At 38.7% G+C, this 144,179-nt stretch overlaps 3 protein-coding genes across 8 annotated transcripts; 1 reads left to right on the top strand and 2 right to left on the bottom strand.

Annotated features, from left to right (window-relative positions):
* Positions 1 to 23,714: 23,714 nt before the first annotated feature.
* FBXO8 (F-box protein 8) lies at positions 23,715 to 54,905 on the bottom strand. 2 transcript variants are annotated; one of them, XM_087724578.1, is made up of 6 exons: positions 54,656 to 54,905; positions 47,721 to 48,057; positions 36,960 to 37,086; positions 27,256 to 27,374; positions 26,623 to 26,819; positions 23,715 to 26,018 (listed from the first exon to the last, which is right to left on the bottom strand). In XM_087724578.1, the coding sequence occupies exons 2-6, from the start codon at positions 48,047 to 48,049 to the stop codon at positions 26,008 to 26,010; spliced, it is 783 nt and encodes a 260-aa protein (XP_087580704.1). In that variant the 5' UTR covers positions 48,050 to 48,057; positions 54,656 to 54,905; the 3' UTR covers positions 23,715 to 26,007. The 2 variants fall into 2 exon arrangements, with proteins under 2 accessions (XP_087580704.1, XP_013910729.1); XM_014055254.2 differs by having other exon boundaries at positions 23,715 to 26,073; positions 54,656 to 54,904.
* Positions 54,906 to 55,067: 162 nt separating this feature from the next.
* On the top strand, positions 55,068 to 76,770 carry CEP44 (centrosomal protein 44). Of its 3 annotated transcripts, none has more exons than XM_087724577.1 (11): positions 55,068 to 55,317; positions 65,481 to 65,604; positions 67,304 to 67,374; positions 67,803 to 67,949; positions 68,608 to 68,715; positions 70,124 to 70,276; positions 72,083 to 72,292; positions 73,546 to 73,621; positions 74,581 to 74,705; positions 74,823 to 74,860; positions 76,572 to 76,770. In XM_087724577.1, exons 2-11 carry the CDS (start codon positions 65,589 to 65,591, stop codon positions 76,624 to 76,626), a joined length of 999 nt encoding a protein of 332 aa, XP_087580703.1. In that variant the 5' UTR covers positions 55,068 to 55,317; positions 65,481 to 65,588; the 3' UTR covers positions 76,627 to 76,770. The 3 variants fall into 3 exon arrangements, with proteins under 3 accessions (XP_087580703.1, XP_087580701.1, XP_087580702.1); XM_087724575.1 differs by having other exon boundaries at positions 55,069 to 55,317; positions 67,227 to 67,374; XM_087724576.1 differs by lacking the exon at positions 55,068 to 55,317 and adding an exon at positions 65,971 to 66,266 and having other exon boundaries at positions 65,488 to 65,604; positions 67,227 to 67,374.
* Positions 76,771 to 103,984: 27,214 nt separating this feature from the next.
* On the bottom strand, positions 103,985 to 138,157 carry HPGD (15-hydroxyprostaglandin dehydrogenase). 3 transcript variants are annotated; one of them, XM_087724572.1, is made up of 7 exons: positions 137,858 to 138,157; positions 136,784 to 136,907; positions 125,161 to 125,267; positions 122,655 to 122,751; positions 114,835 to 114,911; positions 113,494 to 113,657; positions 103,985 to 104,109 (listed from the first exon to the last, which is right to left on the bottom strand). In XM_087724572.1, exons 1-7 carry the CDS (start codon positions 137,948 to 137,950, stop codon positions 103,992 to 103,994), a joined length of 780 nt encoding a protein of 259 aa, XP_087580698.1. In that variant the 5' UTR covers positions 137,951 to 138,157; the 3' UTR covers positions 103,985 to 103,991. The 3 variants fall into 3 exon arrangements, with proteins under 3 accessions (XP_087580698.1, XP_087580700.1, XP_087580699.1); XM_087724574.1 differs by lacking the exon at positions 137,858 to 138,157 and adding an exon at positions 137,698 to 137,760; XM_087724573.1 differs by lacking the exon at positions 137,858 to 138,157 and adding an exon at positions 137,519 to 137,538.
* Between the last annotated feature and the right edge of the window lie 6,022 nt (positions 138,158 to 144,179).

Below are 144,179 nucleotides of genomic sequence, written 5' to 3'. Positions count from 1 at the left end.
TAGCAGGAAATCAGGTAAATTTTTACTTGGAATTTCTTGGAACTAAACAAATGGATTTTGTTTAGTTCCAAGAAATTATGAATTCTAAAAAGCATGGGTCATAAATAATGCAAAGCTTTGCTCAAATCAAGAAATATCTATTATTAATATAACTGCTCAGAATCCAATAAAATCATATTGAGAAGGGGACAGCTAATTAAATACATTTCCCCAATCTGCAAATTTCCATTTGGTAGCAATCCAGCAAAATGAGAAAGGTTATTCGAAAATAAGCAAATTGACTAATAAACTTTTTTTCAATAGGATACATTTGTATGGCTAGGAGATAAAATTATGAGGTTGTTTTTCATTTTTTAATTATTTATATCATGATAAAAAAGGTCCAACTCCTCTTATACAGGGTATTCAATTAAAAATTTGGGAGTTTTCCTTAACCCAGAAGAAATGTAAATGAATTTATATTCACATTACAATGGAATCCATAGAATTTAGCAAAATGTATTATTTCTTCCAGGCTACATAGCAAGAGAGATCCATATAAAATTCCAATACGTATCATCTTTACTGCTTGGATCACACTATTTTTTAAGTGTCTTTAAAATTTATGTACAGCTGCATTAAGCAAACATTATTTTATCTAGTTTGAACATTTAACCTTCAGCTACATCTTTTCTTGGGATCATATAACTACCCTCTACAATTGCTGTATGATCCTGGGGTAAGATACAGCTGCTTTAAAGAGTTGCAGACAATTATCACATGCTTGCCATCACATACTCCAAAGCTCTATTCTGTCATTTAATTTGGCATTCAAATCCTAGCAGATTGTAGTGAACTAGGTTTTGTTTTTTTTAAGGAATAATTGGTAAACAAGACTAGATCGAGTGGATGTGGTTTCCAAATCTAAGTTGCAATGAATAGTGCACAAAACCTTTGGGATTATAGATGTAATTATCATCATTTTAGCCATTGCCTATGCAGGATGAAGGCATTTTCCACAACCAATAGTCCTGAGTTTTCTTTTGCCAATTGGGCCTGCAATAGTTGCTGATGTTGATCTATCTTGTTTTAGCTCTCTTTTGTGGACACTTTTTATCAAGTGGACCCCATTCTATGATTGCTTGGTCCAGCTACCATCAGTTCTTCTTGCTGTTATATGACCAGCCATTTCCATTTCAATTCTTTTACTCTCTTGATGATATTGTATATTTTTGTTTGTTCTCTCATCCATGTGCAGGTCTTTCTATCTTGTCCTGTAATGCAGAACATGGCTCTTTGCACCACTTGTAGTTTTTGTATTGATTGGGAGGTTAGTGTCCATGTTTTACTCTTATATGTTAGAGCAGGTAACACATACTGATCAGATTTTCTCTTCAGGCATAGGGGGGAGATTGTTCTTGAAATGATATTGGTTGAAAACATGCGGAAGAGGCTTTCATCTTACAATGGATAGACAATGGCTAAAATAATGATTTTATATACATATTTTTCAAATTGTAAATTTTTATATACATATTTTTTTATATACATATTTTTCAAACTATAAAACCTTTTTTTAGCAATGTTGAATTAAATTAAATGTTGAGAAAAGGACAATAAATGAAATAAATAGGGCCCATTCTTTTGATTTAATAATACAATTATTAATAAAGCAATTTTATAAACTCAAATTGATCAATTTGAAATAGTTGTACTCGCCTTGGCTGTGTTGTTTTGTAGTAAATGAAAGGAAATCGCTACTTCTGAGTCTGTTGGAAACATTTCATTTTGAGAGGGATGATATATGGCTTGGAAATCAATACAGTCAAACAATTATGCTACCTTTGACAAGTAGGGTTACTTAAATATAGATTAACCATTGAAACTGAAATACTAACTGTCAAATTATAAGGAAGCAATTAAACAAATAGAATTTTGTCTCTTTCTAACTGTTGTTTCTGGATTACATAGAGATTATGAAAAGAGACAAGAAAAATGATAGCGGTGGCTAAGTAGCATCTCAGACTTGAAAATGGCATTGCACTGGATTAATGGCCTTTTTTTTGGTCAAATATAAGAACAGACTATTCTGCAGTCTTCTACAAGATTCAAAATGGATCTCAGCAACCATGGGATGAAATATGGCTCTCCCTATAGGATTCTCTCTTGTTCCTTTGTAGCATTTATTTTATATGTAATTGGTTGGTTGCCATCTGGCATTCTGCCTTTCACTTCAGGTTTACAAATTTTAATTGTTTCTGCAGCTGTTTTCAGAAACCTGAATCACTCTGTCCTACAATGGAAATTGATTTGCTTACACAATACAGTACTCAGATATCAGGTAATTCTGAGATCAATAACAACCATCTTGAAACTCTTTTTAGCCTCACAATCCTTATAGCTCTTCATATGAATCAAATGTGCGGGCAGTGAATTTGTCATTGCATCAGTTGATCACCAATGCAAATCGTTATTGAAAAACACATAACTTCTCATAAGTGGCTAGGCAATTTATCCATATCAGGTCAATCTATATAATCAGATTCCTCACGCATGTACTATTATATTATATTAAATTAAGTATGTTTCTATATATGGGAGGCAAGATAAAAAATAAGGTTTAGAAGACTTATTTTTAAAAATGGATGCTGTTGTCATGGCTGTCAGATTCCAGTTTGTAGGAGGAGAAAGAACCAGGACCATCTGAAAGGAATAGCACGTTTTCCCTGGAATGTATGAAGAGTCCAGGGACTGAAGATGATGCTGACTCAGGGCTCTTCATCATTCGGGGAAGTGTTGACCAGACAGGGAGCCACTTACCTTCATAAATGCATGGAAAGATTGGCTGCAAACGAGCAGTGGTGATGACAGACAACAGTTCCCCTCTGACGAGGAATAGTTGCCTCCCCCCCTGGCAGGGACTAGGAACTGTGCCTTTTCTGCTGTAATGTGTGCTGTCATACCAGGACCTAACCCCCCAGTCCATGGACCAGCACCAGTCCACGGCATGAAGAAACCAGGCCACACAAACAAGCGAAATCCCATCTGTGGGATGCAGGCAGCATACGAAACCAGCCCCACTCCAGTCCACAAAAACCCTCTCTCTGCAGAATGGATCCTTGTTTCCCAAAAGATTGGGGGGGGGGGACGGTCTAGAATATTTTCTCTTATCTGTGATGGGTGGCCATATAAATTGAAAAAAATATACAAATAGCCATAACTATAAAAATGCAGTGACGTAACGCGAGAGAAGATCTGGTGATTGATCAGATATTATTATTCAATTCCTGAGTCAAAATAAATAGATTAGAAATGGCCTCTGTACAAATTAAATGTTATTAGAACAAAACCAACTTAATATCCTTCTTCAGTATAATTAAATAAATAAATAAGCTTGAAGTATTTCAAAATTGAATTGAGTTCCTGCATTTAATTATTCTTTTCTTTGCTTGTCAAGTATAAAGAGAGAGAGAGCCGAGGTGGCGCGGTGGTTAAATGCAGCACTGCAGGCTACTTCAGCTTATTGCAGTTCTGCAGTTCGGCTGTTCAAATCTCACCGGCTCAGGGTTGACTCAGCCTTCCATCCTTCTGAGGTGGGTAAAATGAGGACCCGGATTGTTGTTGGGGGCAATATGCTGACTCTGTAAACCGCTTAGAGAGGGCTAAAAGCCCTATGAAGCGGTATATAAGTCTAACTGCTATTGCTATAAAGGAATCTCATTACCATTGTAACAAAATAGAAAATTTCCTGTAAATTTGGTCTATATGATTGAGGCACATTATATATTTTTTATAGTTTTCAATACATTGGTTCCATGATTTTTCATACACATTTTTGAACTGCTATTAAAAGGCATGTCCTTTGAAGAGTTGAAATCTCTACATTTGTAGTATGTCCAGATTGAGGAAGACATGACAATGAGGCTGGTTTTCTTATATATTCCTGAGTCCTTCAAAGCAATTTTAGTTTCCTCCCCTGCTGTGTTGGTTAAACTGAAAGAGGAAAACATTTGGCACATATGAACATCTTTAGAACAGCTTGAATAAAGAGATTCATACTTAAAAATAAAGCTTTGCGAACTGCAAAGCAGCTAAACAATGTTTTCCATATTGTGTGAATATAATTTGAAGGATTGTATAAAGCAAAAATGTGGTTTATTTGTTTTTAGCTTACCTTATGTATGAAAAGACCACTGATTTAGTGTTATATATGATGAAGACCTTTATTTGAAAAATCTTGGTATGAGGATATGTCCTCCTTTTTCTTCTCCTAAAAACAAAAGTAAACTTAGTGGAGACAGATTCTTGCTTATTTGCCTGAAATGTTAGGTTTATTGCAGTCACACACTAGTAATCCACTGGACCAGTGGACTTCAGCAAGAGCTGAAATCTTATAGACATTTCTGATGGACATTTTTCCAGAAACATCTCTGTTGTACCTTGTTGGGAACCTTGAGAAATCAAGCCTGGGAATACCACTTTTGTCCAAACACGCCTCCATGCCAACATTTGAAGAAGTGCAAGCCAGCATTGGGCTAATTATTCATGGAACCTCAGTCCCTGATGGAAAAGCCATTGTAGGTTCTTATGACAGTGCTGTCAATATATGAGGAAAAGCAGGGCTGCTCTGCTCCCTTTGAACAGGCCGAGCTCATCCCAGCTGGCTGAGCAAGTGGTCCAGTGCACCCAGACATCCTGTAGCTGCACATGTGCCTATGGACCGCCAATCGTCTCATGGCATTGGGTTCTGTTTTTCCTCCGTCTGAAGGTCTATTTATACAAACAGCTTTCTTCTTCCTTTCAATTAGGTACTGAAGATTTATTTACTTTTGTGGTTCTATCATCCACAGACAGCATTTTAAGCTGCAGCTCATGTCAGTCTGCGGTCATGTTTGCTATTTATTTTTATTTCTGATGGAGCAAGCTTTCAGTATCATGAAGGAGGATAACATACAGAACTTGTATGTAATCTAGAGCATCATCATCAAAGTGGAGTTTGATTAAATGTTGTTGAAGTATAGAGATCTTCTATTTCACACCAAATAACTGCTAGTTGCATAGAAAAGTTCTGACGTAAATAATAATTGCTGCTTATCAATGGAACATGGTACATGAATAGCCAAAGAGCATTTACAAATTATTTTTAAGTCATGTTATTAATTTGTATAATTATCTTTTAAAGGCTGCAGCTGCTTAAGTAGTCTTTGAGTACAATTGTCAGTTTTGATATCCTACCATCTTAAAGACCAAATATAGACATTTAGAATAAGAGGTCCTTAAGTTTGGGTTAGTTTATATGAAAAGTCATCTTTTTTTCATTAGAGACCAAGTGTAATCTATCATTGTAATTCCGTTCCACAAGAGAAGATGCCTGAGAGAAGGACTTTTCTCTAGCAGCATCCCACAAACATCAGGCTGCTTGAAGCAGCTGTATTGTACCTTCAGGTTTTGATGTTATGTCATAATTTACTATTCTCTAAATTTAATGTTGTATTTAAATTATATAAATGAGGTATTGTGCATACACATTGGGGCAAGCCATCACTGCTACATTCTGGATCTGTTGTTGAAGCTTGCCTATTTATTTCACAGGAATGATTAAATGAACCTTTTCCAGTGTTCTGGGTTTTAAGATGGAAGGTGAATATAAATTATAAATATGAAAAAGTAACATTGTTATAGTATCTGTTTTATTACATTATATCTATGAAAGAATGGCCATAAAATAAATATGAAAGAATTCAAGAAATAAATACATTCTTTCTTTTCATATTCTCTCCAAAATAAGTTATACAGAAGTGCATATAAAAATACTTTATTTCAAATGGACTTACTTCACTTCATGAAATACATGCTTTGTATTTCAACTAGTGTTGAAGATACTCCCAATATCAATGGGGGTAAATTCAATTAACACAAAAACCCACTACTTCTAAGCACGGTTCAGTAGGCAAACTATAGTATTCTGACTCAAAGCCATGAACTAAGTTTTATAAACACAATATTTGGATTCAAAGGGCATCTTAATCCAAAACCAAATAAACCTTGTTGTGATTGGGACAAATAAATCTAACATTGTATGGAAAGAAAAAGGCAGAACGCACTCTGACAAAATATAGATACATATACATTGGGAGAAGCTGGCATCATATCTTGATAATTATCATCGAAGCAGGATGTCAGCATGATAAAAAGCTTATCTTAAGATGATTTCTTTCAAAATAATATTTGAAAACCCTACTTGGGAATTCACAACTGGGCAAAGAAAAAGTGAAAAAGAAAAGCTACTACTTGGTTTCATTAGCATAGAAAGCTAAAACTGGTTTCTCCTGCTAAGGCTAACTGTCATCTGCCCTCAAAGAGGAGTATGTCTAACGAACTAAAGACTTAGTGCCAAATCCAACTCCAAATATATTAATCTAGAAGTTATATTAAATCTAAGTAGGTAGCATCTAGTCACCCTTAACTGAACCTGAAAATATAAGTAGGTCTGTTTAGTACTTGGATATGAATAGAAGATTACAAGGAAATCTCAGAATTGTATGCTAGGCTGGTGGGGGAAAATGACATTGGCAAGCCATTTCCTAGTCCTTGCTGAGAAGCCTAAACAAATGTGTGAATAAGGTTGACTTGAAGGAAGATTTATTTTATCTCCCATTAGGTATGATGACTCTATTACCATTCTGTATCAGGGAATCAACTCAATGGGATTTAATTCTGATTACGTGTACATCACCTTAATCTCTTAGCCACAATTATTTCATCTGGATTGTAATGAACAAAATATATTGGAATTCTTGATGGTCAAGATAGGGAGCAGAGGAAGGAAGTGAAATTAAAATGCAATGAAAGAATCCAGAATATAAATCTCCCTTTTTTTGTATTGCAGACCCTTTTGCAGAAATCACTATTTACAAAAGTGATCTAAATCATAATGAATTTGTCATCTAAAACAGCTAGAGTACAGAGAAGAGCAAAATAAATATTTTAAAATAGTATACTTAAATTTTACTAGATGTGCAGATTTAACAATAGTAATAGTATTTTATAAGGGATAGAGAGAGAAGACTAATCTTCCAAAAGCAAACTGGGTCACTTTGGACAGTCAGTCTCTCTCTCTCTCTCTCTCTCTCTCTCTCTCTCTCTCTCTCTCTCTCTCTCTCTCTCTCTCTCTCTCTCTCTCTCTCTCTCTCTCTCTCTCTCTCCCTCCCTCCCTCCCTCCCTCCCTCCCTCCCTCCCTCCCTCCCTCCCTCCCTCCCTCTCTGAAATTTATTATATAATGGATGGTTGAAGTATTTTTTATTGTTTGTAAGTTAAGGGCCGCAGTATATGCTTCTCTTTCATCCAGCCCTCCTGGTTTCTGTCTTCAGATGAGGCATTTTCTGTTCCTTGGATCGATCTCTGGCTTTCAGAGAGCAGCAAGGAATGCATGTGGGAAACACACGATAGCCTTTTTCCACCCAGAACCATCCAAAATCTCGCTCTACGGGGCATTAATGCACTACATGGTGGATTGATTTTTCAAACAAAGACAGGCACGATCCCCAGTTCGCGATGCTGGTACCGTAATTCAGATCCATTCTGTTTTGTGCAGAAATACAGTCGGGAAAATCGAGGAAAGACGTTCCTCGGGTGAAAAAAAATATCCTACAGTATGGATTTCTTGCTACCGGGAGCAGGGAAGGGAGTAGCAGAAGCGGTTCTTTTGTAGAAATCCCTTTGTCCCTTGCTCTGCAAGTCTTGGCAACAGGGCGAAGAGGGAAGGAAGCTCCGCGGCATGGTCTGTTGGTTGTTTTCCCCGGATTTAATCGTCTGCTAGGCTCTTTAAGGGTTGTCCCTCACCTCGTGGGAAACGGCTATCTCCGCCGTTTTAGTAAGACCGGCTTCGTATATTTGAAGAAAATGAGGTCATGTACATTGGCATTCGAAGTCGGAAGAGGGAGGGTAGCTATTAGTGTAGAATTATTCCTCGGCGCCATGGCATCTCTGCGAATATTGGCTGTATAGGTGTTGAACAACCTAGGGTCACACCAATGCATGTTATACTTGCAAAAGGAATATCTCTGGATGTAAACAACAATAGCAATAACAAAACCATCCTACTAGGAACAGCTTATATCCTCCAACGTAACCTTAACAGTTCCTAGGTCCTTGGTTAGGACTCGAGCTGTTGAGCTACCAACCAGCCCCAAAGGCTGTGAATCTCACCAAAGATTAACCACCTCATAATAATAATAATAATAATCAGGAAAAGAATTATCTGTTTTCAATATTTTCAGACAGTAGGTGTTTTTGCTCCATTTGAAAAAATAATTTTAAAAAATAATTTATTTGATGAAAAACTAGCCTTTTCTTCAGACAAATGCAGTATATTGCAAATTAAATAGCAAGGATGTTTATTTATTACAGTTATGCCCTCCCCATAGCTAAAACATAGTAAAAGGGATTCCGTTACACCTTTTTTTATTCTCATAACAACACTAGCACAGTTGTTGTAGCTGAGATACAATAACTGAGTTATATGCTGTGTGCCCAAAACTGAGTGGGAAAGACAAATTCGGTTCTTCCCCCATCTTATTTTGATAGTTTATAAAAACGATAAGCATTTTTAATCAAGTTCCAAACTAATAATTTCTCAGCTTCCAAAATACATATGAGACAAATTATCCTGTGGCTAGTTTATAATATTGGCCTTAATCTTTCAGAGAGTTGAACATTCATATCCCCACTAAGCATCAGCAATGGTTGACTTTGAGTTGGTTACTTTCTCTCAAGGTATTCCATCTTAAATTTTATTTATTTATAGATTACATAAATAAATGTTAATTTCCATAAAAATAGCTGCCATTAAATTTCACACAAGAGCACTTCCCTATTAGTGATTTAAAGTGGTATCTACCCATATTTGTTTAGTTTAAAAAAAAATCCATCCACAATGGCATAATATTTGCTATCTTCACTGCTGTTTCCTGTCCTGTGTCTATCATTTGTCTTCCTAACTTGCTGTCAAAGTCATGAATGGCATGGCATAGCTTAACATATTTTATAACATTGAGGCTATCTTGGGATGGGGTTGGGATAAAGTGGGTGGGGACTTTTACTGATACAATAAAGTTTTTAATTACATATACAAATTCCATTTCTAAATAAACAGTGTGTTGTATGGGTACAAATAATTTTAGGTAGTAATAATCATAAAGCTTACAATAATGTTGATTACATTGGTATTAGTCATATGATAATAATATTTGCTTATTCATTTTATCAAACCTTCTTTATAACATTAGTCCTTCTCTTATATTTCCATGTTTCAATGTTTTAAACCCATTTTAGGGAATGGAGAAATACAAAATCATTGAATCAAGGGGAAAGATAATCATTGTCAGAGCATAACTGGCACAAACTGTAACTGGCCATGAGACCTGTTCTGAAAAATCTGAAAACAGAGGTAGTCTAGAGTCATTAAAGTCAGTCTTGCTGCAAACAGTGCATTTAGAAATAACTGGATTCTACAGTTTAATCCTGTTTAATGTGTAACGTGCAAATGCTGGTGTCTTACAAGCAACAATAAAGATTGTACTTATTGCCAGCCAATGTGTTGTGAAGAGCCCTGTAGATTATTCATACTTACTGAAGCTTTGCTTGACCCCTGCATACCATAGCTTTGATTTTTTTTCCCGGCACATACCCCACCCACATCTGCAACAAAGTTCAGGCTCAGCTCTGAATTCTACATGCAACAAAGAAAATCTTAGTGGAACCAAAGTGAAAAAGAGTTATGTTAATCTATGTGCCCCAAATCAGAAGGAATCTTGAAGCGCCTTTTTAGACAAATTTTTAATATAAAAAAATCATGCAATCTGCAAGCTATAATTCACATGGTCTAAACAAAATTACTTAGCTTTCTCTCTAAGCAAGACAATAAATAAAAACTTAAATTCTAGAAAGATTGTGTGCTTGTAACCACAATAAACTTTGCTGAAGGTTGCATGGTCGTTTGAATATAAGGTAGCTAGCTAGTGATAGTCAGAGTTTTGATGGAAATACACTATCAGTTGCACATTCGAATTAAAAGACCTCTGGATTTAAAGGAATGAGGCTCTGCAATTCGATCAGACTAGCGGGGGGATCCAGTATATAATCAAGAAATGGCAATCTGGTTGATAAAAATGATTTTCCAGAAAGCAGCAACAGATAAGACACTCTGACTCATCGGGAACACCTGAGCTAGCATGCATACTAGGAACCATTAAAAGTGACGCTACCTACTACCGCATTTACTTCCTTCTCTTCTTCTTTACAGTCAAATCACATTTAGCCACAAAAAACGTATCTAGCCATCCAAATAACAAACTCTCTCTTCCCTCAAAGATCACGAAGCCCAGGAGTACAAATACCTCCCCTGCATTCAGCCAGAATGTTTAGCCGTGTTTTATTCAGAAGGGATTCAAAACATTGAAAGAAATCGCTTCCCTCCCCACCCACCCACCCACCCACCCACCTACTTCCCCCAAATGAAAGGGCGCTCAGGCGCTTACTCCAGCCCGAGTTCCGTCAGGCAAGTCAAGTTAGACATCGTCTCGGCTGCTGTTGCCCTGCCGCTCGTCCCTGCAAACTGTAAGGCGTCTTGGAAATGGGTTGGAGCCTCTCAGTCAAATTGACTGACTTCCGGAGATTCTGCTTTCCGCCAGTGAATATGGAAGACCGGTGCCCGTCACGGCAAATTTTTAATCTGGTAGCGGTGGGCTGGCTCCTTTCAAGTCAAAGCTGTCCTCCCTCTCAGCTCCGAGAGTTTAATTAAGAACGAGACCCCGAGAGAATCAGCTTTATTTCACAGATCTCCTTCTGTCCTCGGCGCGGGGCATTAAAAACTCGAAGGATGCCTTCCACGTGTGTGCTGAAGCCCCCCCCCCTCCCGTGAACACCCACAGAGACGCGCACATATCGGCTGTCAATCCCCGTCCAGACGTGAATGTTGCCCAGAGTACTGTAATCTGAGCCGATTCTTTTCAGGCAAAGCCGCCTTCTCCAAGCCCTTGATCTCTCCTAGCACAACGCCGGACGTCAAAAGGGAAGAGTCGGGATCTCCCGGGGCCAAGGATGCTATTTGTGCGTTACACGTTTGTTTCGCCGTTTTTACAACAACGAAGCAGTAGTTTGGTTAGGATGTAAAAGGAGAGCACGACTGTTTTTCCGCCTGCCTGTTCCAGCTCCGTCGCTTTTTTTTTTTTTTTAATGAAGCCGACAAGCCTGCCCGCCGCACTTTGTTTCTAGCTATTTAAATTCATCCTCTTCAAGCTGCCTAGCCGGCATCTTTACACCCGTATCCTAAATAGCAGCCGACCCACACCTGAACGCACAAGCGAAGGGAGTCCCTTTAAGGAAAAGAGGGCAACCTCCGCGAGACCTGCTTCTACAATTTGGGCGATCTGGCGACATCCCGGGCGGCGCTTCTTCAATTTGGGTCGGGTGCGTGGGCTCTTTTCAATGGGCCTGAGACTGGTACAAAAGACTTGGAAGCGAAACAGCGAAGGTTTGGTCGAAAGAAATCTCACTGAGTCCTAAGAGTCTTATTCCCGGGCAAACCTATTTTGGGATTGAAGATCGAGATCCAACCTATATTTTGGGAAGAAACCAAAATTTTCTGATTGAATAGAAATAAACTGCTAAGAAAACTTGCCGTTCAACCTAACCACCACATCCCCCAAGGCCCTTCTTGCACCATTTAAAGCTAACAAAGCACTTCTGTGAACGCAAAAATGAATTTCTGGATTGTTTGAAAATGCGGCCTGAGCTGTATAATTGGTTACAATTGGTTAAGTTTATTTTAAAATGTTGAAAGGCCCAGAAGGATAAAGGCTTATTTGAACAGTCACCTGTCCTCCTCTATTGTTTTTGAGCCGCATTTTAAGTCAAATCACTTTGATTCATTTTACTCTGTTGTCTTGTTTAATAAAAGATTATTGAAATCCACTGCAAAATATGTATGGAAAGATGAAATATGTGATACTGTACACTAGGATAATTCTACTGCTTTAATTTTTGAATATTATCTGATATTTTCAAATATTGAATATAGTTATTACATACATTCATATGTGAAGTTATATGAATGGACAATTATTCACTCTCTTAAAAATCCCTCTGGGCTTTCAAAGAATCAAAAAATCTTGAATTCCTATTGGAGAGACTACATTGAGTCTTTAGGAAATTTATTTTAGAAATTAGAACAGCAGCTCTGTATATTGAGGGGATGTTTAAAGAGCTGAATGTGCCCATTTAAACAAATAACTCAGTCTGCTTCAAATAACTAATATGGCTCAGGCAAAGATCTAATTGTTGTGACTAAGTGATCAAGTGATCAAGCTTGCTAGAAAAAAAAAGACTTGAAATGGTGGCAATACATACCTAAAGACAAAAAGGAGCCCTATTTGTATAGATATCCACCTGGGGAATTTAAGAGATTTCTACTCTGATCTGTTTCAGCAATCCTTTCTTTCTTTGAAAGTCACTAGCTCAGGGGTCGGCAACCTTAAACATTCAAAGAGCCATTTGGACCCATTTCCCACAGAAAAGAAAACACCAGGACAAAACCCTTCCCATGCCTGACTATTTCCTGAGCAGCAACAAACTAGCATATGCAGTTGAATTAAACGTTCTGTTTTATTCTGAAACTTTTATTTTCTTGGATTTATCAATGGTTGTCCTACTGGGGGTTGAAAAGCTCAATAAATCACATGCTGGCGAGTATCACCCATTGATGTTGATATTCATATTTTGAGCGACAGGGAGCTGCAACAGAGGGATGAAAGAGCTACAAGATGCTCCAGAGCCATGTTTGACTGACCCCTGCACTAGCCAATCTAATTCTGAACCAATCTAATTGGTCATGGTAATTGGGAAAATCCAGTTCTTTAGTAAAATGATTGTTATTATTGCAAATATTATTGAGATAATGGCTTCTGCTACAAATAGATTGTTGTTTCCTTGCACTGGCCTGTTTAGCATCCCATGTTTCATGGTCCCAGTTGTTAGGCTCAGCTCTTTGACTAAGCTTTGTGCTCCCTGTAAGTGAAGAAACAGACTTTAGTTTGCAACTTATGGGCTAAACTAACCTTTCTTTTTAAGTCATATATGGTATTAAAGTGTAGGATTTATATTTATAACACACTGTAAAGGTTGGATATGACATCTGAGATATAATTTAATCCAATCAATGCTCAGTGCCTGAGGAATCCACTCTCACTTATCAATATTAGTGCATTTAAAATCCATGAAGGCTAAGTCATATTAAGGAACAGTTTTATAGTATAGATTAAAATATGCCAGTCATATCATAGGACATGTGACATTTTAATACTGTCAATCTTATATTGCAAGTTGATTGGTTTTAACATTATTTAACATCATTACATGATGATTGGTTTTAACATTGTAAATCTGTTGGATGACTGAAATATCTCACCAGATACTAGAGACAAACAATATAGAAAAGCTCTCTCTAAAAAATTATTGTGGATTGTTGAAAAATATTGCTAAACAGACTTTTGTTCTAGCCAGCAATAATTTAGAACATTATTCCCCATCTGTTTTTGAAGAATAAATTTCATAACCCACAGCTATTCTAAAGAACACATGGGGTGTTTTAGGAAAGGTTGGTTTTAAATCTATAGGGAGCTGCCTGCTGTCCTTCCTTCTGGTTTTAATTGAGTGGTATCACTGTGTTTAGCAATGTCTCTAATGTATATCTAAGTATAGGTCAATGGCATTAGGCTTTTCTGTAAGATTGCCCAAGAGTTAAGCTTCATTGCTATCTAGCGGAAACTAGATTTGGAGTGGGAGAAGTAATGTAGAATCTTTTCTCTCTTGCTAATAGCATACTTTGGTATAACTGTCACTTAAAATCATTAACATGAGTGCTCAGTTGTTGAGAGTTTATTCAGAGGCAGCAGTCCTTGTAAAATTATGTTCTTTACTGAGACAAATATAAAAAATGATTAGAAATATAATGGAAATAATAATTCTGCTTCCAGAAATGATAAATCATTATTTCCAGAAAAGCCTAATGCAGGGTAGAAAAAAGGCCATTATAATCCTGATGTAATTTAACCAAGTTAATGTATGACTCATATTTGAATTACAAGATAATACACACACACACACACACACACACACACAGAAACAGTGAGACAGAGACAGAGAGCGAGAGAGATTGCAAACCCATGTATTATATTCTTCTGGTGCACAGGATTCTGGATAACAGTGGTGGGATATGACCGGTATGCCCCGGCACGGGCAAACCAGTGCCTGCTGGAAGCACCAGGAACCATTCCAGTACGGTGCTCTGGAGAGTCCACCCGCCCACCCACCCTCCTTACCTGTATTTGAGCCAATCGGGGCTTATGTGCACGGAGCATACGGCGCCTGCGCGACACTACGCCGAGCAGCTGGAGTGTTGTGGAGAATCACAGGCGGTAAGTATGCATGTGCGTGCTGTTCGCGTGTTGCGCACATGCATGTGGTAGACACCCGGTCTCGTTGCACCATACTGGTTGCAACGGAATCCGGAACCCATCACTGCTGGATAACCAAATCACATTTATTATTCAAATTGGGCAAACATAGTTATAATTCACACACAAATAGTACTTGAAAGATATAAATAAGAAATGATTTTCAGAACGTACACAGAGTATGGATAATATAAATTGCGCACATAAAGACTTTTCTTGACTGCCTATGAAACTGTAAGCTTCTAGGAGTAGGAATTTTATCCATTTATTCATCCATCCATCCATCCATCCATCCATCCATCCATCCATCCATCTATATCACATAACCATTATAAGTAGTCCTCAACTTACTTTTTTTTTTTAATGACCATTCAAAGTTAGAATGGCACTGAAAATAGTGACCTATTTCACTCTTAACACTGTTTCAGCATCGCCATGATTGAAATTCAGACATTTGCCAACTGACTCATGTTTGTGATAGCTGCACTGTCCTAGGGTCATATGACCACCGTTTGCGACCTTCAGACAAGCAAAATGAATGAGAAAACCAGATCCACACAATTACCGTGTTGCTAAAGTGACAACTGCAGTGATGCCCTTAACTGTGGCAAGGAAGATCATAAACTCATGAAATAAATGTCTCACTTAGCAAGAGAAATTTTGGAGTCAATTGTGGTTGCAAGTCGAAGATTATGTGCACACCAAACCAGTTCTCATATGAATATGTATGCGCTAGTGATATCACATAAAGAATTTGTGAGCCGAGCTTATGCAAGGCACACAGCTATACAATTGGATTAATTAGTCATAAGTATAATTGAATTAACTTTAACATTTCCTCTAACAATATAGAAAAGGTAATATATGTTGTAGTACAATTTACAATAATCAAAGCCACACAAATATAACACACAATTGAATACAATTAGAAGAGTTTCCAAAATATTAATATACCAGTTGATCAACTCTTAAGTAGTTACATATTTTTTTCTGTATGCACTTAAAAATATCACAACTATATAAGAGACCAAGATTGGCATGTTCAGAACCACTTCAAATGTTATAGATGTACTTGTAGGGAAACCTAAAACAATTGGATAATTTAGAATTCTAAGTAACTACTAGAAAAGAAAGAGAAAAGAAAAAAAGTTTTTCTTTCTAGAAAAGTCACAGACAACTGGTTAATTTTGCCCATTTTCCTCTGACATAACTATGTTGGCATACAGCACATACACATCCTGACTAGGTTCTAAATTGTACATACCACAGGTAGGGAATGAACTCAAATCTAATCTAATTTGGATTAGATTTCCTATGGCCAATGCATGCTTGATGGTTGTATGAATCATTCCTAATTGTTCTGGGGGCCAAAGGCTTCCTCTGTGTGTTGGACTGATCAAAGCTTTAAAGTATCTGCTCCTTCCTACTGGTCTCCAGATAAGGAGTTTTCCTTTCTTCACTAGGGAGCTTCTTAACTCATAAGGCCCTTCCCAGGTTTAGAGTCTGTTCTACATTAATCTATGATTAATTTTTCTTGGGGCAGAGTTGCAATCCCTAGAGGCTGCATTGCTTAACTCTGTTTTATGGCAGTAAGTCATGCCCCTGATGCTCCTAGAGATAACTGCCAGCACTCTGAGAAAGGGAAGCAGACAAATGCTCCTTACCACTTCTTTCTTTTTTTAATGGAGACTTCAGGGCAAAAGATCAGTCCAAAGACCAAGCATTTAAACCACATGAGGAGGTAGGCAGATAAGGAAAACTGGATAAATAATGTAATAATTATAAGTGAATAAATCCAGCAGTTACTCTTCACAACATGGCAGACTCATAAGGCTTAAGAAAATGGCATTGATTCCTATGGAACCACAGAGATTTTGAATTTCAGGATGACATGCCACAGGCAATGCCTCATCTATCCCAGCACTAGCTCTGTGCTGAAGTCTCTCCACCTTGAAATTGCAGGTGTACAAGGATATGAAAAGGCCAACAGTCATGCAACAAAGCCTTGCATCACATCTAATAAAGGCTAACTTATTTAGGATGGGACAAGTTTGGAAGTTTCTCAAGATCTGGCTGTCACCAGGCCTGTCACCAGATCCCAGCAAACCTATGGAAGTGGATATACTCATTCTCTCTGTCTGGGATTTGTATATTTTATTCTTATAAATATTTAACTTTTAATACTATTTTTACATGTTTATGATTATTTATAAATGTGGTTTTTTCCCCTGTAAACTATAACACTATAACTTTTTGTGAGATGAATGGCCATGTAAGTTTGATAAATAAACAAATTAATTTTATTAGACTCTAGTCTAGAACATAAATAATTTCACTCCATTAGAATATATAGACTTGTAAACTGATATTTATTATGAAATATAAAAGTTTCATCTTTGACATTTATCTTTGCCTTACAATCTGTGCATTTTTACTTAGTTCAAATATGTTGTTATGAAATGTACACCTGATTTCAGTCTTAGTGTAAAGTAATTTATAGTCCACACTTTTATATCACATCATGTTTGTGAATTGGATCACTACTACTTTCTCCATTGTATGTTGCAAGTTGGCCACCCATACAAATAATTCAAATAATAATAAAGAATACTGTCATGTTGCAGATACTAAACAATGTGTGAAAATTAGCAATGCAGTGCATTTATATTTAGGTGTCCATATGAATCTATAACATTTCAAGATATGTCTTAAAGATTATGTTTAAAAATAACGGTAGTTATTTTTATATAAATTATATAAAAATACTGTTCTGCCTGCTTGCTATTCATTTGCTTATTATGTCATGTATTAGAGACTGGCTGATTTTGAAGTCATTGAGTTAATTAATTGATAATACCAACTATATGTTCTGTGCTTTGTTATAGGCAAGAATGTCTACATAGGGGTGTTAAAGATGCAAGGTGCTAAAATATGGAATAGACCAGAGGTGGGTTCCTACCAGTTAAGTAGAACCGGTTCGTCAAATCTACCGAACAGGTTAGAAGAGGTTCCACCAGTGGACCTGGAAAGCAGGCCACACCTACAGAAGAGGTTCCAAATTTTTTTGAAACTCACCACTGGAATAGACTAAACCTGTGCTGGATCCTGATTAAACCAAGCTTTCCACAGCTTGCTTTTTCTGTATATGGGCCTTAAGCATATCCAGCTAAGCAGTAAAACATTTTTACTGGCATTAATATTATGACAAAATTTGACAATTCTTCTTCTGAGAGCTTATGCCCAGATTGCATAGGAAATGGTGGTGTAATAGAACTCTGAGGAAATCAATTTTACCAAGTTCAATATGCATTCTTGTGTGTTAAAATACACATTTATTTGTTTACATGTATTGTTTTAGAAGAATAACATGAAGCCAATTAAAGATTCATAGTGCTTTAGGGAGCAACTTGGAAGGAATATGGGCAATTTGGAAGTTATGAAATTAATCTATTTTCAAAAAGGGTTGAGGGAAACCATGAAAGAAGAAAATTAATGCATGTAGGCATATTGTTTGTCTACACTATTTTAAAATTCTGGGGGGAAATTATATATATTATAATTATGATTACATTAGTTCACTGTTGTCAAGTACAGAGAGTTCTCAGCTTGCAACCACAATTGAGCCCAAAATTTTGATTGCTAAGCAAGGCAGTTATTAAGTGAGTCATGCCCAATTTTATGCAATTATTAGGTGAACCATTGAGGCATTAAGAGAATCTGTTTTCCCGCATTGACTTTGCCTGTCAAAAGGTCGCAAATGGTGATCACATGACCCCAGGATACTACAACTGTCGTTGGGGTCAAGACAGGCTGGTTGGAAAGCACCCAAATTTTGATCATATGACTATGGGTATGCTGTGATGGTCATAAATGAGAGGAAGATTAAGTCAGTTTTTACAGTGCCATTGTAACTGAGCATTGTAACTGAACAAATGATTGTAAATCGAGGACTACCTATATTCATTTATTTCATTGAACACAAAAAATACAGACTGTCCAGGTTGTTTGCTGGAAATGGCTGCAGGGATTTGCAACTATGTTGCAGGATAACTTTTTAACTTCTCTTCCTTGCAATGCTTCCATTTCTCAATTTCTGTATTGACTGGGGGAAAAACAGATCTTCCTCCTTAGCTAGAACAACACACTGCAGGACAAGAGAGTTAATTTCTTTGTGCTCTAAATCAGGTCCCTACAGCTGATATTTTTGGGGTGGCGGGGTGGCAAACATGGAAAAGAGACGCTAGTTCCTCATTGGAGCAAATGGAAAGTTTTTTCCTGCTGCAGAAAATATGTGCACAAGGGTTTGTTTGGAGCCAAAACGAGCTACAATTAAATTCAATATACCCAACACTCCTTTAAGGCAAAATAAATAGCCACAGAAAATCAAGTTGTCTACTTCTTAGTCTAATAGCTAGACCTTTAAGTCACCTACCTCAAATTTCCAAGGCTTTTTTGTTTTTCATTGAATGAAAATATATTAGGAGGTATATGGATATGACTGCACAAATTCAGATGAATACATGCAGTAGTGAGGTAAGAACTGGCCTTTTAATTTACAAGAAGTTATGTTTGTTCTTTTAAGAAAAGACAGCAAGATTAATATCAGAACAGAACAAGAACCTGGGATAAAACACTTCCCAAATGCCTTGATAAATTATTAAAGACATTGTCTTGGCCTTATGCCCATGTATGAATGCATGTTTAAACAAGGATTATGTTTTCAACTCTTAATCCAATAAATGCACCCCACTATTTCCTTAGTTATATTCCTCCAGTACTTATATTTATACAGTAAATACCATCAATAAAATCAGGACTGCAGATTTCTGTTTGTATGAAAATTGCAGCTCTAGTTTATCTTGTGAATTTTTTTAAAACTGAACTAGTGTTTGAGGAGAAAAAAACAATTTAAATTACAATTATCAGTAATTATGAGAAAGTGGGATAGACGTTGTAAAAACAGAATAGTAAAACATAATCCAGTATGTATGCAACAATTCTGCAATATATGACCACATTGTGGGAAATCATATTTCATTTCTTCTGGAATTATTATCCTTGCTTCCTATTTGTCCTACAGTCTTCCTGGAATGGTTCCCAGAAAAGCCACAATAAGTGTCAGGTATCTGCCAACAGCCCCCAATTGAAGGGGTTGCCAACTAAAATGGAAGAAGCTACTATCCTAGTAGCTGTTCACCTCCTGATGACTGAATGAGACTACGTAAATTCTTTTTCAAATACAGCTTAAATTATGATTGGAATCGAATAATATAATTAACAAGTTTCAAAATACACTTCCTTTTATTTTACTTTCATGATAGTCAATCCAAATGCTGTTAATAATTCCAACACCTTGCACTTAAATCATAACATTCAATGAACTATATTTAAAATTCTTACTGAACAGTCCATCTTTGGACTGTTAAACCCCGATTGTCACAACCTTTAACTGTGTAAAATGGTGCATCATAGGGCAACAATGTTTGAAGCAAGGGTCTTCAACTGGGCTAACTTTCAGAATGTGTGCAAAATCTAGGACACACAATTCCCAAGGGAATAACATTTCAAGATGTAGCTCTTCAGTGCTACTGGATGCCAGGGAAGTCACTTTAACTTTATTTGCGACATTCTGTGAGTTTCCCAGCCAATCTTGCAATCCCCCACTCCCTTCTATATCCAGCAGCAGCCATTTATCTGCCTGCTGGAAAGGAAAGAAGTGAGGAAAGAAAGGCACAAACTGAAGGAAGAACAGAGAAAGGAAACGTTGCATATTTCCTGGCACATGCTCCTCTCCCCCACACTTCTTGATTCATGCTACCTGCGAGCTTTCCTTCACTCAGTTGACATTTCTTGCATATCCCACACCCACCTTGATATGCAGCACAACATCATGCTCCTTCCATAACTCCGATGACACTTGTGCACCCTATGCATTTCTCCCATGCCGTCCCTGAGCCATGCAGCGTCTCTTGGTTCCTCACCCCCCATGCACCCTGTCTGATCGATGGTACCCCCATATGTCCTGCCTGACTTGTGTGGCAGCTGTCACATAAACCTCCATACCCCACTACCCTTCTTGAGTTATGCTGCCTCCAGGTCATACTCAACTCACATGACATCTCTTATTCACACCCATGCACTCTTCCCAACCCAATGTAACGGCTTTTGCATATTATCATGCACAAAATTCCTGATCCACACCCCAGTACACCCCCTCATTTCCTTCCCCATTCAGCAGCAGATACTTACTTGCCTGGTTGCCTTGGATCTGTAACTTCTTTCTGGCTATCCACTGACTTTCTCCTTGCAAGTGTTCAACAAGCAAATGAAATGAGGGAAACCGGAAAGAATTTGAAGGAGGAAGGAAGGATTATCTATAAATACAAAAGATGCCTTCCCAACCTGGTGCTCTGCTGTTGAAGATGCCATTGCTTCTATAGAACATTCCCTTGATCAGAATATCACTTCTGAATGATACAGAGACAATCAAAGTCTCATACTTAGATTTACATTCTAGCCTAAAACTAGATCACAGACTCATTTATCATCTGAAAAGTTGTACAAAGCTCACCTCAGCCACTGGTTGTTATCTTCTTCTGCATCATTAATTTAAAACTGGGAACCACAAGAATCTTATTTTTGCAGAAATATAAAATTTGTTAAAATAAACAGATATAAAATACTACTTTAATACATTTTAAAAATTACTCAGTACTGATCATCAGTCCAAAACATGAATTAAGTCACTAATGTATGTCTACTTGTTCTGACCATATAAGTATTATGATTGAGCCTCTGTCAGCAACCCTTGGTAAGTACCTGGCAATAGCTCTTCAACTCTCTCTCTTTTCCTTTTTGAAAAAGCTGTCTGGGCGACAGAATGGCGTCCGGGTTTCCCAGGTTATTGGGCTGACATACTGCAGTGGCAGTAGAGGGCAGAAGTCTGACAAAAAAATCACATTAATCATTTTAAATTAACCCAACATTCTTCACTCAGTAGGCCAAAGGGAGACTAACTTTTATAAATGAAAATTCTTTTGCAAAAAGATTTAGCATGAGTCTTGTGGCTTTCCAAATAAACAGATCTGAACAGCACATATAAAGAGGAAATAGTTATTTTTAACCGCACCAGTTACAATTCTCTGTCAAATTTTATTTAATTATTTTGTATCCTTAATATATTCCACTCAAAGTGATCAGGAAGGAGAAAAAACAAACAAAAAAATAACATAGGAAAATATTAACTGCCCTGTTTTTATATTACTCGTGGTTGCTTAATCTGAGCTAATTGAGCAAGACTATAATTCTGCTGCAGATCTTAAGAATTTAAATTATTCTGATTCCTAGTGGGAAATAATTTCATAGTTGTAAGAACATATTATATGTATTCTTGTTTCATGAATTTTGAATATAATATGGGCCAAGGGAAAGTTGCTCTTTCCAACACTGAGATAGTATTTTTAGGATAAAATTGACAAAAGTTTATTTAATAAAACCTATCTGCTGTTTTTATATTTTCTTACTTTTGTATGCTACTTAAATCTAGTGGAGTTGGGTAGCCAATAAATTTTAATAATCAATCAGGATTGCCAGGTGCAGTAAGAACAGAGAATTAAGCCAATGCTCTAAGGTAGGGGTATCAAACTTGTGTTGTCACATGACTGAACCGGACTCTTCCCCCCTTCACTAAACTGGGTGTGGGTGTGGCCAGTGTGTGAGTCATGCAGCCCACGGACCGCGAGTTTGACAGTCCTGCTCTAAGGAATCCACAATGATAGAACATTCACAAGACATAAACATATCCAGGGTCTTGCAGTATGCCCATTTCCAAGGCCTTGGCTGAACCATATGCCACAGCTTCAGGGGGGAAAAGAGCTGCAATTGAAATTCATAAGTTACATGGTGTGGGCTAAAGGAGCAGGGTCCATCTCCCCTGTAGTTGAAAGAAATCATGGAGAACTACAGAGCTAAAAAAGCATTCCCTGTCCATGGGAAGGAACTGTAACTTCCTCCAAACCAGAACACAATGCCACCACTCCAAAAAATAATAATAATAAAAAAATCTAATGTGCAACTTCTATTATGAGTGTGGCTCTTGGACCAGGCCATGATTGCCACAGTGGCCATGGACACCCAAGCCACCACTGATTTTGAGTCTAAAGGCAGATTGAAGTTCAGTAGCTTGGGTAGGAATGCTACTACACTTCAGGAAGGAAGGTAGGTAAGCAGCAGATCCAGCTTATCCTGTAGTCCAACCACATTGTCTCATATTGGAGCAGAGCCTCAAAAGGCACCAAGACTCCTGGATGACAATAGCTGCTCCCCACCTATTTTGAAGTTGCAGCCAAACCTCTTTCTCTGTGCCCAATCAGGTATGGTGATGTAAGCCAGATTGGTCCTTTCATCTACCACCAAATCACACTCCTCCCTATTTCTACTGCCCAGCCACTCTGCTCTCACTTGGGCCACATTACATCTACAAAGCTGATGGGTAAGTGGACTCAAATGAATGTGGCTCTTTCCAGTTGTCATAATGTCCACTTAAATATAATGGTTCATTATAAATTGTAAGGGATACAGGCAAATTTCGCAATCATGTGTTGAGAATCTGGGTCACTCAAATCTACAAAATGGCCAATCCATGCTCTACAGCTTCAGAAAAAAAATTCAAGCAGTTGAGACTTTGCTTTATCTCATATGCACAACATAGGTACTGTATGCCTTTCAAAAGATGTGTCTACTTTTTTATCTGCAAACTTGAAAAATGTCTTTATTTTCATACTGAAAACTATCCATTTATGAAGCAATTTTACGAATACTTACCTAGAAGGTTAGGAAAAACTAACTTTTGAGTAGATATTTATAAAATTAGGGTTATAATTGGCAGTAGTTGATTATTTACAAGTACTAATACTACAGCCTTTCTTAATGATATTTAGAAAGAATAATGCTGTCTCCCAGAAATATAGCCCCAAATGTATTTCAGAAGTTGGGAGATGTTTGGGCAGGAGGAACACTGCATTTTATTAAATCCTTTAAATACAAGAACACAAATGTGTATAAATATCTCAGAACAAGCACCTCATTATTCTAACTAAATATGAAACCAGTAATATGGGACTAAAGCAAGTCACTATGCATATTAATAATGGTTCAGAACAGGTTTTTAAAGACAATGTAAAAAGACAGTATAAAAACAAAAAACTGATAACTGACTCTAAATTTTATTGAGTGAAATATTTATTTAAAGTAACAATAATATATAAGAAATGAGGGGTTATAATTTGCTAATCTGCATTTTAACCTTCATTTGCATTTCACAAGAATGGTAACCAAAGAACCCGCAATCCCCCAACCAATAGTTGCAGTGCAATTTTGATTTTTTTAAAAATATAATTACATCAGCTGAAGAGTAATACCAATTTCAGATTTGTCAAGTTAGCAGTCAACAAATAAGCAGAATTCAAAATGGAAAACAAAATATAGACATTCTGGTAATTGGAAAAATAATTGTGATAATTAAGTAACATTATCAACACTGTTAACATTGTTATTACATAGCATTTCAAATCCATAATTTATAGCACAAATCCTTAACCACTTTCAAGTCAAAATATTACAGTTATCAGATTTTCTTAACTATTTCTTAAACTTTGACAAATGTCCTAGTCAACCTTCTTCAAAACTGTTATTGATAATTAAATCCAACTCGCTTGGAAAAATATATATAGTAGATTTGGACTTAGGAACTATGGCTGGAATCCAGTTGTGCACTTCAACTTTGATTCACGCTTACAGAAAATTTTAGTTAGTCCGCTGATATTATGAGGAGGTGCAGAAGAAAGAGAAATCCTGGTGCCAAACACCGGTTGCTACCACTAGCTATACTTTGTTTCACTTTGGACACCGGCTATATTATACATCTTTTTGCATCTGGATTGCAAGATTTTTTTGACAGATAGTTGAAGCCAATGCAGAACGTCTATAGTCCACAATTACTTCACTCCTACCAGCTTTTAAATAATACTCCCTCCCTCAAATAAAAGGTGCCTTAATCCCAATCATATACCAATTCAGCAAATTTAAACAAGGATAATATTTATTTCATTTATATAGAAAAAATATCAGAAGGCATTCCATGGTCTTATAAATTACTACTCCTGTGGGTATATAGAAACAGACCCAAATATATCCAATAGTGAGAACAATGTTGGGGTCAGTGCTACATTTCTCCCACTATTTATTCAAAAGGCTCCGCTTTAACCATGTCTGTTCAGGTCACTTCTTGTATTGCAAGTGCTGAATTAGAGCATAGCCAAGTTTCACTGCCTATTAGACAAAAAAATTACAGGATTGGAAGGAGAAAATTCTAGTGGGAAAAAAGGGGAAAACTATACCTACAGTGCACATTGGGGATATCATGGGAGCAGGAAGGGCTAAAAGAGGTGGGAAGGCTTGTGCAGATAGATCCTTTGGATCCCAGTCTCTTAATCTAATTCACAAAGAACATTTTCTGCTCTAGATATGACAAAATGAGTATGACTAATGCAAGTAAATAAATCTTGCAAAACCTTGATTGTTAGAAAGCATATCTAGACGGCAACAATTATAAAAGCATCCAACCTTGTTTTTTAAATATTTTTAGGCACTAGATATTGAGGCACAAGGATAGACTGATACCCTGTCTTCCAGTTTGGTGGTTATGAATCGGGTTGGGGAACCTGTAACTCTCTAAGTGCTGCTGTACTATAATGCCTGACATCCCACTGGACCAATGGTGAAGACTATGGGAATCATAGTTCAGCAACATCAAAGAACCATAGGTGCCCAAACCCATAGAATATTATATAGTTTATAACTGATTATGCATCTGTGAAGTAAACTTTTAAAGAACATGCACAGTCTCACTATGTGAAGAAATAAATTATCCAATATATCTTCTAATAGGAAAAAAAAGGAAAAACAACTTTATTTAAAATATTTTACAATAAAATAATTATGGTTATAAATCTCTTTAGTCAAATACAATATGTACATATTACTTTTTTTAAAAAAATGAATTGGTTAAAGTGTTCAAGCAAATCAACTGCACAAGTCCACCAACTTGTCAGTTTAAAACTATAATGTCAGTTTAACATTCAGAAATGGTAATATGTCAGACTAATTGCAAAGTTCTGTGCAAACTGTAAGCAAAGTTTAAAAAAAATTGCAAAAAATTCTTCAGCTTCCATAGTAAATTGCTAAAAAAGTTGCTTGTGTACATTTTGATTGCAGAAAGAGGTTAGAATAACCAGCACTAATTTAACCCCCATACAGTATCTACAACAGATAAAATTCCTTCATTTGCTGACTTCTTCTAACAACAGATGGTAAGTCTTAACAAATTGGGCTTTTTAGGCAGCCACGTGGCCTATAAGGTAGATATTGTCATATAGGTGCCCAACAAAATCTTCACTAATATTCTGAGCAGCACGACGCGTGTTTCGGATAAATTCTCTCTTTGACATTTTATTCTTCACATGAGGGCTAGTAAGATCAATGGAAAGCAGGATCAAAGAGTAACATAATACATAAACAGCATCTAAGCATAAAAAAAGAACGAGAAAATATTTTGTGAAGCCTGCTTACAATTTAAGAAACCTGCATAACATTTTAGACTAAAAGGATTTTAAATTCTTTAGGACAAGATTATAGGAATCCATGTTCTTTCTTTGTAAAATAAAAAAAAATACTGTATAAGAGCAAAAGAACTGCATTACAAGATAAGGTTAAACTGTATATAAATTTTAGCCACATTTCCTTGGGAAAGTCACATGTATATTATGTTAAAATATGATCTGTCTGCCTATCTATCTTCCCTCTTTTTTAGCAATACGGACACTGAATCAATTTTCTCTGGATTTTAATAAGTATCTATTAGACAAAGAAGTCAATTTATAATAATTTCAAGCTTTACAACAAGAATATACAATGTATATGCCTAAGGCTTTTGCTCAATTCAGTGCTATTATACAAGATCAGATTTAAACATGAATATCACTTATGCTAAACTTGTTAGCTTTTAAATTTTACAATACCACAGGGTATGTCAACCCATCAATTAAAATAGATACATGCTCCTTCTTCTTACCTGGGCTAAGGCCAAGCTCTCTCATAAGGTCAGGGTTACAAGCACAAAATCGGTGTGAAAACTTTGTAATGAGAGTTTCAAGATATTCACCACGTTCCTCAGGAGCATGAATGTGTTTGAAAAATTCTCTCAGTGCATTTGGCAAGAACTGATTTCTGAAGTTGTGTAGTGTCACAAGATCATCTAAAACATCTCGCCTAATTTAAAAGAGAAAAATACTTTAAGCTGCTTATGTACACATATTTTAAATATTGTAAAATATTCAGTTTTTTCTGATTTGCTTCTCAAAATATTTGCTTTCATTGTTATATATGAAAGAAACTATTCAACTAGACAAATTGTATGTAATCAGTCATCAATTTAATACAACAATATAAGCATATGAACACCAGAGCAGTACTATAATCCTTGTCTTTCTAAAATCAGGTTATCTTCCATTTGGGGATTTAACAGACTATAGATTTTATCCACAATGCAGAGAGTATCATAATTCTTGATTAATGAATGCTAGAAAAGGTACTGATGAAGTAATACAGAAATAAGTAACAGTATCCAATTATTTCATAATGTTTTAATAAGAAATCCACATAAATACAAGGGAATGTGATGTTTGTCATTTTATAATCAAGTTACCTTTCATCAAGATATATTCTCAGTTTCTTCCAATTTAAAGTTCTTGTACAGAAGATAAACTTAGCTATTTCCTTTGGTGAATCATCCAATATTCCCTTGGACATAAAGTAGTTAACTCCCTAGGAGAAAGAGAGATTTTATATGGAACATTAGATTTTTAAACACCCAGAGTATTTCATATGGAACAAATCTTAACAATTACAGAGTAATTCTATCTTATGAGGTACATTTCAACATGTTGAATCTAATTCACATGTACTGTAAATAAAACATGTGTTAGTATAGTTATAGTTAAGATTTATATATATTAAAGCAACAGGGGAAAAGACTCTTTCCACAAATAATTCTAGTCTTTTAAATTGTGACACAATGTTGCATATTTATGATGCCTATGGATCCATATATAATTTCTAATTTGGTTTTCTGGAAAAGAAATTGCAAAAATATGTATCTTTTCAATGTAATTTAAGATAGCCATTTTAATGTTTTGTTGTGTAAAGCCATTCTCTAATAAATGGATGATTTTTCATGCATATGTTCAAATTCTGTTATTACATTTCCATGTCTTTAAGCTATAAAACCTATTCCCAATGTAAAACCATGTGCATAGAAATCATACATTAAAATGTCATACAATGTTGTCTAGTTCTTTTATCATTTCCTTATTATAGAAATATTTACTTTCTATAAACATTCATGTTTATTTCAATTAACAAAAAAACCTTTAAATTTCCATGAACTTCATACTTCCATTAAAAAGGTATGGCTATGTAATTTTTCCAATAAAAATTAGATTTTTAAAAAATATTTATTTCGAAATATAAATATCATACAAATAAATGTTCATGTTTTTTCTATTGTTATTTTCAATTTTTGTAACTGTTGCATTACTGTTTTGTATATTTTTATATGTATGTATTTTATAATCTCTACAATTTTTGAGCCTTAAAAGAGCAGATCTTATATTCATATATTGGAATATATCTTCAATTCAAAAAAATAACTGATACTGTTACATCAAAGTTTCCTTTCCCTCTAACATTCAAGATAATTATAACTGTGTGATGTTGAGAAGAGTACTGTATTATCCTAGTAATCATTTAAAAGATTAAGATTGTTCTGTATGACTCCTGTCCCTGAGCTAGAGTAAGGGATTCATGTTTCAAATGTTCCATATGGAAATTATATGATGTGTGTGTGTGTATTTCAACCATATTTATTCTTTACATCATATAATATATATTCAATTCAATTCAATTCTTCAAGCATTACTTTGAGGTTTTGTTTCATTTTCTTTTGATTTTTAGGTGTTCTTTTTCATTTTATAGCATCATAATCACCCAGAAATTCTCAGACTTTGCATTTCATGCACTGCAGGTATTTCTATAATGATCTGTCACAAAATAACTTTAATTATTTTAAAGTCTCAACTGGCACAAACATAAAAATGACAATCTGTCCCTAGGGAAAGAGGTAATCTTCCATACAGATCAAGTAACATTCAATGAAGAGGCGGAGCTGACGTTCAGGCGATACGGCAATTCCTTCATAGGGCTCTATGGAAGTTCGCCAAATTCCTCTTGCCAGAGGGTCCCAACAGACCTAGGCCACATTGGAGGAGTAGAGAAGAAGAAAAGAGACCCCATTAGATGACAAGGAGATTGCTAACTCCTTGTTTGATCCAAGCAAAGCTCTCAATCCGGCAGGAAGGAAATCATGGCCATTGCACACTGTCCAAGGCTGTGACAGCCCGAAAAGAGAAAATGAGGGAAGATGGAAGAAGAAAACTGTGGTGGCTGGGTGAGAACTTTCTAACTTCTGTCAAATTTGCCCCTTTCAATTTGGCTGAGTGACAGTGGGGCTGTAAAAGAAGGGGATGGATTTATCTCCCACCCCGAGAATAGCGGCTAACAAGAACAAAGCTGAAACAGATCTAAATAAGAAATTTGAATTATTTGAATATATAAATGGTAAAGAGGAAAATCGGATTGGTTGACCTAAGGATTATATTAATTGGATACTATTGAACTAAAACTTTATTTGGGATTATAAAACTTGGGCTCCGGAAACCCTTAAAGGGAAAAAAATGGTTAAAGGAAGTTAAAGGAGAGTTAAAGGAGAGGAGTAGAAGAGAAATAGAGCAACAGTGACACCTATTGGTCAGAAAAAACCTATAGAGAAAGTGAAGAAAAGTGTGAATAACTGAATGTTGGTAGCTTATTGGAAAACATAGTTAAAAGACTTAGATAAGCTGCCTGCACCTGGGAACTGTTTACAGAGAGAACTACAGAGAAAGAGTGTGGAAAAAGCATAAGCTTAAACACTGTAGCTCCCTGACTGGATGTAGATCTTAACAACTGACCAACTGAAACTGTGAAATAATAGAGGTTTTTATAAAATAAATGAAGATTTTATACTTCAGCGTGGGCTCAGTGGCTAAGACACTGAGCTTGTCGATCAGAAAGGTCAGCAGTTCAAATCCCTAGCACTGTGTAATGGAGTGAGCTCCCGTTACTTGTCCCAGCTTCTGCCAAACTAGTAGTTTGAAAGCATGTAAAAATACAAGTAGAAAAAATAGGAACCATCTTTGGTGGGAAGGTAACAGCGTTCAGTGCGCTTTCGGCATTTAGTCATGCTATGACCATGGAGATGTCTTCGGACAGGACTGGCTCTTCAGCTTTGAAATGGAGATGAACACCACCCCCTAGAGTCAGGAACGACTAGCACATATTTGTGAGGGGAATCTTTACCTTTACCTATACTTCAGCTTTCAGTCGTTCTCCTTGGGGAATTATAATCTGTTGGATATAATTTTGGGGTTTTGGTGGGCCATTGTGGATTACAATTTAGTGAGACTTTGTGGATTATAACCTACAACTTTATGGATTATAATGTACAAGTCATTAAAAAGAAAAAAGAAAATAACCTTTGTTGAAGAGAACTTGGACTATGGATATTTTGGTTTTGTGAAATATAACACCCCAAAAAGGGAAGTGACATTAGGCTTGAAAAGAATTGGAAACATGAAAGGAAATTATTGGAGTATTTCAGATATATTTTGTAAATTGGGTATTGTGGAGTACTATTGTATTTGGTCTATTATTGATAATAAATGGAGACACAACAGAGACTTTGATATCAAGAAAGGCACTAGACAGGGATGTCCACTGTTCCAGCTGCTATTTATATTGACTTTGGAAGTGTTAACCAGGAACATTCGGTAAGATGAAGAAATAAAAGAAATGGAAATAAAAAAAGAGAAATACAAGCTATAGGCATTTGCAGTTGACTTGGTCTTTATACTGGAAAGTTCCTTAGAAACTGGACCAAAGCTAATTAGAAAAATAGAAGAATATGGGGAAGTAGCAGGAGTGAAAATAAGGATAAGAAAAAGATTTTAGTTAAGAATCTTACAGATATACAAAAAAGAGTGTTGATGGAAAGAATGAATGTACAGATAGTATAAAAAGTACTTAGGAATACAACTAACAGCAAAATGTGCAACAATTAAAGAGAATAGTTAAATGAAACTGATGAGGTAAATTAAACTAGACCTGGAGAAATGGAAAGATCTGCAACTGTCATTAACAGGAAGAAAAGCTACTATAAAAAGGAATATCTTACCAAGATATTCAAAACAATTCCAATAAAACTGGAGAAAAAATATTTTGAAGAATTAAATAAAATATCAAGATACATTTTGTTGGGGTGGGGGTAAGCAAGAATAGGCTTGAAAATGTTACAGGATGCCAAAAAGAGAGGGCTTTGGGCTACCAGACTGGGAATTGTACTATCAAGCCTAAGTACTCACATGGGTGAAAGAATGGATCAGCTTGAGATATACAAAATTATTAACTGCACACTTTCTTATGGTATGGAAGAATAAGATACATAGTTATTTTCAAAGACACTAGATCAGGAATGCACTATTAGTTTGGTTTAAAATAAAAGAACAACATTATTTGAAAATATCAGTCTGACTTTCCACTATGGGAGCACTGGTACATCCTAATGTTATTAATATGGAACAAATTTAAGATACAAAGATATTTTGAATGAAAAAGGTGAATTAACAACTAAGCAGGAACTTAGTAGTCAGGGGATGGACACTGCATGGTGGCCACACATGCAGATACAATTTTGTTACCAAAAAGATGCTAAAATATATGATTTTAACAAAGATTAAAAAAATTAGACCAGATATTAACTGGAACAGATGAAAAACTGATAAAGTAATTATATTGTTATTTATTAAGTATTAAATTTGAAAGTGAGCAGATAAAAGGAACAGTGATTGCTTGGATAAAAACTTTGGATAAGCAATAGAATTAGATAAATGACAGAAACTATGGGATAGAAATATTACATTGACTATGTCAACTGCATATAAAGAAAATTTGTAAAATTTAAAGATGGCATTTTGCACCAGCAAGACTGACAAAAATGTATAAAGATAGATAGATCCGCTAAATGCTGGAAGTGTAATCAATCATCAGGACCAGGACATGTTGACTGGACACTGTTGCCTTGAAGTGTTGAAGAGCCAGGTGGATTGCTCTGAGCTCCAGCCAGTTGATGTTGTTTTGCAGATCCGTTGGGGTCCAGCAGCCCTGGGCTAGCTGGGACTCCAGGTGTGCTCCCCAGGTGAACTTGCGACTGTCGTTAGGACCCTCCTTTCTGCATCCCTGAATAGGGACCCCCTGCCTAGAACTGGCGACAGCCACCAATGGAGCGAGAGGACCACCTGGGGTGTCAAGGGGACCTTGAAGCTCTTGTCGCTCATCCCGTTTCTCTTGTGCGGAAGCAGGAACCACTGCAGCTCTCGGGCGTGGAGGCTGGCCCAGGGTACGATTCCTATGCAGGAGATGAATTTCCTGAGAAGCCTGGAAAGAAGAACTACAGGGACAGAACGAGTCTTATGGATCTCCTGAAGCAGCTGAACAATGCTGTCCCTATGCTCCAGTGAGAGGAAAACCTCGCCGGCCACAGAGTCAATGATAGTCCCTAGGTGCTGGAGCCTCATGGAGAGGGTCAGATGACTCTTCTCGAGGTTAATCGAGAACCCCAGGGACCTCAGGGTGTCGATAGTGAAACCCAGATTCCTCTCGGCCCTGGTTGCTACCTGGCCAGGACAAGGATATCATCAAGGTAACAATGAAGCCGGACTAGAATGGACCAGAGGTGTCCTGCCGCTGCAGCCAGTACCTTGGTGAATGTTCTGGGGGTGGATGCTAGCCCAAAGGGAAGGGCCCTGTATTGGAAATTTCATTTCATTTATTGAATTTCTAGGCCAGGTGGTTACCCTCGTGGGAAAATCTGAGGAAACTGTGGTGCTCAGGGGCAATCATGATATCTAAATAGGCCTCCATGAGATCTATGGAAGCCAGGAAGTCCCCCTGTCGGATGCCCTCTAGGATGGACTTAATTGAGGCCATCTTGAACCTGTGGTAGACAAGTCTGGAGTTGAGTAACTTGTGGTCTAAGATGGTCCTCCACCCCCCTGAACTCTTGGGAACTAGAAACAGCTTTGAATAGAATCCTGATCCCTTCTCCCCCTCTGGAACCAACTCTACTGCCCCGATAGCCAGCAGGAGAGTGAGCTTGGCAGGATTCCTAGAGGAGGTGAAGGTTCGGAACCTATTTGGGGGCTGCGAGCGGAACTCCAGCTTTAGCCTGAGCCTAACAGTCTGGAGGACCCACTTATCCATGGTGATGCATTCCCAGGAATCCACGAAGAGGGAGGCGGCCGCCAATGGGGTGATCCAGGGTCGGATCACTTGAACCTACGAAAGGGACGGCTGTTCCTGCCTGGGGAATCTGGGTGCAAGGTACCTCTGTTGTTGGAACTCCGACTCAGGAGGATGATAGGATGTTCTCCTGAGGTAAGGAGCCGGTCGGTGGTCTGAACATCTGTTTGTGACTGGGAAGACCTTATGTTTGTTCTTGTCTTCCACGAGGATGGGGTCCAGCGATGAGCCGAAGAGCTTGTCCCTGGTGTAATCTGCTCCTGCCAGGTGCCATTTTGCTCAGGACTCGGCCTGCCAATGGTGCAGCACAATAAGCGCCTGGATGCTACTGAGGAAAATAAGGCTCTAGATGAATACTATACCACATCTAGGGTGGAGTCAGCCGAGAATTGCGTGGCTGCCATTTACTTGGTGATGTCCTGCACCATCCTCACATCTATTGCTGGTCCTGTCCTGAAGCTGCTCCAGCCGCCGCCCTAATTGCCGATGTCATTGCCTGAAAGGTCTTGCACATTACCATCTCTGCCTTGAGGCAGTTAGAGATGTCTCCAGTCACCAACCCGGAAGAGGAAGCTAGGTTAGCCACAGGAGTGTCCACTGGAGGAACCTGTAAAGCATGGGCGAAGATAGCATTAAGGTTGTAAAACCTGCGGTCATTGCTCCCAGGGTTGGGGAAGGAGCCTGGTTTAACCCACTGGGATTTAAGCACCTCTAGGAAGAGGTCTGGGGTGGGGATCTCCTCTTCACAACCTGGGCCTCTGAAAGGGCCCCTTCTTGTTCCCCCCGCTCGTGTCAGGAGTGGGAGCAGCTTGGGTGGGCTCTGGATGGTTGTCCAGGTCTGCCGTGGCCTTTGCCTTATGTGACAAGGAACTAAACAAGAGGGAGGGAAGAGACCAGTGATATTGGGCGCCTCAGGGATCTGGGAGTCCTCATCTTCCGAAAACCCAATGTCCTTCAGTTCTCCCTCTTCTAGATCTGAGCCCTCGCTGGCGGTGGAGGGAGAGGATGACCTGGGCTCTCTGGAAACAGGCGATCCGGGTTGGTCTCGATGTCCTCTAGGGTTCCCCCGGGAAGGCCTTCTCCTGTAGCCCTGGGACTGGTGCTTCATCCCAGTGGCGATCCCCTTAGCGATGGCTCTGGCTAAAGCCTTCTGAAAGTTTTCAGGAAGCTCTGGGAGGTAGTGGGGGGAAGATCGGGAGGTAGCAATGGGGCCCGTGAGGCTGGTGATTGCGGAGCCAGCCAGCGCCTGGTGGGGCTAGGGACTCTGCGACCGAAGGGATCTCCCCGTGCCCCCGACGGATGAGCAGTTGATAGAGGGGGTGATAGGCAGCTGTGCCCTCTGCTAGAGCCCCTTGGGGATCCCGTGGAATCAAGCTGGGCCTCCTCCAGTGTGGGAAGCCTGTGAGGAGAGCGAGATCTAGAGGGGAATGGGCTGATGGTGTCCCTAGTCCTCCTCTTGGAGGTCCTGGTGATCTGCACTTCCTTGCTGGGGATCTCCTTCCTAGCGGTCTTGGAGGTGCTCTTCTTGGCAGAGGACCTCCCTCTGGTGACTTGGAGAACCCCCCTGGAGGTCCCCTCTCCTTGGGCCGACTCCCCTGGGATCTAGGGCCGGCCGCTTCTCCACTCCTCGTGGCCTCAGCCATGCTGTACTCACATTCACCACCTCCTCCTGTTGTGTCGGCCTCGGCTCGACTGTGCGTCCTGCCGCTTTAAGGCTCCGCACGCCTCCTGAGCTTGCTACTGATCCGCAGCCGAATGCTGGCCCACCACCAACAGTTGGGCCCTCCCCGGATTAATGGTGGAGTGCTGGCCCCAGTAACTTCCTCCTAGTTCTGGCGGTGGATTCTGGGCGTCTGCGGTGTCCGTAACCAGGCACACCGAACACGCGCTCCACTCATGTACTTCTTCAAGATGGCCACGGTCCAAGGTGGTGACCGCCGAACATGTGGGTGGAATCTGCCTCTCCGATCCTTCGGGAAGCTCTGGAAGGCTGTCCTCTGCCAACTCTCGGCTTCCTGCGATCCTTCATTGACTGGATCTCCTCGGTGCACGCAGTTAGGAAAAAGTGCCCCCCCGTGACCGTCCAGCCACTCGGAGGCTTGCGCTAGTGCAGCAGCACTGCTTGAGAACTAGCGGCTGGCGAAGCATGAGTGAGAAGAGGTGATCCGATAGAATAGCTGAGTTGCTGAAAGGTAGGTCTTCAAAGTGAAGGGAGAGTCAGGAAAGTACTCCTTCTGGGCCGAAGACTGAGGTTAATCTGGAGAAAGTCAGGAGGGGGAGCGGAGCTGTGGCCTCAAGATTTACCTCAGTCTCAGGGCAAAAGGGCTGTGTTAATACCCAGACGTGTCTCCTCCCATGCCCCACTTCGAAGACTATACACTTGGTTAGAAAAAATGATAAAGCAACATATAGACTTGAACCCAGGGACATTTTTGTTGGGCATGCTACCGGAAAAATATGATAAAAGGACTATATATCTGGTTTAACAAATACTAACTGCAGCCAGAATTGTATTTGCAGAGCTATGGAAACATGATGGATTCCATCAGATGAGAATGTAATTAAGAAAATATAATGTGCAGAAATGGATAGATTAACTCTTACTATTAAGGATAAAGAAGAAACTGAGTATTTTTTTGATAAGGGACGTATTTTATCAATGGCTAGACAATAGAAACAGGTTAGAAATGAGGGGAATAAAAAGAGGATATGTCAGAGAGTTGTTAAAGAATGTTAATGTTAAGTATTATTGTTATTATATTATCAATATTGTAATGAATATAAATAAAATAAAACATGAAAAAAGAAACATTCAGTGAAGTAAATTAACATTATAGATTTCACAATTTCTTAAACAAATTTTAGAACACACACACAAACACACAGACATAGGGAGGGAGGGAGGAAAGGAGGGAGAGAGAATTACATTATGTGATACCAAAAGATTAAAAATTAGTCAATACAACAAACAAAAAACATGGGATATTTTAATTATACACAGACACATACATGTACATATACATGTACATATATATAATATTTGTATATATTTATGAAAATATTTTATTTATATTTCTTCTATATATCAAAGATATACCTTATTTTTCAGAGTATAAGAAGCACCTTTTTCCCTCAAAAAAAGGGCTGAAAATCTGGGTGCATCTTATACACTGAATACAGCATTTTCTTTGCTTCTTAACCCCCCCCCCTTTCACCAAAATGGTTGTGCATAGCTTGTAGAAAGCTTTCAGAGAGCTCCTGGGGGCTGGGGAGGACAGAAATGAGCAAAAGAAAATGTTCAATTTCCCCCCCTCCCCCAGAAGCACTCTACAAGCTTCCTAATGCCCTTTTTTTTGACAAAAAAGGCCCGTTTTCGCGAACTGGGGGCTGGGGAGAGCAGAAATGAGCAAAAAATGGGCCGTTTTTTACTCAATTTGCCCCCCCCCCACACCGCCAGGAACACTCTACAAACCTCCTAAGGGCTATTCATGCCCTTTTTCTTTTGAAAAAAAAAGGGGCCATTTTTGGGACGTTTGCAGAGTGCAAAAACTTTTTTTAATTTGCCTCTTAAAAACCTTGGTGCGTCTTATACGCCTAAAAATACGGTAAGCATCAATGTTGCTCGTTAATACTATTAACAGTGATCTGGAGCTATGATTTTTTTTCAGCATAAAGCATAAACTAACTATCCTGTTTTAAATTCTGCTACTAATTTATGCCATAAAAATAGATATATACATTATGCATCCATGGTATAAACCCACTAAATTTCAGTTATAAATATTTGTTTGGATTTAACAAAAGTTATTTTAAAAGTTATATGCCATTTTTGCTTTTCAAGAGATGTATTTCCCTTAGGTTATCGCTTCTGGGATAATTTCAGGTTTGTAAAACAGTTGAAAAATAAATAAAGCATCATAACTATAGTTAATAGTATGATATATGAATTCTACTTACCTCTTCAGGATTGGCATTAAAAGTGAGGCTGCCTTCATCTAGTTGCATATACAGTTTTCTAAAAGAAAATCCAAGAGGTGGATTCTTATTGTATATGGAACAGTGACCCCAAGTGGATTTGCACAGTCTACAATATAAAAAAGGCTGTTAGCTATTAAAATGTAATGTAAGATTTTAGGATTCAATCCATTTCTTGAATATTACTATCAAGTAACTGCCTTACAAAACACTGTAAAATGCAGTGTGTAAAATTCTCAAACAATGTAACCAATAGATTTTAATAGTACTTTAAAGATAGTACTCTGAGGAATGTGTTTGAGTTTTCTTTTCTCTGACAAGCAATGGGATTATATATAATGATTCTTCCACAAGCCAAAAGAGAGTCTCTACAGTAGTTTATATGACATAGAGAGGAATGCTGTGCACACAACTATTAAGATTTACACAAACCAAGACAATTTCAACACCTTATATTTGTACAAGTATAAACTATGATGTTTTATTTCAAGTATTTTTTTCAGATTCCAGATTTACAATTATAGAAAAAAAACCCGAACAGCTCAATATTCAAGAATTAAGAAATGCATTGCAAAATAAAATGCCTGAATGAATAAGGAAGTTGTAACAGTTTCATTATATATGCCAATCTCATCTCATTACTAACATATTCTATAAGGTATTTCTTTTTATTATCGGGGTCTTCAAGTATTCATTAAATTACAAAGAAAAGGACTAGAGTTTAAACTGTGTGGGATGGATAGACAGTTATACAGAAACACAAGTGTGGCAATGGAAAAATCAACCACTTCAGGCTTGTCTGCCATAAGTTTTATAAAGAAGCTGAGTTGTGTCTAAGAATCTTCTGCCAAGTCAGGCAAAGAGCTTAATATGGGGTTAAGTGCCCAAAGAGTTGTGATTTAATGCAGACCCCTGTTGTAAAGCCTGACCACACAGCACAAAGTGGGAACAGAAGCAGAAATAAAACTACAAGCTTTTTCAAAGTTAGTATAATATGTAGGTTTAGCTTTAGGTTAGGTTTATTAGATTTATATGCTGCCCTTCTCCCAAGGACTCAGGGGAGCGTACAACATTAAAAGAAACACACAATACAAAAGTTAAAAAGAAATTAAATAGAATATCCCAAACCCAATTAAAATTGACAATGACATTTTTTTTTAAAAAAATTGAATTAAAATTAACCGTGATCAATAATTTGTTTTGTTCAGGCCAGGCTGGCTTGCTGGGAAAGCCAACTTTTTAGGGCGCGTCAGAAGGAAGGAGGTCAGGGATTATACGAAGCTCCGGGGGCAGCTCATTCCAGAGGGAAGGCGCTCTCACAGAGAAGGGTCTCCCCCTGGGGGTCACTAGCCGACACTGTCTGGCCAACGGCACCCTGAGGAGACCAACTCTGTGGGATCGCACTGGACAATGGGAGGCTACCAGTGGCAGTAGGTGTTCTCCCAGGTACCCTGTGCCTAAGCCATGGAGCGCTTTAAAGGTCATAATTAGTATCTTGAATCGCACCCGGAAGACAACCGGCAACCAGTGCAGGCAGCCTAAAAGGGGTGTAACATGGGAGCACCTAGGTGCCCCCCATGATAACCCGCACAGCCACATTCTGGACCAGTTGAAGCTTCCGGGTGTTCTTCAAGGGCAGCCCCATGTAGAGAGTGTTACAGTAGTCCAGGCGAGAAAGGACGAGGGCATGAGTGACTGTGCACAGAGCATCCCAATCCAGGAAGGGGCACAACTGACGTACCAGGCGAACCTGGTAAAAGACCCCCCTGGTCACGGCCATCAGGTGTTCTTCTAAACTAAGCAGATTTAAACCGCCCAGATTGCGGGCCCTCTCTGAGGGGGCTAAAATTTCTCCCCCTATTATCAAAGATGGAACAAGATGCACAAATTGGGATGACGGAAACCACAGCCACTCCGTCTTGGAGGGATTGAGTTTGAGCCTGTTCCTCCCCATCCAGATCCGCACAGCCTCCAAGCATCGGGACATCATGTCAAGGGCATCGTTTGGGTGATTTGAGGTAGAGATGAAAAGTTGGGTATCATCAGCATATTGATGATACTGTACCTCAAAACCACGGATGATCTCACCCAGTGGTTTCATATATATGTTGAACAGGAGGGGTGAGAGAACCGACCCCTGGGGCACCCCACAAGTGACGCGCCTCGGGGTCGATCCCTGCCCTCCAGTCAACACAAACTGCGACCGATCCGACAGGTAGGAGAACCACCGTAAAACGATGCCCCCCACTCCCAACCCCTTGAGTAGTTGCAGTAGGATACCATGGTCGATGATATCGAAAGCCGCTGAGAGGTCTAATAGGATGAGGACAGAGGAGCAGCCCCTGTCCTGGGCCCGCCAGAGATCATCGACCAACGCGACCAATGCCGTCTCCGTGCTGTATCTGGGCCTGAAACCCGACTGAAACGGATCCAGGTAGACAGCTTCATCCAGGGACTGGGGAAGCTGATGTGTTACCGCATTCTCAACAACAATAGAATATCCCAAACCCAATTAAAATTGACAATTACATTTTTTCAAAAAAAATTCGAATTAAAATTAACAGTGATCAATAATTAAATAAAACTGCCTCATTGAGGGCAGTTTAAAAACAAAGTCTTGTCCGCTGTAGGATGCCCTTCAGGTATCTTGATCATGATGCATAATCTTGGACACTGCAATAAACCCAGGGCGGTTTGGACTCTCCCGCAGCGTCCAGAGAATGACCATTCAGGTAAGCCAATGGTCATTCTCCTGTGCGATGCTTGGAGACGCCAAGCATGGGACATACCCAAGCTATTGTGTCCCAGGGCGGGAAATGTCCGGATTGTCCGGAACCGAGGCAACTTGCTGTAAAACACATCTTCCAAAGGAGGCTTTGGCTGAGAAAAAGGTGTAAATTTTGTAATTTCTGATGAATGTGGTGGGAGACGCCCATGTCGCCGCTCTGCAAATGTCAATGATGGACGCTTGGGTCGCCCAGGCTGTTGTAGTGGCAGCACTCCTTGTAGAGTGTGCCGTCACTCGACCTGGCACTGTCCTGCCTTGATGTTCATAAACCATTTTTATACAGGCCTGCTGCCAACGTCCAATGGTTGAGGAAGAGACCTTATGGCCTAACGACCGTGGTTGAAATGATACAAAGAATGACTCTGAACATCTAAAATCCTTAGTCCTTTTAATATATATACGCACTGCTCGTCGAACATCTAGCTTGTGCCAGGAACGTTCCTTAGGTCTTGGGCAAAAGTTCGGGAGTATTACCTCCTGGGCTCTTTGAAAGTGAGTGTTCACTTTTGGTATGAAGGAAGAATCGAGTTGCAGGATGACCCAGTCGTGATGGATAATACAAAGTTCCTCCATGACAGAATGCGTTGCAATCTCTGATACCTTCCTAGCAGACGTAATTGCTACTAAGAAGGCAGTTTTAAAGGTCAAATGTTGAAGACTCGCAGTTTGAATCAGTTCGAAAGGCACATTTGTCAGGGCTTGCAGAAATAAGGTAAGTTCCAGGAAGGATACCTGTGTATAGCCTGAGGGCGGATGTTGGATGCACCCTTCAGGAAACTCCTGACCTGAGGGTGTTGACTCAGGGACTGATAAGTATCTCTAGACAGTATAGTGTATAAGGTTGCTACCTGGCGACAGAGAGTGTTGGGCGCCAACCCTTTGTCCAACCCCTCTTGAAGGAAGTCCAGAAGTTGGGGTATGGATGCTGAAACGTCTACAATGTCACATCCCTTGCACCAGGTGGAAAACATGGCCCAGGTCACATCGTATATGTGTGTTGTGGCTGGTCTTCTGGATGCTTGAAAGGACTGGATGACCTTGTCAGAAAGATTTTGTTTCGTCAGAAGCTCCCCCTCAAGTGCCATATGGCTAGTTGAAGCCAGTGGGGGTCCGGATGACTGATGACCCCCTGGCTGAGGGAGATCTGCTCCTGAGGAATCCTGTATGGAAAGATCGACCAGATCCACGTACCAGGACCTCCTGGGCCAATGCGGAGCCACTAGTACAATCTCTGCCTCCTCCACCAGGAGCTTGGTGATTACCTGTGGAATGAGCGGTAGGGGCGGAAAAGCATAGAGGAGGTCTGGAGGCCACTTGGAGCTCAGCGCATCCGTCCCCTCCACCTGGGGTGAGTGGCAACGTGAAAAGAATCTCGGCAGTTACATGTTGACTTGAGTTGTGAACAGGTCGACTTGTGGTTGACCGAACTGCCACCTTATCTGCCGGAATAGAGTTGGATGCAGATGCCACTCAGAATTGTCAATCGTCTGTCGGCTCAGCCAGTCTGCCCTTATGTTGCTGGCCCTGGATATGTGATCCACTCTGATTGATGCCAGGTGACATTCAGCCCAACGGCCCAGAGACTCTGCTTCTGCCATGAGTCCCTTGAAGTGGGTGCTGCCCTGCTGGTTTATGTGTGCCTTCGTTGCAATGTTGTCTGTGAGCAACAGTACATGGCAACCCACCAGTTGGGCTGAAAACCGTCTTAGGGCGAGCCTGGCTGCTCTCAGCTCTAGCCAATTTATGCTGTGAGCTGCCTCTGTCCACGACCATCTGCCTTGAGTCAGTTGATCCTGGCAATGTGCTTCCAGCCATAGAGACTGGCATCCGAGGTGACCACAACTTTTTCGGGTTCCTTGAATTGGCAACCTTTCTCTACTGCTGTCGACTGCCACCATCTGAGGGAGCGAACAACCTTCAGTGGAAGCCAAACCTTTCTGGGCGAGTTGCTGATCTTTGATCTCTGCATCGGAAGTAAGAACCACTGTACTTCCCTGGCATGCAGCCACACCCAGGGAACTATTTTTAGGCAAGGTATCATGATGCCGAGGAGCTGCGAGAGTTGGACAATTGGCAGGAATCTGACCCGGCGGCACTGGCAGATCCTGCTCCTGAGGTTGCACAACCGATCTGGTGACAGAAACACCTGGGACGGAAGAGTTTATTATGGTGCCAAGATGCTGAATGTGAGTTACCGGTTCGAGATGACTTTTCTGTCGATTCACCGAAAAGCCGTGGTTCTATATGTTGCGTATGGTGACTTGCATGTCTCTTATGGCCTGATCACAGCTCGACAACTGAATGATGATGTCGTCCAGGTAACATTCCAGGCGAATGGGCCGGGCACGAACGTGAGCCGCCACTGCCCCCAGAAGCTTGGTGAAAATCCTGGGCGCAGATGAGAGGCAAAAGGGAAGAGCGCTGTACTGATAATGCCTCCCGTCGTAGTGAAACCGCAGGAATCTTCTGTGTAATGCATAGATGTGTACATGCAGGTAAGCTTCTTTCAGATCGATGGACTGAGCAGGTCCCCCTGTCTTATGCAGTCCAGGATGGACTGGAGGGACTGCATCTTGAAGCGCTTGTAGGCCAGATGCTGATTCAGGCGCTTCAAATCTAAGATGGCCCTCCACCCCCCTGAGCTCTTTGGGACCATGAAGAGAATGGAATAGAATCCCTTCCCCTCCTGGTCCGATGGAACTGGCTCTATGGCATTTATTAGCCATAGTTTATTTGCAGATGACGGATCTCTGCCTGCATGAGGGATCTTTTGAGGGGTTTTTTGGGCAGGGGGCAACGAATGAACATTCATGGAGGGAACGTCAGAAACTCTAGGATCAGAACTCTCCTGATGGTTTTGAGGATCCACATGTCCATGGTAATCTCCTCCCATCAGTCTGCATAAAGTTGCAGGTGGCCCCCATGGAAGGATCGCTTTGGTGGTCACTTGCCGCACCTGAACTGGCGGTTGTTGGAACCGCCAGAAAGGACTTCCGAAAGCACTGGTGTTGTTACCTGCCGTGGGACCCAAAGGCATTCCTATCTTGGCCTCTATAGCTAGGTTGATTGTAGGACCTGATAGGAAAAAGAGGTAGAAGCCTGAGCGTTATCCTGGCCCCGAAAGGCCTGTTTCCTGAAGGAACCAGAGCCTGTCCTCTCATTCTTTTTGTGAGTAGAGGGAAGGTTTTTTCGTTTATTCTTTGTCTCTATCAAAAAAAATTCTAAGGAATCTCTGAAGAGATGCCGCCCCTTTGAATGAGGCTGAGGCCAGCTTCCACTTAGCTTTCATGTCTGCCTGCCAGTGGTAGAGCCATAGCAGGCGGCAAGAGGTCACATTGGAAGACAGCGCTCTAGAGGCGAACTTCGCCACATTCAAGGAGGCATCCGCAGAATATTCCACAGCTGTAATGATCTTATTGAGATCATGACACCACTGGATCACTCTGAGGGAAGCTTAGATCTCAACTACCATAACCAGAGTGATGCCCTTGTGAAGAAGGAAGTAGAAGTTGATGCCTTAATGGCCCAGGCGGCCGCCTGATGTGTCTTATGACAGGCTTTATCCGCCCTTTTTGTCTTCCGCTTTAAGACCATCTCAAAGGTCTGCTGGTAGGGCTGAGTTGGAAGTCAAGGAGACCACCGGGGCATCCACCTCTGACAATTTCAAAATGTCCTCCATTTTAGATTCTAAGGAGTATAAATTTTTATCCCCCCCCCCCAACTGGGATTGGCCAATGTTCCTGGCTGCACCCACTGGCGCTGCATGACATTCATGAACAGGTCAGGGACTGGAATGAGCTCTGGATCCGGAGCGTTCTCCTTAAATAGTCCCTCCTTAGGGTCCTGGGAAGTAGAAGGGGCAGCCTTATCCTTAGGTTTAGCTGGGCCTAGCTCCATGGAAGCCCTGGCCTTATGCAGAATAGCCTTAAACAAAGACGGTTTGAAGAGGCCAGTGAAAGCAGGCTTATCAGGGGCATATCCTCATCCTCCGATAATTCAAACTTATCTGCAGCCTCCTCCTCCCAGGCCGACACCTCCGTTGTAATGGAAGTACCAGGAAAATTGGGGTTGCGATCCCTGGACTCAACGAGGTGGTGACCTGTCTTAAGACCCCTGCCACCTCTGGCTTCCTTTTGCCACATTGCTTCAACAACGCCCTGGGAGATAGCCTGAGATATAACCTCCCTCATCTCAGATAACAGAGCAGGGCCTTTGTCTTCTGCAGGCCTGGACCTGGAGGAGACAAGGTGGCGATCACATTTAGCAGGGACTGAGGAGTCCTGCTCAGGTAAGAAGCACTGAAAGGGCGCTAGCTCCTCCCTCATGGAAGAGCTTGGGGAATCCGGGTACTCCAGGGAAGCTGCAGGAGACCCAATTTGAGATTCCCTACCACTTGACTGATCCCCTTGATTTGAGGCAACTTCCCCTTCCTCAGATCTGGGAGGAGGAGAGGCCGGGACATTCCTGAGAGATTTGGCCCTGGGGCCTATTAGATCTCTCCCTTGGGGCCTCCTGCCTCTTGGCCGTCTGTTTCTTGGGGCCCTTGCTCCCTGAGAAACTATGGGTTGATTTCCCCCCGTGCTCTTATGCCCCTTCCTCCTTTGTTTTGGAGGATCTGGTCTACTGCGCTTTGAAGAGAGGCCTGCCAGCTCCTCCCGTGCCCCCAAACCTTCATCTGCCATGGTCAATGTTGGTGTTCAGATTCATGGTTTGCGTGGCGAAGCTGCAGTAGCGAAGGGCACCTGACGCTGGCCAGCCAGCTTTGCAGCATCTGCAGATCTGCTCAAGAGCTGGAGACTGGCTAGAATGCCATTTTCCTACAAGAGGAGTCTTCTGGAGAGGGAGGGAGGCTCTGCCGGCGTCCTGGAGAGGACCAAGTACCATGGCGATCTGCGCTGAGGTGGTAAGGCACGATTCCCAAGAGTCTGCTTCTGCCGGAATCAAACAAGGTCACGGCTTGGCGCAGCTGAAGGGAAGCTTTCGATGGTCCACCCTGCCTCAGTTAGCAGCCGTTAGAGAGCAGACTGAAGAAGGACGATTTGGTGCTCTAAAGGAGGGTTCCCGTGCTCGTCCCTGCCTCAATGAGTGGCCGTTAAAAAGCGTGTGAAAAGGTCACTTCCAAAATGGCCACCGCGTCGTCGGAGCCTCAGAGACACCATCGCATTACCAGGACTCCTGACGCTGTCAAATGGTTTAAAATGCACATAAAACCTTTCTGCCGTTCCGGCACTGCCGGCAGCCGCCGGACAAGTTGTCTCTGCTATCCCAACCACTGCATACAACCAGCAGCAGGTTGGGTTTCCGATATTCACCTCAGCAAGCTTTTTAAAGAAAATAAACTTCAAGGAAGGTTCTAACCCTATTCTAACTGAACAGACTACTCTAAGAAAATAAAAAATACTAAATCTACTGTGAATTGCTTGGAGAGTTCCAGTCTATCTGTGAAAGGACCGAGGAACTCCCCAAATTTAGTCCTAATGGGCAGACTGAGTTTTTAAACTGCCCTTATTGAGACAATGAAAAATCTACTCAGTCCTAGGGCAGATAGACTTTATTTAACTCATGCTTGGACTCTCCAAGCAGCGCACAGGAGAACATGCAGGTAGAATGTAAAGTACCGAGGAACAAACAGCCTCATCTGATTCTGATGCAATAGAAATACAGATACAGAACACTTAAATCAGATTTCCTTATACTACTATACTCGGCCCTCCTATAGAGAAGCTTCAAACAGATATCAAGAAGTATTGGAGATAAGATGCTACTGTATACTGTATTACAGGAAAACCTGTAATACAAATGTTATGGGAAACTCTTCCTCATATAATGCTTCTGTAATATGAATACATGCATGTATCATTATCATCATCATCACCACACCACCATCAGTTCTTTTATATTATTTCACTGTTTTAAATTTATTAGTGCCATTGTCAGAAAAGGTAAGTTATATATATATTTCAAAATGAAATGTGATATCATATAGTATACTAGCAGTATGTAATTACTATTATATATCTCCCATATTCCCACCTCATAAATATTGTAGCAATATAGCTATCACATTTTGCTGCTTTTCTAAAAATGAAACAAAGCAGCTTAGACATATTTCAGAAGATATAAAACATAAAAAGATAAGAAAAAAAATTAAGAGGATTTTATTGTTCCTGTCTTACTTCTTTAGAGAAAGAGTTTCCCTAATCAGAACTATAAATGTTGAAATTCAGATTAGACAGTGCTGTTGTAATCCTCCAAAACTGTTCTAAACTTTGGGCAGTGAGCGAGAAATGCAGTATTGGCCAAAAATGCCTCACAAATATGCAATAACACTAAATTCACATACAGAAGTCTAAATATGAAGATAAGCATTGGGAAAGTCTGTACTGGATAAAGTCAAATGAACAATACTATCTAGTGCTTGTATTTATATAACAATTGCATTAATATTTTAGATTGTCTAAGTAAGTAAATCTAAAGATCAGTTCACCCTAATCTGACTTGTAAAAATAATAAACCTATCAGGCATTAGAAAGCAGCTTTTATTTCAGGAAATCAATCATTGCACAGAGAAAGAATATGATCCAGTGTGTTTCTGAGTAAGTGTTGCATGGGAGGGAAATACAGGGTTACAAATAAAAAAACCATTTACTCTATAGCCAAATTGGTACAAAGAAATGGAATATAATGTTTTAGGGTACAAGTATAACATACATTTTCCTAGTAATAACAATAAATTAAGTCAATAAATTATTGTATCACATATAGTGGATATGTGCAGGAATATATTAGTGATTATGATTTTGATTTATTTATTATATTAGGCATTGAGTTCTATATATTTACTCTTTTTAATAACTATCAGTAAGAGCTTCTTCGCACTAACCTAATTGAGTTTCAGAGGTGCTTTTATCTAGATCTGTGCTTTTCTTTCAAACATGAGTTTTTACAGGCTGATTAATTGTCCAAAGTTTGCTACTTTTATATTGTTTTTAAAATTATTGTAACATCTTTCATTTTCAGCAAATTCTGATTAGGGAAAACTAAATTTAACATTTGATTAAACTAAGGTGTTTGCCTAGAAACCAGGAGAATGTAAGCTCTACTTTTGCCTTAGGCATAGATGCTGGCTGGCTGAATTTTGGCTGCTCTTTTTCAGCCCAACCCACCTGGACAGGGTTGTTGTTGTGAGGGATTATTAAATATATTTTCTACCTGAAGTTATTTATAAAAACAACAAAAGTGGGATAAAATAAATAAATACAAAGTATATTATATACCTGTACTATATATTCAATAGAACAAAAGTATATTATAAGTAGTTCCAACATCATGGTATATAGATTTTAAAAGTACTTTTTAAAACATCTTACACTGAGCGATGCAAAGAAATCTAATTGATTATCAAATTGAAAAATAAGAATTTAGAGAAATTACTATTTCTTCCTATTAATATCAAACAAAACATAAAAATTTCAACGCTCATTGATTTATATAATCAATCAGTATCATTCTAACTAGAATTCAAATTTCCTTCATTTTCCCCCCCAGAAATGCTGATTTACATAATATTTTTACTACTTAAAAGTCAGTAAGATTATTCCCTAGGTTTTGTTGAATAATTGAATGGTACTTGTTACTATTATACTGAACTGGTTCGAAAGAAGTCACTATTGGATACTAATGAAAGCATTAAGGCCTTGAATAAACATCTTTTTGTCATTCCCAAACTACTACGTACATTATTTTAAATGAAACTTTTAGTAGTGGAAACAAAACTTTCCAATACTGGAAAAGATATGCAAGAAATTGTATTTGGAAAGCCCTACATTATAAGATAATTTGCTTTATGATTCAAGTTCATATTTTTATTTTATTAATTATATATATATAATTTTCTAATTTTTTTTTAAAAAAGCACACACAAGAAATTTTGATTTTCTGTCTTGTTACCTTACCCCTGCCACAGAAGCTCATCATTAGCAAGATCCTGCCACACGCATGATGCCAGACAGAGGTCTGTTGCATTCAGGTATGACAAAATGGTAAAACTAAGTTCAGGAGGTAACATTTCTAGGTTGATGAATCCTTCTTGTTCTTTTGACTTCCGAGCTTTCAACAGGTGATAAATGTCAATTCCTCCTTGAACATGTTTCCGGTGATTAGTATTTGAAACATTATTAATAGTCATCCTTCTACCATTCTCCCTGGAAAGACAACTTTGTCCTCCGAATTCCTGTTGTTGTAACTGCTGGTTCCTTGCCACTCTCCACAATCCTTGACCCATCTGCAAGCCTGTAGGTTGTAAACAAAAGGGAAAGAAACATACAAATTACTTCATTAAAAAGAACAACAGGATTTCTTAATTATAACTTAAAATAATTTGCAGATATACACTTAATTATACTGAATTATATTAAAGATACAGTATATTAATAGACAGGATTTGTGTGATTCTATGCAAAGTATTATAAAGCTAGAGAAATATGAGGTTAAGAAATTTAATATTTTGTCTATAGCTATGGCCAACTGCAAGTATCATTAAAGATAAAGAAAAACAAAACATTTCATAGTATTAATTAAATGTAAACTAGTGTTTAGAAACATGATCCATTGGTTCCTAAACAACTTGAAGTGGTTCATAAGATATCAAAATCCACTAGAAGTGCATTTTGGATTCCATCAATTTCCTCAATAAAACAATTCTTCTATCCATGAACTAGGAGGAAATGTTGCCAGGTTTCTCTCCAGTACAGATATGGCTATAAAAAAATTCAGAGAAATCTTTGGGATATAAGTTCATAAAGAATATGAGCTTCTGAGTGAAAAGATCCCATGAAACTAGACAGTGTCTATGGGAATCTGGATGAGGCAAAACAAAATCAGATAAATTTCTATCAAGATGGAATTGTTAATCATTAGTAAATGTTTGGGGACTTCAATAATAGCAGTCCCAGTAGTTACTCAATACAAAGGTGGGCCTCTGTAATTTGTGGATCTTTTGACTATCGGTTCTCATTGTTGTTTTTGCCCAGTTTTAACCAACAGGTCAGTTCATGACCCATCTAGACATGGATTCCCTGATGTCTGTAACCCATGTCCTACTCTCCACCCAAATGGATTAGCTCTATGTGGGGCTTTTGTTTTAAATTATTTATAAATTAACAGTAGCAAGACTTTTAGAAGAGTAATCTCACCTAGATAGAATTACAGCTATGTTAAAATAAGAAACCACTACGTTTCTGAGCCCAATTCAACATACTGGTCATTACTGTTAAAGACCTACATAGCACAGCACTGGATATATCAGGCAAACCTTGTCAATTTTTTTTTAATATCGACAGACCACCTGCTAAAAGTGGAAGGTAAATAGGGTATGAGCCATATATAGCCCTTATTGTGTAGAAAAGTATCTGTCCAAGAAGTACAGGTGGATCTCAATGTCTAATGCTGTGATAGCAAACCTATGGCACACGGGCCGTCACCAGTTGCTCTTCCAGGTTCCATTGCATGCATGTGTGCCATTCAGCTGGTCCAGCGTGCATGCGCACTGGCCAGCTGCTCTCTTCTGGGTTCTGATGCTCTGGCACGCACACTCCAGTTTTGGCACTTGGTTGAGGTTTATTGGATTTATATGCCGCCCTTTTCCCAAGGACTCAGAGCAGCGTACAACATAAAAGAAAACACATATTACAAAAATTAAAAGGAACATTAAATAAAGTATCCAAAAAACCCTAATTGATATTTACAATAAAATTTTAAAAATTAAATTAAAATTAACAACCAAATTAATCCTGTATTTTATTCTATTCAGGCCAGGCCGGCTTGCTGGAAAGCCAACTTTTTAGGGCGCGTTGGAAGGACCGGAGGTCGGGATTATGCGAAGCTCCGGGGACAGCTCATTCCAGAGGGAAGGTGCTCCCACAGAAAGGCTCTCTCCCTGGGGATCGCTAGCCGACACTGTCTGGCTGACGGCACCCTGAGAAGGCCAACTCTTGGTGCTGAAAAGATTAACCATCACTTGTCTAATGTTTCAAATTTGTTAAAGTAGTTTTATTCCAATGAACCTTCATCCCTGATTAAAGTTGTGGACACTGATCTTGAATTTTATCTTTGATAAAATTATGTTTTTTATGTTTTGCTGATTTTTTTATTTTTCTATCGAGGTCTTTGTATTGGGGCAAATAAATGAAATTACTGAAGTTATTTTACCTACCTTTTCCTTCAATACATCTTGTTTAGTCCTGACATAATTTATAAACCTTATTTCAGTAACAATTATATAACTATAAATCTGCATCTATATAGTCACTTTCTGTGAGTTAGGCAACCACATAGATTTCATTAATAAATACATTATCAACATATTAAATGTAAAAAATTATCAAACAATTTCATGTTATTTTTTCTTTTAATTTTTTTAAAAGAAAAATTCTTAGGCAATTCCTTGTTATAAATATATTATATTGTGCGATCTATAATAGATTAAGAGTATCTGCCAAGGGTATATATTCCTAGCAGGGATATCCAGATGCCCAACTAAAGCAAACAGGCCCCTGTAGTGGATGAGCAGCAGAGATATAGGAAGATGTCAGAGGCAGATTACCACTTTCATCACAATCATAAAAACATTAATGACAGAATGCAATGTTAAACAGCTCTTATATTTTTACAGAGAAAACATGACTAAAAAATACAAATAGATTGATGATATAGTGCCGGATAATGGGTCCTTCAGGTAAGATGGCATTCAATTTACTACTAAGGAAAAGCTGAGTTCTAATGGTGTTTATGACATGGTTAGATTTAAGCCTTAATCAATTTCGTTGTATTTAAGTATAATGACAATAAAGATTATACTTTGGGATGTCTAACAGCTGATGTTGCCATCAGAAAAATCCAAAGCTGCAAAGACAGAATTCCAAAAGGAACATAGAACATAAGAAGGATGTACACACAAAAGCTCAGCACAATGAAAGATGAAATGAAATGACTACAAATTACTATCACAGCAATCAGTGAATTGAGATGGCCTGGGATGGGACATTTTCATTCAGAATATCATACTGTTTTATTATTTCAGGACATGAAAAACAAAAAAAAGGTGTTGCTTTTATAATGGCATAGCAAGAACAATACTTGGCTAAAATATAATCAATAACCAAATAATACTAATTAGACATTCAAGATTATGTTGCAAACACTGATGCAGAAAAAGAGAAGGTTGATGGGTTTTATGATAAAGTCCAATTTGAAAATGACAGAACATGCAAGCAAGTGCTGCTTGTGATTGAAGACTGGAATGTCAAAATTAGAAACATGAAAGACTAAAATTTAATTGCATTGTATGGCTTAGGAAACTGAAATGGAGCAGGAAACTGACTTATAAACTTATGCACTCCAATAATTGATTTTTTTAAAAAAATTAAAGGTTTTACAAAACGCATAAAATTAATGCAAACAAACAAAAAGAGCCGTAAAGAAAAAAAAGCACAGAAATAATAAAAAATAGAAATAAGCTTCTACTTTATTTTGTAGCAAATATGAATATAAATACAATTACAAAATTCTATAACTCTATGATTACAAAAACATCTCTCTCTCTCCAGTTTTTTCTATTCATCAACACCAAAATTCATAAGTGCACTTTTTCTGTTTTAATAAACCAAAACGTATGAGCCAAGGTGGCGCAGTGGTTAAATGCAGCACTGCAGGCTACTGCTAGATCAGCAGTTCAGCGGTTCAAATCTCACCGGCTCAGGGTTGACTCAGCCTTCCATCCTTCTGAGGTGGGTAAAATGAGGACCCAGATTGTTGGGGGCAATATGCTGACTCTCTGTAAACCGCTTAGAGAGGGCTGAAAGCCCTATGAAGCGGTATATAAGTCTACTGCTATTGTATGTAAGGGTTATCCACACAACGATAAAAATACTGCTTTTCTTTAATCAAAGAGGATGTAACTAAAGTCTTATGGATAATGTCCAACAATTCCACTATGGAATATATAATAGTCTTACTAGAGTCATTTATAGAAAACAAAGTTCCATGACTTATTTTCTAGTTGCTTGTTCATTAATCCCAAAAGAAAAGTATATAGTTTGAGTTGTACTTTTACCTTTAAAATCTTCTGAATTAATGCATGTATTTGAATTTAAATTGTTTTTTGTTTTTTTTTACATGTCCATCAAAACCATTAAAAAGTTCATTCATGTTGTTCACATTTCCAGCTAAGATTCTAAGTACCTAAGTACTCTAAGACATTTTCTCTGGATACAAAAGCAACGACAGTGGTAGTGTCAAGCTTCACAAGACTATTGCAACTATTATCACTTTTTAGCGTGGCAATGAATTATGAGGGCCAGGAGAAAGGTAGAACTCAAGCTCCAGATATGAAAATGCCAGCCATGAGAACCAAGGTTGTTTTGGGAGCTGTTTACCAGAATCAAAAAACTTTCTCACAACAATATCAGAAGTCTCCATTGGACAATGTGACCTAGTCTAATAGGGGAAAGGAAAGACATGAACTTTAATTATATGCGTTTGTGCAGGAAATGGTTAGATCTGGTTTTGCCCTCATCTTTGCCAATATGATGTACTCAATAAAGTTTTGCATAGAGAGATTGGACCGTCTCGGCCGTGCTTGCTTTGGTTGAGTTCATCAGTCAGAATGTTGACAGCTAGAACATAATAAAAATTTAATCCTTTTCCATTTCTACATTTTCCCATTGGTCCCTCTGTATATTATAGGCAAAGTTTTTAGTCCATTTCATCATACCTTCACCTATTCTTCTGACTCATATTTCTAATATATTCAAACAACTCATGTTGTATCGCTATATCGCTCATAGATGGGCCATACAAAAATCAAACTGACTATATTTTTGCTAAAGGAGGTACAGAAGTTCAATTATAGAGCTTCTTGCCAGTCAGCACCTGGCCATGTTTTTGTATCAAAAACATGGCCAGGTGCTGACTGTGGAACCAATCAGAAACTGCTTGTGAACAACCTTCAAGTTAAGCTCAAGAAGAAAAAGAAAAGCAGTCAGTTTCATGATATCATCTTGAATATACTATATAGCAGTGGTTCTCAACCTTCCTAATGCTGTGACCCTTTAATACAGTTCCTCATGTTGTGTTGACCCCCAACAATAAAATTATTTTCGTTGCTACTCTATAACTGTAATTTTGCTACTGTAATGAATCGTAATGTAAATATCTGATAATAATTAAAGCATAGTGATTAATCACAAAAACAATATGTAATTATATATTGTGAAATATTTCTTATATCTATATATTAAGAGAATATATCTTTCTTTTTCTCTCTGTCTCTCTGTCATTCTATCTCTGTATCTCTCTCTCCTCCCTCCCCTATCTCTGTCACTCTCTGTGTGTCTGTGTGTCTGTCTCTCACTCAATCACTCACTCTCTGTGTGTTTTTCTGTGTCTCTGTTTCTTTCTCCCTTCCTCCCCATCTCTGCCACTGTCTGTGTGTGTGTCTTTCTCTCTCACTCGCTCTCTGTGTGTCTCTCTCTGTCTCTCACTCACTCACTTAATCACTCACTCTGTGTGTGTATGTGTGTCCCCCTCTGTCTGTTTCTCCCTCCTTCCCTGCCCATCTCTGCCACTCTGTGTGTGTGTCTCACTCTCTCTCTCTGTCTCTGTCTGTATCTCACTCACTTAATCACTCACTCTGTGTGTGTCTCTCTCTCTGTGTCTGTCTGTCTGTCACTCACTCACTCACTCAAACACTCACTATGTTTGTGTGTGTGTCTCTCTCTCTCTGTCTCTCTCTCTCTGTCTCTCACTCACTCACTTAAACACTCACTGTGTGTGTGTCTGTTTCTCCCTCCCTCCCTGTCACTCTGTGTGTTGTGTCTGTCTCTCACTCTGTGTGTGTCACTCTCTGTCTCTTTCTCTCTGTGCCTTTCTGTCTGGCTGTGTTTCTCTCTTTCCTCCCTCCCCCATCTCTGTCACTGTGTGTGTGTATCTCACTCACTCACTTGATCACTCACTGTCTCTCTGTGTGTACGTGTCTCTCTCTGTCTGTCTGTCTCTCCCTCCCTCCATCTCTGTCACTCTATGTGTGTGTGTGTGTCTGTCTTTCTCTCTCTCTCTCTCTGGGCCCCTCTGTCTGTGTGTGTGTCTCTTCCCACCCTCTCCCATCTCTGTCAGTGTGTGTGTGTGTGTGTGTGTGTGTGTCTGTCTGTCTCTCTCACTCTCACACACAGACACACATACTGTGGTCACCTTTAGTCACAGGTTAAAAGTACCTGGCAGCTGCATTTTTCCCTGGGAGAAAGTGTCCGAGGCTGTAATTTATGGGCTGTGCGCACGCCACACACCTATATATTCAATGGTGTGGAGCCATGAACATTGCTTATACCAACTTCGTTATCTCTATTGCCATTGCTTTCTATCCTTGCAAGCCAGCCTTGCTTTGAACATATTTATACACTGATTCATGATACACTTGATTTTTCTTTTTAATCATCGTTTCCAAACATGCATCTGTTTTTCTTTTACTTCCTCCATTTTACTTCCCATCCTTTATGCCTCTTACATTCCAAGCTGCAATTGCCAAAGTCCACATAGTTGAATGACATATATCGTAGGTGAAAACTGTAATGTGGAAACTACTTTAAAAGCCAACATCATCTCACGATTAAGAAAATACTCTGCCAGAGTACTGACACATTCATTCTAGCGCTGAGGCACCAACAGCATCTTGCACCTGTTTCCAAATGCTCTTTAATTCCCTACAGGAGTGAAGAAAAAGGAACAGACGGTGCCACCTGTAGTTGAGGGTTGGTCTCAAATTCCATCTAGCCGAGGTCGGCGGTTACAAAAAGCCCCCAGAGCCACTTCTCGCCTGGATGTTGACCCACATTACCTGTACGAGCTGAGATCCCAACCGCCGCCGCGACGACTCAGTTTCCAGTCGGGTGCGAGCTTTCGAAGCGAGGGAGCGAGGCGTCATCAGCTTCTGGCAGCCGTTGGAGCAAACCAGCTTCCCAGCGGGCTTCCGGTTCCATGCGCACAAACATGAGCCGTCACCTCCTCCACGCACGCTCGCTCGTTCGCTCTCTCTCTCCCGCAGACTCACTTTCGATCTCCTGGCGGCTGCTAAAGCAACGGCCGCCGCATCTGTTTTCCCGGAAGTGACGCATCGGATCTTGCGGCGCGGGAAAGCTATTTGTGGATCCACCTCGACACTTTCGGTTAGTGGGACTGAAGCAATCACGAAAGCAACGTTGTTTTTCTCTCATCTGGGGCGAGCATTTTTTTTAAAGGGGCTGGAATAAAGGAGTAAGGAGTCTGCGGACCTGAAACAAAAGCTAGTTTTTGCTGCCCGCGGGAGCGCTTAAACTGCCGCTCAGCGTAGAGGCGAAAGCGCAGCCCGTCGCGCCAGGGAAAGGCGGGTCAAAGCTGCCTTTAGATCGAAGCGGCCGGACTGAGTGCCAACGTGGAAAATCTACCTTTCCTGGGCCCTTTCCAACGCCCTCCTTGGCCAGTCCTTCAGAAGTTCGCCACCTTCGCATCCTAAGTACAAATGTAAGTGCCGATAAAGAGTTGAATTTTGGTGCTGTTTTCTTGCAGACGTTTCATTACCCAAATTAGGTTACGTCAGTGTTAATAGGGAGTGGGATTTCATTACCCAAACCCTAGTTTGGGTAATGAAACGTCTGCAAGAAAACAATCGAGTTCAGGGAGCACCAGAGATCCAGCAAATTAAAGTGTTGGGAGAATGAAAAGTGCTTGGTTGCTTTTCCCAGGCAAATAAATGGAAAGAAGTGGAAACACTGTAGGAGTCCCCAAACTTGGCAACTTTAAGACTTGTGGACTTCAACTCCTAGAATTCTTCAGCCAGCACAGCTGGGAATTGTGGGGAGTTGAAGTCCACAAGTCTTAAAATTGCCAAGTTTGGGGACCCCTGGGATTCAGTCTTAACTTCTCCCGCTCTCTCTTTCCTTTTCCTACCTAGTGTCGGATCTCTTCCATGAAATTTTGTGGGAACCAAACTATTTGGAATTTGGTTATCCAACTTTGGTCTTTTTTTCCTCTACCGGAGACTGAATGCAAAGCTTTCCTCTTTTTAAAATAAGCAGTGAAAACAGTCAACCCAGTATGGATTTAAAACAGCAATGCTGTAGCTGGAGGGTTTTCCTGGCGGTTAACTGTCAGGACTTGGAAAGGGAGAAAAGAAGTGCTTCTCTTATCCATTTGGTCTTTACAGCAGTAGTGCTATGGACAATGATGCTATACTGTAAGAACTGGAATCAACAACACTGTTGCAATCTTTCTGCTCTTTCCTAACTGGTTGATTCTGGTAGATGTAGTGAGAAATAAAGAGGACTGGTTGGCTGTGTCTTGTTGGATGCCATAGGATTCAGCCTACTTTCCTCTGTTTATATAAGCCTGTTGGGAGAAGATGTATACTGGTTTTGGGTTGAAAGTCTGTAGAGATTCTCAGTCATCCAGGTCATGGTTGTCCCAAAGGTGTTTTTTCAGGAGGCAACTAAACTTGTTTTTTCTTTGAAGACATTTTGCTTCTCATCCAAGAAGCTTCTTGGATAAGAAGTGAAACATCTTCAAAGAAAAAACAACAAAGGCCAGTTGCCTCCTGAAAAGCACCTTTTGTTTTGGGCTAGTTTTCTGATTTCCCTATTTTACCTCTTCATCCTTGGCTAGGCGGGTAATACAGTTGGACTTCTACCTCTCTCTTAACTTTGGATAGAATGGCATTTACCCTGAAGAAGCAGATCCATGACTTGGAATACTCTTGGAGTCATGATTTGAAAGATGCACAAGTGGAAGCCCTAGTTAGAGCACTTTCATTTTGTGGGGTCCTTAGTGCTCTCTGAATTTTGATGCTTTCTTGCAGACATTTCATTACCAAATTTTGTTGTTGTTAGTTGTGAAGTCATGTCCGACCCACCGCAACCCCATGGATAATGTTCCTCCAGGCGTTTCTGTTCTCTGCTATCTTCTGGAGTCTATTTAAGCTCATGCCTACTGCTTTGGTGATTCCATCCAGCCACCTCATTCTCAATAAAGATGGACATAGCATCCATCCATGGGTTGACACTGTCCATGCGCTGATTGGACTGAGTTTGAATATTAATTAGCCAATGTACTATATAACCCGCCCTTGTAAGTGTTACCACCCAGTTTCCAACTCAGTCCACTCTGGGACAGTCGTGTTATCCCTTGTATGCATTAGCAGTTTAATTACCTCACCTTACCGGTTTGATGAGTTGCATCATCGTTGTCAGAAGGGAAAACAATCTATTTGAGGGATCGTGAGGATTTCAAGATTGATCTGGGGGTTCATCTCTGTCTGGCTGTGGGGCTCTGGCCCACAGGCCTGCGTTCTCAACAACCTCTCAGGGCTGTCTGCACACTTCAGAGGAGAAAGGAGGCAGTCAGCATCAAAGAGCCCTGTCTGACAGCTGCTTAGCAGCTTGCCTGTGAGGCTTGTCTTTTGCAGCCAAAAAGTTTTTCATTCGCTGGGCTTGGGACGACAGAGCGCACGTGTGCATCGCACTGTTACAGAGAGCCAAGCGCACTGTAGGCAAACCGAACGGGAGTCTCCTGCCTTGGAAAGTCGCGACATGACAGCGAGTACTCTGGATGAGGCGTGGGCGGCCCAGACGGCCAGGTTGAACCACGCAGCGGCAAGAAGCCTCCTCCTGTCATCGGGCCCGGATTACATCCAGCAAAAGAACAGGAGTGCCATTTTGGGCAGTGGACAAACCGCGTGTCGCGGTTGTCATTTTGAATCAGCATTTCAGTTAGCGGTGGCATGGCAGACAGCAGCATGTCTGACCTGGGCCCAGAGACCAGCAGGCCCTCCAGTCAAGCCGGCAGATTGCTTGCGGTAGGACAGAGCCCCATGTCCCCCATTGGGCAACCTTCTTCCCAAACACAATCGGGAGACAAGGCATCGACCAAAGGCTCCTCTTCCTCCAAGGCCTCCAAGAACAAGAGCCGAGAGTACACGGGATCTTCCCGGCAACGGTCTGAAAAGACTCCTGTAGTGCTGGCCAGGCCCAGCCACTACCACGGCCCACTTAGTCCTGTGCTCTCAGTTGATACATCCAGCCTTTGGGGCAGCAGGCCAGCAGAGGCCATTTTCACCCCCACTATGGTGGGGCTCCGCCAGGAGGATCAGTTCCCTGTCTTGCCCACCGCGTTGCCGCTACAGTCCATGGCTACAGGATTCCAGGACATAATAACTGAGGCCATTAAACAAGGCATTGCGGCAGGGCTCCAGGAGAAGAACCAAGGGTGACATCAGGGGTCTCTCATTCCACTCCATGACCAGGGTCAACCCCAGAGCCAATGGAACGCCTGTCTCCGGCGAACCTGTGCGCAGATGCTCCCCCGCTTCAGAGGAAGGGGAGATCAGGGATGACGACCTCCGAGGAAGAAGGCGCTGTACTGGACAAGCCTCCCTGTGTGGGCTTTTTCCCTCTAACTTTGTTCAAACCGCTGCTGGCTAAGGCCAAGGCCTCCTCAGATCTCGAGGGCCAGGCCAAGGCCCCGGCGGCCCCGAAACAGGGCCCTTTGGAAAGTGCACTGTTCAAGGAGCTCAAGGTGGAAGCAGACATCATACCCACTTCTCAGCTCTTCGTTGACATGTTGAGACGCCAGTGGACCACACCAACATCAGGCCCGGCGCCCTTAGCCAACGAGAGATGGTTCTACAATGTTGCAGAACAACGGGATAAGAACCTCACCTGGCCGACCGTCGACGTTCCTGTAGCGGAGCTGCATACTAACACCACTCTCCCAGGCACCCAGGAAGACATCCTCAAACCTGAAGATAGGTGCACCGATCAGGTCCTACAGTGGGGGCATCAGCCATCAGTGGGGGCCGTGCGGGCCTCGGCAGTGGCCTCCTTTTTCTCGCACTCAAGCCTTTTCTGGCTGCAGCAACTGCAGGAACATATCCCCAAAGGGATTCTAGGGCCCACCAGGACCTTAATAACTTATCACTGCAGTCCAGTTTTCAGCTGACACCACGCTGAGTGCAACCCGGTTTGCTTCCAGGGCCATGGCCTCGTCAGTGGCCTTATGCAGACTCCTGTGGCTCCAACAATGGCAATATGACGAGACATAAGTGGCACATGGCATCAGAGCTGTACCAAGGGGGGACACTCTTCAGGGATTCCTTGACACCCCTATTGATCGAGGGAAAGGGCAAGCGTAAGATCCTGCCCTCTAACCCTAAGAAAGGGTTCGCCTGAGCTGCCCCATACCCCAGGAGAAAACCCTTTAGACAGGAGTACGGGGGTGGGTGTGTCCTTTAGGAATAATGATTATTTCTCGTCAGGGTTCCACCAGCAGGGCAGCTTCTCCCAGTGCCCTAGACAGTAGCAGTATCGGCACCAATGGAGGGGACAGTCCAAACATCCCTTTCGTGGAGGCGGTAACCGATACTACCACAGATCCTAACTAGTCACAGGATTGGGCTCCCATTGGGGGAGGCGGCTACGGCACTTCGCCGACCAGTGGGCGGCCACGACCTCTGATGCCTGGGTTAGAGCCATGGTCAGGTTCGGTCTGATCCTGGAGTTTGTCTCCCACCCTCCCAGGTCCTTCCTCCAGTGCCCTATTTCTGCTAACCCCCAAAAACGGTTATTGATGGCGGAGGCTATTCAACACCACCTTGATATTGAAGCCATCCAGAGGGAACCCACTGACTAGGTCTGCCAGGGGTTTTATTCCTTGTTATTTGTCATTCCCAAGTCCTCTGGGCGGTGGAGGGCCATCCTTGACTTGAAGCAGTTGAATAGGTTTATTGCATATAAATTTTAAGATGCACTCCTTGCAGCCCATCTTGGAGGATGTGAGGGCGGATGATTACCTTACTTCTATTGACCTCATGGAGGCATTTACCCATCCTGCAGGAGCATCGCCAGTTTTTACATTTTTGTTATGGTTCTTATCATTACCAGTACACGGCTTTGCCATTTGGCCTTTCTTCTGCTCCTCGTGTCTTTACTAAGATTTTGGCCGCCTTGGCGGCGCACTTACATACAGTGCCTGTCAAGAGTTCAACTATACCTTGATGACATATTGGTACAGTCCACTTTTCCAGACAGGGCCAGAGCAGACCTCCACATCACGACACAGGTGTTGCAGGCCCATGGGTTTTCCATTAACGAGGCTAAAAGCCATTTCACACCTACCACTAGGAGACTGCAACTAGTCCAGAATGCAGCCGCGCGAGTGATACTGGGTGTACCTAGGTACACCCATATTACACCTATCCTCCGCGAGCTGCACTGGCTACCTATTGGTCTCCGGACGCAATTCAAGGTGTTGGTTATTACCTTTAAAGCCCTGCATGGCTTAGGACCAGCATACTGCCACACTCCTCCCAACGGCCGGTAAGATCCCACAGGATGGGCCTCCTTCAGATGCTGTCATCCAGACAATGTTGGCTGGCGGCTCCCCGGAGGAGAGCCTTCTCTGTGGCTGCTCCGACCCTTTGGAACGAACTACCCCCAGAAATCCGGACCTCACCCACTCTCATGGCCTTCAGAAAAGCTGTCAAGACCTGGCTATTCTGGCAGGCCTGGGGATGTTGACCTCATTGCTGAGGTCCAGCCCCGACCGGAACGAATGTATCTCTGTTGTTTTTAACTTGTCTATTTTTATTTCTTATTTTCTTTTTCTTTTTTTCCCCTCGTTGTAAGCCGCCCGGAGTCCTCCGGGATTGAGCGGCCTATAAATAAACTTAAACTTAAACTTCTCCATCTTGGAACTTGGATAGCTTCCAGGGCTGGGCAGATTTTCCTATCTGAGGAGTGGGCTACCAGCCTTAGACAACTGGTAGCGGAGGTGGTTCGCAGTCGGGAAGTTTCATTGGTGACCTTTGCTAAACTTCAAGATGGTCTTGACCATTTCCATAGTACCCTGGGCCAGGCTCCACATGAGGGACTCCAATGATTCTTGCTGCCTTTCCAGAAGAAAAGGGTCAGCGTGTCTTTGAAATGGGTACACCTCACCAGGGAGGTCCGACAGTGCCTTAATTGGTGGCACACCCCAGCCACAGATAAAGGATGTCATTTCAGGGTCAGGCATCGAATCACCATCACCACTGATGCCAGTCTATATGGCTGGAGGGCACACATGGATGCTCATATGGCCCAGGGTTGGTGGACGCAGGACGAGGCAAGCAAGAGCATTAACCGGCTAGAGCTCAGAGTCATTAGATTGGCTCAACAGGAATTTCACCCGTATATCGAAGGCCGGCACGTGCTGGTCCTCACAGACAACATCACAGCCAAGGCCCACATCAACAGACAAGGGGGCATCAGATCACAGGATCTCATGCTAGAGGCTAATGTCCTAGGGACGTGGGCAGAGAATAATCTCCTTTCCCTCGTGGCCAAGCATATTTCAGGGAAGGCTAATGTGCAGGCTGACTGGCTCAGTAGAGCTACAGTAGACCAGGCTGAATGGCAATTACATCCTTCTCTTTTTCAGGAGATAACACACCAGTTCGGAGTCCTGAAGGCGGATCTGTTCGCCAGCCCCACCAATGCTCAGGTCCCCAGGTTTTTCATGAGATTTCGAACACTGGGAGAAGAGGGAACAGATGCTCTTCGCTGTCCATGGCCCAGGGGTCCCCTTTATGCTTTTCCCCCAGTGCCTCTCCTCCTCAGGGTTGTTCGCAGGATCATCGAGAACAGAGCAGAGGTCATATTCTTGGCCCCTCACTGGCCGAGGCGTCCTTGGTTTGCCGACCTTCAGACGTTGTCGGTGGAGAGTCTCTGGACGATTCCAGTGGACAGAATTGTCCTCTGCCAGGGAGCTCTACAGCACCCGGAGCCCCAGTGGCTCCAGCTGGCCACCTGGCAGTTGAGCGGCTCAGGTTAAGGGGGGATCAGTTCTCGGCCAGAGTTATTGATACTATACAGGCCTCCAAGGGGCCCTCGACTGTGCGCATTTATGATGCCACCTGGGGAATCTTTTGTAAGTGGTGCCTGCTTAAACAAATTAATCCAGAGGGCTCCTCCATCCCTCAGATCCTGGAATTTTTACAGGACAGCCTTGATAAAGGGTTATCTCCCAACACCATCAGACGGCAGGTGGCGGCCTTGGGCACTGTTCTCACTTGGGAGGGCAGCCAAGCTATTTCACAGTACCCCACGGTAAAAAAGTTCTTAAGGGGGGCTACCAACCTGCAGCCACTGGCTGTACACTGTTACCCAACCTGGGATCTTACCAGGTTCCTTGGGGCCCTTACCAAGCCGCCATTCAAGCCTTTAAAAGAAATTTCCATGGAATTACTTACTTGGAAAGTTGCCTTCCTGGTGGCGATAACTTCCGCCAGGAGGATTTCGGAACTATACGCTCTCTCTTTTAGGGAGGACCTGTGCAAGTTTCACGATGATAGGGTGGTCCTTTGGCTTGACCCTTCTTTTGTGCCGAAGGTGGGGTCAGTTCCATAGGTCCTAGGAGGTGGTGCTCCCTAATTTCTGCCCCACCCTGACTCACCAGCTCGAGAAGCAATAGCACAATCTTGATGTCCCGTCGGGCACTGAAAATTTATATCGCATGCACGTCTGAGATTAGACGGTCGGAGGCGCTTTTTGTATCTTTTCAGTCTTCGTCCTTGGGTAAAAAGGTCTCCACGACAGTGATTGGCAGATGGGTGAGGCGTTGTATTGCGATAGCCTACACAGCCCAGGAGCTGGATGTTCCAGGGAGTATTACCACTCACTCTATGCGGAGTGCTGCCATCACCGCAGCGTCGGCCACTTAGGCTTCTCTGGACGAGATCTGTAGGGTGGCAGCTTGGGCATCCCCGTCACCATTTATCAGAAACTATAAGTTGGACAAGTTTGCATTGGCAGAGGCCACTTTCGGCCGCAGGGTGTTGCAGGCGATAAGATCTGAGGCTCAACTGCCGGAACGGTCACCTTCCCTCCCTTAGGGACACCTAGCTTGGGTATGTCCCATGCATGGATGCTATCTGCACCCTTATTGAGAAAGATGGTTGGTAACTACCTGATACACTTCTTCTAATAGGGTGGAGATAGCATGCAGCCCCATCCCTTACCTTTTTTGGAGGCGATCTCTTTTACCTGCCATTGGAGTATTTTTGTGGTTGATGATTGCATAAGGTTTTGTTCTGTTTACCTGTATCACTAAATACTGTTTTTTGGGGGACAACACGTGGAGTCTGTGTCTTCATTTACTTCACCAGAAACTGGGGAGGTAACACTCACAAGGACAGATTATATAGTACGTTGGCTAATTAATATTCAGACTCAGTCCAATCAGAGCACAGACAGTATCAACCCATGCATGGATGCTATCTCCACTCTATTAGAAGAAGCGTATGAGGTAGGTACCAATGCTCTTTCTCTGTTGTCTCTTTCTTCTTTGGCATTCTTCCTTCCTTCTTTGGCATTAGGCTCTTCTCCAGTGAGTCCTTTCTTCTAATTAGTATTTGAGTTTCATCTTCAGGATCAGGCCTTCTAAAGAGAAGTCAGGGTTGATCTCTAGGACTGACCAGTTTGATCGCTTTGCAGTCCAAGGGACTTGCAGGAGTCTTCTCCAGCACCATAGTTCAAAGGCCTCAATTCTTTGCCGCTCAGCCTTTCTTATGGTCCCACCTTCCAGGTCCAGATTACCTGGACCCCTTCCAGTCCGGCTTCAGACCTGGTTACAGCACAGAAACCGCTTTGGTCGCATTGACCGATGATCTCTGGAGAGCCAGGGATGGAGGCTATGCCTCCATCTTGGTTCTCCTCGACCTCTCAGCGGCTTTCGATACCATCGACCATGGTATCCTTCTGCGACGACTGCGGGAGGTGGGGGTGGGAGGCACCGTTTTACGGTGGTTCTCCTCCTACCTCTCGGACAGGTCGCAGTCGGTGTTGGTCGGGGGTCAGAGATCGACCACGAGGCCCCTATCATATGGGGTGCCGCAGGGGTCGGTCCTGTCCCCCGTACTATTTAACATCTACATGAAACCGCTGGGCGAGATCATTCGGAGGCACGGGATAAGATACCACCAATACGCGGACGATACGCAGCTGTATCTGTCCGCCCCGTGCCAACTCAATGAAGCGGTGGACGTGATGAACCGGGGTCTTGAAGCCGTTAGGGACTGGATGCGGGCTAACAAGCTTGTACTCAACCCAGAAAAGACCGAGTGGCTGTTGTGTTTCCCTCCCAAAAATTTGGCTAGTGTACCAACGATCAGGCTGGGGGGTCAAAATTTACACCCCTCAGACAGGGTTCGCAACTTGGGAGTCCTCCTGGATCCACAGCTGACTTTTGATCACCACCTGTCGGCTGTGACCAAGGGGGCATTTGCCCAGGTTCGCCTGGTGCGCCAGTTGCGACCCTACCTGAATCGGGAGGCTCTCACAACAGTCACTCGCGCCCTCGTGACCTCTAGGCTGGAATACTGCAATGTGCTCTACATGGGGCTGCCCTTGAGGAGCATTCGGCGGCTTCAGCTAGTCCAGAATGCGGCCGCGCGAGTGATCGTGGGTGCACCTCGGTTCGCCCACATAACACCTATCCTCCGCGAGCTGCACTGGCTACCTGTTGGCCTCCGTGTGCACTTCAAGGTGCTTCTTACTACCTATAAAGCCCTTCATGGTAGTGGATCTGCGTACTTGGGAGACCGCCTTCTGCCAATTACCTCCTCTCGACCCATAAGATCCCACAGATTAGGCCTCCTCCGAGTGCCATCTGCCAGCCAGTGTCGGCTGGCAACTACGCGGAGGAGAGCCTTTTCTGTAGCAGCTCCGACCCTCTGGAACGATCTCCCCGTGGAGATTCGTACCCTCACCACCCTTCAGACCTTCCGCACAGCCCTCAAGATCTGGCTATCCCGCCAGGCCTGGGGGTAAAGACCATAGTTTGCCCCCGCCCGAATATTGAATGAATGTTGTTTGATCTTAGTTATATATTGTATTTTTATGTTATTGTATGTCTTCCCCTCCCATAAGTTGTTAGCCGCCCTGAGTCCCCTCAGGGAAAAGGGCGGCCTATAAATAAACGCAACCAAACCTTCACAGCCATACGTTGCAACTGGAAAAACCATAGCCTTGACTATACACACTTTTGTTGGCAGGGTGATGTCTTTGCTTTTTAGTATGCTGTCTAGATTTGCCATAGCTTTCCTTCCCAGAAGCAAGTGTCTTTTAATTTCTTAAAACTAGTTAGCAAACTAGGTAACATCATCAATGTCAGCAGGGAGTGGGGTTTGCTTTCTGTTTATTTATTAGTGGCTTGCCTTGTCAGTTACTGGGAGACAACTCAAAGCCCATTTAATGCTCTATTAAATAGCCTTCAAATAGCTAAAAATTATTCAATTCCAGTATTGGAGACACTGAAGTGATTCTCAGTAGACTTCTGGGTGAAATTAAAAGTGATGCCTTTAATTTTTAAATCCCTACATGGCTTGACTTCAGAACTACCTTCTCTAGATAGAACTATCCTGTCTGATTTGATTGTCCCTTATGTGAAAGTTTATGAAGTTGTGAAATAAAAGAAATGGGAATCTTCCTTTTTTAATGACCCACATGTCATGGAAAAGTGTTTTCCAGAATTCTGTACTGTATTGTTATTTTAATTATGTTGATTTTATGAATGTCTTGTACTTAGAGTTAGTTGAACCTGATAGATGAATGAATTAGTAAATAAAGTTTGTAAAACAAAATTATTCTGCTTTCTAGGCTACATATATTATAATTAAAAGAATAATTATACCATGGCTACAGGAGACCTGAAAGGAAACTTGCATAAGATAGAACAAAAACTTCGAGTTATAAATTATCCTAGCGATGTGGATTATATGGGGTAAGTGGAAGCATATTAGTCAATTCTTGGTATAAATGTGGCTTGTTGGTGAATTGCCTATTGCTCAGCAAACAACCATTCTATTCTTTGTTTTTAAATAATGTATAGTATTATCTGAATGTAGCAAAGCAGTCTTCTGATCAAAACAAACTAGAATGGGAACATGATTTGTTTAAGATTTTTCTCTGGAATTTTCTGGTTGAAAGAAGTAACATTATTTATGTGACATTGATCTAAAACTAAATGATGGAAAGATGTTTTGCTGCATCATTCTATGGACAGGAAAATGAGTTTTTGGATACATTCATTGTTAAATGATAAATTATTATATCATCTGTATTGCTCTTTGTTTTAATTGGTTTCCAGAGAATCTGATTTAATGGAAGCTTTGTGCAAGAAAAATTGCCCACCCTGCCCGTTACCACCATCCCAAACAGCCTAAACACCACCATCACCACTGCCAAATGTTTCACAGTGGTAGCAGGGATGTGAAAACGGGATGTATCCAGTCTGCCACCTCCCTGCTGCCCCTGAATAGGCCAAACTCTGAACAGTTGGAGCTTGGTGCAGCAGTGGGAATGTATGAAAAATGGAAGCCCCCAACCACTGCTTCTCTGCACTCTGCCCACCTGCTTGTTCACTCACCTGGTGTGTCTGCTCTGGTGAGTTGTCCTCGCATGAATTGGCTGTGTTGAGTTATGCTACGATGAATTAGAGGCAATGAGTTGGCAGAAGAGACTTGGTGGCGAGCTGGCTATGCCAAGTTGGCCGCACCAAGTTGTCCCATTCCGGCACAGAAGAAAGTCTGTATTCTTTTAACAAAAATAATTTTACCATTAAGCATTTTTTATGTCTGCTCTGGTGGCTTATAATTAGAAAATTAAATAAGAAATAAACAATAATTGAGAAATAAAAGCAGTGTGTTAAAATTGATAGAGTCTAAGGAGAGTTGGACTTTTGTCTGTTCCTTTGATCTCTGTGTTGTTATAAAGTGGAAAAAATGTTCTAACAGATTTGTCATCCTAGTCACTTATAAATGAATCATAATAAATAATTTGTTTCCATGCCATAGCATTTATTTTTCAATAAGTATTTAGCTAAGATTACATTAACTGCTATATGATTTTAAACTGGTGATTATTTTTGTTGTTTAAACGGTTTCCCACAATTTTATTAAATACTAAACTTCAATGAAATTCAGAATACAGTATTTAAAATAGATGACAGCAGATATCAAGTGCAAAGTGATTTGTTGTTGCAACATCTCTCTCCATATAAAAATTACTTTTTGTATCCTTTTAATAAAACTTAGTATTTTTACATAGGCAGTGAATGTTTTGTCTAAAGTTAAAAATAAATCCAGTCCTCTTTTGGGAAAGACTTAAGAACCTACTCTGTTTCAATTTTTGTTATTTTTACATGTTAAAAAGTAATGATGCACTCATTCCCAAAAATGCAGATTAATGATTCTGAAAACAGAATATAAAATAGTCTTAATTAAATGTAGCCATGGTCTCCTGATAGTGTTTCAGAAATATAGAAATAAAACTACTGTGTAAAGGGCGATATAAAGGTTTCGAATGATCAGTTATCAGTTCTTTATTTTTTTCCCACCATTACAGGTTGGCAAAGGGTGATCCATCTGTATTTTTACCAATCATTAGCTACTGTTTCACATCATTCTCAACATATATTGCAGAGCTTGTAATGGAATCTGGGCTGGAACTTACAGCAAAGAATGATTCACGTTTTGTTGATGCTATGTATAAGGTATATATTTTAAATATGCTAATGTGGCAATGTTACCATTAATAGTAATAAAGAAGTAAAAGTGTCATTATATCTTGAAATTTAAACATTGTTTAAATTTTACTGCATTATGGCATAGTGTTATAAGATCACTGAATTTCTATATGCTGTCCTCTAGCTAACACCTCTCTGCAGAGGATGTTTTAGTAGTGTGACCTAGAATATTTGGTTATTTATTCTTTATGCTCAAAGAAAAGTGCTCAATTTTTTTTGTTTAGAAAAAGTGAAAGTTAGAGCAATTCCTTGGTACCAAGAGAAAGGATCATAGAAAGAAGCAGGCCTCTGGAATTTTATGAAAAAGCGCTTCCCCATACCAACTGCAGCTGAGCAGACATGCAAGTACTGGTATTATGAAAATAAATTCCTTTTTTAAAATCTATTCTCTGCAGCTTCTTCGTGATCAATTTCAGTACAAACCAGTCCTGTCAAAACAGCAGTTCCTTCAATATGGCTTTGCAGAAAGAAAAATACAGATTGTTTGTGATATTATTAGTTACATTTATAAAAGGCACAAAGAATTCAGTAACATGAATAAGGTATTGAAAATTAGTTTTATTAGCATTTTAAAGAAAAAAATGAGTTAATATAAAAAAATGTTAGCATTTTAAAGAAAAAGCTAGTTAATAAAGTATTGTTTAATAACTCATATTTTCATTTATTAATATTTTATTAATTAAATCATTGCCTATCTTTTAATTTATATGCCACTTACTAAACACAGAGTTTTTTCCTTTCTGATATTTGGAACATTATAATTTTATTTATTTCATTCTTTCATTTAAATTCTTTCTTTTCCTACATCTGTCTTGCAGTTAAAATTGCAATAGTTTTAATAATTACTGAATTATTTGTAATTTTATTCAAATGTATGAGAAAGGTTTATTGAACTAATAGCTTTGTGTGTGAAAGTTTCCACGTGTATATTATAGTTTCCTAAAAAATTCCCTATCCCCAAATTCTCAGAATATCTTATTTTTCTCAGAACAGTTTTTGGAGAGATAGTTGTCCTTCTTACCATATTATCTGCTGACCAGTGCTATCCCATTAGTATATTGATATGATTGATATGAATTATGTATCTTCCATCATGTACTTTTAAGATCCTGAATTTCAGTAGACTGATGTAATACACATACTCTGTTTTGCATAAAATACAGTTCTTACCATAACTCTGGATATTTCTATATCTTATAGATAAAAACCCAAACAGAAAAGAGAACCCATTTGATTAAATCTCTATCCCACACAAGTTTTTCTAATCAGTCTGTTACTGTAGCTAACAGTACTGTGGATTTGCAGCAGGTAGGAATATTCAATATTCTTTAGTATAAGAATTAAGTATTTTTCATTTCATTTTTAAATATTTATCCTAATGGATATTTTGGTGTTCCCATATACTATTTTTAGATGCTTTATCTGTTTTCAGCATAAGTAGCTTTGTTGTTAATAATAATGTTCAGGGAGTATGTTAACTGCTTTATGCTATCTTACTGAACTGATTATATAATTTCTTTGTTTAATTTTGCATCCTCATACTGTAAGATGACTTTCAAATGTTCATAATATAATCAATAATTTTTTATTACAGTCACAGGCCAGAATTACAAATAAAAGCATTAAAAACAATAATGATAACAATAGCAATAGCACTTAGACTTTTATACTGTTTTACGGTGCTTTAGGCCTTTTAAAGCAGTTTACAGAATAGGCATATTGCCCCAACAATTTGGGTGCTCATTTTACCCATCTCAGATGGATAGAAGGCTGAATCAACCTTGAGCCTGATGAGATTTGAACTGCCAAATTGCAGGCAGCTGACAGTCAGCAGAAGGTAGCCTGCAATAATGCACTCTAATCACTGCTCCAGCATGGCTCAAAAACAGACAAAATAATATATTATGATTAGTTGTGGATTATCAGTGGCTATTCATAATTTAGATCTGTTCTACCTTGCATCTTAATCAGTCTATGAAAAGACTATATCAATCAATGATTGAGGTGATAGAATGAAGATCTATTGATCTATTCCCTCCCCCCCCCCAAAAAAACCAATAATTCTGACTATTCTGTCATCTCTTATCTTAGATTAACAATCTGCTAATGGATTATTTTTCACTAAATGAGGACACTCATACAAAGAATGCTGCCTAGGAGAATTGACATTTCTATTCCACTCTACTCTGATTAATATACAGCAGAAACAGAGATTAAAAAGAAAAACTACAATTTATATTTTAAAAATGGACTCTATTTTATTAGTTTATTGATTGTTGGCTGTTTTTTAATCCCTAATATGAGCAGGATAAGATATTTGGTTGTAGTGAATTTCTCAATTATAAATGAGTTTTTTAAAATAAAAATAAATTTTCTTAAGAAAACATATTAAGAAATCATACCCATAACCACATACTCTGTGAAATAATGAACCACATTTTCTGTAAGATTTATAAATTTATGAACTTGAAACTTAAACTGATTCTCACAACTATACAAATGGGACTGATGTTCAATCAAAAAGAGGAAATGGCCTATGTTGCCCTTGAGGCTTGAGATTACCTGTCTATGTAATATAAGGAAAGCAAGTATTTGTAGTGAATATCAGTGCAAATATATTCCAAAGAAACATTAAATCAAAATGCTTTTTAATTGAATCAATTTTGTTTAATACATCCTTTACTATTACTTTGGGTGGGGTCTTTTACATGAACAGAAACCTCAAATAGAACGTCATAAAAGTGTGACTAACAAGCATATCCCTGAAGATTTCATCAGTGAAACACTGCAGGAAGTGAAAGATTGTGTTGTAAATAAGGTTGAAGTTTTGGACTGTGACACTGATGTCTTGGATAATATAGATGTAAAGGTAAGACCATTCTTATTTTCTTAGGCCATGGTGATTTTGGGTGCTTTTTCTGGCAGTTCCTGGCAGCTACCTCTCCCTGGCGTTTGTGGACTCCCATATTTCTCGCTGGGAGAAAGAGCTGCTGAGGAAACTACATCTGCTAGATTTTACAGAGGATGCCTTGGGATACTACGGCCTTAAGGACGCCCAACTTAGAGTAGTCCAACGGCTTGTGGACATTGATTTACAATATCTATGAGGCAGAGCCAACAAAACTCGTTCCTCCCTGACTCTCAACCAACTTAATAATTATGGATTGAGGATGGCTTCCTATTTTTATACTTTAACCATTCCCAAGTATATAAGAGCTTTTTCCCTAGCTTGCTTTAATGTCTTGCCCTCAGCACTTTTGGATGGTTGTTTTAAGAAGCTCCCGATTAACGAGCGGCTATGCCCCTGTGACAGAGCCGAGATTGAAACTGTGGAGCACGTCCTTCTATTTTGCCTCATGTATAACGTTGACAGATCTAAGTTACTGTCCCTTCTTGAAATTGTCCCTTCTAGATCTAATGGTTGTAATTTGTTTGTATATTGCCTTGGAGATGGCTCCTCATACATCACCTCTCAGGTTTCCAAATTTTTCTTAAGAACTGTAACCATTAGAGGAGAACACTGTTAAGCTTTGGTGACTGATTGCTATGATTCTATGATCAATTATCTTATGTCTCTTTTGTAGTACTCGTGTGTGACCGTAAATGTAAAATATATATATAAATATAAATATTTGTGTGTGTGTGTGTGTGTGTGTGTGTTTGTGCTGATAAATAAATAAAGGGAGACTAGTATAGATCTATTTCAAGCTATTTAGCTCTCATCAGCTAGCCATACCCTTACTGGGATTCGAATCCCAGTAAGGGTATGGCTAGCTGATGAGAGCTAAATAGCTTGAAATAGATCTATACTAGTCTCCCTTTATTTATTTATCAGCACAAATAAAACACAAATATAACAAAGGCAACAGTAAAAATATTGGGTTTCTGTCGTGATGGACTCTTGTGATGAGCCGATTGACAGATGATGGAAGCAGTTAGCTTCCTCCCATAATATGTACACACACACACACACATATACATATACACATACATACACACACACATACACACTGTATATTAATTTTCTTAGGCCAATTCTGCTTGTTAAAGTGACATTTGATAGCCAATGTTTGTAGTAGTACTAGGAGACAAATCATAATTGAATAAACATTAATTTGAATAAATCTATTTAGATACAAAGTTTTCTCATTACAATATAGAACTGAACAAATTGATTATGTCCAATGAATAAATATAAAGAATTGGTTCTATAGTTCAATGAGCAATCTTATGGTGCAGGAAAGCATGAAATATGACAAAAATAATCACCTTTTCTCCCTCGCTCCACTTCTGTCTTGTGGAAATCCAGCTGTACTCAAATGTAACTCAGCCATGGGATCAATGAAAAGATAATATTTTCTATCATTTATGTCTTTCAGGCAATGCATGTTAGGTACTGAATGTTTTGCTAACTATCCTTCTTCTACAGAGCAGATCTACAATCAAATCTGAACTGGTAACAGGTTATATGTGAATTATTAGAACTTTCACCAGTTCTCTTGTTACTTATAGGTTTTGTGGTGTGATTCCTTTTGCACAAGGTTTTTAGTGAATGAACCAGCACTGTGGTTATGCTTTCTGATTTCATGTGGGAGGTCTTTACATGTTTCATGTAATTAGTAAAAATCTAAACTTGTGCTATGACTATACTGAATGAAAATTATGTTATTTTCAGGTTGTAAAGCAGGACAATGAATTAGAAGACTTGAAAAGTCAACTTGCTGAACTGCAGCAAAAGTTTCATTCATTGAGCAGTGTGGATGAAAAATTACAGACTTTAGAGAAGAAACTGCAAGGGAAAATTGTTATAGAAGAGAATGAGTGGAATAATCTTTTGAGCCGCGTCCTCCTTCTTGAAACACAATTGTTTCTTCATTCCAAAACAGTATGTACTTTCCTCTGTGTTAAAAGTTAGAAATGCAGTAATCTACTATTTAATATTACATTTTTATTTTTAAGGGTTATCTGTCTTAGCTATTAATTAATATAGCACAAACTCGCCCTATTTTATACTGCATGAGATTATCAAAATTAAAGAATGTTCTTTCTTTTTCAAAGACAACTTTCTAAAATTTTATTTTATTTTATTTTATAATGGAAAGCCTATAGAAACTAATGAAAATAGTAACTCTATTCCAACTGCTGCTTATTTGTACATTTATTATTACTTCATATTAATGAACATAGTTGTTAATGTTTGGAATACTGCTGTGTTGGCTATTATCCCTTTTCTGTATTGTTTGAAATTTCTCTAAGTAATGTATTTGATTTTTAATACATTTCTAATGCTATGCTAAAATGACATCAAGGTTTCTGCTTGTCAAAGCATTATTTTAAAATAGTAAATTTGAACCAGAGAATGTATAACAAGAGGCATTATTTTCGTGTTCAAGATAGGATCATTGTTGCTTTTCTTAGTGTTTGCCCTGCATGGTTTCAGGAAGTGATTGGTTTTGCAAGAGATAGTTTGTTTATCAGTCGGTTGGTCACAGAGTCTGATACCATTAAAAGAGAGTGACCCTCAGATGGGTTCTGTGCCTAAGGAAGAATTAGAAGCTGTGTCTCCTGGCTCATAGTCTACCACCTTAACCTGGCTCTCTTAGTGTTTGAAAGTACATTGGGGATTTAATTACTTTGTTTTTTTAATGCAAGGCTTTTGAATTCATACCAAAATTATCCCAATGACTCTTTTGTACCATAGGAAAAAAGTAGTAGATCTAATCCATGAATATTATACTATCAAATGTCAATAGTATAGTACTGAGATAAGCAGTAAGCAATACAGTTGTTATTATTTTAATATACTCTGATTTGAAACATGATCTACAAAAATATCACTTTATCTCAGGTTAGATAGTGTTTCAGTTCAGGATTTGAAGGTTATGTTAATCACATAATGCCAATTCACGTATTGTGATGTGAAACTGTAGTAAATTAGGAAGCTTTGATTTATATACCTAAAATTTGATTCCTGAATTAATGATAATAGTTAAGGCTATTGGGTATGCTACTACTATGTATAAAATGATTTAAATATAACTTAGTTATTGCACAAAGAGGACTGAAAATTTCAAAATAACTAGTTGTTTTACAGAATAATTCATGAGTTATTAATAGTAAAATATTTTTCAATTTCAGGCTGATTTATCTACAGAATTAAACAATGTGAGTGAAGAAGATTATTCTAGCAGAAACACAACTCCATCTTCTTTTGGTAAGTACTTCTTGCAACTTTCCTCAGTCTTGTTCGTTCTCTCTCTCTCTCTCTCTCTCTCTCTCTCTCTCTCTCTCTCTCTCTCTCTCTCTCTCTCTCTCTCTCTCTCTCTCTTTCTCTCTCTCTCTCTCTCTCTCTCTTGCTAAAATGCTATCTCCTTAAATATGTTATATTGCATGGAAATTTAGTCAAACTGAATTTTAGTTATTATGGCATATAGTGTAGTCACTTTTTAAATACTGTCTTATTGTTATTTAGCAAGTTAACTTGCTGTTTAGATTTTAGTTATTTCAATGTTTTTAATAAGATTTTCAGAGAAGAAAAATTAAATTTTCTGACAAATATGTTCTGTTGCATTCTTTCAGATAGAGTCTGAATCAGGAACAAATTTAATCTGTTTCTGTGGTTTCAACTATATTGTTTAGTATTTTTATTGAACATTGAATTTTCCTTTTTTCTAAAGCATTATATTTTGATAGTAAGCTACAGTACTTCTGTAGAAGTATCAACCTATAAATTAAGAAAGTTTTGAAGTATAATAAAATACAGATGCTGTTTCTGACCTCTGAGATCAGTCAGAAAGTTTCATATGCTTTCTCCCTTTACACAGAACTAACGATTATTTTCTCAATATAAAAAGTTTGGCATTTCCATATAGGATTTTGTTGTTTTTTAAAAACAACTTGTAGCTACTTCAAACACTTTCTTAACATAGGCAGACAAATTACAGATTCACATCTTTGAACTCTAGAAAAGGTTTAGGTTGGGAGTAAAGTAATTTATCATGTTGCATTGATACTATAATAATTTACATTATAATATTCACATCTGAATTCACCTGAGAATATTGCTTTACAATTTCTTACCAGTTTCTTTTATGAATATATTTGGTAAATCAGACTATATGATTAAAATGTGTAAAGGCAAAGCTGATCTTTAAAAAGTGAGTTTATTCACAGATAAAGAGAAAGTAGAATTGCCAGACAGTCCTCAACAGTCATCTGGATATAGTTCATCTGTATCAGCAGATCCATCTCCCAAAGCCCTGGCTATTAATGATGATGTTGTGTCAGAGGTTTCAAAGGTAAGTTAAAACTGACACATACATATATATTCTGGCAGAGCTATAGAAAGTTTGTGATTTTATTTGTCTTTGGTAATGCAAGTATACAAAGTTAAAACTCTTGCTTTTAAATTGTAGGAAACAGCAATTCAAAAAATGGAAAGAATAAGCAAAATGTAAGTAAGATACAGTATTATTTTTTAGCAAATAAGATTTGAAATGTAGATACAGAATACAGAAAACAATTTAATGGACCTTAAATAACAGTGTCACATTCTGGCGTTTATCAGACAAGAAAAGTAGAAGACAAAGTTAATTGAGCACTTTTTATCTTGCAAGCTGGAAATCCAGACAAATGTTTCAAAGTTTAATAGCATTTGTATGCCGCCCAATCCCATGGGACTCCGGGTGGCTAACAATACAAATAAAAAAGAATAGAGGAAAGAAAAGATAGATTTAAAAACAGGCCATGCACTCCATTCGAGGTGGGGCTGGACCATATTTTGGGGTCAACAGCCCCAGGCCTGCCGGAACAGCCAGGTTTTAGTGGCCTTACAGAAGGCCGAGAGAGTGTGAAGGGTCCGGATCTCTGCGGGGAGATAATTCCACAGGGCCGGAGCAGCTACAGAGAAAGACCTCCTCCGAGTAGTCGCCGACCGGCATTGCCCGGTCGATGGTACCCGGAGGAGGCCCAATCTGTGTGATCTTATAGGTCGTTAGGAGGTATGTGGCAGGAGGCGGTCCCGTAGGTATAAATAATGAAGAAAACAAAGTCAGTGCTATTGTGATTTAACCCTCCACCCCTTAAATGCTCTCTACTCCGCCCCACATTTCCACCCCCTAGACTCTGCTCCATATACTTCCCATGCCTCATGTGCCACAAATTTTCTGGGTCTTTGCAACGTCTGAGCTTTTCATCGGACACATCATGCTCTTTTCTGGCATGCCAGGCTTCCTCGCCTCCACCGCCCATCTGTTCTGCCACGCATCATCTGTTTGCAAAGCCCACAGCTTAGCTGGCCATCTGAGGGCTCTGTAGATGTGGCAGGCTGCTCATGGATGTGCCTTCCCTCTCCACAGCTCAGCAGGGGGCCCAAGGCATGTATGTCTTCTGCGCGGCTCAGTTAGATGGTATGCCGGCGTTCGACGAGTATGGTCGTCATCAGGCTTGTACACCCGTCCGTATGGCAGCTCTCCTTCCCTGCCCAAATGCCAGCCCCGGGTTGGCTGGGAACCCAGGGGCTGACAATCATGATGTGAACAGAATATTTCATTATGTGCATGAAAAAACTTCTATTTCCTATTTTACAAATGCATAAAAATGCTCAAAGAAAATCTCATTTCAATTTCAATTGTGCACACCACTCAGACTTAGTGGACATTCCACTTTAACTGAAACTCCTTCCTTGTCAAATTATGAGTGTACTGTACATACATTTCCCATACTTCCATGACGTAGTATTTTGTTAAAATTGTATTAGGCAATAAATCAAACTAAAGTTCTTTATTATTAAAGTAATGAGATATTTTTTATTTTGGAAGATAATATGAGATGTTTTAATAATAATGTTTAAAATATTTATTTGCAAAACTTTTTTTACTAGTAGTGCTTTACTGAAAAAAGTAATCTTGGATTAAGTAGTAATCTGGTTTGAAAAAGCAGTGATATTTTGTCGGCAAGTCTATTTAAAAAAACTCATAATTTTTAACTTTCTACTGAGAAATATTTGAAGTGTTATTGATGTGGAAAATTAAAAACTCATTTAACATAATGGAATGTCTGTTCGATCATATTTCTATAAATTTACCAATTTAAACACAAAATTGCTACTGTTTTTACATTTTGGAAAAGTCATTTAACTTTGCTTATGTATTTTATATCTTAAGGGTTGAGGAAACTTCAGAATTGTTGAAGATTTCACGTAACACCTCTTCAGAGTAATCTACTCAACCAGAAAACTGAAACTGATTATGTGTGTCCATGAACTTTTTTAGAACTCTTTGGATCTTTTTTTGTTCTGTTTCGGATTGAAATTATTTAAATTCTTTCTTTTTTTAAATATAGATTTTGTGTATATATATATATGCGTGTGTGTGTGTGCGCGCGCGCATGCGCGCCATTGATATGTATCATTTTATTACAAATAATATGTGGCAACATTAATGTACTCACAGTCTATTTTTGTAATAAACTTTGCTGGTATTAGGTTAAATGATATATAATTTTAAAAGAACAGGTTCAGTGATTATATTTTATATTTTGTTGGAAATATTTTAGCTGGAACTTGCATATTGTACCTAAGAAAAATATGTATATGCCATTAGTAAAGTGTGCAAGCCTTTTACACACAGACACACACAAACACGCACGCACTGTCTTCAACATATCTTAAATACATGCAGATATATTTTAATATTTATATGTGATAAGAGCAGCAATATTTCAGCTTTCATCGTGCGTGATAAAATAAAAGATATGATAAAAAGTTATTCAAATAAATAAGATTTTGAGATTTTGACTAGCAAATGTGTTGAATATTTTAGTGCTAGACAACCTGACACATTTTAAGATCAGCAAAACAGATGGAGACCATTGAGTTGGTATATAAAAACACACATTTTTATGATTTGAAGCCATATAAATGATGCTTTGAAGATTAAAGTTGATGTAAAACAGTCGTAAATGTGATTTATTAGGGGGAGAAATATCCAAGGAATTGGGGAAAGGAATAAATGTCTTTAAATTGTTTCATAATCATATGTTACATTGAGAAGTTTTTAATTTTATTAATTATACTTCCATATGTTCATATGGAAAGCTCTTTAAATATCACATTTATCATTGATTGTTTTTTAATGGTGGGATCTGAAAATGTGAGAAAACAGGTTTTGTACAGTAAATTGGGAGCGGGGGGATGGAGACATATATCCCCTGTGTTAAACCAACTTAAACATATTGAGTTATCTCTTTAAGCTAGTTTATACTGTGTCTTAGCTGTTTCTTAAAAGGAAATTTCTCAAAAGTTAATCATATTCCAGTTTGTAAAAGTAAACTGGAAGCATAATCTTTCTAAGTAAATATATTTCTATTTAGCTAATCACACTAAATTAATAATATATTCTACTATATTAAGTAATACTTTCAGTAATTATTTGAAATACTGTTTTAAATAATTAATTCAAATTGCTTTTCATAATACTGGGATATTATTGAACAACTCAGGAATTACATCATTCTTTATATTTATTCAACTATGTGTAATAGAATTGCTAATATTCTTTTTATTTCTGTTGGAAGTAAGAACAAATTGAGAAGATACATTTATTACATGAAATATATTTTTCCCGAACCAAATTTTCAATGGTAAGAATTATGGCAGTAATTGATCCTGAAATTATGATCCTAAGTCATAGGTCATTAAATGGGTCATCGAGTGACTCTGTTTGATTTATAGTTTTTGCAGAAGTCATTAATGAATAATATCATCATTAAGTTAACCTCTGAATACTAATTCTTCAAATGGGTATTTTTTTTCTGGAAATAAATGCCAGAAATTAGCAAAAAATACACTGAAAATAAGTCATGTAACCACATGATACAGGTGGATGGCTCTCAGAATTCTATGTCAGGCATGCCTCATTCAACATCCAAGAAAGAAAACCCCCAATTCCATTTAATTAGAGAAATGATACTTTTACTGGATATGAAATGAAAACAGCAAAAGTGAAACAAGATCTGAAGCAAAAAAGTGCAAACTTATACATATCAAAAGTTTACCCAAATTCCTCCCCCTAGTTACCCCGATCAAATGTCCAATCTCCAACTCCAAAAGGTGTCATGTGAGGCGCATCTTCAGGTGGACTCATTCAGCTGGTATCCAGAGACAGTTGGCCTTGACCAAACCCAAAAACGAGCCATCAGCATGCGCAAAAGATGGTGAAAACAAAACTCCCTTTTCTGAGACGTCTCCACCAGCACATTTCCCCTCCCAAATGCCATGAGCCCCCACCCTCTTCGTTACTATGGCAGCCGATAGCAAGCATGCGAGACAGAGGCTGACATTCTGGAACAGGTCATAAGGAGCTGAGGGGTTCTGTTGTGAAATTGAATTCCTGTAAGCTGCCTAGATATGCAAGCCTCAGACCTGTGCCCTGGAGATGCAGCTGACCATGCAAAGTGGCATTCAATGATCCAAAATTCACACCCTGCACTTGTGGGAATATGCTACAAAAAAAGAAGCTGCCTAGAATTGCCTTGGTGAGGTGGGGGGCATAGAAGTTTAATAAAAGCATTGAATGGACTCTTAAACAATTGGCTGTTAAATGAGATCTATAGAATTAAATCATTTTACTTGCAAGAAGAAGAAAAGAGGAAAGCAAGCATATAAAACAGTATAGAATTTCCAATTTTTGAATAGTCCTCCAAATGTTAGTGGTAGCTCATTCAAAAATAAAAAGTGAGGAACGTTCTTCAGATCATTGTCTACGGTAATTAAAATTAGAACAGAATGATCTTAGCCAAAACCTATAGAATAATTGTACAATTTACAGCAATAAATGTTTCAGGGATCAATCCGATAATTACATAAAATATAATTTCCATTTCTAATAAATTTGCTCAAAACTCTGATTAAAAATAATAAGTATTACAAAATGCGGAATAATTTAATGATCCCAAGATACGGTTTAAAAACACTTTTATAACATGAATTAATTCTGCATTTTGAGAATACCATTTCCAATAAAAATGAATTCCATTTCATGGAAAGAAGTACATGAAAGTAGTTTTATTATTTAGCATATTATGAGAACATGACAGAAGAGAAGTATGTATATATACACAGTCCACATAATTATAAGTAAAACTATGGGGGTATAGCAGTTGCCTCATATCCAATTCAGCTATCCAGGAAATCGCCTGTGGCATTGCTTCATGCAGATCTTTTAGGGAACCAGAGAAAGCACATTGTGGGCAGTCTTGCACAATATGTTTAATACCAATAGCACTTAGACTTAGATACCACTTCACAGTGCTTTACAACCTCTCTAAGCAGTTATAAGTGCATATCAAAATTTCTCCCCAAAAAATCTCTGCCTAGGATATGAAACGGTCTGGAATGTTACTGTTTTTATTTCTCTACATGTTCATAAATCTTATATCTCTTAAATGTATAAATCATTCCCTCTGCATAATGATGTTAAAGGTCATCAGCAAACAGCTTTATGAGGCAGATTATGTACAGGTGAAACTCGAAAAATTAGAATATTGTGCAAAAGTCCATTTATTTTAGTAATGCAACTTAAAAGGTGAAACTCATATATGAGATAGACTCATTACATGCAAAGCAAGATAGTTTAAGCCGTGATTTGTCATAATTGTGATGATTATGGCTTACAGCTCATGAAAACCCCAAATCCACAATCTCAGAAAATTAGAATATTGTGAAAAGGTGCAATATTCTAGGCTCAAAGTGTCCCACTCTAATCAGCTAATTAAGCCATAACCCCTGCAAAGGGTTCCTGAGCCTTTAAATTGTCTCTCAGTCTGGTTCAGTAGGAATCACAATCATGGGAAAGAGTGTTGACCTGACAGTTGTGCAGAAAACCATCATTGACACCCTCCATAAGGAGGGAAAGCCTCAAAAGGTAATTGCAAAAGAAGTTGGATGTTCCCAAAGTGCTGTATCAAAGCACATTAATAGAAAGTTATGTGGAAGGGGAAAGTGTGGAAGAAAAAGGTGCACAAACAGCAGGGATGACCGCAGCCAGGATTGGCAGGAAAAGGCCATTCAAAAGTGTTGGGGACTTTCACAAGGAGTGGACTGAGGCTGGAGTCCGTGCATCAAGAGCCACCACACACAGACGGATCTTGGACATGGGCTTCAAATGTCATATTCCTCTTGTCAAGCTGCTCCTGAACAACAAACAATGTCAGAAGTGTCTTACCTGGGCTAAAGAAAAACAGACCTGGTCTGTTGCTCAGCGGTCCAAAGTCCTCTTTTCTGATGAGAGCAACTTTTGCATCTCACTTGGAAACCAATGACCCAGAGGATGGGGGAAGAATGGAGAGGCACACACTGCAAGATGCTTGAAGTCCAATGCGACGTTTCCACAGTCTGTGTTGATTTGGGGAGCCATGTTATCTGCTGGTGTTGGTCCACTGTGCTTCATTAAGTCCAGGGTCAACACAGCCATCCACCAGGGGATTTTGGAGTACTTCATGCTTCCTTCCGCAGACGAGCTTTATGGGGATGCTGACTTCATTTTCCAGCAGAACCTGCCACCTGCCCACACTGCGAAAAGCACTAAAACCTGTTCAATGACCATGGGATTACTGTACTTGATTGGCCAGCAAAATCGCCTGACTTGAACCCCATAGAGAATTTATGGGGCATTGCCAAGAGAAAGATGAGAGACATGAGACCGAACAATGCAGAAAAGCTGAAGGCTGCTATTGAAGCATCCTTGTCTTCCATAACACCTCACAAGTGCCACAGGCTGATAGCTTCCATGCCACACTGCATTGAGGCAGTAATTGCTGCAAAAGGGGCCAAGTACTGAGTACTATGCATGCTTATACTTTTCAGAGGTCCGATATTGTTCTATGTACAATCCTTGTTTTATTGATTGCATGTAATATTCTAATTTTCTGATATTTGGATTTGGGGTTTTCATGAGCTGTAAGCCATAAGCATCACAATTATGACAAATCACAGCTTGAACTATCTTGCTCTGCATGTAATGCGTCTATCTCATATATTAGTTTCACCTTTTAAGTTGCATTACTGAACTAAATGAACTTTTGCACGATATTCTAATTTTTTTGAGTTTCACCTGTATATCATTTTTGTAAGGCAAATAAGATTTGAATTGCAAGACAAAACTACTTTTATATTTTATTTCAGCAGTTGAAACTTAGTTTATTTAAATCACATTTCAGTCTGAGTCACAATTTTATCATAACAATATAACTGAATTTGCACAACTTGTTATCATAGTTTTCAAAAGTCATAATATCTGACTCAATCAATATCCTTAAATCTAAATGAAACAACCAATACTATGCTTCAATATGTTGCATGATGCAAGCCAATTAGTGAAAGACTTCCTATTGTTACATCACAGTTTCCTTCTCCATAGTTTGGAAATCAAGTGTTCTAAAATAATTTAATCTTGCATATGTTGTTTCACATCACCAGATGATATCAAGCTTGCTGTATTATGGGTTTAAAGAAATAGATCAGTTATAAAGACATGGCCAGAGACTGAATATTGGAGCAGATTATGAACTGCTGTCCAAGTTCCAAGTCAATCTATTTCTATATTATGATCTTGAGCTCATTCCCACAATTTTCCAAAACAATAACAGGAATTGTTTTGAAGTGCTGAATCTCATTGATAGAGGAATTGTGAAACAAAATCTGGAGAATTATAACAAACAATAGAAGAAGAATCACTAGATTCCAATAAATTACTCCATGCTAGAAAACCTGGTGAATAATATAGAGACCAAAAGACTAGAAGAGGTCAATCCAAATATTAAATAAAGGATAGTTAATATGATGTGCAAAGTATTGTACAATATCCTTAATTCTTAATATTTTGCAGGGAAATGATTAACATAGATTAGAATTCTACATGCTGAGGAAAAGCAGATATTGCTGAAGTGCACTTGATAATTGATGAACCTAAAGAAAATCAAAAGGTCAATATGTGATTTATTGATAATAGAAAAGCCTTTGCTTGTGTTCATTATATCTGTGAATTTCTTCTTAATTAACTAGTTAGTATTGTTGAAAATGTGACTTTCCTGGGACAGAGTTTATCAAGCTAGTTACGTAATAATATGATAAATGAAGTCTGCATAATGAATGTGAACAGTTCAGTGCTGCAACTTTTACATTCTAGCCTACTTTTCAGAGGCAGTGCTCAAAATATTCTTCTTTACTTTTCAGTATTGGAGAGTTGAGAACATTTGAAATCAAGAAGAGAAATTAAAACACGAATTATCAAAATTGACAGATTTTGAAGACTTCTGACGGTCACAAATTTCTATTTGAAGAAGCAGTTCTGACTAGGTTTTTTTTATGTTAGGTCATTTGTGAATAGGATGGGCTTTTTGGATTTCATTTTATCATTCTTCCATACTGTTCCTTTTTATATCTGTTTTTCCATTTTGATTCTTCAAGTCATTTGAAATGCTTTCCCTAATGTAAATAAGTTTATTTTATCTTATTTACATTTTCATTCATTTATTATAAATGTGCAATACTCAATTTTTTGCTAGGATTGGAAAAAGCTAGCATCATTTGCAAACTAAAAAAATAGTAATTTAGAAGCATCTGGTTTCAAGATTTATATCAGTGCTTAAATCCTGAAAGTACTGAAGTTTTATAGCTCTTTGGAGAGAAGGCAGGATCTACATTAGCACTTGTTAGTGTAACAGTTAATGCATTGCTGAACAAAATGGACACTAAAAGACTAACATAAATCTAAAAACTGAGAGTAAACATATTTGTGATTTACTAAGAAAGGAAAAGAAATTGAATGATTTTATGCTTGTATTTTAAAGCAAAGAAAGATTAAATTGGTTTGGGAGATATTTTGGTCATGCTCTTTAATCAAGTCAAATCAAATCTTTATTGTCAATGCACAACATGTGAACAATGAAATGGAATGAGCTTCCCTTGGTGCAGACTCACCACCAAACATAAAATTCATCTCAATAACTCAATAAATGAAAGAAACAGAATCACTAAACCCAAATAAGTAATAGCTAACACACTTTCCCATACACCTACAGTATATAGTATGTATGTAACATTATATTATATTATACTAATATGAACATGTTGCACGTTGCACTGGTCCTGCAAGTCTATCATATCATATGCAAACCTAATTGTGGTATTATGCTGTGTTCTGATAGAACTTGGTTCATACTATCATATGTGGTGGACATGCCCAAAAGCAAAAAAATACTGGACAAAAATACATACATGGATGGAAAAAAATGGTAAAACAACAAAATATTTTTGTTGGGCATTTTACTGGATAAGTACAATAAAGGGGAGGCATATCTGATTTTACATGTATTGACTGCAGCTAGAATTGTATTTGCACAATAATGGAAAAGTGAAGAGATCCCAACAGATGAAAATATGATTAAAATATTAGAATCTGCAGAAATGGATAGGCTGACACTTAAACTTACAATTAAGGAAAAGAAAGAAAAGAAAGAAACTGAATACTTTTTGATCTGGGATTTATTTTATGATAAAACAGGAGTTAGAAGCAGGGAAATATAAGGAAAGGATCAATGAAATAAAGGATATATGTTAAAATGGTTAAGTAGTAGTAGTTGTTATTATTATTGTTATTATTAAAAATCAATACTAATGTAATTAACACTGTTGCAAATATTTTGATTACTATTTCCTAAAAATAATAATAAAAATATTTGTACCCAAACAACATACATTGAAAATGAAATTGTTATATATTATAAAATAAAAAACGATGGAAAAAAATATTATTAAGCACCACTCTTCCCTACTATATGTACTGTTTATTTATACCTATATATCACCCTCTGTTTATGACATTGTATAAATACTGATAAATTTCTTTTCCAAATGGTTTGTGTCATAAAATAATATAGAAATATATAATTATAAGGGGGAAGTGGACTGATGAGTAAACCACATAGTGTGTGTGTGTATGTGTGTGTGTATTACTTAATGTCACATATATAGATATACATAGAAAGAATTTGGGGGGAGGAAGATATAATTGTTTCGATTTGTGTGAACCAATTGTAATTGAAACTGTTCCAATGTTAGTTCTGTGCAGATGTAATCAAAATATCTCTTTTGATTTTGTGATTCCAGCTATTAATAGCCATAGTGCTATTTATCTTTATTATGATTTCTTTTAAATCTAGAAGAAATATTTAAGCTCTAGATTTTAATATTGATTCCATGTAAACTCAACGCCCTAACATACATTTTATAGTTTTTAAATTTTTCATATCAATACTAATTTTTCTTTCCACCCCCCCATGTAATATTGTTGTTGTCCCAGTAATCGTAACAAAAAACTGATTGAGTGAATGAATAATATCTATGCACTAGAGACATATAACATTGGAATTGTAGAAATTTCAAAATTAGGAGAGGTATAAAATTATTTGGAGATAATCTTTTTTAGCGGGAACAGCCCAAAGCAGGTCAATAAAAATGGGTAACTCCAGTCAATATAGAATGCTGGGATGGCATAAAAATAAAATTATGACCTTTAATAGAATGATCATATTCTGTGATGTGTGTATATCTACAAAGATCAAAGCCACAGTATTTCCTGTGACACACTATGGAAGTGAAAGTTGGACTTTAAAGAAGCAGGATAGGAAGAGTATCAACACTTTTGAACTTTGGTATTGGAGGAAGATACTGTGGACAGCCAAGAAAACAAATTGGATGATGAATGGATGGATGGAGGGAAGGAGGTATTATTAAACAAATAAACCAAGAGATTTCACTTGAGATACAAATGACCAGGCTCAAATTGTTCTGATTCAAACACATTATGCAAACTCCAAATTCTCTAGAAAAGGTTCTAATGCTGGAAAAGGTGGAAGGAAAGAGAAGATGACAGACAGCAACATGGTTAAAAATGAATTGTTGGGAAACTTAAAAGAACAGGCCGTGATCTACTTATGGGATTGGTAGGAGTTGAAGATGATTTGAAGTATATAGAATGCTCAATTGAATGGTTTCCTGTTGGAACAGCAATTCAGTTTTTGTGGAAGACACACCTTTACTTTTACTATTGTAATAAAAAGAATAATGCTGACTGCACATACTAAACCTCCCACTAGGTGGCAATGAAGTAAAGTCAACAACAGCTAAAAGTATTAGACTCTGGAAGCCAAGATAAGTGAAACCGACATCATTTAAATACAAAGCTCTTGCTCAATTTATTCCTTGGTAGTAAGTTAAAGGTGAACTTTTTCTTTTCTCCACTTAGCAAATTCAGTAGTTTGAGTAGTTCCTAAGATCAAATTGAAATCAATGTGCTACAATGGTAAGGTGTTAGAAAAGCCTGAAAAGCAAGATAAACCTAGCATTTTTGCCCATACAAAATTACCTGCGCTGTAGCACCAGAAGAAATACTGAAAATGTTCACACACACCCCAGCAGTATCTGAGATAATTAACAGATTTGTTAGTAAAGAGTAACACATGCTCCATAGCAGTATAGGAGATGGAACAATGTCACAGATTGTAGTGCAAGATTCCAAGGGTCCCAAGTTAATCTTTGGTGGCATTTCGCTTTAAGCAAGAGTGAATTTAAGAGTATGCAATATCTGTCACAGGTGATATTTTTCCTAACAATTTCCCCTAATTTACATTGGAACTTTTTATTTGCATAATTTTTGCACTTTGATATTTACCTTAGTTCAGTGTTATACTTCTTACGTATATAAATAATGCAGGCATAATTAGTGACAGTTTTTCTGAAATATGGAGAACTTTTGTAATTAGCATAGATAGACCTGAGCAATATATACTCAGGTTTTATATAAGAAAGCTTCTAATATTAAAAGCACAAAGACAAGTTCAATTAACAGGAGAAAACATTACTCATATAGCCTTTAGGAGAGCCAGTTTAGTATAATGGTTAAGACATCAGGCTAGAAACTGGGAGTCCATAAGTTTAGTCTCCTTCTTAGGCAAAAAGCCAGCTGGATGATCTTGGGCTACTCAAATTCTTTCAGCTCTAAGAAAGCGGAAATGGTAAAGCACTTCTGAAAAACCTTGCCAAAAAACCCTGCCAGAACTTGTTCAGACAATCTCTGAGAAATGGACACTATTGAACAGGAAAAATAAAAATCTTTAGAGTGGTCTACCTTTTTGTTAGATTTGTGGGAGGTGGATCCAGAGTGTTATATTATTTTATTCTGCAAAACAGATTGTGCAAACTTTAGTCCAACATATCATGTTAAGTCTTGCATATTATCTACACCACTTTAAGAAAAAGACAAAAAAATATTTTACTGAATGAATGCAGTTGTGAATTTTATGCAGATTTGCTGGTGAAATTATTTATAATAGTCATTAAATATAAAGTAAAAAGGTAAAAAAATGGAATCAATCATGTCAGACTAAAGGTTTGTTAAAACCTTTGCTGTTAAAAAAGTTTTAAAACCGTATTTATGAAACTCAATGAGTCAGTGAAACCCAGTTTTGTGTCCCATGATAAGCCAGAGCTATAAAATGTATAGCTCCCACATTGGCACATTTTCAACAGAAGCAAAACAGTCATACTACGCTTGTTTCAAAGTATCATTGCTACGTAGCATATTATATGACTCGTATTGTAAGAGTTTTAATTGGTTCTAATGGAATAATTGCCTGTCAGAGAAAGGGCACAGTTACTTTCAAAATGTATTCCTTACTTAAGTATGATAAATTAAAGAGATGACAAAAGATTTATTCATACTCAAACTAGTCTTGAGAAATATTTCAAAATCTTGAGAAACGATGATTTCTAGCTAGCTATGGATCATCCCATTTCCTTATAAAAAAGTATGTTACTCAAATCACAGTGCAGTCATGCATACATCTTTAAAAACTGTAGGAGGAAGAAGGAATATTAGGTATGTTTCTGCCTTGAATTATTTATAAAAATAATAAAGGTAGCATAAAAATATTTAATAAATAAAATCAAGCAGTCAATAAACATATGTTCATGAATTCTCTTTCCTTTCTTGCTTAAATATGGTTATGCACAGCCATTTATAGACATTGATTATTTGTTTACTAGATTATATCTTGCCATAATTAGGATGATGTATAATAAAACATCCACAGAATAAAAATAAGTAGTAAAATGAGCAAACCAATATGTAGTATATACAAAACCTGTGCTAAACATTATGTTACTGTATGTTTACGCTTATTTGATTAGTATATTAGCAATAGCGATAGCAGTTAGACTTATATACCACTTCATAGGGCTTTCAGCCCTCTCTAAGCGGTTTCCAGAGTCAGCATAATGCCCCCAACAATCCGGGTCCTCATTTTACCCACCTCGGAAAGATGGAAGGCTGAGTCAACCTTGAGCCGGTGAGATATGAACAGCCGAACTGCTGAACTGCAGTCAGCTGAAGTAGCCTGCAGTGCTGCACTCTAACCACTGCACCACCTTGGCTCATTTACAGATACTTCCCACAATAAAACTCTTTATAGTAGAGGTTATAATCTAGCCAATTCAATCCAGTTCTTGTGGGGGGAAATAAATCACTAATTTTATTTTTTCTTGTAAGTACTACTTGGACAAGGACAATGATCTGGTATCCTCCTTAGTCTGTAACTGGGAATCAGCTGGCCACAAAGGATAGGGTATCACTCTGCTTGGTCTTTAACAGGATGTAGCAGGAATTATGCTTAGAAAGGAAAACGGGTATTGGCATTAGATACTGACATATATTTACTGTAGTTTACTTTTCATGCAACATACTTTTCATGTATGTTATTTACTTTAACGGTGCACATTTTGATATTTTGGTCGTAATATTTGCTAATATTTGCAGATATAGTGTATCTGCTAAAGCTTGTTCTTATGTAGGAAGTCAATCAACAGAGCTCAGTTGATGCAGTTCAGTTGATGGGTTTAATTCCAACTAAATAGGCCTAATGTATTTTTAAATGGCACGAGACTTAAAAAAAAAGGTTGTTGCAACTCATTGAATTAACTATCGCTCTGGAATTCATTTAATCTGCATGTCCAGCTGACATTTACACCCAAATACTCAGGAGATTCAATTAAGATAAGCAAGCTTCCTGTTTGTGAAATACAAGTTACTTCATTTTCCTGAGTGATTTTAGAGAGAGAAAAGCCGTCTCCATTCTGTGCTTGGAAGATAAACACAGAGCAGGAAAGAACAAAGTTCAGCTTTTTGTAACAGGCAATGGCCAGCATGTGATTTCGTCTTATGTATTAAATTGTTGATGAATAGACTTAACAGAAAGTTAAATCAGTAGGAAATGTGGGCCAAGATCCAATGAATTCAGAAGCAGTTCCATGACGCCAAGCTAGATTAACCCTTGCTCTTTCTCAAACAAACAAAAACAAAATTACCACTGTTTATGTTGCATGGTAAATTATTTTTAAATGAGATATTTTAATCTGAATTGCAAAGTGAATATTTATAATTGTCAAAATATGCATGTAAAAAGTCAGTTTGGGAAATGCACAAGAGATTATTAAGAATCAAATTTTAGTAGACTACAACAAGGCTGGGTGAGCCCATGTTGGTGAGCCCATGTTGCTTATTTGAACTTTGTGGAAACTGAGAAAAAATGCTGTTCATTGTTGCAGCAACGTGTCTAGGTTTAGTAGATATGGGTACACACAAACTGAAGTTTAATTTCAGGATCAAGTTAATCTTCCAGCAAAGGGTCAATTGACCTTAAGAAGATTTCCATGGAGTTACCAAACTTATATTGCACTTCTAAATTATGAAAGGCAGCTGGGAAAAGATGCTTGGTTCTCTCCCAACAGATTTATATTATAATTGGCTCTTGAAATACTCAAATCGTTCTTAGAATGTCATGTGACTTTCTGGACTTATTCAACTCATTCAACATAAGAATCAAATTCAATACTTGTAGGATTATTTTTTCCCCACTTAAAAATGACTGTTTTGGAAAGAATTTTCTACCACGCCATTTTCCACCGTACTGCAAAATTAAAATGAAAACAATGACAAGTTGACTGGAAAATTGTGCGTCTTTTGCAGTTAGACCAAGTTGTCCACATCAGGTGGTTTATAAACCTGATATAAGCTCCAGGATTCTGCTAGAAAGTTTTTAATTTATTAGAAATCAATGCATTGTATGCAGGATACTACTGTTGCGCAAAATAAAGGATTTGTAAATATAGTTTCCAAATAAAACTAGATGGGAAACATTAGTTGGTAGCAGAAAGAAATTCTAAGCTTGCTTTGCATACATAGAGCAGTCTCTGTTCTGAGTAATTCATGACCCGTTGAAGTAATTCAATGATGGTACAAATATCAAATAAATGGATAAAAATGATAGGTATGATTGGAAAGAAAACTGTGAGTCTAAGGTTCCACATTATTTTAAATGTGGTCTAAATAAGATTATGAAGAAGAGAGCCACAAGGAGAGAATCTGCAAGAAAAAAAGAAAAGAGCATCCATATGTATCTCTCAGAATTAAAACTGAATAAATGTCTGTTTCAATATGTTTTGATTTTGAAAAACTTATTGATAAATGGACAAGTTGTAGAAGAAACATTTGGCATAAAGTAGATCAAAAGAATCCTTATCTCATTTTAAAATAATAAAACATTAAACATTAAACACTGATAATTTGAAGTGTCATATTTTCTGGGTACTTCAGAGACTAGTTGGAGTTTAGCATGAAAGATAGAAAAAACATTAAGGTCTGCTATAATTCATGAGCTGATTTAAACCAATTATTTCAAACTAATGTAAAGTTGTAGATGAAGGCACAGTGCTGCAGTTTAGAATAGATACCTGGTTTCCACATCCTACTCTGGGTCTAAATGATCTTCTAAACCAAGGGTGTCAAAGTGAAGGGCCCTTGGGCTGGATGCATCAGGCACAGGCCATGCCCACCCCAGCTCTGCAAATAGGCAATACATTGCAAAACATCATGTGAAACAAATGATATTTTGCAATGTGACACAATGACGTGACACAATGAGTTTGACAACCGTGTTCTAAACCAATGTTTCTCAACCTTGGCAACTTTAAGATGTGTGGACTTCAATTCCTAGAATTCCGCAGCCAACCATGAATTGCCTATGTTGTCAAAGTTGAGAAACACTGTTCTATAGTGTGACAGGTGATGGAGAATTGGATGGATTGACTTGGGCATACTAAATTTCCATAGAACTGATAATGCCCATTGCAATAGCAGTAGATGTGCAATTGCAACCTTTTTAAAAAAGGTTTTCCCTTTTAAATAGAGTGTGCCATGGAAAAAAAGGAGAGATCCAAACATTGGTAACTGAGCATTAATATAAGTATTAATAATCATGTTATTTTTATTATTTTAGAAATAGACATTCTTTTCCACAACAAAATGGAGTCAATTCCATAATTAACATGTGGGATTACGGAATGATAGTGGTGACACTGGAGAAATATAAATGTTAGGCCTGGAAGCCATTATTTTTCATTGGGGCCTTCCGGCCTGCTACATTTACTGGTGTGGAAGGGGGGATTATATGGAGTAAGGGAGGTATAGAGTCAAAATAAAATTCCTTTCTCAGATAGTCAAGGACATCTTGCCCTCCACCTGGAAGGGTGTGACTAGAAGGCATCTCCAGTTGGGATGATGACTGATTGGTCTATATGATGGACATGTGCATGCTGGGCAGAGACGTGGGCTTTCATTTGGGTGGGGAAAACCTGGAAGCTTTCAGATTAGGATTTTCCCAGATGTGCCAACATGACATCTCTAATAAAATGGAACTTTGAGGAACTTCAGGCCTCAGAGTGTTCTTTTGTTGGGGGTGTTACTTGGAACCCTGACATTAAAGCTGTTATGTCCAACAACAATATTATGTATCTGCAGTATGGTTAGTGGAATATTGGTTTTCTTTTAAGAATTGTGAATTGATACCATCCCTTTGACATTGTTGTCTTCTGCTTCTGTCTGTAATTATTTCCCTTTTTTGTTGTTTTCAAAGAATGTAGCTCTATAACTCAACAGAGTATTTTGTCTATAGTGTTTTAGGCAGCATTTGCATTTTAGGGAAAGGTCAAGGCTTCATTGTGTGATATGTTAAATATATACTTAATTTGAGATACTATCAGATTGTTCTGTAAGTGACACCGCAAACTCAATTTCTTTTCATTTTGTTAGCTGGATGCATGCCAGCCTATTTAATTTGCAGAATACTTGCTACTTAGGAATCCCAGAAAGCATTTCTTTTCATTAATGTATTGTAGAGAAATGAATTGTTAAGGAACGATAATCTATTCTATTTACAGAAGGCTATAAGGTTTAAAACTCATTCCACATCTTTGGTATACAGTAACATCCTATAGACATTATGAATATATAATAATGCTGTTAATTTTTTTCCCCATTTTGGGATGAGTTGTAAAGAAAGCAGTTATGATTATAGATTACTCTGTGACATCTGTATGCACAATATATCCACAAATATAAATGAGACAGAGAAAAACAACACAGGGGACAGAAAGGGAAAAATCAGCTCACAAATTAGCTATTAGGATAGTTTCTGTTACTAAGGCATTTGAGCAAGAATTCTGACTAGCCAGATACTAATAGAAGAGCATCATTCAATTTGCCTGTTAAGTATTGGGAGTAGATGCAATTATCACTAATGGTTTGAATCACTCTGCTGTTTCAATATTTCATTCCAGGATGGAACTATACTAGTGTCTCCTATGCAATCTTTTAAGGTTCTTACCAGTGTGTTACTTACTACATCTAATCCTAGTAGTGATATAATCATTAGCAATTTTCTTTCCATGAGATCAACACAAGTATGCAGATAGGGAAAAGTAATTTTCATGTATGTTCTCTAATTTTATTTATTTTAGGTTAAGTTTTTCCATTCATTGCCTGATCTGTGATAAAGCTGATTTAAAGTTGCTCTATTTTTCCCATGGGTGGGCAAATCAAGAAATAGCAAGTTTGTTCATTTTCTGTAGTATTTGGCTTTTACTTTGTTTCCCAGGTCTTTATCTATTTCTAGTACAAATTTCCACCATAGAAGGGCTAGAGCTGGTCCCTCCCTAGAGATGATAATAATTAGATACTGTGTAGTATGCTATAGTATCACCTGATTTCCATTTAGTAACCAATCTGATGCCTAAAATTGAAATGGTAATTACATTATGAGCATTAATTTATAATGCAAAAAGGAGTGCATCATAAACATGTTTTAAATAGTAGTAAACATGAATTGGTATGAGATTAGTTTATAATTTTTCAGGAAAAATTAAGGATTGCTCAAATAAAGTGCTGCTGACTAATAGACCTGTTCCTAATCATTTATTGAGAGATGAACCAATCCAGTGATCAGATGATACCAGAGGTGGGTTCCTACCAGTTCGCACCAGTTCGGTAGAACTGGTTAGTCAAATCTACCGAACCGGTTAGAAGAGGTTCCACCAGAAAGCAGGCCACACCTACAGAAGAGGTTCCAAAAAATTTTGAAACCCACCACATACACACACACACAAACACACACACACACAGACTCACACAGAGAAAGAAAGAGAAAGAGAAAGAAAGGAAGAAAGGAAGAAAGAAAGAAAAAAGAAAAAAGAAAGAAAAAGTGAGAGAGATGAAAGAAAAAAGGAAAAAGGGACAGAGAGACAAAAGGAAGGAGAGAGGGGGAGAGAGAGAACACATGGCCGACAAGCCACTCCCACCAGGTCACATGGCTGGCAAGCCACTCCCACAAAAGAGGCCACACCCACAGAGTAGGTTCAATTTTTTTTTGAAACCCATCACTGGATGATACTGTAGCTGAAGGCTATCATACATTCCAAATTTTATTTGATCTTTTTGTCAGATGGAAAATGATTTCAATGGAGAGTTGCTAGCTTTTGAATCAAGAACATAGTGCTCTGTTGCCTCCCATTATCAGTCAATACAAATGTAAGAAACTCAGCCTACCTATAACTTTAAGAGACCAGAGGTTTGTCCCCTGCCAGCACAGGAGCCTTCCTTCTTTCCTTGTATTAGTATGTGTTGTATGTCTGGGAAGACAACTAAAGGTAATTATTCACCAGTATTTTCAGTGACCAGGTAGTTCCTTATGTTTAGGAATAGACTAAAAGAGTCAGCACACTGATGGCAGAAATACAGAAGAAAAAGAACAGAATATGTTTGTCCTCATAACATTATAGTATTTGCAAAGATCGGCATAAACATCTTGTTTTAACCTTGGATGAGTTTTGGAGTCAGAAAGATTGGATGATGGAAAGCACCAAGCCCGCTTCATATAACTCTAAATGCATAATTATCTCAATACAACTATATAATATACAATGGCACCCATTTCTTAAGATAGTTATAAAGTGATAATTGATATAAATAATTATCTGACAGTTGCACAAACAAAGTATAAACTAATAACAATAATAGAATTGATTCTAGAGTATAGAAGCCAAATGGGAAAACACTTTAAAACTTGCGAGACAAATTAATATGAGAGGAATAAACTAATTAACCATGACTGTATTATTGAACCAAGGAAACAAAATATAATTTACTTTTTTAAGTAACTCGGATAGTGAACGCCTGAGATTTAAACTGCTAATATTCCTGAACACCAAACCAATCTGATGAACTGTTCAATTGTATTTGCTTCTAGGCAATTCATTTCTATTCATATTTTTCAATCTAGTATAGCTTCTTTCACTTGTTTTATGCTCTGGCTAGTGTCACCTTTACTGATGTCTAGCTGCTGTGGTTTTTGGCAGCCTCATTTCCTTTGCTCTTGACCATTCCAAGCATAAGTGCCTTTTCCAGTGAATTTGATCACACGACATGGCTCAAATAATGTAGAATTTGTGCTTTTGTCTTCCAGTGATATTCTGGCTTTATACAGTCTAGTGCTTTCTTGTCACCTGCTGTCCAGGAAATGCAATTTTTCTAACATCACAGCTCCAATGAATCAATTTTCCTTTCTTTCTTTTTGCAGCTGAGGTTATCTGTGCGTGCACTACATGATAGTGCAGAATGTAGAAATTAATAAAAAAAGAATGGGGATATATTAAAAACAATCTAAGAATACACAAGCTGTAGTAGTTTGGACATAAACCTAATGATGTAGTGTACTAAATAAACAATCATGGACTTAAATCTAAATAAAAGCATGTTCACAAATAACTGGAAGGACTAAGAGGAGACATTTTCTCTTTAGCAAAAAATGTAAAACCTGAGAAAAGGCATGGTGTATAATGAACCTGGATAAGATAACAAGGTGTCAAATATCACAAATCAGAAGCTCTAAAATCAATAATTGGGGATTTGTTTCAGCCAGCAGCAAATCATTAGCCACAGCCAATTAAGTAAAATTACCCACATGAAGCTCTGATTGAAATGGATTAATAAAATCCTGCTTGTGACCTTTTCTGAAAAAGATATATTTTGAGTGCACCATCTTTTATTTTTATATGATAATACAATATTGTTTGTGAATATTTAAACTATACATTGGCTAAAAGGCAAATAGTACCTCAAGAGTTAATAGGTAAGATATCTTACAGATAGATATCTATACATTTTATAAATAGATAATAAATGAATTTCCACTTCAAAATAGCACCCAATATGGTTGAAAATAATTGTCCCAGGCATCCAATCTCTATTAGGGGGAAAATAATTTCTACCTATTAGTTTTAACCATTTATAATACCTTTTCCAAACAGAGAATTAACACAATGGAAGTTAATCTGTAGATTCTGTAAGCATAAAATTATGGAAGGGGTCCACTTTTCATAAATTAAACTTAATCATATCTTAGAATAATTCACTATGATTTATTAGTTTTTCAGAAAGAGCTATTCTCTTTTGATAAGCCAACTACACCAATATTCAATTTCCAACATCCTATTAATGCATTTTAGTACCCAGGTCTAAATTGTGTTATATTGGGTAAATAAAGATACAGCTAATGCTGGGGTACTTTGTACTGTTTCATGCCTTTTTTTTTAATGAGATACATTTTAAAGTTATAGTCCACACAAGAAAAACATTCATATTCACTGAATGTTCAGTAGGGATAAAGTTGTTATCTCCGACTAGGAAAATATTCTTTAATTAAATTCCACTGTTTGTATTACCCAGCATTACAAGTATCAGTGCTGCAAACTTGTATTTGCAACAACACAGAGTAGTGCTAATATATCTTCCAGAGGATCAAACAATATCATTGGATGTTGTTTAATCTCAGTAATGGTCTGGATGACAGATAACAAGCTAAAGCTAAATCCAGGTGCAGCAGAAATATTTTATAGAAGGTAAGTTTCTGCTATGAGGCTTCCTCTGCATGTGCTATACTAATCCAGAAAGAGTACATTACTAGTTTGGGAGAGCTCCTTAATCACTATATATTATTGGATTTGCAAATGGCAGTAAACTAGCCGGATTTAGCAAAGTTATCCACAACTTGGTTACAGCCTGTGTTACATGTGTTAAGCACTGTATCCAATTATACTATCTTCTTTATTATACTTCAATTTTGGATCTCTTAGTTGTTTTGTAGTTCTGAGTCAATTTTCAACAAAGCACTGGAAAACATTGATGCTGGTCTCAAAGTAAATGATACTCAGATGAACAATTTAAGATATGCTGATGATACAGTTCTGCTTGCCAATAAGCATGAAGACCTTCAGCTTCTCATCAACAGAGTCTCAGAAATATCTGAAAAATACGGCTTGAAGCTTAACACCTCAAAAACCAAAATCATGGTTGTTGTGTATGGCAATTTCCTGGTTCAACTAGGGGGTGCCATACTCGGTTCTGATTGGTTCCTGCTTGACAGCTGGCATATATAAAGAGCTGTCAAGCAGGGGCTCAGTGTTGGCAACCTGTTAGCAATAAACTGTTAGCATTAAGAGATCTGGCTTGCCTCAGTCCTTCCCTCCACCCGAGTTCTCCCAGATAGAACATTGGTGACGAAGGTGGGATCTTGAATTGAGGACAAAGCCCAGAAAAGAGCTGATTAAGTCCCTGCGTCAGAGCACAGTCACTGAGAGCTGATAACTCTCGCTGAGGGAAAATTAGTCACTATGAGCTGATTACCTTCATGAGGGAGACAATTGAAGAAAGGGGGAAATGACCGTGACAGAAGAAGGAAAAGGTTTTGTTTCTTTTCTTTTCTTCTTCTCTTCTCCTTAATTATAAAAGGAAGGCTGTTAGATAGGCATGGCTTCTATGAGCACGCTCGCTGAATTTAATGCCACCTCAGAAACCTGGGACTTTTATATTAACCGTTTGAGTGTTTTTAGAGGCAAAGGAGTACACTAATCTGTCAGAAAGTAGGAAAAGGGCATGTTTTTTAAACCTGTGTGGAAGGGAAATGTTTAACATTGTGGGTACTCTAGTGGCACCGCAACCCATTCACACAGTGTCATGGGAGGTTTAGATGACAAAATTAAAACATCATCATGTGCCTACAGCGTCCTGTGTGGCCCACCGTCATGCGTTTCACAGGAAGAACATGAAGGGGAGTCGATCAATGACTATGTAGCGGCTTTAAGAGCAGCCACCCTATACTGTAATTTCCACAATCTGGATGATGTCAGTCTGAATCAACTTATTATAGGTTAAAGACCTCCGAATTCAGCACCGCCTCCTAGCCAAACATAACTTGAATTTACAGACTGCTTTGGATGAGGCTAGAGCAATTGAATTGTCTACCAAATTGGTGGAACAGATGCAGGGAAAGTCCAGTGCTCAACTAGTTCGACAAGTAGTTCGAGGTTCACTACGGGGATGCTGGCCCTGAAGATGCCATAGGCGACGATGACGATGTCCATCAACTTAAGGCTGGTCCAGCAAGAGGTCGGCAGGGTAATCCCCAGTAAGGACAAGCTAAATGCCCGGGATGTGGGGGATAAGCAGAGCCGAGCTGACTGCTGATTTAAATCCACAGTTTGCCTTAGCTGCGGAAAGAGAGGGCATCTGGGTAGGGTTTGCAGGGCTTCCCTGCCTGTTGATAGCTCCCCAGTTATTTCCCCAGTGAGAGGCAATTCTTATGCAAGCAAGCCACCAAAATTCCAGTCTCAGAGGAGGAAAACATGTTTCTCTGTTCATGACGGTGGTAGGGAAACAAAAGTGATCAAATTGTTCACAAGGCAAACGGAAAGCTGTTTGTCACTATGGCTTAGAGGGACATCCATGCCCTATGGAAGTTGATACAGGGTCAACTGTCTCCATTGTCTCCTGGAACACAGCTAAAAGGTGCCTGCCTAAGTTGTCTAAGGCTTAGCTGCTGCCTTGTACATTGCGGCTCAGCCACAGTGCAATTGAAATTACCTTGATTGTTGGGAAGATACACGCAGCATTTCAAAGTAGCCTCTTAAAACCTGTGATCGGATCCATTCTGAGACAACTACCCCTGGAGCCCCCGGGCCCTATGGTCATAGGGGGCCATTATGAAGTTCAAAGAATCCTCGATTCAAGGTGGCACAGGAGACAACTCTAGTACTTAATCAAGTGGAAGGGCTACCCATTATCGGAGGCATCTTGGTTGAAAAGTAGAAATATCCAGGCTGATCGCCTCATAGCAAAATTCCATGTAGAAAATCCAAGCAAGCCTGGGGGAGGGACACATCCCTAAGTTATATACCTGTACTCAAATAGTCTTTGTGTCACACGGGTCACTTTCGGGAAGTGAGGGGAGCCAGATGTCAACTTCTAAAGCGTTGCCAGGACTATTATCAGGCTGGCATGGAAGGGAAAATTGCATGCATGCCTTCAGCCGGAGTCAGATCTCATGTCTACAGCCTAGTTGGAGAATAAGAATTATGACGCAGGACAGAAGGGACAGGGGGTAAGGTGCAAACGCAATTAAGTGAAAGCAGTTTCGGCTCCACAGGAGTCCACGCCATAATGTCGATCCTAATAAATTATTGGATTTCTTTTGAACTTTGTCTAGAGGCCCATAAATTAATTAGGTTGTCTTCTGGGAACTTCACAATGGAAAGATAAGGTGTTGTCCAGGATGTTGGATTCGGTTCAACGAGGGTGGCCAGTGGGGAATTTGGTCTCAGAGTTCTGCCCCTATCTACTCCAAAAAACCAAATTGTCTTCACAAAAGGGTGTTTGTTATGGGGTAGCTGGGTGGTGATCCCAGAACCATTGCGACCCTCACTATTATCTACCCTGCACGAGGGGCACCCGGGGGTGGTGCGTATGAAGGCTTTGGCCCGTAGTTACACCTGGTGGTCAAAGATGGACAGCGACATCGCTTGCTGGGTAGCCGTTTTCCAGCCTTGCCAATTATCATGACCCCTCAACCCAAGGGCTCCGGTACAAAGTTGGGAGGTGCCAAGGGCACCATGGTTCAGAATTCACCTAGATTTTGCTGACCCTTATAGGGGTCAAACATTCCTAGTGGCAGTTGATGCATTCTCTAAATGGGTTGAAGTGTCAGTAATGTCATCTACAAATGCGCAGTCTCTCATAGCAGCCCTTAGGCAATTATTCACCACACATGGGATACCTGATGTAGTGGTATCTGATAATGGCCCACAGCTAAGGGCCGCAAAGTTTTCTGAGTTTCTAGAAGAATTAGAAATCCACCATGCATTTGCATCCGCCATTCAACCCTGCAGCCAATGGTATGGCCAAGCGAGTTGTCTGCACCACTAAAGAGGCCCTGGCTAAGTTGGAAGGGGGAGATTGGCAGGAGAAGATATATAAATATCTCCTCTGGCAGCATGATACCCCATGCCCAACAACAAACCTAAGTCTGGTAGAGTTATTAATGGGCCTGAGGATCAGAATTACCGTGGACCATTTGCATCCTGAGTATGCCCCTGAGAAGCCTCCTGGGTCCTATAGACAGTCTAGGGTGGTTGGAGGATTGGGTATACACTAGAAATTACGCTGGCCACCCCTTATGACTACCAGGGAAAGTCATGGGAATCACAGGACTCTGCTCCTATGAGATAATATTAGAGGATGGCAGGGTCTGGAGGAGACATATTAACCAGCTAAGGGCCCGCCACAACAGATGACAGTACAGAATCATCTAACTGGGAGCCGGAAAGAGTCCAACCACAGGGCACCGAAAACTCCGCCGTAGAAGAGAGTGACAGCCAGGGGACTTACCGGTGATTCCGCAAGGGCCTCCAGTGGCGAGAAGTCCAAGTCTGGGGGGGGGGGGCACAAGAGTCAACACAGCTCAGTAATTCTGAAGCTCGGATGAGCCCACCTGCATCTTCAATGGCCGCCAGCACACCAAGAAGATCTGGGCGGATCTGGCACCACCCAGCATATTTGGCTGATTACGCATGCGCTGTCTAAGTATGGAGGAGTATTGTGTATGGCAGTTTCCTGGTTCCACTAGGGGGTGCTATACTTGGTTATGATTGGTTCCTGCTTGACAGCCAGCATATATAAAGAGCTATCAAGCAGGGTCTCAATGTTGCCATTATCTGAGACACACAGGTAGTGAAATGCCACGTTGGCAACCTGTTAGCAATAAATTGTTAGCATTAAGAGATCTGGCTTGCCTCAGTCCTTCCCTCCACCTGAGTTCTCCCAGATAGAACAATGGTCATCAGCAAACAACCCATGAAGCTTTTACCACTAAATAAATTCGGAAGGAATACTGCTAGAAAAAGTTGAAAGGATCACGTACCTCGGTTTCAATTTACATGAAACCTGGGACATGATCAGTAAAGTAAAGACAAGGATAGAGAAAGCTGGAACAGCATTGTTCAAAATGAAAAAGGTCTCCTGCAGTCACGAACATAGGTGATATTCTGCCGGTTCGCATCGGTTCAGCCAACTGGCAGTGGTGGTGGCACTGATGTCATCACTGGTTTGGCCGGATCAATAGTGGTGGCCAAGCTGATGTTATCACACATGTGAAGAAGGTCCTGCTACCAAAGGTCTTGCTCCTGCTACGGAACTGGTAGCAAAGAAAATAGGATTTCATGCCTGGTCACAACATATGCCTAAGACTGAAAATCAGGCTTGTCAGATATTACATCTTTTCTTTCCTGCTCTACAGAATAGACAGTTGGTCTCTGAAAGAAAACCAGATTGAAGAACCAAGAAGCATTTGAAATGTGGATTTACAGACGGCTATTACATATAAGCTGGGTTGACAAAATCACAAATGAGGAGATGCTAAGCTGCCTTAGCAAAAGGAAATCATCACAGCCATTAAAAAGCAAAAGTTAGAATATCTTGTACATGTGATGTGACACCCCCCCCCCCCAAAATATGGCATGCTTCACCTAATCCTCCAGGAAAAAATTTAAGGCAAACGAGGTCGAGGCAGAAGAACAACATCATGGCTTCAAAAACTAAGGGATTGGTTTGGACTAAACTCAGCTGCACATTTTCATGAGGCTGTTGACAAAAGTAGGATTTCCAACATGATCACCAATGTCTGATGACAGATATGGCACAAGAAGTTGTTGTTCCTACAAACATTGAATATTTCAAATATGCTTGAATGTACAGTATCTGTTTCTGTCAGATTCTTTTCCTAACCTTTTGGATGTCCTACACCAGGGATGTCAAACTCAATTTCCTTCAGGGCCGGATCAACATTGTGATTGTCCTCAGGTGGGCTGGTGGGTGAGGGGCATAGCTGGGGTGGTTGGGGAAGCAATTCCTCACTTCCAAATAGTTTCATATAATAAGAATTTTACTTCTAGCAGAAATCTGTAGCAAAGCACTGATTCAGCTCACAATTTTGTACAATTTCTTAGTTGCCGCAGCCATTTTATATTTTCATTTGATGCATTTTTCCTTTTGCTATTTCAGTTCTTGAGACCTCTTTGAATTCCAAGCTGGTGCTGGGAGATTTATTTTTGGCACCATGGCTAAATTCACACATTAACGTTAAGATAGATTTTTGATGTACTCTAATCTTACAACATGAAAACTAGATTAATACATCATACAAAGACAGAAAGGGTGGTGCGATGGCTCAGCAGTTCAGATGTTGGGCATGTTGGCTGAAAAGCCAGGAGCCCAGGTTCCAGACCTGAGCACCATGTGATGGGATGAGCTCCCGTCCTCACACCAGTTCCTCCAACCTAGCAGTTTGAAAGCATGCAAATATGAGTAGATAAGTAGGTACACTTTGATGAGAAGGTAGTGGCTATGATATCATGCTGGCCACATTACTGAACAAATGTCTTCAGACAGCACTGGCTCAATGATCTTGAAATGGAGATGAGCACCATGCCCTATAATTGCAATGACGAATGGAGTAAAGGGACTCCTTTGCCTTTTTTACAAAGACAGTAATAGGTTCTGTCGAGTGGATGCCGGAGCCAAAGACCAGCTGGTGAAGACCAGCCGGATGGCATGCACATGCGCTCCAGAACCTGAAAGAGAGCAGCTGTCCGGTCGCATGTGTGCAACAGAACCTGGAAGAGCAGCTGGATGCTGTGCGCATGTGCATCAGTCAGCTGCTTTCTTCTGGGTTCCGGCGCTCCGGCGCGCATGCTCATTTTGGCACTTGGTGGCGAAAAGGTTAAACATCACTGCTGTAATCCATGGTTATCCAAACTTTTGGCTGTGCATTGCTGCATTGAATAAGAGGAACTGTCCTGGGCCACATATAAAATATACATTTAATGTATATAAACAATAAACCATTTTTTTATTTTTATTAATTTGTTGGGTCACATTACTAGCTGTCTGGGCCACATGATACCCATGGACCATATGTGGAGACTATGCCCAAACAGTTTCTGATCAGTTAAATAAAATAATCAGAAATCAGGGATTTTACTTAAGCTAGACCCTTAGTTTGGATGCATTCTTGAATTCAGACATGAATATGGATGATGAATTTTCCTGCTGGTTTATAGTATATTACATTCTTGAAGATACCAGTAATTGCTGTCTGAATAAATTACCCTCAAAGCTTAGCAGTTTAGGTGATAGTTTGGCTATCAAGCAGACATTTGCATATTTATGCAGTTCTATGGAAGGAACTCCCTTAATCAGTGGAATAAATATATAAACAATTAGTCTCTCACCCTTCTATGGCCACTAACGTTTCTCATACTTGACAGCCTTCCTGGAAGACTTCTATGTTGTCTTTTGTTGGATTTTTCAGCCAAGGTGTTAAAATAATAAACATGAGACACAGCAGTATATGTATAAGAGAGAAAGAGATAATCTGCAAGTTTTTTAAAGGACTTATTTACAAACAAATGGCACCCTGTATCTCAGCAGCCCCCAATCTTTCTGGCTCTGCAGATTGGCGACTGCAGTGGTGGGTGAGATGGATGGTTTCACATTGTATATGTGTATGATTCTGATGAGTATTATTGTAATGCATATAGCAATAAAATGCCACTTCTGAATATTAGACTGAGAGTGATTTTTCCATGGCTGGAAAGTTCTGTGCTGCTGCAATGTCCATAAGAAAAAAATTGGCTACAGAAGTATAGTACCATCATGTACCAATTATCTGGACATACCTTTAACAATCTTTGGACCATTATGTTATTATCCACTTTTAATGTCATTACTTTTTAATTATATTGTAATGTTAGTATTTTTTTAATATAGCGTAAAAACTAATATGTATTGCTGGTCTTTGACCGTAATAAAGATTTTACTTACTTACTTTATGTATTATAAATTAATGTAAATGTGCTCTGTTAAAAACATAATTTTCAAAATATTTTCCAAACTGCTATTGGACCTTATTTCAGAGTTCTTTAGATTTTGTTCAGTATTAATCTGGAATTAATAATGTAAATGTAACAGCCAGTTTGGTGTAGTGGTTAATCAGTACATTCTATCAGACTAGAAACTGTGATCAGGAGTAAAAACTAACTTGAAGCCACAAAAATAAGTAAAAATATTTGTAATGTAACATTGTATTCCAAATGATTAAAATTTTGTGTTGAGTTATGAGGAAAACACTCACTCTCACAGAAAAAGCTTTTCTTCGTTTATTTTTCGAGTACAAGTATATTTTGTGACAAATTATGAGTTCTATTTTAATGTAACCAGATAATAAACTTACATTTAGCATAATGATTCAGCAAATATTATTTGGCAGATTCAAACTAAATAACTACAATATCTACTGTTAAATTGTCTGTACAAGGGGGAAAAAGACTTGGAAAAATTAATTACAAAGATAACATTATTTAATTTGAAATGAATGAAATCTTAAATATGCAATCCTGTACTATGAAAATCAGATCCTGAAATTCTGTCACGTTGCTTGGATTAATTTATGAATAACAGATGTTATTTCTCTTAAATCTATAAAAACTCTGAATTGATTAAGTCATCACTTGCTAAGCATCACATTTGTAACTGTACTTTTCACAATTAAAATTATATAATATATTTTACAGCATTTGAAATATTAATTGATGAAAATATAAGTAAATTCTAATATCAAAAATCCTTCACATATTGGCAGAAGTTTTCATATTGAAATGAACATTACCAAAAATTTTCTTGTAACAATTTAGTATTTGTGAGTTTATGGAAGGAAATATTATGAACCATTCCAGGAGAAAATAGTAAAGTTTATGGCGTTGTACAATATTCATGAAAAGTAATTCCTTGTTTTGTAATCTTCATAATTTCTCCATTTAATGAATCATCTTCAAGGATTTTTATCAGTCCTTCAGCAATTAGTGATGGGCTACAAATAAATTCATATGACACAAATTAGACAAGGCTGACTATAAATATTAGAAATCACTTCATATTTCCTAAACTATTAAAAGTGAAAAGAAACCAATTTCTGTTTTTGCAATGATTAATATACTTGAGGACTAGTCAGTTAAATAACAGTGTAATCTAAGTTATTTCTATTCATTTTCCAATCATAATGATAAAAAGGGTATTTTATATGATAAATAGTACTTTTAATACTGGATAAAATATTCTGATATTTGTCTTTGAGATCTTGCAAGAGTCGAAATAAAAGTCAGTTATTAAGTTTATACATACCTCACTCATTCATCTGAAACAATTACAGGTTGTACTCAACTTACAACCATTTGTTTAGTGACCAAAGTTACAAGAGCACTGAAAAATGTGTATAATGTCCATTTTTCACACTTAACAACCATTGCAGCATCCCATGTTCATGTGATCAAAATTTGCATGTTTGGTAACTGGTTCATATTTATGATGGTTGCATTGTCCTGGGGTCACATGATCACCTTTTGCAACTTTCTGACAAGCAAAGTTAATGGGGAAGCCAGATTCACTTAACAACTGTGGCAACAAAAGTCATAACAAAACTCACTTAACAAATGTCTTGCTTAGCAACAGAAATTTTGCGCTCAATTTGGGTTGTAAGTCAAGGACCACCTGTATATAACATCCTATTGAAGGTATTGTAGAGACTAGATGATATTGGATATACCAGAAAACTTGTGACTATTTTAAGCTTACACATTTTCCCATCTGAATTTGCATTTATTAGGTGGATAACCATGCTCCGCTATGAAACTATGTGATCAGGCTTGATAAATCAACACTTATAGCTTGAAAATTAATGAGTAGTTATGATCAGCTTCTCTTTTTCCCTTCTCTCCCTCAGGTTTGCCCCACAGAGGCCTCTCCTCTCCTTGCCTCACAGATGCATCTCCTATCTTATCCCTTTCTCTCCCTGAGGCTGGTCCCATTGATCCTCTCCTACCCCCTTCCCTCCCTCAGACTTGCCCCATAGAGGCCTCTCCTATTTTATCCCCTTCTTTCCCTCAGTCTAACTACTTAGCATCAGAACATTTTTCCTAACCTAACCCTAATGCCCAAGTGGCAATTGGAACAGAGTTCTTTTCAGGTGGGGAGGGAGAATAGAATATCTAACTCCTTAGCATCAGAGTCTGATGATGATGATGATGATGATGATGATGATGATGATGATGATGATGATAATAAGCAATACCTAAAGGGCTTCCTCACTATTTGGAAATTCTAAATTTATTGGTCTTGAACATTCTGACTATACAAAAAACCACCCTACTTGGAACAGCTTATATCATACAACATTACCTTAACAGTTCCTAGGTCCTTGGTTAAGACTTGAGCTGCTGAGCTACCAACCAGTCCCAAAGGCTGTGAATCTCACCAAAGATTAATATAACAACAACAACAACAACAACAACAACAACAACAACAACAATAATAATAATAATAATAATAATAATAATATATTATCAGTCTGAGCCAGCAAAACGTGGATTTAAAAAATGAATGTATCAGATTTGGAAGGGGAACCACATGGACTGTGATATCAGTGAACAAAGGCTAATGGACCAACGACGTGTAATTCTAAGCTACACATTTTTCACTACAGCAGAATTAATAGGAATAGAAGAGAAAGCAACTAATTGTCTGAGTATACCAACAAGGAAAAGTAACATCAAGAATGATTTGCAGACTCAAAAGCAAACTGAGGAAGAAAGTGAGGAAGAGAATGCTGAAATGGATGAAGATAAAGAACAAGGAAGCACTGAAGCACAAACACCAACAGATATTGCTCAATTAGCTGAGAAAATAAAGTATCAAATGGAAGATGCTGAAAGAACACGTTTGCCAAAGCTGAACCAAGTGAACCGGAAAGAATTGAGAAAGGTACTAAAAAAGGTCAACGAGGCTGTGCAAACCATTCAAACCACTACATTAGCTGAAACAAACCAGCTGATGTATGCAGCGGCCTTCATAACCACCAAAGAATTGGGTTTGAAAATACAAAAGAACCAAAGAGGAAAGAAGAGGAATCCTAAATGGAAAATTTGGTTGGAATTGAAGATCAAAAAATTTCGTGGATACTTGGGCAACTTGAAGAACCTAAGGCAAGGTCAGCTAAAGAACAAGCAGGTCAAAAGCAGCCTGGAAGCAAGATACAATTTGGAGAATAAAGACATTGCGATAGTAGTTGAAGAGCTGAAGCAGAGGATTGTTGCCATTGCTGAAAAGATTAAAAAATATGAAAACTGAGTAACTCAATTCAAGGAAAACTCACAGTTCAGAGCAAATCAGCACCAGTTTTATAAGAGCTTAGAAAGTGGAGATGGAGTAACAACAAATGAAGAGCCTGATAAAGAGAAAGCTCTGAAATTCTGGAAGAATTTGTGGGAAAACAACAAGAAGCACAACAGAAATGCAAAATGGATCAAACAGATAGAGAATTCTATTAAAGTGCATAAAATGGAAGGTGTAAAAATAACAAAAGAAATGGTGCAAAGACAGTCAAGAAAAGTGAAGAACTGGAGTGCACCTGGACCAGATGAGTTACATGGTTTCTGGTTAAAGGCACTTACAAGTGTGCATGAAAGATTGGCAGCCCAAATGAACCAGATCTTAAAAAAACCTGAAAATGATGAATGGATAACAACTGGAAGGACATTTTTGATCCAAAAAGATAAAGAAAAAGGAAAGGATCCTGGAAACTATAGGCCAATCACCTGTTTGCCAACAACATACAAGCTCCTTACTGGTATCATTGCAAACCAAATTTATGGATACTTGGAAAGAAATAACTTGCTTCCTGCAGAACAGAAAGGATGCTCCAAAAATTAAAGAGGAACAAAGGACCAACTGCTGATTGACAAACTAATCCTAAAGAATCAAAGAAAAGACGAACCAACCTGTTCATGGCTTGGATAGACTATAAGAAAGCATTTGATTCAGTTCCCCATAGCTGGATCAAGAAATGCCTGAAAATCTTTGGCATCAGTAGCAACATACAAAAATTCATGGAAACTTCGATGAACCTTTGGAAATGAAGCTTATAGCTAATGAAGAAGTATGGGGTGAAGTTGAAATTAAACAAGGCATTTTCACCCCGACAATTTAGACTCTCAATGCTACCACTGACAATCATTTTGAAGAAGATGAACTATGGATACAAACTTGCAAAGAAAGGACTGAAAATTTCGTACTTGGTGTACATGGATGATTTGAAGCTGTTTGGTAAAACAAAAGCTGAACTGAATTTATTAATTGAAAGCACAAAAGAATTTAGCCAAGACATTGGTATGCAGTTTAGAATTGACAAATGTGCAACAATGGCAACCAAAGCAGGCAAGGTCATAGAAGATGATGAAATAGAACTTGAGAATGAAGAAATGATAAAGGGAGTAAAACCAGTAGAAGGCTACAAGTACTTGGGGATTTTAGAGATCTCTGACTTAATGCATAATAAAGTCAAGGAATTAACTTCAGCCAAGTACATTTGACGAATTCGCAAGATATTAAAGTCCAAATTGAATGGAGGAAACATCATAAAAGCCATAAATAATTGGGCTATACCTGTGATTCGATACTCTGCAGGAATAATTGACTGGACCCAGATGAAGTTGGACAATTTGGACAGAAAAACAAGGAAGCATATGACAATGAATCATGCTTTGCACCCTAAAAGTGATGTTGACCGATTATATCTACCAAGAGCAGAGGGTGGTCGAGGACTCCTACAAGTAAAACAGACTGTGGAAGAAGAAAAACACATCTTGAATGATTACATCCAGAAAAGTGAAGAACCAATGATTAAGGAAGTAAATAAAGGAGGCCTTTTAAAGACAACTAAGTCAAAAGCTGAATATAAGAAAGAAGTAATTGAGAAGCGAGCTGAAAATTGGAAAAACAAAGCTATGCATAGCCAATACTTGAAAAGTATTGAAGGCAAAGCTAACCAAAAGCTAACTTGGAACTGGTTAAGGTCAGGAGCACTGAAAAAAAGAAACAGAAGGCTTTATTTTGGTAGCTGAAGAACAAGCCTTAGCCACAAACAGCATGAAGGCAAAAATTCAACATGTTACCACCAACAGCAAATGTCACCTCTGTAATGAGAAAGACGAGACAGTCGACCATTTGATCAGTGGGTGCAGCAAAATTTCACAAATTGACTACCTACAATGCCATGATCGTGTTGCCTAGATTATTCACTGGAAATTGTGCCAAAAGTTTGGATTTGAGTACAGCAAAAACCACTGGGACCATCAGATTGAGAAGGTTTTAGAGAATGAGAAAGTCAAGATCTTGTGGGACTTCAGAATCCAGACTGACAGGCACTTGGCCTACAACACACTTGACATAACAATAATTGAAAAGAAAAAAGTATGGTTCATTGACATTGCAATATCTGGTGATGCATAAATTGAAGATAAAGAGCAAGAAAAAAATCACAAAATACTGGGACTTGCAAATTGAAGCTGAGCAACTGTGGAAAAAGAAACCATGTGTTGTCCCAATTGTAATTGGAGCCCTTGCAGCAATACCTAAAGGGCTACCTCGTTATTTGGAAATTTTAAATTTATCAGACTTGAACATTCTGATTCTACAAAAAAACACCCTACTTGGAACAGCTTATATCATCCGATGTTACCTTAACAGTCCCTAGGTCCTTGGTTAGGACTCGAGCTGTTGAGCTACCAACCAGCTCCAAAGGTTGTGAATCTCACCAAAGATTAACATAATAATAATAACAACAACAACAACAACAACAACAACAACAACTCCGCCGTTGCCGGTCCCAAGCCCGGATGAGAAAGGAGGAGGGTTGGGGTCAGGTTGGCATCTGGTCCTGTAAAAAAAAACCTGCCAACCCATACAATATGGTGAAAAAAACAAATAAGAATTCCATACCGCATCGGTCGTCGCGCGGGTTAACAAGGGCCGCGGCGGATGTTGCCGTCCCTGGACATCCGTCGACAAGTGGGCTACAAGTGGACCAGCCAACAAAACGACAAAAATATAGTGCAGATGAAAACCGTGCCATAATGGCCTGTTACTACAACTCAGAGCCAGAAAAAAGAGGCTATTTAAAGCGAATGTATGAATTATGGAAACAACAATATCCAGATTCAAATGTTAGTGAACAACGACTAGCAGATCAAAGGCGATTTATTATACGGAATAAAGTGTTTAGTGAAGTTGAACATGAGGAAATTCAGGCAAATTGCAAAACCCAAAAAACAATATCACAAGCGGAAATAACTGATATTCAAGACACAACTAAAGACATTATAGTAGAATTCCCAGAAGAAGCTCTCAGGGAGGAAATAACATCACCACCACTAGAACCAGTTATCACTGAACCAACTGATGAACTAACTCAAAAACAAAAAGAATTGAAGGATAAGATCATGGAGCATTTTCTGCTTAATGAGGAAAGGCAACGTTTACCATCACTAAAAACTGTGCCTAAGAAAATTTTGGCCCCTATCATGAAAATGGTTAATGCAGTGTTTTCAACAATTGAACCGGGATCCATCTTGGAAACAAACCAGTTAATGTACAGCGCAGCTGTAATAGTCACTAATGAACTAGGCATTAAAATTAAAGTACCTAGTCACACAACAGAAAAAGCATCAAAGCCAAAGTGGAAAATCCGTTTAGAACAAAAAATCAAAAAATTAAGGGCAGATGCTAGTAACTTAAAGAACATGCATGAGCAACGGCTTAAAAACAACAAAATCATAGATCAGCTAATCAGAAGATATAGATTGGATACAAGAAACATCAATGAAGCTGTAGAGATTGTAAAACAGCAGATAACAGCAACAGCTAGAAAAATTGAAAGATATGAGGCACGAATCATCCAATATAAACAAAATCAGCAATTTCGATCAGACCAACAGCGTTTTTATCAAAGTCTTAATGTGAATGGTGACACCAAAAGTGAAAAACCAGAAAAACAGGCCACAGTTGAATTCTGGAAAGAATTGTGGGAAAATGCAAAGGACTACAACAAGGAAGCAAAGTGGATACATGGCTTTGAGAAAAGCATTGGCAACAAACAAATGCAAGTATTAGAAATAACAACTGAGATGGTCAAAAATCGAGTTAAAAAGGTAAAGAATTGGACATCACCTGGAAAGGACCAATTACATGGTTTCTGGCTCAAATATCTGACCAGTTTACATGCAATATTGGCCAGGCAACTGAATGAAATTTTACAAAAGGGCCAAATTGATGAATGGTTGACAACTGGAAAAACATACTTGATTCAGAAAGATGCAACTAAAGGAACAACACCTGAAAACTACAGACCAATAACATGCTTGCCAACAACCTTCAAATTACTCACAGGCATTATTGCACATAACATGATGGATTATTTGGAAACAAACAACATCTTGCCAGTAGAGCAAAAAGGCAACAAAAGAAGGAGCAGGGGCACAAAAGATCAGCTTCTAATTGATAAAATGATATTAGAAAATTGTAAGAACAGAAAAACGAACTTGAATATGGTCTGGATTGATTACAAAAAGGCATTTGACTCACTGCCACATAGTTGGATCATAAAATGCTTAGAAACAACTGGCATTAGCAAAAATATTACATCCTTTACTGAAAAGGCGATGAAACAATGGAGAACTGAGTTGACAGTAGGGAATGAGATCTACGGAATGGTTAATATCAAGCAAGAAATTTTCCAGGGTGATTCACTTTCACCTCTTCTCTTCATCATCGCAATGATCCCACTATCAGTAATCTTTTAAAAAAAATGAAATTAGGCTACCAAACAGCCAAAGAAGCTGAAAAAATTTCGCATTTACTATATATGGATGATTGAAACTCTATGGAAAGTCAGAAATAGAAATCCAATCATTGACAAACACAGTCCGAGTATTCAGCACCGATATTTCAATGCACTTTGGCATGGAAAAATGCGCCACTGTATCCATAAAAAGGGGCAAAATCACTGCATGTGAGGGAATTGAAATGCCCAATGGCCAATTAATTAAATGCAAAGAAAATGAAGCCTACAAATACTTAGGCATTCTGCAATTGGATAACATCAAGCATGGAGAAGTAAAAACTGTTGTCAGGCGAGAGTATACCAACAGAGTTAAGAAAATTTTGAAATCTAAATTGAATGGTGGAAATACAATCAAGGCCATAAATACCTGGGCAATACCAGTTATAAGATACACAGCTGGTATAGTTAACTGGACAGAAGCTGATTTGGACATTTTGGACCGAAAAACCAGGAAACTAATGACAATGCACTACAGTTTACATCCACGTGGTGATACTGATAGACTGTATCTGCCCCGAAAATCAGGTGGCAGAGGATTATTACAAGTGAAGCAAACAGTTGAAGAAGAAAAACATGCACTGGCTGATTATTTAAAAGAAAGTCAAGAACATCTATTAATCGAAGTAAAGAACAAAAATCTACTGAAGGCCCAACAGACGAAACAAGAATACAGAAAAGATGTGATAAAATCAAGAATGGAGAGTTGGCAGAACAAAGCACTGCATGGCCAATTTCTGGAAAAAATAAAAGATAAAGTGGACAGTGAACAAACTTGGTTATGGTTAACAACAGGTACGTTAAAGAAAGAAACAGAGTCACTAATCCTGGCTGCGCAAGAACAAGCTATCCGCACAAATGCCATTAAGGCCAAAATCGAAAAATCCTCTGATGATGCCAAATGCAGACTTTGCAAAGAAGCTGATGAAACTGTTGATCACATACTCAGCTGCTGTAAAATAATCACACAGACTGATTATAAATTGTGGCACAATTCAGTAGCACAAATGATCCATTGGAATTTGTGCAAAAATTATAATATTAAAACAGCAACAAACTGGTGGGAACATCAGCCTGAAAAAGTCACCGAAAATCAGATGGTCAAGATCTTGTGGGATTTCCGTATACAAACTGACAAAATACTGGCGCATAATACACCAGACATCACATTGGTTGAGAAAAATAAGGTCACAATCATAGACATCGCAATACCAGGTGATAGCAGGGTCGCCGAGAAGGAACATGAAAAAATCGCAAGATACCAGGACTTAAAAATTGAAATTCAACGACTATGGCACAAACCAGCAGTTGTAATTCCAGTGGTAATTGGCACACTGGGTGCTATTCCAAAAGCACTGGAATTACATTTAAAACAGTTAAAAATTGACAAAATCACCATCAGTCAAATGCAAAAAGCCGCACTGCTTGGATCTGCACGCATATTACGAAAATACGTTACGACATCCTAGGCCCCTGGGTGGGGTCCGACTAGTAACCAATGCCAAATCTGGTGAAACAACTGGCCGCTGTGATACAATTCTGTTGTTGCGATAATAATAATAACAATAATAATAATATAAATACTAATGTTCTGATGGTCATTTTGAAAAATCCTTTATTAGTGAGCACTTAGAAGCCAAGAGGAACATACATACCAAATTTCAAATTTGTAGGCTTTATGATTCTGTAGATTTCATGATGTCATATGAGTGGCATTTCACTTTTATATATATAGATTATATATAGTGAAAGCAATTCATTTTAATAGTGATGTTTTGTGGATTTCCTAACTTTAGCTAAGCTAGCAAACTACAAGATTGTTATACAAAGTAACCCTAGGATAAACAGTCTTACATTGCTTAATATTTATTGTTTGCTCCTTGGGCCATTATGGCTATTGAAGTACAGTATTTAAGGGTGAAGCTAATTACACTATTTTAAGGATTTGTCAAAGATATACCTCCCACATATTAACCTGTTATATATGAGCATCTGAAGTTGCAATCACTTAATCTAATCTTCAGTTTAAAGATGTATTCCAAGTTTAAGTTCCATATTTCTATTAATTTCCTCTTATTCTTTTAAAGATCATGATACTTTTCAAATGGAGAATTTGAAAAAGTGGAAAACATCATTTGAACCAAGGACATTTCAAGAAAAAGCTAGTGTAGAAAATGCACCACTTGAGTCCACACAAAATGCTAAACTAAATAAACAAACAAAATATATACGCTTGGACTATGATTTAATAACTGGCAGATGAATGCAAAGCCCTTTAGTTAAGTTATGATCTATACTGTATATTAAACCAGGTGCTGGTTTAGTTGCTTTACAAGAAAACCTGTCATGCATGTAATTACTTTGAGATAGCCAAGCAAAAGTATAAAATAAAAATTCCCTTTCAATCAATGTAGGTAGCCTGCAACCATATGGACATGTCTACATAGTCTTCTTGGCAGCACTATGGAAGTATATAATTCTCATTGAATTACAGACATGAAGGAGACCTACATAATTTCTACTCACTTCAAAATGCCATAGAATTCCATCTTCTCTTTGATTTCTTCTTTGAATGAATAATATATACCCATATTTTCTTCCTGGAAAGCAGTCTGAAGAATTGGTGTGGCGACAAAACCAGGACAGATAGCATTTATTCGTACACCATAATTTTTTGCTCTAGCAGCCAGCTGCAAAACAGGAAACTATATTATGTACTATTGTTGGGACATGGAAAGAAAACATTCTTTGTAAGGAAAAAAAATACCAGGTTCTGTATCTGACATCTTTAATTCAAAGGAACATTAAACTATGCTGTAGTAGGAAATATAAGAATAATAAATAATGTTATATAAAATACAAAACAGTTCCCAAATTTATATTGTCTACTGAATTTACAAATACTGTTTCGTTCAACCAACAATAACATAATATTTTTTAACATTTATATTTTTGTGCTGTTACTGTGTAGTGTTTTAGTCACTCCTGATTCTTTTGAACCAAAGGACTTCATTTCTCCAGGAGTTTCTATTAGTAACTGTTTCTAAGCTCATATTTCTGTCTTCAAAGATTAGTACATAGAACCATATAAACTTCTGTGGCTCTTTCCCAATTTCCGTCAATTTGTACAAGTATAATGTGAATGTAATGCAATTTCCATTGAGCCATGCCTTTACCTTATGCATATAAAATAGGTAAAACGTAGCTTCATTATTCCAGTATGCAGTCTAGTTTTACTTCATCACATACTAAAGATTTGTTTTCTTTGTGATCCAGGATAATACCAAAGATTCAAAGGCATCAGCTTTTCTTTTTTCATTCTGTCTAATGATCCATCTTTCACAACCACATATTACAACTAGAAAACCATGAGCTTTGTTGTCAGCATGATGTCCTTACACTTTAATATTTTGTTCAGTACTTTCATTACTTTTCTTCTAAGCAATACACATCTCTTTATTTCATAGCTATTGTAATTGTACTTGTAAATGTTTAGCATAGCAAAATAAACACTGTTTTAATCTTTTTTTTACCTATTTGCAATGGACTATTGCACCAGCACTGACTGTTGACATACTATAAATCCTACATTTGGTGGGATTCTACTGATCCTTATGGTTTTGCACTATTTTTTTTATCTATATGCTGTCTCTCACACACACACATACAAAACTATCATTTGTGAATTATGTTCCTGCCAAAGGAAAAGCTTTTTTTGACATTGATTTTATTTTAAAGAGAACCTCAGAAAATCTTCAGTTAATCAAATCCGAATTGTGTGTGTGTACATGTATGTGTGAAGGAAATGGAAATGTGGGGTTTATCAAGAAGAGAACGAGACTTTTTTTCCCCACTAGTTATACTCACAGCCACTGAACGTGTAAATCCAATTACTCCATGCTTTGAAGCAGAATACACTGGTTGGTATGCAACCGGCCACAGCCCTTTAATGGTAAAAAGTAAATCAGAAACTTAAAAAGAACTTTAATGTAACTACTTGAAAAAAAATGAAGAAAACTATAAAACTACCGTATATGATTTCTTTATATTATTCCATGAATTGACAATAATTGGGGGTTAAAAGAATAGGATTAAAAATTGTTCATTTTTGTTAAAGCTAGCATTCTTTGGATTAAATCTCAAAAAAAGTGTTGGAGTGATTGTGACACCTGTTTGTAATATTTTAAAATAGACAGATCTTTTCCAATGCCTTTTGGAAACTAAATCTGAATCTTAAACTCTACAGCCATTTTGCCTACCACTCAAAAGAGCAATTATGAAGAATGTTTCAAAAATATATCATTCATGTAAGAAGTAGAGGAGAAATGTAGCTCTAATGCTATGATTGTACTTTTATTTCACAAGAATTATTTTTCCAAAATCTCATTTATAGATACTTAACACATGACAGTGTTTTCATCAAATTGTGTAAAGATATCTAACGTTAACTGATTAATTGGTTAAAAAAAAACAGCCCTAAAAAGTCAATGAGTAGAAGAATAGTATTGCAATATAAAAGTAATCACATTAATATTAACTTTGTAGGATGTGAAATCACAGAAGTAGAAGGAAAAGAAAAGAAAGATAAGGGGAAGTAATGAAAAAGAAAAATACTTTCTCTCTATGTAGATTTTCCCCACTGTAGTGATTAACAATGTATTTGCACAGCTGAGAAGCATGTTTTGCTGCCTTGATCTAGAAGTATGGACAATTTTAAATCAGTAGCTGTTAGAAAAGAGCTCCCTGCTTTTCCTTGTAAAATATGTCCTGAATTAGTTTGATCCCAGCTACATCTGTACAAAACACACTTTATAAACTTTTATCCTGATAGATTTTCCACTGTCCTTCATTAAATAGAAAATCATTGGTTCATTGAAAATAAAATAAAAACCATTTCAAATTACAATAAAGTAAACTTTTCATTAATTAAACAAAATTGGAGAAACATTTTTATTTCTAATGATGGATGTGTAATATATGCACTGGATATAACGAGGAATATTGTCATTTCTCTCTGTGTGTCAGATCTGCCTCTTTGATACATGCAATATAGAAGAGAGCTATCACTTCATACTTTTTTCTAATTGTATCTTGCTCTTCAGCACATTATATTACACTATGGAAAGCCCTACTCTGAAAATTATCTCAAATGGGACTTTGGCCTTGATCGTAAATATGCTTGTTAAATTTGCTATGCCATACTATGCCATGCCATGCCATGCCATGCCATGCTAAATTCTATGCTAGCTTTACTATTGTCCATCTTCTCACAATGGCCAAATCAAAAAGGTTTACACAAAGAAAGGAAGGTCTAACAAAAATGTTTAAAAACAATGCTGATCAGATTGTCAAACCATTCAAGTACAGAAAGTATTAACTAGGGAAGAACAAAAATGATAGTATTTGGTAGCAGAAATATTAAACAGAAATAGATTATTCAAGTTTGACTTCCCTGAAGTTTCTAGATTTTACTTTCTGTAAGTCTTTATCCTAGAAGACACACATTTGGAAATGGTTAGTGAACAGTGAATCAACTTAAAAATTATCCTTAAAGAAAGGAAAATTGCAAAAAATAATCCCAGTACTTTTTCAGGCGAATATTTTTCTTGTTGATTGTTATTTTCATCTATTATTGCTTGACTAAACCATATCCTGTTCACTTCTCTGTGGCTAGTATTATTAGTTTTTTTTGTATTTATGTACGGTTTTCCTTTCATAGTATAACTTCCCTTGTTTACTTAAACTGGAAATAATAATGTTTAATGGTCCCACATTGTCAAGCTTTGAATAATACCTCATTCAAAAGAAAGGAAACATAATAATAAAAAATAAGGTTTTTCAGCCCTCTTTGCACTTCATATCTTAATGTGGAATGTTATTTATGTATACTCAAAATAATACCATTGACCTCAACAGAATTTATTGCAGGTGTATGGGTATTAGTTTGCAGGTGTCTAACTGTATGCCAGGAAGACCAGACAGGAAATATAACTAAGTAAGCTAATTCTACTTTATTGTAAAGCTACTTTACATCAATAGAATCATGCAAATCTGAAAGTACAAGTTTCTCAATGGCTCACTTATAGGAGTTCCTTCGGATCACATTTTCCTGCCCATTTTACAGCTGTGGGTTATTGCTGTTTCTTATCTGGCTGTTCCATATCCAGCATGTCTTACAACCCATCTCCTGAGGGGTTTCACATTACCATGTTCCTCTGTTCTTTTGTTGTAATTTTTTGAGTAAACTAAACTAGACAGGCCAAGTGAAGCAGTATAATGATGATATGTGCTATTGTCTTAGCTCTCCTCAATTTTAATTCTGAAATGTTGTTGGGCCTCACATTGACCAGGTTTATGGACTACTCTCCAGAATTCCACATTCCTTTTCAGTAGTGATCATGCCCATTGGAGATGGCTGTAGAAATCCCCCAGTCTTATGTTCCTTTGTTATTTTTTCTACACAGGAACATATAGATCTCATTTTGAAGAAACATCCTGGTAGAGATGTTGGAAGAAATGTCCTTTTGGGTTCTGCTCCAAGTGGGGAAAAAGACACTGGAGACATGGAGGCTGCTTGGAAAGATGGATTTAATGGTGGATAGGACCACATAGCTTGAGTCCTGAACAGAAAAGGTGATCACATGCTTCAATGTTGGTGGAGAAGAGAAGGAAAGGCAAGGGGAAGCAAGGGAGGAAGAGAAGCTGAGTCCCTGGTTTTATGCCCTTTCTGGCCTTTGATCTTGAGTTTGTAATCTGATTGGTTGTCAGACTCCCATGGGCCCATTCAGGGGCAACTTTCTAGGCTGCGTTTTAAATCCAGGTTTGGTTGAGTTCTCAGATGCCATGTGGCGAGTTGAGTAAAAGGACCAATATTATCATGCTTTAATCCCATCACTCTGGAGCTGAGGGGAGAACTCTTTTTATTAAGTAAAGGGACTAGCTCAGGCTTTAATGGCTCATTGACAAAGGCGGATGGGCAGGAAGCTGCAGGCTGCTATTCTGTCTTTTAAAACATGTTTCTTTTCACATGCAGAGAAATATTCTGCCCTTTCAATATTTCCTAGGATATTTCATTTTTCTGGGAGAGGGCTGGGTGATAACTTCCTACAGAGAGCACAAGGCTTAACTTTCACTGTTTCTGTCCAACCAGGATTCTGACATATATTTCCCACTTTTGCCTGATTTTGTGCTATCATTTCAGTCTATGAATGAAGTTTAGTACAAACGTTGGTGATTGTCACTTTATTATTGTTCCTTTTATTTTATTTTATGTATTTTTATTGCATCTTATGTCTACTTTTTAGTTTGTTAATTATAGGTTTATATCGATATTTTTATTGTAGTGTTTACTGGATTAAATATTATAGAGGTTTTTGATTGGATTTTATTTTAATCATAAACTGGGATATTGCTTTAAAAGCAGTTTCAAAAGAATGCCTCACTTAAAGTCTTATAAACAAATATTGTTTCCTTTGAAACTTTGCATAAACCTTGTATTCAGAAAACTATATTTTCCCACTAAAATCTTTTAATGCTTTGAAATGTTCTACTGTGTCATATCTTTAAGCTCATAATTATTGCTGTAATCTCTTCTTTACAAGCATATTTTCCATAACAATTATCTTTGGATATTTATAAGTAAGCTCTAACAGGAGTCAAAATTCAGAGAAACAAAGAAAGACTAATAAATCAGAAAGAAATGCTTGGGCCAAGAGCAAAAAAAATGTTAATATTAACTGCTGCAGGAGAAGATAAGAGAATAAGATATACGCTATCTGAGAAACCATCTCACTCCGATGGGATTGGTTCACCTTACCATGCTGGCACAAAGGGCATGCTGTGGATGTTGGTCAGGGAATTTTGGTTGATAGGGTCCAAGAGAAAAGCTTTTTCTGCCAAGCCTCCTGCCTTTTGGAACAGTATATATCCGCCCTCCCCCCAAGGTGAGAACTCCCCATCTACTGTAAGGGTCTGAAGACCTGGTTCCACCAGTTGATCTCAGGCCTCAACAAGGATGTAACATTCTGGAAATGCCTATTGGGTTAAGAAAAGACTCCCATCTCTTCCAGTGTACTTGATGCTGTCTTCTCCTCCCCATCTTTCAACTATAAATTATCATTATTATTACTTATTGTTTTATCATTTTAATGCTTATTTTTTAATGCTTGTAAGTTTCCGAGAGCTGCCTCTAGCTGAGATCGTTATCGTTTCGTTATCGTTTATTAAACTTGTATGCCGTCCTATTCCCGGAGGGACTCAGGGCGGTTAACAAACCAAAAGGAATGGGGACCATATAAAAAAACCAAACAAGACAAAAAACAAAATACAGAAAATGAATTAAAAACTCAACAGCCACGCAATTCGAGTGGGGCTGGGAACTCATCAGCCCCAGGCCTGCCGGAACAGCCATGTCTTAACGGCTTTGCAGAAAGCCTGAAGGGTGGTAAGGGTCCGAATCTCCATGGGGAGATCGTTCCAGAGGGCCGGAGCAGCCACAGAGAAGGCCCTCCTCCGGGTGGTCGACAGTCGACATTGGCTAGCTGATGGAATCCGGAGGAGGCCTAATCTGTGGGATCTAATTGGTTGTAGGGAGGTAATTGGCAGGAGGCGGTCTCTCAAGTACCCAGGTCCGATACCATGTAGGGCTTTAAAAGTAACGACTAGCACCTTGAAGCGCGTCCGGAGTCCAATAGGCAGCCAGTGCAGCTCATGGAGGATAGGTGTAACGTGGGTGTACCGGGGTGCACCCACAATCTCTCAATCGGCTGCATTCTGGACCAGCTGAAGTCTCCAAATGCTCTTCAAGGGCTGCCCCATGTAGAGCGCATTACAGTAGTCCAGTCTTGAGTTCACAAGGGCGTGAGTGACTGTTCTGAGGGCCTCCTGGTTCAGCTAGGGCTGCAATTGGTGCACCAGGTGAACCTGGGCAAATGTCCCCCTAGTCACAGCTGACAAATGGTGTTCTAAAGTCAGCTGTGGATCCAGGAGGACTCCCAGCTTGTGAACCCTGTCTGAGGGGCTTATAATTTCACCCCCCAGCCTGAGAGTTGGAATACAGGGCCAATTATTGGGAGGAAAAACACAAGCCACTTGGTCTTGTCGGGATTGAGTGCAAGCTTGTTTACACCCATCCAGACCCTAACAGCCTCCAGGCACTGACACATCACGTCAACCACTTCACTGAGTTGGCATGGGGCAGACAGATACAACTGGGTATCGTCCGCATATTGGTGGTATTTTATCCCGTGCCGCCGAATGATCTCACCTAGTGGTTTCATGTAGATGTTAAACAGGAGGGGGGGACAGGATTGAACCCTGTGGCACCCCATACTTAAGGGGCCTGGGGGTCGACCTCTGCCCTCCAACCAACACTGACTGTGACCTGTCCGAGAGGTAGGAGGAGAACCACCAAAGAACGGTGCCTCCCACCCCCACCTCTTGCAACCATCGCAGAAGGATACCATGGTCGCTGAGAGGTCAAAGAGCACTAGGACGGAGGCATGACCCCCGTCCCTGGCTCTCCAGAGATCATTGATCAGTGCGACCAAAGCAGTTTCCGTGCTGTAGCAGGCCTGAATCCAGACTGAAAGGAGTCTAGATAATCGGTTTCATCCAAGGACTGTCGGAGCTGAGAGGCCACCACTTTCTCAACAACCTTCCCAACGAAGGGGAGGTTGGAGACTGGACGGTAATTATTTAGAATGGCTGGATCCAAAGACGGCTTCTTCAGGAGGGGTCTTACCAATGCTGCCTTTAGAAGGGGCGGGAAGGACCCCTCCCGAAGAGAGGTGGTAACTATCGTCTGGATCCAGCCCCGTGTCACCTCCCTGCTGTTCGCGACCAGCCAGGAGGGGCATGAGTCCAGCACACAAGTGGAGGCACTCACCACTCCCATGGCCTTGTCCACTTCCTCAGGTGTAACAAGTTGAAAATCAATCCATAAATTCCGCTCAAGACCCTTCCCTGGTACCTCAGCTGGCTCTGAGCAATTGGAGTCCAGGTCTGTTCGAAGCCAAGCAACTTTATCCGTGAGAAATTGGACAAATTCCTCAGGTCTACCTTGTAAAGGGTTACCCGCAGGGGTGGGTTTCGACCGGTTCTCACCGGTCCCTGCGATCCGGTTGGTCGCCGAACCCGGAAGTAAGTAACTTCCGGGAACGGCGAAGCCCCCCCCCCCCGCGCCCGCACGCGCCCGCACACCCACACCTGTTCCTTACCCGTTTTTTACGAATTCTGCGCTTCCACACATGTGCAGAATGCATACAGCGCCTGCGCGATCCTCCAGGAGCAGCTGGAGCATCGCGCAGATGCTAGTACGCATGCACGTGCCGCGTGCGTGCGCGAGGACGCCACCGGCCTCGTTCCAACCGAACCGGTTGGAACGGGGCGAGAAACCCACCCCTGGTTACCCGCATCCCTTCCTTTCAGGAGGGAGCGGGTTATTCTGAACAAGGCGGCTGGGCGCGACTCAGCGGATGCAATCAGAGTGGCAAAGTATGCATTTTTTGATGTCCGAATTGCCAGGAGATAGGCTCTGATGCAGGCTTTCAACAGTGCTCGGTCTGACTCGGACTTACTGGACCTCCAGCAGTGCTCTAGGCGTCTCTTTTGGCGTTTCATCTCCCGGAGTTCCTTGGTGAACCAAGGAGCCCTCCTGGATCCGCTACCTCGGAGAGGCCATAAAGGCGCAATCCGGTTTAGAGCCTCCTCCGCCACTTAGTTCCAAGCAGCAACCAAGGCCTCCACCAGACTGTGGACGAGAGTATCAGGTATAACACCAAGCGCCGTCTGAAAGCCCAGAGGGTCCATAAGGCGCCTGGGGTGGAACCACCTAATCGGTTCCTCCTCCCTACAGTGGGGGATTGGCCTCTGAAAGTCAAGCCTCAGTAGGCAGTGGTCCGACCATGACAGGGGCAAGATCTCAATACCCCTTAAACCAAGGTCACAACTCCACTGCTCCGAGAGAAATACGAGGTTGAGCATGTGACCTGCTTAGTGAGTTGGGCCCCGAATTACTTGGGTAAAGCCCATGGCTGTCATGGAAGCCATGAACTCCTGCGCTCCATCAGAGTGCTCGTCGAGCGAAGGCAAATTGAAATCCCCCAGCACCATAAGCCTGGGGAACTCAACTGCCAGCTCGGCTACTGACTCGAGGAGCGAGGGTTGTAACGCTGTTGGGTGGCAGGTACTTTAACAACAAGCCCACTTGACCCTCAAGGTCCAACTTCACCAGTAAGGACTCACACCCGACAAGCTCCGGAGCAGGGATCCTACGAGGAACTAGAGACCCTCGGATAACAATGGCCACTCCCCCACCCCTTTCCTGGGGTTGCGGCTGAGATGATCAACACACAAATGAAATCAAATCAATAAATGCAAAGTCACGCAGTCTGAAATACTGGGCATGTAGACCAAATAATATTGTTTTTCCGTCTTTCATAATTTCACAAATAAAGGCCACCTATAATGGCTGGTGATGGAACATACCAGCCTGCCTAGACAATATAGAAAAAGCATCAGAAAAGGGGCTGAAATAGAGCTCCCCCATTCCAAATCTTAATTATTGCTGGTTTTAATGCTCCTGTAGATCATGACAATGGTTTGGATGTAGATTTTACATTGTGTTTAGAAATGAAATGTTATGGAAAAACTCATGTCTTAAAAATGAGGTATAACGTATATTTTACCTGCTATTGAGGCTGTATTAATAATAGCCCCTCCACTTCCACCATTTTCAATTTTCATGTACTCTAGTCCAATGTATGTTCCTCTAATCACTGAAATCTGATATAGAAAATACAAATGAGTTATCAGGTATATTTCATTCTTATAGCTGTTTTTAAAAATAATGTTTCACTGTGCATCTTGAATAATTTTAAGAATGGTTTTCCAATGCTTCTTTTGTCTTTTGTGACATGTTTAACATCATTTTTCATTCTATGGGGAATCTTTCTTTTGATCTGCTTCCAATCTTGTAATATGTGTGTGTGTGTGTGTGTGTGTGTGTGTGTGTGTGTGTTTCTGTGTGTGTGTGTCTGTGTGTGTGTGTCTGTGTGTCTGTGTGTGTGTGTGATTCTGAGTGTTCTTTGATTGATTAATTGATGCCAGAGGCATTTTCTATATCTGCCAGCTAGCTATAGATGAGCTCCACACCTTTCAAAATGCCAAGGCACTTGTAGCTATCATGTAGAAGTTTCAAGCTTTTTATCTGTTTCCCCCATGTCCCCACACTATCTGTTAACCACATGTTGTTCTTTCATTTAAAGCAATAGTTCCTTGTAATGAGTAACTAAAATAGTCTTGAAGACTATTATCACTTTTAAGCTATAATATTTGTTTCAGTCAAAACTGAATGGTTTTATGATTGGCGAGATCACACAATAAAAATTTTTAACATGATAGGCAGCTGAAACCAAGCATCTATTGAAGAAGTTATTTTGAAAGTGTCAGTGAGTCAATGTATCACATTTTGTATATTATTCTATTAATTAATTATTTAATTCATCAGACTTTTTATTCCCTCTGCTGATATTCCTGAGCCAGTAGCATAATGACTACTTCTGGGACAGTTTGTTCTTAACAATAGACATGGAAGAACGCTTTGTAGTTAGTCACCAAACAGTATAATACTCTCTCACCAATCATTTTGGATGGATTGGATAATCCTTCTGATGCAAATATAATTTGTCATAACAACAGCAATAACAGGCAAGCAAAAGCAAGTATGTATTGGGAGGAGCACACACATATATGTCAACTGTTAGCACTGTAAATAATTAACCTGAAAATGAATATCTTTTAAAAATTGTCTTCGTGGGACAACAGATTAATAGAGTTGGACGACACCTTGTAGGTCATCTAGTCCAATCCCTGCCCAAGCAGGAGACCCTACACCATTTCTGACAGATGGTAGTCAAGTCTCTTCTTGAAAGCTTCCAGTGATGAAGCTCCCACAACTTCTGAAGGCAACTTCTGTTCCATGGGTTGATTGTTCTCACTGTCAGGAAATTCCTCCTTATTTCCAGGTTGAATCTCACCTTGGTCAGTTTCCATCCATTATTCCCTGTCTTATCTTCAGGTACTGTGGAAAATAGCTTGACCCTCCCTTCTCCTCTCTGTGGCAGCCCCTCAAATATCGTGTCTACCCTGGTCCTTCTTTTCACTAGACTAGCTAGGCCCAGTTCCTGCAACTGTTCATCGTATGTTTTAGCCTCCAGTCCCCTCATCCCTCTCACAGTTACTGCTATTAAGCCTGGTTTCACCCAAACTATATATGTACTTTTGGTTTTTCTTGCACTTAGGCTATATATATAGAGAGACACACACACACACACACACACACACACACACACACACACACACATACATATATATGTACACACACACATACACACACACAAAATCACTTCTACATAATCATAAACCTAAATATGTGTCTGTATATGCATTTTTATAACTATTCAGGAGAGAAATAATAAATAATTAATTATTAATACTAATAATTATTAAGTTTGATTACAGTTTAGTATAATCTCTCTCTCTCTCTCTCCCCCTCCCTCTCTCTCGCCACACACACACATACACATATACACACACTTCATTAAAATTACATTCAGCATAACATGATTCAGAAATATGGATTTAGGACAATTGCAAACTTATCCTGGTCAGGTTCAGAAATGAGAAGAAAAGGTATACTTGGCTTTACTCATTCAGAAATCCAATCTTTTCTAGTTCTAACAAAAAAGGACAAAAGAAAAAAAATAGAAAATACACAGGAGCTAGGTGAGCTTGTTGGTTTAGAGTCAGAAGCCAAGATGACCTGAACATATTTCTTAAATCGCTTTTCCTAGTGAAATAAGGTCAAATTGATTTACCAGCACCTTAATTTCATATTAATAAAAAGTGATCAGATTTGTTAATCCAACTCTAGAATAGTTTTCAATAGGTTTCTACATGAAAACGAAGAGTTTAGGAAGCTTGGATAATATAATCATATTCACCAGTTCTTAAGACATTCAAATTCAAAAGTTGTTTAAGAAACATATGCTTGCAGAAAAATTAATCTAATTATTATTAGTTTTATATATACTTGGAAGTAAAAAAAATTACCCACAAAAATGTAACATTTTCCCCTAGATTTTTAATTACACCTCTTTTTTATTTTAAATATATAGTATGTATTAGACTTACCAAGTTGATTTGAACTGTGTTTTCCCAGTTCATTTCATCATTCACTCCAGCATTATTTACCAGAATATCCAGATTTCCAAAATGTTGAATTGTTTTCTTAAATGCATCTGTAAGGAAATTTGATATTTATTTCCATAGAATAATGATTGATGACAATACCATCAGAACTGTGATTGTGCTTTAACAAAGTGAATCCATAGTGATATAGTTATAAGTATGACTTTTCAAATCATTCATCATATACATTGATTTAACTTTTATCAATGAAATGCAGACCCTATTTATCCACATTGGTGAGAGGACAAAGCAAAAATGGTTTGCAAAGATAGAAAGTTATGAACAAACTGTAGCGAATGATATTTAGATGTAAAGTAAGGAATAGAGTTTATTTTATTTTCTCATATCACTTACTTTTAGTTACCTTAGGGTACTACTTCCCACTCTTTTTCTATAGTTCTGTTGATTAGCCTCAAAAGAAATAGAATGATGGGTATATGTCATGTGTTTGGTGTGTGTGTTTGTATCTCTACATATAAGTCCCAGTACACACAATTGAGCTAAACTCAAACTACTTCAGTATGGCAAAGATATGTCCTAGATAGCCTATAAGGATTCGAGTGAAAAACGAATACATCCAAAACTAGTGGAAAGTAGAGTATAAAAAATGAAACTTGGAAGAAAGAAGTGAAAGAAGCTGTAGAAACTGAAATGAGGAAATGCTAGCAAGATTTTAGAAATACTAGTTAGATATTTGGTGAATGAAATAGAAGGTGTTATAAATATTAGTATTCAAGAAAGATGTCAATGAAAAAGGTGTCATAAATATGAAAATGTTAAAAAATACTAATGCTGCATGTCTAACAATGCAGCTGAAGAAATGCCAAAATGTAGAGGTGGTTTGCTTAAGGAGCAAACTGAAGGTTTGCTTAAGGATCTTAAACTTGTGCAAACTCCTTAAGTGTGAAGATTGCACCTACATCTGATGACAGAAGATTGCTGTATGTTATAGTAGCAAAAGGTAAAATGCAAGAATGAATGCAGGGGTTACAAGGGATTAGTTGAAGAGTGTTTGGAAACTGTGGCAAGATTAAAATGCTATCTATTAGATATTAGGAAGTTTGATCTAATACTTAACACACCATGCTAGAAAGTGAGAGACCGTGAATTCTAGCCTTAGCTACGATCTTGGGCCAATCACTCTCTCAGCCCTACTCACTTCACAGGGTTGTTGTTGGGAAAATAGGTGGAGAAAGATATGCTGGATATGTTCACCATCTTGAGTTATTTGTAAAAATAATAAATGCCAGGTATAAATAAATATTGTACTATTTAATATAATAAATATTAAATATTACCTTGCTGAATTCAGTTGAGACAAAAACTTGTGTCTTTTATAATAGTGGAAGAGAAGTATTTTATTTATGCCCCAGGTTTGGTTTAAAGGTTGAAAAGGAAGAAGTAAAAGAAGTTCCTATATAGATTCAGAAAGGGTATTGAAATAACATTGTAGACTTTCAGGGAGAAAGTCTAATGTTCATGGATTAACTGTTTGTGTCTAACCAGAAGAGGGAGTTGGGACAGTAGTAAAAGCTCAGAGAAAATATTGGTTCATTGTGTAACTACTGGGGAAGACAAATCCCAGAGAGAAAGTCATGAAAAAAAGGTTAACAAATACGACTACCAAAATGTTTTCACACAATGAATATTCTTGGAATATTGCTAGCAATTTTGAGTCTTCTTAAGGTATCGCAGAATGGTTTGAAATAAGTTATAATTCAGTTATAGAAAATTTTTTTTTTGTGTGTGATTTTTATTAATATTTGTAGGCCGCCCTTTTCCCTGAGGGGACTCAGGGCGGCTCACATAAAATCGGGGAGGGGGAATACAGACATTAAACATAGAGACATATAATAAAATAGTAAACAACATACATTCATCATTCGGGAGGGGCAACTATCCTTGTCCCCAGGCCTGACGGGTTAGCCAGTTCTTCAAGGCTGTGCGGAAGGTTTGGACGGTGGAGAGGGTACGAATCTCCACGGGGAGCTCGTTCCAAAGGGTCGGGGCTACTACTGAGAAGGCTCTCCTCCTTGTAGTTGCCAGCCGACACTGGCTGGCCGATGGAATACGGAGGAGGCCTAATCTATGTGATCTTATTGGTCGCAGGGAGGTAATTGGCAGAAGGCGGTCTCTCAAGTATCCAGATCCACTACCATGCAGGGCTTTATGGGTGACTAGTAGCACCTTGAAGCGTATCCGGAGCTCGACAGGTAGCCAGCGCAGCTCGCGGAGGATAGGTGTTATGTGGGTGAACCGAGGTGCACCCACAATCACTCGCGCGGCCGCGTTCTGTACTAGCTGAAGTCGCCGGATACTCTTCAAGGGCAGCCCCATGTAGAGCACATTGCAGTATTCCAGCCTGGAGGTCACAAGGGCCCGGGTGACTGTTGTGAGAGCCTCCCGATTCAGGTAGGGTCGCAACTGGCGCACCAGGCGAACTTGGGCGAATGCCCCCCTGGTCACACCCTTTAAGTGGTGGTCAAATGATAGCTGTGGATCCAGGAGGACTCCTAAGTTGCGAACCCTCTCTGAGGGGTATAAAATTTGACCCCCCAGCCTGAGTGATGGAATATTGATCGAATCTTTGGGAGGGAAACACAACAGCCACTCGGTCTTTTCCGGGTTGAGTACAAGCTTGTTAACCCTCATCCAGTCCATAACGGCTTCAAGGCCCCAGCTCATCACGTCTGCCGCTTCATTGAGTTGGCACGGGGCGGACAGATACAGTTGAGTATCGTCCGCATATTGATGGTATCTGATCCCGTGCCTGCGGATGATCTCTCCCAGCGGTTTCATGTAGATATTGAATAGCAGGGGGGATAAGACCGAGCCCTGAGGCACCCCGTAAGTTAGGGGCCTAGGGGACGATCTCTGCCCCCCCACTAACACCGACTGTGACCTGTCCGAGAGGTAGGAGGAGAACCACCGCAACACGGTGCCTCCCACCCCCACCTCCCGCAGTCGTCGCAGAAGGATACCATGGTCGATGGTATCGAAAGCCGCTGAGAGGTCAAGGAGGACCAGGATGGAGGAATGTCCTCCATCTCTGGCTCTCCAGAGATCATCGGTCAATGCGACCAAAGCGGTTTCTGTGCTGTAACCGGGTCTGAATATCCACAGGAGTACACTGCTTTTTTTTTTTAAAAAAAGAAATGTATAAAGATTTAGATATTAGAGGAAGTATGAAAAATGCTTCTGAGTACTTCAACAGCAAAAATGAAAATGAAGAAAACTTGGCTTGATAGATTGACCTAGTTCCTAGTTTGCAATATATTTAAAATTTAGGTGAAAAGGATCAGAAAATGAACCAAAATGATTAAGAATTGAAAGAAACAACATAGTGGATATTTGACTTAGAAAACTGTAAGAGAGATATAGTAAAGCATTATTAAAGTATGGATTGTGTGAGAAAATGAACATCATTTTTTTCTCCATACATCACAAAACTGACATTTGAAGACAAGTGGTAATAAACTCGAGACTTAATTTTAAGGGCTCATTGTCTCTATTGAGAAACCTTTTAAAATGTTTGTCCATTTTCACAAATACTTTTATAAATCAATAAAAATAAACTATTGTCCTCCTACTACAAATTACTACAAAGAGTGTTCCTTGTTTTTTCTCCACAAGATTAACAGTTGTTCTTCTGGAAACTGTTCACAAAAGTGTCTCAGAAAGATAAGAAGTACAAATGATTAGAGTTGTAACTTTTGAAAAGAAGATTCTGACTAAATTGTTCAAGGAAAGCTTCTTGGCTAAATGTATTACAACTATTGTCCTATTTTATCTTTGCTTTAAATAGTTTTTCATGAGAATACATTGTTCTTATACATTAGGATATTAAAAAACTCATTGAAGCCAGTGGGCATTCCTAAGTTTAATAGGTTTAAAATCACACCAAGCCACACAGTTGTCAGCAAAGCTGATTCCTCCCCTCCTCTGCAATTTACAGAGCTGCCTAAATTATGCTTTGAACCATTTTTAAAACTTGAAGAAGTTCAAATGTAGTTTGTGAAATATGGACAAAGGAATATGTAAAAAGGAAAATACAATGTTTATGTTATAGCTACCAAATCCTAAAAAAACTTTTTTGAAAGAAATGGTCTCTTCTTTATGAATAAATATAATACATCAATAACATTTAAATGTCAATTATCAGAGTATACTACATTTGGAAAATATTGTATTTGAACAGTTTTAAATATCACATACAAACTTTGATCCAAAATTCAGAAATAACCCATATTTGTTATTTAATATGTCAATATTGCTTATATTTCACAATTTGCATTTATAAACCCTGGTTAGATGCAAACTTCTTTTTAGAAACTATAATTGCATATTGACATAGAAGACATAGTTTCAATTTATGATCAGTAAGTAATAAAATATGTCTGTGTTTTAGTGAAGTTTCATATGTTCATGATTAAAAAAACATACCATTTTATCTCTACTGCCTACTGGTGCAGATATATATCCACATTAGTTTACATATTATTACAAGAACAAAATAGCAATAGCAATAGCAGTTAGACTTATATACCGCTTCATAGGGCTTTCAGCCCTCTCTAAGCGGTTTACAGAGTCAGCATATTGCCCCCAACAATCCGGGTCCTCATTTTACCCACCTCGGAAGGATGGATGGCTGAGTCAACCCTGAGCCGGTGAGATTTGAACAGCCGAACTGCAGAACTGCAGTCAGCTGAAGTAGCCTGCAGTGCTGCATTTAACCACTGCGCCACCTCGGCTTATCACAAAGGCTATTTTCTTTGCTTCACAGGCTTTTATAAAACTTTTACTTCCTGGAAGCCTGACTAACAGGAATAATAGTCATCTCTAAAATTTGAATGGTCCAGTAGATTGATTACCCATTTCAAACTTATCACTTTCACATAGAAGTCCACAACACTGATCCAAATAGTGTGTGCTCCTTTTAATTTTTCATACTTGCAGGATCGACAAGAAACTGATATTGGGGTTAACTGGAAGCGCTAACCTATTCATGAGAAGATTCTGAGTAAGACTGCTGACAGATATCAAATACTTCCAAAAGCCATTTGTAAATTTACCCAGCAATCTGAGGCAGAGTTCTATAGAATGCCTTGTTAGATTCAGAATATAATGTTGACTAGGTTGCTTGATACAGTTGCTCCTGAGCAGTCTTCTCGCATCCGTTGCTTCTGAATAATTCATTACTTCTCTGAGGAATTTTAGGAAATCAAGTGTGTGAAGACATGCAACACTGGAAATCACTTCTATTTATATTTGATTGTCCTTGACCCTTTTAAGGAGGAATGGGCTGGAATAACAATTGAATATAAATTCCAGTTGTCTGTCCAAACATTTCATGAAGAAAATTATTTGCTTTCATTCCAAGATGGAACTAGAGTGGATGGAATTCGTTAAGATGACAGGAGATACATCTTGTAGTCACATCTATAGTAGGAGATTCTTAAGCATGGAGATCCCAATGGGTTGTACAACATTATGAACTTAATTCTGTCACTTGTGCATGGAATCCTGGCCCATCGGCCTAGAAAAAGAGCCAATGAGAGTCCGATGCAATGGATCCATCCTGTACATAAAACTTGCTTGAGAGACAATGAAATGCTAGCATTTCTGCAAATGTCCAGCTATGGAAGTGGAATAACTTTAGTTATATCTATATTCTACTTCTTGGCAAGATTGCTGAGAAAGTGGTAAACTATCTTTCAGAGGGCTTTGGAGATTATAAATGATCTAGATGTAGGACAATCTGGATTCAACTTTAGAATGAAGTTTCAAAATGCACTGGTATCTGTTAGTTGAACTAAAATAGGAATTCGATTGAAGAGGGCACACAACTCTCTTCTTTCTAGATCTCTTAGCAAATTTTGATACTGTTCATTATAGTATCCCTTTGAATGGATTGCAATGATTGAAAGTTGGAAGCATCATTTTAGCACATGTTTCTTCTCTGTCCTAAGTAGGCAGTCCAGTCAGTAGTGATAGTGGGGGGAAGGGGTTGGGCCTTTGGTCTAATTGTTATGGGATTTCATCGAGCTTCATCCTTTTTCTTTTTCATTTGGTAAGGTCATTTATTAGGTTCAGAGTGGTGCATTGTCAGCTTCACTTGGTAAACCAGACTAGGAATCAACCTCAACTTTAACCTATAAACTAGATTTCTTGAGATTGGCTTTAAGACAATCCTGCAAGTCTCATTAGCCTGTACATCCTTCTCTTCCACTTCCTCTAAATACAGACTTCCTTCTGGATTCATGGATCCTGAATAGGTAGGAGCCATGGCCAGGGTCTTTGCTTTAGTGTTTTTGTCTGTTATAGTCAAATCTGGATCAGGAGGCAATTAAAACAAACCTGTCATATTTGCAAAGACTACTGCCATTTGCAGTATAAGGGTTTGCCTTTCAGAATCATCAATAAGCTTTAACTGATCTAAAATCACTGCATTTTTGAATGCAATTCAGATGCAGATCATCATGTTTAAAACTACATGGCTCAATATCTGGCTATATAAAGGACCATCTTTCACAGATAACTCTGTCTAACTAATCAGACCACCAGATCATGGGTAGACCTCCCACCTACCAAATATGTACATGTAAGACTCTGTAACATTTTGTACAACAACATATCCATGGAATGAAGATGACCCCAATTTTTGTAGCCTTCTAGAAAGTTGCAAAGACTTGAGTTTTCCACAGAGCCTTTTGGAACCAATTCTAAAGCCATTGATCCTGGAAACAGCTCTACAATACTGTTCTATATTATTTTATACCATTTACTATATTAGTGTATTACTCTTTAGTACATGTACTTTAAATTTACTAAGTTCAATAGATTATAGACAGCATAAAAAAATTCTATCATGAATCTCTGCCTAGGATCAGAAAAAATACTCTTGTATGACTGTGAGTCTCACATCATTTGAATACCGATATTTCTAATTCATTCTTTAATTACTTTATTCAGTGTGGTAATAGCCACTAAATCATTGATGGCGAACCTTTTGGGCTCAGCGTGTCAAAATTTTAAAAAATGCCTGATTCTGTTGACATGAAAGCAGAAGAAAGCAGCCATAATAACTTGAATGACTATAGACCCATTGCTCTGATGTCTATAGTGATGAAGTGCTTTCAGAGACTGGTCCTACAACACCTCAGGTCCTGTCTTCCACCAAATTTTGATCAACACCAGTTTGCTTATAGAAGCAACAGGTCGACAGGGGATGCCATCACCACTGCTCTACATATTGCACTGAGCCACCTTGAGAAATCTGGGAATTATGCCAGAATGCTTTTTATAGACTATAACTCGGCCTTTAACACCATCTTATCAGGAATTCTCATTGAAAAGTTGACTGACCTGAATTTGCCTCCCCTCACTTGTGAATGGAAAGACTTCCTGACGGATCGTCCACAAACAATAAAGGTTGGGTCCTTTACATCTTCCATGCTGAAGCTCAGCACAGGCTCCCCTCAGGGTTGTGTGCTCAGCCCATACCTGTACTTGCTGTATACGTATGACTGCATATACTCTGATCCATCCAGCATCATAATAAAGTTTGCAGACGACACAACGGTGCTGGGTCTCATAACTGAGGGGACGAATTAGCATACAGGAAAGAAGTCCAAAAGGTATCTGCATGGTGCTCAAGAAACTACTTACAACTAAATACTAGTAAGACAAAGGAGATGGTGCTAGATTCCCGGAAGCACAGAGAGGAACCTGCCCCACTGTATATCGAGGGGGCTGTGTGGAGAAGGTTTCCTCTTTTAAATTATTGGGAGTGCTTATTAGTCAAGATCTCACCTGGAAAAACAATACACCTCTGGTGATTGGAAAGGCCCAACAGAGACTTCATTTTTTTAGAGTCCTGCGAAAAAATCAGGTGGAACAACGGCTGATGACTTCTTTCTATCGGTCCACCATAGATGTCCATCTTGTATTACAGTATGGTATGCTGGTTTAACAGCTGTGGACAGGAAGGCACTACAGAGAGTGATCAATTTGGTACAAGAAACCATTGGTTGCCCTCTGACACCACTGGATGACATCGCCAGATTTCGCTGCTTTAGCAGAGTAAGGAAGATACTCAGAGATGATTCACACCCTGGTCAGTGTCTCTTTGCACTTCTACCATCAGGCAGAAGACATCAAAGTATAGCCAGCCTAATAAACAGGTTTAAAGATAGTTTCTATCCTTGGGCTGTGAGACTTTTAAATACAACTACAATCACTCCATGCACACGCTAGTTTTTTTTTCCTTTTTTTTTTCTTTTTTCGTTTCTGCTATAATTTTGCACCAGTGAGGTTAAAACCAATTTCGTTATATTTAATTACAATGACAATAAAGATTATACTTTATTACTGTACTGTACTGTATTATACTATACTATATACTATACTATACTATATTATACTATACTATACTATACTATACTATACTATACTATACTATACTATACTATACTATACTATACTATACTATACTATACTATACTAGTCACCTTCCCCCCTTTCCCAGACAAAAGCAAAACAATTCATAACAAAGAGTTGCTTTGGATAATGAAATTAAATAAATAAATACATATGTAATTGTAAATATATATTTTTTTATTTGTCTTCGTCTCTGAGACTAAAATGCATATCCAAGTCAGCTCTGGGTCTCGTGAGGCCAGGAACCTTGGAAAATGGTCTTGCTTTCTGGATGCTTCAGAGAGCACAATATAGTGTAGCCTCTGGGGACTCCAAAAATTGTTTGAGAATTTAACATGCTTTTTGGAGCCTGCAGAGCTTTCTCAAGGATGTAATGTGCTCTCTGTGGCCTCCAAAGCCACTGGAAATCACACAAGAAGGCACTGTTCCCACACACCTCTAAAATTTGCACAGCTTCTGGCCATGTCATCAAAAATAACATGGCATGTCACTTGTGATGTGCGTCCAAGATTCACCATGACTGCACTAGAGTAAAACCATACCAGTGGAGTTCGCTCCGTTAGTTTGTTCCAGGAAAATTAGTAATTATCCCAAAATATTGTATGAAGACAGTACAAACACGACTATCAAACAGTAATTTTAGCCATCCATTTCAATAACATAGTACTGGGTTTCGCTTCTTCTGTTTCCTGGCTCATTGGTGGTTCTTTTTAAAAAAAAAATGCATTTGCATTTGCATTGGGAATATCCTTAAAATATTGTTTAGAATTTAGATTGCACTCATTATAATAGTTTGAAATTCTAACACCCCAGTCCCAGTCCTTATCTCTTTCTCCTCTCCCCTCGGGTTGTTTTTTTTTGTAAAATATATCTAAGGCTACAAATCTATATGATTTTCTTACTGTACAGAATTTTAATGCTACCATGGCGCAACTTCTTACTATCCCTGTAACATAGTCTAATGTCACCTCCATGTATACTGGACATAAAACCATACTGCTAAGTATTTCAAAGTCCTAATCTGTTCAATTTGATTATCATCTATTAACTGTGTAGCAATAGCAATAGCAATAGCAGTTAGACTTATATACCGCTTCATAGGGCTTTCAGCCCTCTCTAAGCAGTTTACAGAGTCAGCATATCGCCCTCACAGTCTGGGTCCTCATTTCACCCACCTTGGAAGGATGGAAGCTGAGTCAACCTTGAGCCAGTGAGATTAGAACCGCTGAACTGCAGATAACAGTCAGCTGAAATGGCCTGCAGTGCTGCACCCCTAGCCACTGCGCCACCTCGGCTCTTTTGTATATAAAGTTTGGTCCTTTTAGCAAAAATTATTTATCATAAATAAGTTTTCCATGTATAATAAATGGCAGGAGATTTCAGCATTTTCCCAGGCTTATTAAGGTAGCAGACTGTACTTGTATACTGAAGTAACAACACATTCTAAATGGAGATATACTTGTTATTATTTCATCTGCATGACATTTAAAATAGGGCATTTAAAAACTTCTAACCTGGAAAAAATATCAATATAAATTAAATGATGTTACCCATGCGGGCAATTCCTAGACATGCAATTGAAAATATGAATATAGCGCAAAAACAGGATAGAACTACCTACAGACAACTTCTCACTTTGGAAAGGGGGGTTCTACAACTAAAATCTTTAGAGGTATTGAAAGAGGAGAAGGTTGTTCAAACATGGTTCCAGTATGGCCAATTACAGGCCAGGTGGAAAATAGACTAAAAAACTGGTTTTATCCAAGTTGAGGATAATTTGTTTAAACAAATAAGAGATCAAAGTTTAATGCATATAAAGAGGATATATAATGTACTAATACAGATGGATTCGGAAACAGAATTGGTTAAAGATTGTATGATAAAGTGGGCTCAGAATATTGAAGAACCAATAAGGTTGGACATGTGGGAAAGAATATGGGTAAGAAATGTGAAATTTACACAAGCACAAACCCTGAGAGAAAATTTTTATAAGACTTTTTATAGATGGCATTTAGATCCTAAAAAGCTGGCTTCTATGTATCCGAATGTACAGCCTAAATGTTGGAGATGTGGTTCTCTCGATGCTACATATTTTCATATATGGTGGACTTGTCAAAAGGTTAAGGCATTTTGGATAAAAATGTGGTGGATCATGCAAAATATCTTTAAAAGAAGGATAAAGTTTACTCCTCAGTTATTTTTACTAGGTATATGTACTGACTTCACAGCGGTAGAGACCAACTTGGTTCTGCACCTAATAACAGCAGCAAGACTGTTGGTGGTGCAATACTGGAAGAAGGAAGACTTTCCTACAACTCAAGAATGGACATTGAAAGTTACAAACCTTGCCGAGATAGCTAAAATATCGGCATATCTTAAAGACCATTCAAATGAGAGATATAAACGAGACTGGAAAAAAATGGATTGACTATACACAAAACAAATACGGGACTAAGAAATTCTAGATAGCCTTTGCTTAAGATTAGGAATAATCTAAACTGCTCAAAGTTAGTGCAACAGGAAGAAGCTGAGTTCAACGCAGAGATGTTATTGACTTCTTTTTTTTATTGTCTTTGTCTTAATATATTTTAGACTGTGTTTGTTAAAAATCTATACCGTGTACGGGCTCTGGGAAGTCGGGGGGGAAGGGAGGTGGGGTCTTGGGGGGGAGGGGGATATATAGTATGTGTCAGATTTCAAAGTAACGCGATTGCACTTGTATACTGTTGCTCTTTAATTCCAGTGTAAAAATAGGACAAGCTGAATATATTAATAGATAGTAGAAATACACCGAAGGGAGGAGTAGAGGGCTAGAAGAAAGAGGGGTAGAGAGGGTGGGAGAGAGGATTGGAGGGAGGGTGAGAAGGAAGGGAGAGAGGAGTGGTTGAGGGGGAGGGGAAGTAGGGTAGAGGGGAATGATGGAGGGAAGATGGAAAGTTGGAGGGGGGCAAAAGAAAGGGTGTATGGAGGGTCAAAGAGGTGCATCGGGTTTCTATCTTTGACAAGAGGAATGGCTGTGTTTATTGTTTAATGTTATATGGCCCCGGTTGTGCACAGTATATATGTGACTATACAAAAATGAAAATGGAAAAATAAAAAACACATTAACATGAAAAAAACTTCTAACCTTTAAGTTTTTCTTCATTTGAAACATCACAAGGAATGAAGATAGTCCTCTGTGGATCATACTGCTTATCAAAGGCATCTTTGCTGACTTTGCCTACATCTGCATTCAGATCCACAAGTGCCACCTAGGAAAAAGGAAAGAGTGTTCCACACAGACCTACGAAATTAGGTTCACATTCTGACATAGAAGACATAAAAATTAGTTATATCATTCATGGAAAGGAAGGAGGGCTGTTTTAGAGAGTAGTGATTAGCTGATATAACATCTACATTTGTACAAATATGTACCTTTACATGAAACAAATGTGGTAGAAATTGGAAGCATATTACCTAACCCTTTTGCATTATATAACTTATTTGTGGACATTGATCCTAGGCGTTTCAAAGGGAGGCTAAGTACATTTCAACTGTTTGAAATGTGTCACTCCCTAGAAGTTCTAGATTTTACAAGGTAACAAATGAAGGAATATAAAATTTCCTGAAAGCAAGCCAGTTGAATTTCGCATGACATTAAGTACACATGGAATACATCATCAGCCTATCTATACGGAACAGTAGTGTTTTCAGAGTTTGGACAAAACAGGCACGCCTATTTTTAATCAGTGCATGTTATAATACTTTTAAAATTAGAAACCGTGAATACAAACACCAAATCCTACTTCAAATGGACCTAGGAAAGTACAGTAATGTGTTTTCTATTGACCGATCTTGAAAGAGAATTAAAGGAAGATTGTACCATTATCCGTACATATCAACTTGTAGGCTGCACTTTGAAACTAGTACCATCCATTCTGTCGCTTCTAACCCGCTCCACTCCCTCCCGCCCTCCCCTCGTCTCTCCCCCCCCCCTACGAGACAGCAGCTGCGGAACTCGCAGTGCTGGAGAGACAAAGCCAATAGCTCCGAGGTACTTGCATGTTCAAGAAAAAGGAGGAGCCAGTTTGATCCTACGCGGGCGAGAAGACAAGCAACGCAGGAGTGATCTGCCTGCCAGTGATAGCGAGGCTTTTCTGCCTCCCCCCCCCGTCACTCCCCCCCCCCCCGTGCTTGAGCAGCGCGCAGTTGGCGCCCTTACCTTACAACCCTTTTCCAGCAGAGCTTCAACGAAGGCTTTGCCTATGCCCTGAGCTGCCCCAGTGACCAGAGCCACTTTGTCCTTCAGGTGCATTTTGCTTCTCTTTGCGCTTTCGTCCGCGAGGGTCGTCACGGGCTCCCTGTCGCTTAGAGCTGCGCGGCCGCTCCGGCGATTTCCTTCGGCTGCTGGTATTCACCTCCCCACGGCCTCCAGGCTCGGACGTCTGAAGGAAAACTGAATCCGACCCGTGCAAGCCGAAGTTGGTGTCACCTGCACTGAAGTTGCCTCCCTTTGTCCCTCCCTTCCTCCACCTCCACTCGCGGCTTCCCCTTCTGGTGATTGTCCGGCTGTCTGTCCCCAGGCTGAATTTCGAGTGTCAGGCTCGGCGTTTTCTTTCTTTCCGGAGATAAAGAAGCAGCCTATCTTTGTCGTCCCGTCCCCTTCCCATTTCATCTCGCTCTTCCTAAGCCTCATTTTGATGAGCCAACAAATGCCTCAGGCTATTCCTGCCCTCCAGTAAGGAATGATCGGTCTGGTTAGGACAAAGCTTTGAAAGAAGGCTATATAACCCTTCGTATAAGACGAAGAGCCCTAAAAATGAAAGAGCACGCGGAAGGGTCATTGACCTGTCCGGGACCATCTCCAATTGTTATAAAATGTATAGTAAATAAAGCAAGGAATAGATTATATGAAAAAAATTAAATAGCCCTGAAGAAAATCAGAGCCAGCTCCTTGGAGTTTAAAATTCATGCTGATATCAGTCCATTAGGAATTATGTGGCTGACCATGGAAAGTGACCTCTGAATCAAATTCTGGCCACTAGAAGTAAAGTTATGCTACTGATTGATAGCGGTAGTATAGCTCTACAACAGCATTATGACCACTAGCAAAATTTATACATATTCAGGATGCCACTTTTCAGGAATCTTATTTTGATCCTAAAAGAAGAGAAGGCTGCTTGGATCATTCAAATGAAAATGTAAGATTTCCTTATTTGATAATTTTGCCTCCTTTCTCTGTTCATTTTTAAACCTTAACCTAGGAAGGAAATAGGTCTATCTGTCATCATGTTCCACTGCAAATATGAAGTGATGTTATTCAGGTAATCAAGTTAAAACTTAATTTCTCAAATTTTATTTTAACTGAGGTCACTGATAAATTCATAAATGTCTCAGTGTTACTTCTAGGTAACAGCATGCCTCCAAGTAGTACAACACACCTAATTAGCATTCTAAGAATGCTAAGCTAAGATGGGCCTTGGTTACCTTAAGCAGGGCTGGTTTTAGATTCAGTACCCATATGCATATTTTTTTCAAAAGAGCTGATCTCTTTCTGATCTCTTGAAAGAAAAAAGAGATTTGGGGAAAAAGAGCTGCTCACTAAGTCTCCCATATTCAGAATATTTTAAAGGTGACAAATGCCCAATTTTGGAATATTTCCTGTAGAAGTTATAAAGTAACACAACTGTCTTAAAATAGAAATAAAAACAATGAAATGGAATAAAATGGAAAATGCCTTGGTTTTAAGTCTCTCATCTCTACAGGAAACATTAGAAGAGTCAAGTTTAGTGTCATAAAAAGGAAGCTGGAGAGAAACGATAACTTCACAGGATAGTTTAAAAAAATCAGCATATAGAGGTAATCCTGGATATTCAAATATGCTACTCAGAATCTTTTCCTATGGTTCAACTAAAGTATTGCTTAAATTCTTTGGGTCTGTTGCTGTTCACTTTTCTGAACATGAACTGGTGGGAAATACACTGCTACAGTTTTAGCACACCATCAATACCATGTTTCTCCAAGCCTATTGATCAGTATGATGAGGGAGAAGATCAAATGTCTGATTTGATCAGGCAGGTATAACATTCTATCAAAAAGGCACAAAATCTACTACCCATCAATCCTACTATAGGGCTGAATATAGGATAAGCTGAGGCGCATATAAAGAAGTGCTGCATTAATTATTCTGTAGATCAGCTGTCCAGCACATAAAATTTTAAAACAGCTCTTAATCTGCAGTCAAAACAAAGCTACCAATAGGTGATCAGCAGAGCCGAGGTGGCGCAGTGGTTAGAGTGCAGCACTGCAGGCTACTTCAGCTGACTGCAGTTCTGCAGTTCAGCTGTTCAAACCTCACCGGCTCAAGGTTGACTCAGCCTTCCATCCTTCCGAGGTGGGTAAAATGAGGACCCGGATTGTTGGGGGCAATATGCTGACTCTGTAAACTGCTTAGAGAGGGCTGAAAGCCCTATGAAGCGGTATATAAGTCTAACTGCTATTGCTATTGCTAATTAGGCAAATAGTATAGTGAAGTGCACAGCTTTCTAAATCTAACTATTATATTTTTAAGCATTATTCACAGATGTGGGTGACAAAATAGTAAATAGTAAATTTCTTCTTTAAATAATTGTTTGAGGTGGGGGCAGGTTTATTACTTAGAGCCACTTCTTTGGAGTAAATATAGAATTTATATATTTCTTATTTTTTTATTTCACAAAACATTTACTTTGAGGAATGAATTAAAGAATTGAAGGAAGGGCTTGTTTCCATTATCAGAATCGCTGGATTTTACTAAATAGCAATCATATTATTGAAATTATTATATTATAATTTTTGGATTATCTGACAATCACAAGAGTTTTTCAATTGCTTTAATGGTATATATTGCTTTATACACTTATACATCTTAGCTGAATGGTTACTAGGGAAATCAACTCTTATAACATCAAAGAGTTATCTTCTTCAAATTCAGCAATATTTCCTCTAGTATAAACAGGATCTTCCTATCTTAATGAATAAATTGTACTTAGGATGTATTATTGTAAATAGTAGGGTAAAGTTCCATAACAACTACAGAATTAAAGTGTATTAATGGTGTAGGAATATTCAGAAAATAAAAACAAACAAATTGTGTCTTAGTTTAGAACATCACAGCTCCACTTAAATTTTCTGTTGGAATGTTTCAAGTTGATTGTGTTATAATGGAAGAAAACTTCAAATATTTCTAATGATCTACTATAGGGAAGAATGGCAATTTTAATAATTTCTTTGTCTTTTCATTTTTCATTCCAAAGCTACAAAAATAGCTGACATAGCTGTCAAGAATATAATTAACAATGATGCTTTGAAGTGCCAATAGCAAATGTAGGAAAAACAGTTACCAGTATATTTTTATAGTTTTCAAAAATAACCAAAACGTGAGTTCAGCAAAGTACCATTAGCAATTGATTTTAACAAAATCTGTAATAAAATAAACTTTTCTCATATTTTCCCTCAATGGTGGATTAATAGAGACGTTGTCACCTTCGTACCATCTTTGCCTTTGATTTTTAAGTTGTGTATTTGTTCTTAGTATTTTTATATTAGTGTTTTAATTGTAAACCACTCAGTTGCTTTGCAGAGTGAGATGGGAGGCATATAAATTTCACACATACATATATATATGGCTTGAAATTATGCACAGACACTAATGCATAATTTGAATTCTGTTTTAAAACTGAATAAGCAAAACTGCATAATATTTAGATTCTGCAATGTAGAAATTAAGTAGATACTAACTAAATTTAACATATTCTTAGAGCAGACAACACCAGCATGATGGTTGGTCATTCTGAATTGCTTCTAATGTAGTATCTTGTGGCCTTATAGTAATATATAGACAGTAATTAACTTGATGGGTCAAAGAGGTTATTAGATTCTAAGTGGATTTCAGATGTATGAAAAGTCGGAGATTTATCAATTTATCTCTGGTGATAATTCTAGCCAGCACACAATATGTATGATTGTCTAGGACAAGGCAGTCTTATTTGATGGGCAGACAGATAGAAATTCAAATAACTTTAAGGATAATATGAAGCAGAGATGGAAATCTCACTACTTACTACTAGTTAAGTAATCATTTAAAAATACAGATTAATTTTTGTAGAAAATTAGATGAAGGAAGGGCTGCCTTGGTAGGCAGAAATTGTCTCATCAAGAAATTTCAGCCTCCAAGCTTATTTTTGACTCCAACCAATGTCACTTCATAGTGGACCCTTATGTTCAACCTCTGAACATGCTTGCCTCACCTTTATTCTAGCCTCCTTCAACAAGGGACTCAAACCATTTGTAACAGAGATAGAAGGGTCTAAAATGTTCTTAACTAATGTTAATGTCTCAAGTCTAATGGCTGGCAGGAGAAATCATCAGTAACGGAAAAAAAAACAATTGCAAAATACCAGAATTTGAAGCAATATGGAACAAAACCCTCCTTTTCTCCAGACCTTCATGAAGGCTAGTCTAATATCAGAATGGCACCTTATCTTTCAATTAATTTCAGTATGTAACAGTATACTGTATGCTCAGAATGAACTGAAACCACTTTAGAGTTGAAACATCTCTAAATTCACTATTAAGTTACTTATTATTTATATCTCTGATCAGGAGATAAGCAAGTGAGTGGATTTATACTCTGCTGGATTTTCTTTCTTCTCTTTTGCTTTGCGTTGCTTTGTTTTCTTGCCAACTTGGCCAAAAGTGTGAAGTACTGAAGCAGCAGAGCTGCAGAAAGCAATGTTGGATGTTTTGAATCATTGCAGAACTGTTATGAGTTCCCAGTTCCAGAGATGAAGAAACAGATGAGACAGTGAAGCCGAGGATCCTACTAAAAACATAATTGTGTCATGCTTCTTAACATCCTCTTTCGCCACAAGACCAGAAATAAAATTTAAGCTGTTCCAGCACAGATTCTGTAGTCAAGATAAACAGTTTCTATTTGTGAAGTCAAAGCTTTTGAGCTCAAATTTCCAGATCGATGGTGTAAACAAACAGAAAATTACATTCCCTTCTCTACAAGCCTTCCTGTGCTAATTTCCAGAGCATGTAGGATTATGGGAATTTAGAAGAGGAAGTTAATCCAGAATAACAATTTTGATAGGAGCCAAAATTAATTTCCTTGCCAGAAGCAAACTTCTCACTATACTTTTCTCCTTTCTCCCTTGCAATCTTGGAATTGTTTATTGCATATATGTTGAAATCATTAAGTTTTTAAATTTTTCTCCTATAATACATTAAAACTCAGCTCTCAAAGCGCTGTGGAAGATTATGGCTTTTAGCTACTTTCTAAAATTTAAAAGAGTGAGGGCTAGCCTGATCTCAGACAGTTAGCTGCTACAAGGTGAGGGATTGCTGCTGCAAATGCAATTTTTCTTCCCTTGTTCTAAGAGTGGGTATCTGCAGGATCATTTGGCCCACCACTTTTGTCTTGCCCTCCAAGGCACTAGCCTTAGAGAATAAGTCAATCCCCTCCTCTCTGTGACAGCTGCTCAAGTACTGGAATATTCCTCAAGTAGTTATCATGTCCTACTAATCCTTCTCTTCTATAGGCTAGATATATCCACCTCCAGACCTTTCATCATATTTCTTGCTCTTCATTGCACCCAATATTTGTAAAAATAACACAGGGTCTGAAAGCAAAATGAACCACACTTTATTTCTTTTGGAATTTGCTTCTTTTCACCAGTATGTAATAGGATAGGGGAGTTTAATCTGTATTCCCCCAAAAGTTAAACCTAGAAGATACGTCTTTTATTGAGGTACAAGGATTAACTGCAGAATGTATGATCTAGATAACAGACATATAAAAGTTATCTCAGTCTACAGAAGGATTCTCTCTCTCTCTCCCTCAGTCTTGCAAGATTCTGTTATGTAACTTCACAATGAAGTACACCCAGTTGAGCTTCTTGTCTGGACATGGGACTATTGGAACAATCATAATTAAAAACATTCTCATATAGATCACTTAATACTATAATTAAATAATTAAAAATTGCCACAACAAAAATAATAATGACACAAGGGCTAATCAATAAAGCAAATTAAACTAATAATAATTAATAAACTATTATTTTAAATAATATTAAATTTACTAAGCATCTCTCAGCTGGCTTCCAATCAAAGCAAGGGTGTCTCAGAGGATTATTATCCTCTCTGTGTTACTTAGGAGTTGTTGGTGTTGAAACACCTGAAACCTGCAAGGCAAATTTCATGCCATATTTCTGCCTCTCCCAATCAGGTTTAGGAAATACATTCCAGATCACCTTGCTCATCCATGGCCAACTCATGGATGAGTATTGTCTCTCTAAAATCAATCACTAACACAAATTGAGGCCTCCTAGACTCAGAAAAGAGACAATTGGGCTAAAATTACAATCAAACGACTAAAACTATTTGTCTATTTGTCCTAGAAAAACCATAGCTGCTTCTTACTGTCGTATTCACAATTCATTCTACACCTTTTGCCTGTTCCCCAAGGCAGATAAAAGCCTTGCCTTGTCTCAGTGCCA

This window comes from Thamnophis sirtalis, unplaced genomic scaffold, assembly GCF_051295495.1.
Source record: "Thamnophis sirtalis isolate CommonGarterSnake01/CBP01778 unplaced genomic scaffold, rThaSir2_p1.2 scaffold_10, whole genome shotgun sequence".
NCBI lineage: Eukaryota > Metazoa > Chordata > Lepidosauria > Squamata > Natricidae > Thamnophis > Thamnophis sirtalis.
Note: the sequence above shows the minus strand (reverse complement) of the source record. Positions and strands in the feature narration are given on the sequence as shown.

Coding starts and splice junctions, on each gene's coding strand:
- FBXO8 (XM_014055254.2), bottom strand. CDS start 48,049: ATGGGTCAAGGATTGTGGAGAGTGGCAAGGAACCAGCAGTTACAACAA. Junction 27,375..36,959: donor TTAATGCCAATCCTGAAGAG/GTAAGTAGAATT, acceptor TCTTTCTCCTAG/GGAGTTAACTACTTTATGTC. Junction 26,074..26,622: donor AGAGCTTGGCCTTAGCCCAG/GTAAGAAGAAGG, acceptor TTTTATGCTTAG/ATGCTGTTTATGTATTATGT.
- HPGD (XM_087724572.1), bottom strand. CDS start 137,950: ATGCACCTGAAGGACAAAGTGGCTCTGGTCACTGGGGCAGCTCAGGGC. Junction 114,912..122,654: donor TAATACAGCCTCAATAGCAG/GTAAAATATACG, acceptor TTACCATTAAAG/GGCTGTGGCCGGTTGCATAC. Junction 104,110..113,493: donor GAATTCTATGGCATTTTGAA/GTGAGTAGAAAT, acceptor ATTTATTTGTAG/CCCATCACTAATTGCTGAAG.
- CEP44 (XM_087724575.1), top strand. CDS start 65,516: ATGGCTACAGGAGACCTGAAAGGAAACTTGCATAAGATAGAACAAAAA. Junction 72,293..73,545: donor TGTTTCTTCATTCCAAAACA/GTATGTACTTTC, acceptor TTTCAATTTCAG/GCTGATTTATCTACAGAATT. Junction 74,861..76,571: donor ATGGAAAGAATAAGCAAAAT/GTAAGTAAGATA, acceptor TTATATCTTAAG/GGTTGAGGAAACTTCAGAAT.